The sequence below is a fragment of the Paroedura picta genome, chromosome 15 (genome assembly GCF_049243985.1).
Source record: "Paroedura picta isolate Pp20150507F chromosome 15, Ppicta_v3.0, whole genome shotgun sequence".
Classification (NCBI taxonomy): Eukaryota; Metazoa; Chordata; class Lepidosauria; order Squamata; family Gekkonidae; genus Paroedura; species Paroedura picta.
In genome coordinates this window covers 7547460-7667179 of record NC_135383.1, presented here as the reverse complement: position 1 = coordinate 7667179, position 119720 = coordinate 7547460, and the positions used below count along the sequence as shown (strand labels likewise).

The 119720-nt window shown below is 48.5% G+C and overlaps 12 protein-coding genes and 1 long non-coding RNA gene across 26 annotated transcripts; 9 read left to right on the top strand and 4 right to left on the bottom strand.

Annotated features, from left to right (window-relative positions):
• Positions 1-778: 778 nt before the first annotated feature.
• Positions 779-9035, bottom strand: ZMYND12 (zinc finger MYND-type containing 12). 2 transcript variants are annotated; one of them, XM_077311111.1, is made up of 8 exons: positions 8791-9035; positions 7696-7837; positions 6824-6995; positions 6143-6312; positions 5286-5408; positions 3198-3315; positions 2283-2428; positions 779-1038 (listed from the first exon to the last, which is right to left on the bottom strand). In XM_077311111.1, the coding sequence occupies exons 1-8, from the start codon at positions 9033-9035 to the stop codon at positions 865-867; spliced, it is 1290 nt and encodes a 429-aa protein (XP_077167226.1). In that variant the 3' UTR covers positions 779-864. The 2 variants fall into 2 exon arrangements, with proteins under 2 accessions (XP_077167226.1, XP_077167228.1); XM_077311113.1 differs by lacking the exon at positions 8791-9035 and adding an exon at positions 8619-8697.
• Positions 9036-9288: 253 nt separating this feature from the next.
• On the top strand, positions 9289-12312 carry PPCS (phosphopantothenoylcysteine synthetase). Of its 2 annotated transcripts, none has more exons than XM_077311114.1 (3): positions 9289-9778; positions 10693-10796; positions 11729-12312. In XM_077311114.1, exons 1-3 carry the CDS (start codon positions 9289-9291, stop codon positions 12044-12046), a joined length of 912 nt encoding a protein of 303 aa, XP_077167229.1. In that variant the 3' UTR covers positions 12047-12312. The 2 variants fall into 2 exon arrangements, with proteins under 2 accessions (XP_077167229.1, XP_077167230.1); XM_077311115.1 differs by lacking the exon at positions 9289-9778 and adding an exon at positions 9798-9913.
• Positions 12313-13624: 1312 nt separating this feature from the next.
• Positions 13625-38125, top strand: CCDC30 (coiled-coil domain containing 30). 6 transcript variants are annotated; one of them, XM_077312113.1, is made up of 25 exons: positions 13632-13800; positions 14461-14643; positions 18147-18267; positions 21585-21775; positions 22814-22903; positions 23424-23577; positions 24398-24510; positions 25098-25193; positions 25723-25829; positions 27564-27756; positions 28288-28383; positions 28828-28953; positions 29589-29726; positions 30281-30450; positions 30756-30990; positions 31257-31436; positions 32352-32561; positions 32720-32877; positions 33758-33923; positions 34225-34346; positions 34921-35062; positions 35305-35441; positions 35891-36089; positions 36352-36419; positions 36834-38125. In XM_077312113.1, exons 1-25 carry the CDS (start codon positions 13783-13785, stop codon positions 37033-37035), a joined length of 3615 nt encoding a protein of 1204 aa, XP_077168228.1. In that variant the 5' UTR covers positions 13632-13782; the 3' UTR covers positions 37036-38125. The 6 variants fall into 6 exon arrangements, with proteins under 6 accessions (XP_077168232.1, XP_077168228.1, XP_077168227.1 ...); XM_077312112.1 differs by having other exon boundaries at positions 13633-13800; positions 24395-24510; XM_077312114.1 differs by lacking the exon at positions 22814-22903 and having other exon boundaries at positions 13634-13800; positions 24395-24510.
• A 506-nt stretch (positions 38126-38631) lies between these two features.
• PPIH (peptidylprolyl isomerase H) lies at positions 38632-47806 on the top strand. Its single transcript, XM_077312121.1, has 10 exons — positions 38632-38747; positions 38834-38898; positions 40829-40852; positions 41051-41095; positions 41777-41819; positions 44472-44564; positions 45869-45956; positions 46336-46376; positions 46801-46884; positions 47671-47806. The coding sequence occupies exons 1-9, from the start codon at positions 38682-38684 to the stop codon at positions 46867-46869; spliced, it is 534 nt and encodes a 177-aa protein (XP_077168236.1). The 5' UTR covers positions 38632-38681; the 3' UTR covers positions 46870-46884; positions 47671-47806.
• LOC143824650 (uncharacterized) lies at positions 46083-51283 on the bottom strand. Its single transcript, XR_013226817.1, has 4 exons — positions 51146-51283; positions 47811-47932; positions 47184-47270; positions 46083-46444 (listed from the first exon to the last, which is right to left on the bottom strand). It is a non-coding gene; the product is annotated as an uncharacterized LOC143824650 (long non-coding RNA).
• A 52-nt stretch (positions 51284-51335) lies between these two features.
• On the top strand, positions 51336-61131 carry YBX1 (Y-box binding protein 1). Of its 2 annotated transcripts, none has more exons than XM_077312119.1 (8): positions 51336-51733; positions 53836-53899; positions 56470-56503; positions 57785-57874; positions 58439-58741; positions 59318-59400; positions 59495-59760; positions 60757-61131. In XM_077312119.1, exons 1-7 carry the CDS (start codon positions 51508-51510, stop codon positions 59727-59729), a joined length of 1035 nt encoding a protein of 344 aa, XP_077168234.1. In that variant the 5' UTR covers positions 51336-51507; the 3' UTR covers positions 59730-59760; positions 60757-61131. The 2 variants fall into 2 exon arrangements, with proteins under 2 accessions (XP_077168234.1, XP_077168233.1); XM_077312118.1 differs by having other exon boundaries at positions 59477-59760.
• Positions 61132-65745: 4614 nt separating this feature from the next.
• LOC143824415 (E3 ubiquitin-protein ligase RNF186-like) lies at positions 65746-69031 on the top strand. Its single transcript, XM_077311679.1, has one exon. It carries the CDS (start codon positions 66082-66084, stop codon positions 66973-66975), a length of 894 nt encoding a protein of 297 aa, XP_077167794.1. The 5' UTR covers positions 65746-66081; the 3' UTR covers positions 66976-69031.
• A 301-nt stretch (positions 69032-69332) lies between these two features.
• OTUD3 (OTU deubiquitinase 3) lies at positions 69333-75695 on the top strand. The gene is made up of 8 exons (XM_077311678.1): positions 69333-69620; positions 71105-71253; positions 72204-72316; positions 72985-73107; positions 73221-73355; positions 74058-74154; positions 74375-74550; positions 75041-75695. Exons 1-8 carry the CDS (start codon positions 69418-69420, stop codon positions 75215-75217), a joined length of 1173 nt encoding a protein of 390 aa, XP_077167793.1. The 5' UTR covers positions 69333-69417; the 3' UTR covers positions 75218-75695.
• A 2892-nt stretch (positions 75696-78587) lies between these two features.
• LOC143824577 (group IIE secretory phospholipase A2-like) lies at positions 78588-84304 on the bottom strand. Its single transcript, XM_077312004.1, has 4 exons — positions 83710-84304; positions 81951-82095; positions 80474-80580; positions 78588-79773 (listed from the first exon to the last, which is right to left on the bottom strand). The coding sequence occupies exons 1-4, from the start codon at positions 83747-83749 to the stop codon at positions 79631-79633; spliced, it is 435 nt and encodes a 144-aa protein (XP_077168119.1). The 5' UTR covers positions 83750-84304; the 3' UTR covers positions 78588-79630.
• Positions 84305-84408: 104 nt separating this feature from the next.
• On the bottom strand, positions 84409-89433 carry LOC143824578 (basic phospholipase A2 VRV-PL-VIIIa-like). 3 transcript variants are annotated; one of them, XM_077312007.1, is made up of 6 exons: positions 89275-89426; positions 88577-88711; positions 88332-88388; positions 86657-86801; positions 85723-85826; positions 84409-84658 (listed from the first exon to the last, which is right to left on the bottom strand). In XM_077312007.1, the coding sequence occupies exons 3-6, from the start codon at positions 88369-88371 to the stop codon at positions 84516-84518; spliced, it is 432 nt and encodes a 143-aa protein (XP_077168122.1). In that variant the 5' UTR covers positions 88372-88388; positions 88577-88711; positions 89275-89426; the 3' UTR covers positions 84409-84515. The 3 variants fall into 3 exon arrangements, with proteins under 3 accessions (XP_077168122.1, XP_077168121.1, XP_077168123.1); XM_077312006.1 differs by lacking the exon at positions 88577-88711 and having other exon boundaries at positions 89275-89433; XM_077312008.1 differs by lacking the exons at positions 88577-88711; positions 89275-89426 and adding an exon at positions 89007-89019.
• Positions 89434-90297: 864 nt separating this feature from the next.
• LOC143824773 (basic phospholipase A2 homolog Gln49-PLA2-like) lies at positions 90298-94167 on the top strand. 2 transcript variants are annotated; one of them, XM_077312426.1, is made up of 5 exons: positions 90298-90450; positions 92144-92196; positions 92763-92907; positions 93022-93128; positions 93767-94167. In XM_077312426.1, the coding sequence occupies exons 1-5, from the start codon at positions 90344-90346 to the stop codon at positions 93985-93987; spliced, it is 633 nt and encodes a 210-aa protein (XP_077168541.1). In that variant the 5' UTR covers positions 90298-90343; the 3' UTR covers positions 93988-94167. The 2 variants fall into 2 exon arrangements, with proteins under 2 accessions (XP_077168541.1, XP_077168542.1); XM_077312427.1 differs by having other exon boundaries at positions 90440-90555.
• Positions 94168-94471: 304 nt separating this feature from the next.
• On the top strand, positions 94472-98352 carry MUL1 (mitochondrial E3 ubiquitin protein ligase 1). 3 transcript variants are annotated; one of them, XM_077311936.1, is made up of 6 exons: positions 94472-94627; positions 94919-95074; positions 95563-95702; positions 95799-95886; positions 96246-96366; positions 97187-98352. In XM_077311936.1, the coding sequence occupies exons 3-6, from the start codon at positions 95583-95585 to the stop codon at positions 97878-97880; spliced, it is 1023 nt and encodes a 340-aa protein (XP_077168051.1). In that variant the 5' UTR covers positions 94472-94627; positions 94919-95074; positions 95563-95582; the 3' UTR covers positions 97881-98352. The 3 variants fall into 3 exon arrangements, with proteins under 3 accessions (XP_077168051.1, XP_077168049.1, XP_077168050.1); XM_077311934.1 differs by having other exon boundaries at positions 94919-95702; XM_077311935.1 differs by lacking the exon at positions 94919-95074 and having other exon boundaries at positions 94480-94627.
• A 12587-nt stretch (positions 98353-110939) lies between these two features.
• CAMK2N1 (calcium/calmodulin dependent protein kinase II inhibitor 1) lies at positions 110940-115638 on the top strand. The gene is made up of 2 exons (XM_077312009.1): positions 110940-111246; positions 114037-115638. Exons 1-2 carry the CDS (start codon positions 111078-111080, stop codon positions 114105-114107), a joined length of 240 nt encoding a protein of 79 aa, XP_077168124.1. The 5' UTR covers positions 110940-111077; the 3' UTR covers positions 114108-115638.
• Positions 115639-119720: the final 4082 nt, after the last annotated feature.

The following is a 119720-nucleotide window of genomic DNA, read 5'->3' as shown; positions in this document are numbered from 1 at the left end:
AAATTCTGGCAGTGCTGAAGAAAACAACTAATCCAGAGGGGACTTGTAAGAGTTCCCTATCAACATTTCTATTCTGACAAGCATTTGAATCAGTGTTCCTGCAGTTGCACCATGACTATAGCCTAATATGACTCCTTGGCAAGGAAGAATGAAGAGGGAAAACGGAAGGTCTCGCCACAGACTACTTTTGTTATTTAATTTTAGAGAAACATAAAAGATGCAGCGGGTTAACAAGGTTAAGAGTTCTTCCCGCATAAGCAGTCAGTCTGACCGCACCTCGGCCTCTGGCTCTAGAGGAAATATATTATGTCTAGATTGCCCAATTTAAAAACAAAACAAAACTGTGACATGAGTTATCAGATAGACAAGGGTGGAGAAGGGTTGGTTGAGCTGGAAGGAGATTCTAAATATTTGCCAAGAGGTATAGTGAGCTCACTTTTGCTTACAGTATATCAGGCGTGTGGAGAGGAGAGATTTAGAACCCTGCGAACCAACACCATGGGAACTCACAGAGCAGAAAAGTGGCACATAAGTACGCTAAGCAAATAAACCATTTACTTATTTTGCAAAATCTTGATGGGTGTAGCGGTTCCAAGGGGCTTGCTGTTGTGGCACAAAAGAACAGAGACCTTTTTAGCGTAAGCTTTTGCAGACTAGCGTGCTCTCTGTCAGCAGCATGAGCTACATCCTCGCTTGTAGGACACACAATCAAGGTTATGCTGGCTGACTCCTGGACCCAACCCACAAGTGCTGCTGAGTGACAAGCGGTACGACGGGCTCACAGAAACAGCAAAGTTTAACATTTAATTAAAATCTTCAGGAGACCCAGGCGAACGACTGGGAGAACGTGGCTGCTTGGAGCCCCTACCACCCTCGTTGTCCGAATGCTGGGTTTGGGAGGCCACATTGGGAGGGTTCGCATTTTGCGTAGAAAGGCTTGGATTTGATCAGCTTGACTAAACGGTGAACAGCGTCTTCCAGCCCCTCGACCTGCACCGTCTTTATGATGCTCAGGGTCCTCTTTATGAGTTCGTGAGCCTGCAGTGGCACCAAATAGGGAGGCAAGAAAGAAAGAAAATGCAACGGAGTGACTTCAGGCCTTTCCAGCAGCAGGGGGGAGAGGAGAATCAGCACATTTCGTCTGAAACCCTAACCCACTGAATGCAGGAAAGGTGAGACACAATTCCCACAAATCTACAGAAAAGAATGTGTTATTGAGACTCTTGTTCATAAACCCATGGCTTGTTGTTGTTGTTATGTGCGAAGTCGTGTCCGACCCATCACGACCCCATGGACAATGATCCTCCAGGCCTTCCTGTCCTCTACCATTCCCCGGAGTCCATTTAGGTTTGCTAACCCATGGCTTAAGATTCGTTTATCCATAGTGAGCAATTGGTTACTCAGGATTCTCTTCTTTAAAAACAAAACAAAAATGTAAAAAAAACTATTTATTTAATATTTTTAAGCCTGCCCTTCCTTCAAGGTCAAGGTGGCATACACTGTCTCCCTCCTACTTCCACATTTATCCTCATAATAACCCTGCAAGGTAGGCTCATTCATCTCTGCTTAGATCTTGTAAGGCAAACTAGGCTGAAAACCAGGGAGTGGGTCCAAGATCACCTAGGTCAGGGGTAGTCAAACTGCGGCCCTCCAGATGTCCATGGACTACAATTCCCAGGAGCCTCCTGCCAGCGAATGCTGGCAGGGGGCTCCTGGGAATTGTAGTTCATGGACATCTGGAGGGCCGCAGTTTGACTACCCCTGACCTAGGTGAACTTCATGAATCAAAGGTCAGGTACCCCTAGTTCTAATCTGACACGTTACCTACTACACCACTCTGGAGATACACTGAACATGCAAAGCTTGGGAATGAACTCATGCTTTTAAAAGGGGATGGAGGGCTGTGGTTGCCAAGAAAGTCAGCTCCCAAATATCTGGGGATGTTGGGGGCTGCTCACACATTAAAGCCTGTGAAGGATGAATTCGGTTTTCTCTGCATACTGCAATGAGACAATCCTTCACCTGGTTTTTGTGCCGTGTGTGCTCACCCCATGCTAATAAGCAGAGACGAGTCCAAGTTTCCCAGAGACACACGGCTAGAAAGTTGCATGCAGAACTGGCGTGCTTTACATACAAATCCTGCACTGCTGGGTTTGGTGATGTGCCCTTAGTGGGCAAACACGACAGGAGCTAAAGTCTTGTGACGATTAAACTTGGGCACGGCTGCCCTGGCTAAGCCAGCCCTTTGGTCGAGAAGCCCAACAAACCTGGGGCCAACTTGCCTTTGGTATATCGACGATCAAGTAATGGAACATGGCCAGAGTGAAAACCACCTTGGCGATTTTATCTGGCTGCGGCTTGGGTGCCTGCTCTCGGAGATCCAAGATGGCATTCAGCATCTGCGTGGCTTCGGATTGCTGGCTTTCATCTGCAGTGGAGAGACAAAGAGTCCGCAGCCAACGGGAAGAAAGTGAGTGCGGGGAAACCTGGGGGGGGGGCCCGAGTTCGAATCCTCCACCAGTCCTGTAGCTCACTGGATGGTTCGGCCTGCTCACTTCTGACTCAGCCCAATTTAACAATGCTTATGGAGCAATGATCCATAAGTCACTCCTTTAAAGAAACCCTGAACGAATGCAGCATATTAATTTTAATCGGCTGGGGAATCAATCAAAGCACGGATGCTAAACTCTGTGGCCCTAATCAGAACCTGCACTGATCCTTTGGGAAAGATTACAATTATTATTCATTCAGATAGCTGCAGCCCGCTTTTTTCGCCTAAACCCACCACGAGCCTTTTGGGAGTGGCAGGCTAAAAATCGAATAAACTAACTAAAGCAAATGACAGCTACTCTTGGCCTCTATTTTATCCTTGCACCCCCATGCCCCAGGCAGATGGCTAGGCCCAATGTCACTCATTAAGCTTCTGTGCAGAGGCTTTCCAGACATCCATGGACTACAATTCCCATAAGCCCCTGCCAGCTAGCCTTGAATCAATCTTTGTTGGTCTTAAAGGTGCTACTGGACTCTGATTTTATTTTAGCATGAACATCTAGAAAGCCCCAATTTGGCCATCCCTGTAAATATACGGCAAGAGTCCAGGATTCAAATCAGGGTCTTCCAGATCTTTGACTGACATGCTAACCGCCATACCACGCTGGCTCTCTTCCTACCCACCCTTCCCAAATTAATGCACTTACCAAGAAGGTCTCCCGGGATCTCCTCTTCGGGCAACACGTTGATCTCAGCCGGACTCAAGAGCGACTGGAACTGGTGATCGATCAAGCGGCTGAAGTGATTGTACCAAATCTCAGTAACCTCATGGCAAGAGAACAAAAGGCTCAGTGAACTAAAAAGAAACAAGCAATGGGGTGGTGGGGTGGTTAAAGAGCAGCAGACTCTCCTCGGGAGAACCGAGCTGGATTCCCCGCTCCTCCCCGTGAAGCCTGCTGGGTGGCCTTGTGCTCGCTGCCGTTTTCTCCCAGAATTCTCTAGGCCCCACCTACCTCACAAGGCGACTGCTGTGGGGAGAGGAAGAGAAGGAGGCTGCAAGCCGTTTTGTGACTCCTTCGGGTAGAGAAAGTCCTGACCTGGAGGGCCCAAGCTAAATTGATCTCTTCAGATCCTGGAAGCTAAGCAGGGCCTGCCCTGGCTAGTATTTGGATGGAAGATTACCAAGAAATTCACATTGTGAGGCCGGCCATGGCAAACCAGCTCTGAGTGTCTTTTACCTTGAAAACCCCATGGGGCTACCAAATAAACATTTTCTTCTTGCTCTTCTCATGGGAAAGAAACAATGAGCATGGCTTAAAGGGACAGCCCTTGCTTCATACGCAGAAAGCACTCCAGTTCAACAGGAGCTCCCCCTTTGAGTCATGCACATAGTGTGGCATTCCACAATTTCACTGTGCAAGCTCAGCAATTACAACGGAGTGCAAAAAATTCAGCATCCTGAGATTCTCTTTTCACTAAAACGGCTAAGTTTCTTCCCTTATGAGCCTGAAAGGTAAATTTTAAAACACGTGTTGACGGACAGTCCAACTGTCTGCCAGGTCAGGACTTCCAGGGAACGAAAGCCTGAGCTTTGCCCAACACCTGCACTCCTTGCAGCGGGTGATGTTAAAAATCGTGCAGCCTAAGCAACTCCAGGCACGTTTGCTCATTCTGCAGAAAGGAATCCAGGGACAAGTCATTGAGGGAGGGAAAGTCTCGGCAGCTTTATTTATAGATCAGGCTTGGTCAGCAACTGGATTCGCTGAAGGCCGTTCTGAGAAGTCAGCGAGGGGTGTGCGCAGGTAAGTCCTTCTCAACACCTGTCCACGCGATGGACTGGCAAGCGACAACCCACAACACAAAGTCTCAATAGCTGTTGGCTATGGCCTGAGGGGCAACGAATAGTTCATCCCTACAATTGGGGTGGGGAGAGTTCGTAAGCCAGAAGCCCACAAAATTTCAAGTTATGGACAAAAAACAACCCCAGTTGTACGATCACACCTATTTTTGAAACCCAAACTCGTAAGCATGACATAAAATCCACAAAGGCAGTTCTGGCCGTGGGCAGAGCAATATAAAAAAATGGCAATCCTGCTTCTAAAAAAGCCCCAGTTGGGTTCCCGTTTGTAAAGGTATTATTCCCCCACCCCATTAACTAATCCACAAAGGACCAACATCAGGGTCAGTGGCCATTCACGCCTGTGGATGTATCACAGGCAGATCACCTTTGCCCGCCCTGATCTCCATCTCTACGAGGTTGACTCCTTCTGCTTAGAGGCCTGGTTCTCTCTCCTTCCACCCCAGTCTTCTCAGCCGTCTTGGAATCATGACTTCCTTTGCCCCTTCAACATCTCCATCTATAGTCACACCTCCTCTTCTCCCCTGCCATGTACAGTGATGGAAATGCACCATGCCGTACAACTGGACTGATGTTACACAAGAGCGGTGAGGCAGATGACGGTGTCATGTCGTCACTGTGCATGTTATGTAGTGACAAACGGCAGCGGAGGAGCCAGAACTAGCAAAGAGCCTTGTGACCCCTTAAGTACTAAGATATTTTTTTGCTGCAGGAGTTTCTGTGTACTGCAGTCTGCTTCGTCAGGTTTACGAATCAATGTCTGCCACAAATGGACTCTGGTTCAGAAAAGCTACAGCTGCTATACAGTATCTTCGGATTTCAAGGGAACAAAGACTCTTGGTTTGTTTTAGATCCATAAAAGTAATGCTGCGGCCATGTGGATCTCCAGACTGCCTGTCAGCCCCACCCCTGGGGAGTTGCTTCGTGGCCTACTGACCTCGGTGTACAGCGAGTTGGCCACGTCCATTCTGTTCTGACGGAAGAAAACATCGGCCATGTGGAAATAGCCTCCGGAGACGGCAACGTCGTTCGTTCCAAAGGCACAACTAGCATGGTAAATCTGAAATCCGATCAAGAGAAAGACCGTAGGATAAAGACGGGGCCGCTTGCATGTCAAAATCAAGCTGACGTACAGAACACAGAAAGAAAAAGAGCTGTTTTTATTTATTTATTTATTTATTTGCAGTCTGCTTTTGTACTACCTGAAAGAGTCTCACAGTGTCTTATCTTTCCTCTCCCGACAATGGGCACCCTCTGAGGGAGATGGGCTGTGAGAACTCTGACCGGCTCAAGGACACTCAGGGGGCTTTACGTGGAGGAGTGGAGAATCAAACCCAGCTCTCCAGATTAGAGGCCCCTGCTCTCAACCACTACATCCAGCTGGCTCTCACCAAACTAACCCGAAAGCTGGTCACATCTACTGCAGTGATCCCCAGGGTGGTGTCCAGCGGTGCTGGGATACACCTGTCAACACGTTTTATGACGGTGACAGAGCCCCTGTTACATGCAGAAAGCACCAGGTGTTTGCCGCTCCCTTGCATTTGGTTCTAAGCAGATCCATGTGGCCGTGGATCACACATGCTGGCCCCTTCCGCTCCACCCCCGTAAGTCTGGGTGCTGCTTGCAGAGTCCAGCTCAATGTGGGTCTGTGGCCACGAGAAACCTGGGCTGCCTACATTGGGGTGGGAGCAGCCACTTGGAGCAGCGTGATGGGAGACAGCCCCGTCGTGGCTGCTAAGGGGTGGGTGAGTGGGTCTGCCAGTGCTAAGCTTTAGTTGGACAGCGTTGTCTTACATCGTTCGCCAGATAGTACAAAGCCTCCTCAAAGTTCCCTTTGGCAGCGTAGAGGAGCCCCAGGTTACGATACAGCTTGGACTGAATGATGTTGCTGCAGTTAGTTGTCTTGAGGACGCTCCACTGAGCTTGGGAGAGATACTCCTCTGCTTGGGAGAGATGTCCGAGGCCTGGTGGAGAAAAAAACCCAACAGAGGATAAGCAGGTGGGCGTCAAGGGCTTTATACAATACCTTCCAAGCAAAAACTCTCACTCTCAGCCCCTAGTATTCTGGAGCAATGGGTAGGTGAGAGCATTTTCTAGCAGGGAGAAGAGAAGCCAGTGGGGGTAGAGGTTTTGGTATCACTGGCTATAATATTTGGCACAGCCCCAAATGCGGTGCAGTCCCTTCTTGCTATTGGGATGCAGCCATTTGCAATTTGGCCTCTGATGTCATTTAGGGTTTTCAGCAGAACTGACCTGCAGTCCCGTTCAAGGCACCCTGCCCCTTTTTCAGAACTCCTGCACCACACCAGCACTAGTTGGGCTTTTAACAGATTGACAAGTGAGCCTCAATGGATTGTTCAGCTGCAGCCTTCAATCGGGTTCACTACATACTCGCTCACTGATCTCAATAATTTGGGGATTGCTGGGCCTCACTGGAAAATGAAAAAGCGCGGACGCAGCTCCAGCCAAACTTACCCAGGCTCGCCTCTGCTAACATGAGGTAAGCTGGTACCAGTTCGCCAGAATTCCAGCCGTGCACACTAATGGTGAATTTCAGAGAATGCAGCGCTGCCGGGATGGCATCTTCATGCTTGCCTTCAAACAGAAATTTCTGGGCTGCCTTGTGAGTCAGCTCGGCTAGGAACTTCTGGAAGAACACAAAGACAGAAGTGGGTGACGATGCCTCACCAGATACTGCATCATGTCTCTCCTCCACCCCCCTCTTGGGGTGATTTCTCGTGATTCAGACCAATACTCCTGGTTGCCCAGTCTGCATGCACCAAGGGCTCAACATATCATACGGCCCAAGATGCAGAACCTGGATCCCACAGCATTTCTGATCTCTCTGCTACTTTAAAAAATGCATTTTTAAAGCTTTTGTAGTATCATGACAACACTGGGAAAGGGTTCTAGCGTTTGAAGGATGGCTAATCCATGCTCTTCCAGACTAGTCATCACAACTCTTCCCCCTGAAGACAGTTTCAGGTGTTTCTCAATGGTAAAAAAGTCGAGAAAGCTTGATTTAGACAGCTGTGTGCTTCCCCCCCCCCCCTATAATCTCAAGGAAAACAAAGCTGTCAAGCTTTCCTTTGGGGCTGATTTTATAATGGCCGTCTGAATCAGGATTACTTGGCAGTGACTCAAAAGTATGAGTAAAAGAAGCTGGCCCAATAAAGCAGTCAACCTTTTCCCCAGAAGCTTCTGTGGACCATGACTGCGAATAAAATCACTGTTGCTTTTATCAAAGATTTTGAAGGGCCCCCCCCAAGCTCCAGTTTCTGTGCGTAAAATACCTCCACCCAACCGAGTTAGATCATAATTTCCCCCTTCTTTATCCAGCGACTGACCTCTCTGCTGATCTTCTGTTCTCGCCCATGCTGCCTCTTTTTCTCGGAATCGTAAAAAGGCAACACAGTACGCAAGGGGATGAGCAGTTGGCATATCTTCTCGTGAACGCTGACCCAGTCAGCATTTTGATGCTCTACTTCGCTGTGAGAAGAAAAGCAGTAAAAACTGTGAGATGAAGATGAATTCTCACCCAGCCCTTGAACCTCGACACAACTTGCTTTAGGACTTGTTCTAGGAAGCAGAGGATTTTGAGGGAAGAGGAGAGGCGCTGATCTACAGCTATTCTGGCTGGAAAGGGAAAGAGACTAGCACACTCCAATGAGATTAGTGGGGCTGAGGCACAGCCTGCTGGCCAAAGTAGGTGTTTGGCATTAATTAGTTAATATGATCATTCATTCATTCTTTTGATTTCTATTGCGCCACTTTCTGTAGACTCATGGCAGGTTATATAAAATAGACAAAATCCCCATTAAAACCAATCCAGTCCCCTAATGCAGGGGTAGTCAACCTGTGGTCCTCCAGATGTTCATGGATTACAATCCCCATGAGCCCCTGCCAGCGTTTCATGGCAGGGGCTCATGGGAATTGTAGTCCATGAACATCTGGAGGACCACAGGTTGACTACCCCTGCCCTAATGGATAGTGTAATGGGCACCAAGGAGCTGTGCCGGCCTTTCCCTCTCCATGGTGAGAAGAGCCTCACCAGCCCAAACTAGGGTTGCCAAGTCCGTCCTGGCCACCAGCAGGGGATGGGGAATTACAGTTGCCAGATCCGGGTTGGGAAAATCCTGGAGATTTGGGGATGGTGCCTGAAGAGCACAGTGGGGTGCAATACCAGAAAGGGTACATCCATTTTCTCCAGGGTAATGGAACTCTGCAGCCTGGAGAGGTGCTGTGATTCCAGGGGGTCTCCAGGTCCTACCTGGAGGCTGGCATCCAGACAGCAACCCATGCTTTTGGGGGGGAGACAGAGTGCAGCGGGAAGGTGTGGCTGCGGAGTCCCCCTCCCTCTAGGAATGCTGGACTCTATGGTCCGCAGGTCGGCCGTCATCCCGGGAGGTGCCGAGAGGTTGGCAACCCTAGCTCTTACGCACCAGTAGAACGTGACGCCGCAGCCTCCGCAGCGCACCGTGGCCGGCGCCCGGCACAGCTCGCAGAAGACCTTCCGCCCGCGAGGCAGCGCCAGGGGCACCACGCGCTCCGTCTGCATCTCGCGCCCCATGGTTGCTACGAACGCGGTTGCCAGGGAAGCCGAGAGGGAGGGAATTCCGGCGAGTCGGAAGCCTCGGGATGAACTTCCGGTCAAAACGTCCGGGCCCGGCTGCCTGCGGGGCTCCATGCGGTCGCTCTAGGCCTCGCCCTCTCTGTGGCGAAACGCCTCACACGCTCTTGGGGGGAGGGTGGGGCCAGAAAGGGAGGAGGAGAAGTCAGCCAGCCTATAAGGGCTCGGCGGCGTTGGTAACTGCAAGTCTACCGGCCCTCCGAACTCCGCGCAGGCGTAGTCCGCGATTCGGCGGACGGAGGCGGGACTTCCGTTGCGGAAGCGGAAGTAGCCGCCGCGGCAAGGGTGGCGAGGGGGGGAGCGATCCGGCATGGCGGAGCTGCCGCCTCAGACGCCGGCCGAGGCTGAGGTCGAGCGCCGCGTGCGGGCCTGGGCGGAGGGGCAGCGGGCGCGGGGGAAGCGCGTGGCGCTGGTGACGTCCGGCGGGACGCAGGTGCCGCTGGAGGCGCGCGCCGTCCGCTTCCTGGAGAACTTCAGCAGCGGGCGGCGCGGGGCGGCCTCGGCCGAGCGGCTGGTGCGGGCCGGCTACGGCGTCTGCTTCCTGCACCGCCCGCGCTCCGTCTTCCCCTGGGCGCGCGCCCTCCCCGCCCACGGCCCCACGCTCCTCGACGCCCTGCGCCTGGAGGCCGGCCCCGACCCGCGCGTCACCGCCGACCTCGGCGCGCTCCCGCGGCTCGTGCCCGCGCTACAGGCCTACCGCCGCGCCAAAGACGAGGACGCGCTCTTGCCCGTCGAGTTCACCAGCCTGGGGGAGTACCTGGGGCTGCTGCGCGCCGCCGCCCGGGCCCTTGCGCCGCTGGGTAAGGACGCGCCCTGGGCACTGCTGCTGCTGCTGCTGCTGCTGCTGCTGCTGGGAACGCAGCCTCGTCCTCAGCAGCAACGGAACTCAAAAGGACTGACTGATGGGCTGTTTTAGCAAAGAATTACCATACATGGTATTGTTCTGAGACTTCTAAGTCAATGGTTTGTGGTGCCAATAAGATACAGTGTATCATAGAGTTTGAAGGGATCTCCTGGGTCATCTAGTCCAACCCCCTGCACTATGCAGGACACTCACAACCCTATCGCTCATCCACTGTCACCTGCCACCCACTTGTTGTATTTTATATATTCCTAACATTGATGGCCCAGGCTAGTCCAGTCTTATCAGATATCAAGCTAAGCAGGGTTAGCCCTGAGTAGTAAATGTATGGGAGACCTTATACTAGGGCTGTGACATGAAGCAGCCAGTGGCAAAGTACCTCTGAATGCCTTACCCTGCAGCGTTGTCATAAATCAGTGGTGACATAATGATACTTTCCATCACTATATGTTGTCTCAAAAATCTCATGAGTGCACATGCATTATTGAAAGGCAAATTAAGCTTCTCCCCATTTTGAGTTAGGATTATTATCCAGAAATGAAGTATTCTCATCCCCCTTCCCCCAAGCCTCCAGTGTGGCTACTCTCATAGCTGAACATTTATTCTTCCAAATTCAACTGCTGGCTTGAACCGCAAGGAAAAGCGGGATCTAAATTTTTAAATAAACTGGATCCCTGTTTGGTTTGTTCTTTAAACCACTTCAGGGGAACATGGTTGCAGCTGTGATAGACGGTGGCCTAAAGTATAAGAAATCACAGCGTTCTCATGAGTTTCTGTGACTGTTTGTTTGGACACTGTATACTTCAACCAAGTTCCTCCATGGAGAACACTCACTTTCTCAAATCTCACTAGGTTCCAGTGCCATGTTCTACTTGGCGGCTGCTGTGTCTGACTTCTACATCCCTGCTTCAGAGATGCCAGAACACAAGATCCAGTCTATAGATGGACCCCTCCAGGTAACCCTTTCCAACTTCACCCTGGGACACTACTGGTTTACGAGGATGCCTGTAAGAGGAATTAGAAACCAGGTGTTTACTTTACACAGCTGTTGATCTGCCCCTGGCAGCATGGCTGCTAGCTTACTTTATTGATTGATTGGACTTATTGCCTGCCACTCCCAGCGAGCTGGCCTATGGCAGGTTACAAGACAGTTCCAGTACATAAAGTCCCGTTAAAACCCATTAAAAAGCACAAACACAAGCAAACGTGGTAAAAATAAAGCCCAACCTATAGTGATATGCCTGCCGGAAGGGCATCTGTAATGCATCAGCTGGCTGCCACCGATGAAGTACAAATTGGTTGTGAGTGTCTTCCATAAGGGGAGGGGGGCTTGTCCATTGAACAAGCCTATCCTGCCCTACAAATGCTTGTAACTGGAGCTGGCAGGATGATCTAGCACTTGCCTGCTATGTGATTCTAGTAGTAGTGGAAATGAGATGCTCTGGGAGGAGCTTTCTGCCTGATTAGAAAGACTGACTTGGAAACATTCACTTCTCTGCTCAGTGGTGAATAAGAAAGGTTTTCTATCATCTATGCACAAAAGCTTACAAAAAATTGATTTTTCCCCCACAGTTACCACAAAAGGGTGTATGTGTGTGGTATTGTTTTTATCTTGTGTACTATTTTTATCATACTGTGCATTTTGAATTTTCATCTTGTAGCCTCTTTGGTAGCTGTCTTAAGTCTAAGAAGACGAGAATGAAGAGACATATATTTTAAATAAATCAACCAAGGAAGGCACACAAGTGAACATAATTTCAAGCTCTTAACTTCCGTGGAACTGCTTGTACAACTGTTGGGTTATCTTTCTGTTTCCTTTTTACACATTACGCTCTTTGTGTGCCCTGGCAGTGATTTTGCTCAGCAGGTTTTCTTCTTTTCAATGCAGATCACAATGAAGATGGTACCAAAAATGCTTGCCCCTTTGGTTAAGGAATGGGCTCCTGAAGCTTTCATCATCTCCTTCAAATTGGAAACCAACCCTTCCATTTTGGTTGACAAAGCTCGGCAGGCTTTGAAGAAGTATCACCACCAGATGGTGATAGCAAACTTGCTTGACTCCCGAAGGACCTCTGTGTTGATGGTAACTAGGGATTCGGAGATGCAGCTATCGCTGTCTGACGAGGAACTGACCCAAGGTGTGGAAATTGAGGAGAAAATTGTGAGCTACCTTGAGTCTCGTCATACAGCTTTTATGGAGAAATAACCCTTGATTAGGAAAAAGGTGATTTACGTCCTCAAATTGGAATAGACTTTAATGACGGTTAAGTGGCGGTGGAACTGAACTGGAAGATTCCTTTGCTACTAGTAAACAGAGGAAAGGGGAACGATTCGCCGCAGTTCTTCCTAGGATCAGAATGGTGAACATCTGATATGATTTTCTTTGCACATCTTCATACGCTTGCTGCTCATCAGAGAAAAAAATATATATGTGTATAAATATGTATAAATAGGAACATTCCAAATTCACAACTTGTCTCTGTGTATGCATATGTTTTGTGAGCCTGGTGAATCAAAACCTGGTACTTCTCTGCTGTCTTTTTTGGTGACTATCTTGCTCAGGTACCACTGTTTGAAGAACATTTCAGCCAGATATGTACATGAAGCTGTTTGTACAGAATAAGGCTGACATCATTTCTGACCACTGTTACTGACAGTGGTGCTTCCTCAGACTCCAGTCCCAAAATCTTCAGGTATTTCATAACCTGGAGCTGGCAACCCTAGTTTCAACATGTGCTATTTCACAGTTTTGAAGCACCCTGCACAAGGGTATATTCTGGATTCTGCTTTTGAGTGCAGGCAAATGGAGCCGAGATTTCACAAAAAGGGTAGCAAAACACACTCTCTTCCCCCATTGTCAAACAATGAAGTGCCCAAAGGGATGCTAACAGAGTATTTTAGGAGACCAGGTTGTGTTTGATCCCTAGCACTTCTGCTGAATCTTTGCAACTTAATCCTACACACATCTACTCAGAAATAAATTCCATTGTTCAGTGGACCTAATGGATAACAATAGGCTAAGCCAATCGAGTGTTATTGGATTGAGTTCATACAATGTCATTTCTTCCTTTATAAATTGCCTTTTCCCAAAATGGGCCCCCAAAGTGTGCTCTTCTACTCCCATCTTCACAACAGCCCGGGAAGGAACGTTTTACTGTTACACATTTAACCTACAAAATCCGAGTCCAGTGGGACCTTTAAGACCAACCAAGATTTATTCGAGACGTGAGCTTTCGAGTGCAAGCACTTTTCCTCAGACTAGCTTGCACTCGAAAGCTAACGCCTTGAATAAATTAATCTATATTGGTCTTAAAGGTGCCACTGGACTCAGATTTTGTTGTGCTACTTCAGGCCCACAGGGCGACCCACTTGAACATTGCACCTAAGGGAGGTAAGCCCATGACCCCCACCCCTGTAACTCCTCAGTAAACATCCCCAAAGTAATGCAGAGCCTTGTGGGACCTGAAAAAGATTGAACCAGGTTTCATCCCAGGGTGAACCTTTGTGAACTACTTTGTGCTGTACAAATGACAGTGCAAAAACAGGAGCCCCAGTTTTAAAATGATAAGTATGATAAATAACATTCCCTTGGCCAGTCTTGATGGTGCTGGCCTCGCGTTCCGTTTTACTCCAGAGTAGCTTGGGCCTAACTTTTGAGTGAACCCTGCTTGGATTTCCTGAAGGGCGTGTGTGCGTGCGTCTTCTTTCTTATCAATTTCTTAACGATAATAATATATCAAGCCAGTTTGGGGGAGGGGTCGAGCGAGAGGGAAAACAGAACACCCCGAGGGGGCGTGGCCACGGCTCCGTTGCCATAGCTCCCTGCGGGCCGCTCGGCGCGACGCCTGGCTCGGGCGACAGGGTAGGCCTCGTTGCCATGGTTTCCGCGGCCTGGCTTCGGTCCCGAGGAATGAGCCTCCCCACGCGTGCCACCGAGCCCGTATGGAGGCGGCCCAGCCGGTGAGTCCGTGGTGGGGGGGAGACGGGCCGAGGGGAGGGGGTCTCCCTTGCTGGAGGGGGGGGACACTTTCGAGGGGAGGAGACATTCCCCCCCCTCCCCTTTCCTGGATGAGACGAGCGGGGGGGGGGGGGTCCTTCTCGTCCAGGTTGCCAGATCCAGGCTCTGGGGACACAGCCTCCTCAGCAGGCCTCCTCTTTTTTAAAAAATAAAATACTACGGCAGACTAGGGGAGCTTTGGGCAGTATACGATGCATATAGACTACAAGGGAAAGCAAGCATTGTTTTTGAAGAAGCATAGGCTCATAGAGTTGGTAGGGACATCCAGGGTCATCTAGTCCAACCCCCTGCACAGTGCAGGAATTCACAACTACCTGCCCACCCACAGTGACCCCAATTCCATGCCCAAGTGATGCCCTGCACCAAAAATCTCCAGAATCCAGCCTGGCCTGGAGGAAATTCACCTTCCATCCCACAATCGGCAATCAGCAATTCCCCGAGTATGCAAGGAAGGGCCACAAGCGACAAACACTGACACACCCCTTCCTGCCCACCCACCCACCCACACAAACTGAGTTTGTAAAATCAGCATTTCTGTCAGATGCTTCTAGTCCCCATGATGGCCTACGTTTGAGACACCATTTTCATATTACTTTCCACAGGAACAAACCTATGAGGAAGAGCTGAGGCAGAAGCTTGAGGACGAAGGGCTCGACCCAAAAGCCTCGCCAGAGGAAAAGCTTTGTTATGTTTGGGGCCTGTTCCTGCACAGCCGAGAGAAGCTGCACTCGGCCACCAGTGAGTTAGAACAACTCAAGCAGCAGCAAGTGGAAGAGATGAGAGAGGTGGGTGTGATGAGGCACGGTTGGCAAATTTAAGATTGGGCTAGCCATTACCATCAAGTTCCACCTGGGAAATTCTGCAAGGTGTCTAGCTGACCATAGAATAGAATGTTTAATTTCCCATTATAGGGTCAGGATGGTTCATGCAATTGCCCTGGACTGTAGAATAGTTCCAACGTGAGCAATTCTGGGCATGCCTTCTCAAACTCATTGTTATTCAGTGAGGTTTGTGTGTATGTCTGTCCAGTCAGTTTTGATTTATGGCAACCCCATCAATGACCTCCAAAAAGTCTTCTTGTTAAAAGTCTTGCTCAGGTCTTGCAGTGTGTGGAATGCAGCTTCCTTGACCAAGTCTCACGTTGGTTCTTCTTCTTTTCCTGCTGCCTTCAACATTTCCTGGGGTCAGTGAGGCTTCCAGTGAAGAACATGTCCTTAGGACAGCAGCTGTGGAAGGCTAAAGCACTTTAGAGTAAACGCTTTCAGAATAACAGCCCCAGATGTGGTCAGTGGCTTTCCTGAAAGTACCATTGCTATAATTTAAGTACATGTCATTAGACTAAGTGGCATGCCATCTGGGAGGTGTGGTGGATGCTAAGCCACAGTTAGTGGGTGAGCTGGGTCTGCATTATTCTAATTTGGAAACTGAGCCTCAGGGCTGCTGTGGTATAGTCTTTGGTCTTATCTGATGCAAGTGTGGTGCAGATAACAGGGCCCGGGTTTCCCAACTGCAGTTAGAGCATCAGCTGAGCGAGGGTGACACAGTGCTTTGCATGCGTAAGTCCAGGCTTACACATGGAAGCATTGCTGGTATTCTGTGCAAATGTAATACAGCTGGGCTTTCCAGTACCTATCAACAGGGGCACTGGCCCTTTTTTTAACTGGACATCCTGGGGATTGAACCTGGGGCCTTCTGTGTGCCAAACAGATACTCTACCACTGAGCTATGGCTCAGTGACAGTGACAAATTACCCAGGACTTGTTCTTTTAAACTTGCAGTAGGTGGCAGGTGCTTCGTGAGCCTGTGGACAGGCTTTTGCAGTACGTGTGGTCAAATTTGGTGTGAGTCTTGCTTTAGCGCTGCTCTAACTTGGTGCAGCAAAATGCTGAGCATGCCCTTTATAAGACAGGATTTGTTCATGCGTTGTGTTTGCTTAAAGTACCCTTTAAAATATTGCAAGGGCTGAGCGTTTTGGCTGTAGTACGAGCATGTTATTGTAAAAGCGTTGTCTTTTTCTCCATCTAACCGTGAATCATCTCATGGGGCTGGGAAGTCTTTGAAATATACATTTTCATCCTGCAGATCAAACAACTGGATCAAACGACTTGAGAAATCATAAGGTTTCTTAAGAGGCGACTGACTCTGCAGTGCGAATGTGTGCAAATAAGCCCTGATTCAGACTACGACTTCTTTTCCCTTTAGTACATTGCAGAGATGTCCAAAGATACGGCCGTATCTTTTTGTTCCATTTTATTTCCTGCTTTTCTTTGAGTAAAGACAAGCCAGTCCCCTTCCCCTTACGTCTCAGTTTCCTGGTTTTGTGCTAGAATTCCCTTCTAGTTACCATAGATGTTTGGAATGCTTTCAGTGAAGAACACACAAGACACGATCCACAGGGAACTTTCCTGTGCCAGTCCTGACAAAAGGCATGGGATTTGCGCAGGGACCATATCCTGTGAGGGCAGTGGCTGTGTGCTGTTTGAGCTTCAAAGTGAGAAATAAGGACAACAGGATAGATTGGCACAGGGGGCTTTCTTCTTTCTGACGCCAATTATCCATTTTCTTTATCGGCTGTTAGAAGTACGCTGGAGCGAGCCAGAACCGTGCCCTGTGGCATGGGAACCCAAGGCCTTCTTCCCATGTTGAACAGAAGCTTCCCACGTCAGTCTTTTTGAAGGACCTCTTTCTGACAGCCTGCCCTGCTGTGGGGAACAGAGACAGCCAAGGAAACTGGCCTCATCCTGCAACAAACAAAGGAAGCACAATATGTATGCCCGGATCTATGTCAGTTGGCTTTTCGGTCATGGAAACTCACAGAACCCAGATAGGCTTCCCGGAAGGGTGTCGCCTTGTGCACCCCACTACAGGAGAATAGTCTTTGTTGGGTCTTGCACCCAGTCGTCTAGAATTATATTTTAAAGGAAAAGAATTAGGTGTGTTTCTCTGGAACGCATCTCAAGAATGGGAAGCTGGTTGCAGGGGATGGGGTGGGAGGGAGGGGTGCCCACTGGAACTCATTAAACTTGTCGGCGATTGCTTTAGTTCCAACGGCTTTCAAACCATGTCCCAGGGAAATCCTAGGTCTTGTCCCTTGAAGCTGCCTTATACTGACTCACACCATCACAACCATTAGTCTGCTCAGACTGTCAATGGCTTCCCAGGGCCTCAGGTAGAGGTCTTTCACATCACCTGCTTTACCTGGTCGGTGCCGGAGATGGAACCTGAGAAATTCTGCATACCAAGGAGATGTTGTGCCATGGAGTCACGGCCCCTTCCCAGTAGGAAGCTCCTTAGCGGTCCCTTACGCAGAATATTGGTAATGGTGGTGAAATTTTTGTGAAAGACAGCCTGTCTGCTGTGAGGGATGTTCAGATCTCCAAGGAGGTGTTGTGCTGTAGAACAAGGCTCTCGGTTCATGTGCAGGGGCTAGCAAGTTGCAAGAGGCTTGGCAAATGTGCTGAGGCTCCTGTTGCTTATGCTCAGGTCTGCCTCTGGTGGATGCGCAAGAGATTTCCAGGCAGTCAGGGAAAGATCCTTGGAGATGGATAAGATCACCGCTTTGGGTGTATGTGCAGCGCTCATGTGCTTTAGGCTAGGCTTGATCCTGGGAGGATCTGGATTGCTGATGATGTTGCTTTCTGGAAACATGGAGATCACAGGAAATGAGCTCGATCGCCCTTGGAGAAGAGTGTCCCTCCCTGACCAATTATGTGACAAACTCCTTTCCCACCATTTGAAGACAGTGGGAGCGTAATTTTACAGCCGAGTTGTACAAAGCCACAGCTCCCTCTGCTGATCATTTTGAAACACGGAAAGTTGTAAAGCGCTCAAGATGTGTTTGTCTGTAGCAGTAGATGACTGGGGAAGGCACTGGCAAACCACCCCGTATTGAGTCTGCCATGAAAACGCTAGAGGGTGTCACCCCAAGGATCAAACATGACCTGGTGAAAAGAGCAAGAGTCCAGTACCATCTTCAGGACTCACAACATTTGTGGCAAGGTAGGAAGAAATGAGCAGCGACTCACAAAAGCTCCTACCCTGCCACAAATGTCTTGAAGGTGTTCCTGGATTCCTCAGGCTCCATCCCAAAATGTACAGGTATTTCCCAACCTGGAGCTGGCAACCCTAGCATCTGCCCATTTAATGCACCTGTCAGAGTGGATTTTAGCTTTCTAAAGTTTTTGCCCTGGTGAGTCCTTAAGGAAGTGCAGCAAATTAGTATGACTGACCCTTTGGAACTGATTTCTTGTTTGGGAATGTCCATCTTAGATTGTTGCTCCTCTTTCAGGTGGAAAACTACGTGGGTCACGTCCGTTACTTGACAGAGGCACGAGATGCCCTTGCTACTGAATATGAGAAAGAAAACAAGCAGCTTAGAATGGAATTTATGCAACTACAACTGGAGCATGGTAATCTCTGACTGCCCCCCCCTCTCTCAGCTAAGCACATCAGAGCCAGAGTCCTTGAGGCGTGAAGCTAGCGCTGCTTTCTCTGAGCTAGTGAAGGCAGTAGTAACCAGAGAAAGCATTAACTTTTCTCTGTGCCAGTCATGTTAGCCCATTGAGTTCAAGTCTTGGTTTGCTGAATGCTTCCCTCAGGCTTATCCGCCATATTCTAAACAGCATTACATTAATTTACTTTGCTGGAACCCAATGAAATATCTCTTCCTTTGGGCTTTCCACACTGGGGATTTCAACAACTCTACCCAAACTTACACGATCTTTCTGCCTCTCGGGGACTCAGGTGAGTCTTGCCAGCTGAAGTTATCCTGCTCATCCCAAAAAGCTTCTTGTATGCCAACTGTGAAACAAACACATAATAAAATTATTTAGGATGCTTTAGGATGCTTAGGGCTGATCCTGCGTAGAGCAGGGGGTTGGACGAGATGGCCTGCATGGCCCCTTCCAACTCTATGGTTCTATGATTCTATGAAAATCTCAGAAAACTCAACTGGCAATGGAACAGATTATTGCAGTAGCTAGAGATGTGAAGGCCTGTGGAAAAAACTCCCCACAATTTTCCCAAGAATGTTTTGTGACCAATTTTGTCCACAATTAATACGCTGCAACTTGTTTGCTGATAATGCGCCGTTGAAGCATTTGGTGTTAGAAAGCTAACCTTGCTCTCCGATCCATGAATTTAGGCAGATTGTGAGTGGGTGGGCAGAAGGGACTGTGTCCATACTTAGCTCTTGTGGCCCTTTCTTGCATGCCCAAAGAAATGCCAGTTGCCACTTTGGGGTCGGGAGATTAATTTCCTCCAAGCCAGATTAGCCAGGGATTTGGGGGGGGGAGGGTTGGAGGGGGGGGCATAATCTGGACGTGGAATTGGGATCACTGTAGGTAGGCATGTAGTTGTGAGCCTCCCGTATTGTGCAGGGGGATGGACTAGATAACCCTGGAGATCTCTTCCAACTCTATGATTCTGTGACATGCTGCAGTTTGAACAGTGACTGTATGAGACTGTCTCTGTCCAATTCCACATCTCACTAAGGAAAGCCTGGGCACCTATGAGTTCTCCTGATCCTGCAGTAGCTGTGTCTGCTATTGCAGCTGTGGAAAACCCACAGAGTTGAATGAGGGTAGCCAGCAGCAAGCTTTGCCCGACTATGGCCTTGTCTACTTTCTGGAATTTTTTGTGCGCTCTAGAGGAAGTATCAGTGCTGGCCGTGGTCTCCAAGAACCCTGCCTTACGTAGTCTCAGGGAACCAGCCCATTAAAGCAAGTAACAGGAAGGCTTTTCAAGAAATGCCATTTTGTTCCATTGCATTTCATTCTTCAGGAATTGCATTGGGCAGCCCTGTTCCAACTGCATGGACACATGCACGTGCATGCCCACACAATCTTCCTATTGCCACTTAAATTAGTGGTGAAAAAAAACCAGATTTTTGGGCTGGAAGAAGAGAGGATCGCTACCGTCTGCTCGGCATGGCTGTTTCTGCCCTCTCGGCTGGTGACTCCTCTTTTCCATCCCCGCCGCTTGTCCTCGACCCTTTTCTGCTTTCCTTCCATAAGCGGCCGTTTAAAACCCAAGCACAGGGACAGCACGGAAACCTTAAGGGTTTTTTCCATTCGCCGAGCAGATGGAACTGGCAGGCGAGCAAAAATGTGACATTGATTTGCATTGACCTGGATTTTCTCCAGCCGTGAGCACATGGAACTGGGGCTTGGGGACAGGGGCGGCTCTGCCTCGTTCCAGCAGCCAGGCTGCCTCTACTCTTGCATTTTGCTGAAATGCAGCTCATTAGGAAAGGCTGTCTTTGTTCTCTCCAGCTTGCTTGTTTCGTTGCTTTCCCACCATCTGGTCAGGCTAGAAAGGTTTTGTGAATGCCGGTCACCAGAAAGACGATTGCTTTTGCATGAAGCCAGAGATTACTTTCTGTAATAGGGGGCAGATCTGGGTGGTGGTCGGCCATGCTGTGCCAGTTGCTCGAGGCTGGAAATAATACTAATTTTTGTTAAAAAAATTCTGAAACTACACGTGACACCCAGAATGAACGTTTCTGTTTGCAGTTCAAGGGATTTGGCAGCTGGCCTGAAAAGGTAGGAAAGAAGCTAACTTACAAACTACATGTGCAAAACAGCCTTGGCTTCCAGAAAGTGTTTGACCATTTTTCTAGGCATGCCCACGATTAGAGATGAGGGTCACTTACAGTGAGATTGTTTGCTCTAGTTAGCCTTTCTCAACTTTTTGACCATTGAGAAACCCCTGAAACATTCATCAGGCTTCAAGAAACCCCAGAAGTGTTGCAATCGTGCAGAATACAATTGGGAAGCAGAGCTGTATATATGCTTTCCTAGGGCCCCTCCCCACCCCCTCCAGGCCCATCATTGGCCATTTTGGGAAAGGTTGGTTGGTTTGACATGACCATGTATGGTCATAGCACCCAATAAATGTTTAACAGGTTTTAAAAATCTATACCAAAATTAATTAACTCCACCCATTTGGGAAATCCTGGTTGAGAAAGCCTGCTGTAGATTGATTAATTTTAAAATGTTTAATAATTTGGGACTTCTAAAAAAAAATCACAGGCTTTGGCACATAGGCACTTGGATTTCTGAATCGGAACGGGACAATTGACATGTAGCTGTAGTGAGCCAAACACAATCCAAAGCAGAGGTGAAACGAAGTTCACCCGTTGTAAACACTTAAATAGTAAAACAAAATATGAATTCTCCTCTGTATTTCTCTGTTGTTTATTTTCCACATTTGAGTTTTGCTATCTGGATAACCAGTCAGTTTCAAAAAACGTCCATGGGTGGTGAAGAAATCAACAAGGACCAGATGTTTCATTCTAGGCTCATAGCCAATTTGAAAGCAGGTTCCCCCTGAGAAGTTATTTATGGAAAAAGAGCTTTTGAAGACGTAGCCGTTGTTATTATTGTGGATTAGCTAATAGACAACTTTCCGAAGCATAAATCAAGGGGATTTTTGATTTCCTTCGGTGTCTTCACCACTGATCAAAGTTATTTGAACGCGACTTGTTATCTGGAGAGCATTCTGGTGAAGACGCAAACATGTTTACACTGAGATAAATAAACAACAGAGAAACACATATTTTGTTTTACTATTTGAGCGTTTTCATTGAGTGCATGCTCTAAACTTTAAGCTACAGCTTTTTGAGTGGAAGCATGCAGGTGTGCCCCCATGGCTCCAGGTCTTTCTCCGTCAGCAAGTTCCCCATTCATTTTGTTCTACTGTTGGACACCTGTGTTTGCTCTTTCAGAATCCCAGCAGAAAGAAGTGGAAGAAATGCTGGAGCAGGAAGGCTTGCTGGATATAGCCCACAGCGGTCCCAGTGAACAGATTGCATATTTGCTGGTTGAAAGGAGCACTTTGCTGGAGAAATTGGAGGGAATGGCGCAAAAACTTGGACCTCCCAGCTGCTTGGAAAGCCTTTGTACTGCACAGTTTCAGGTACGCCATGCTGGCTTATAGACTTGGCTGCTAGGGTTTGCTTTCCCTCTCGTTCAAGGAATATTTAATTCGCTGGTTGTTATTCCTGCTTCCTGCAGGGGCATCATACAGACCCCTTTCTTGGGCTTGTTCAGAATGTTAATGTCAGCGTGCTGTTAAAATGGCCACTCCAAGCATTTGCCTGTGTGGAAGATGGTGACCAATTCTAAAGAGGAGAACTGAGACCTGTGGCCAAAAACGGGTCACCTGGAAACTATAACTTCTATATCGTTGCAGCCATAGCTGTCTAAAGGACTACGAAAAGAGTCCGTCTGCAGATAGTTCAAATTTAACTAGCTTTGCGGTTCCATTTTCACTCCCCTCGCTCTTCTTGTATCAGAAACGTTGAGATGAAGATCAGGTGCAAAAACTTCCTCCCTGCAGGGTGCATTTCCACAGTGACACCCTCTCCCGTGCTGTGGGAAAACACCCAGATTCAAATTACATTCAGGGGCAAACAAGTGGTGGTAACAAAGTAGCATGTGAACGATCCCCAGTTAAGAGCTAATACCAAGGAAAGTTTGATGGCCGGAGGGTGGGGAGAAACAGGGGAGAATGATGTGGTTCAGAACAGTTCACTCAAACACCTCCCAAGCTGACATTCAGGGGGAGACCGGCGTAACACCCTTAATGGCTGTTGCGACAGGCTTCTCATCCGGGCTGTGACCCTGGCTCCGTAACTTGCCTTGTACACACCTTGCAAGTGATACACAGAATCGACTCTCCCAGTTGTCTATTCTCTCCAGGGATTTGGGGCAGATGGCATGCTGTTTATCTCCTGACCGCTCTGTACCAACCAACCCTAGCTTGGTTTTCCTAATGCAGTTTTCAGAATACCCCCTCCCCCCCGAGCTTGCTTGAGGGCAGACAATCTTGTATTTGTTTACAGAGCAGTAGCAGAAGGGGTTTTTTTTTAAATGTTACATCTGGCTTCACTTTAAATATGCAACATCAAATGCAGATTCTTTGATTTGTAATCACTCTTTTTTTGTGCGGAAGAACGAATTGGATCACATCCATCAGACACTAGAAGAGGAGCTTCAGCAGCAGTGCGAAGCCATGCATCGTACCAAGGAGACCGTGAACACAGTAAACACTCCACCCTTTTCAGTTTCATGCGTAGAGCAGCTTTGGAAGGTGAAACTTCAGCATGAAAGGTGGCAGAGGGGGATAGAGCAGGGGTCTTCCTGGGATCTTCTCAAGTCTCTTCAGCATCAGTGAGACGAAGTGGAGTAAGGATCGGTTCTTGACTGTGAGGGAAAGGTGTTTTGTGGAAGAAGCGAATAGGTACATGGGAAGGGGCTGTGGCTTGGTTGTAGCGCATGTGCTTGGCATGCAGAAGGTCTCAGGTTAATCCTTGCCTCTCCCGTTAGAAAAAAGGATCAGTCAGTAGGTGATATGAAAGACCTCTGCCAGGGATAATAGAGAGCCGTTGCCAGTCTGAGTGGAAAATACTGACTTTGAAGGGCCGAGATTCTGATGCAGTATAAGGCAGCTTCTTACGGTACACATCCTTGCGCACAGAGATGCATCACGAGCTGGCTGCATTGATGTGCCTAGTGCCCCAGCCGCATTCGTGTCCATCACAAGAGTGCGGTTTCTGTTTTAGTCTCATGCTGAAGAACTGGCAAGAGAGAAAGCCCTGCGAGAGCAGGCAGAGCAGGGCCTGGACGAAGCTACCCACCGCCTGCAGATGTCTCACAAAGAGATCCAGAAGCTGACGGACAAGCTGGACATGCAGAGGAAAGAGCAGGGCACGCTGGGTGAGTTGTGCTTGTGATTCAGCATTTATTGCCGTATCTTAGAGCTGTATTCTTTGGTCTTTGCAGCACAGTTTCTTGAATGGATTTCATTCCTATGGCTTCCTTCAGAGAGCCCTTAAAAGGAAGTCCTCCCCAGAATCTCAATAAATGTAGCTGTTTCGTAGTATACCATGGTAAAGCATTCGTACTAATTATATTCACGCGTATGATGTCTCAGAATTCTCACAGGAAAGAGTCAGAGGGGGAACCAGCAAGGAACGAGTCTGGTCAGAGTGTAGGTAGCAGGGCAATCAGATCAACCATTCTGTGAGTGTCCTGTAGACTTGATTGTCAGCAACTTTCTCCCTGAAAGCTCCCATTTGCTAATACAAATCATGTGGAAAGGTCATCCTGGAGCATTAAGTTAGTGTAGACTCCAGAACAGTAGCTTCCCCACATGGTGCGATTCCGAACTCTCCTGTGCTGCTTTGGGTCGATCGGTTTTTCAGACAGATTTGCAGCAGGGGGTGCATCCACAGCAATTTCTAGATGAAGCTTGTTCCTCCAGATTGATAAAGATGTCGGCGGATTTCTCTGTCCAGCTGACCCTTGAGTGCCCGAACCCGTGAGACACGTATAGAGATCTGCAAGTAACGTTCTTTGAGGAGCCTGTCCGTGAATCGGCATCTCTTTGCACGTAAATCCCAAATGGGTTTGCAATGTCCCATTTTTAAGACTGGTGCTGAAAGTGCTTGATATAAAGGTTTTCTTTTTAAAAATCAGACTGGGCATTTGATATGTTTCCGGAATTGAGTTTGTCATTCTCATTTGTCCCTAGAAGCCTCGGAACTGCAGAAGGCCAAGGAGCACAATCTCCGGCTGGAAAAAGAGATCCTGGCTCTACGCAACAGAGTCCGGTTTCTCGATTCTGAGAGAAAAACTATGTTGGGCCAGGTAAGCCTAAGCTAAAGTAGGGGGAGCAAATTCACGGTGATAAAAACCAGCAGAGGTCAGGCTGCCACGTGAAAGTACTTCCTTGTAATTCAGTATCAAGAATGAATGAAGCAAAGGGGCATCTTGTGATGGGTAATGTGGCGCAGGTGTAGCACTGCCCATCTTTTACCTGCATTAAGAGGTCAGAGGGCTCTCACACTCTCCCCCCTACCTCCCTGTTTAGCATTAACCCACTGCTCAGTTTTGCATATGTTAATTCCAAAAAGTGAAATAATCTATGTGCAAAACAGTAGGGCACCAAGAGAGAAAGGATGTGGGAACCTGCAGAAGCAGTCTGGATTTTATTGTGATGCCGGCACTGGATTACTGAGGTTTCGGGAGTACGTTCTGGATGTGGGCAGTTTGTGAATGAGCAGGTAGCAGAATAGTGGACAAGATGCCTTGCAAATTCTTTTCATTCTTGGAAAGCTCTGTCATTGTTTGGAATGGACAGAAGATTAATAATTAGTTTGGGGTCGGTTTGTTTGTTCGTTCTCATTTGCAGCGTTTTTTCCCCCCAACAAAACTGTTTTTTTTCTGTATTTAAGATTGATGACAAGCTCAAGGAGGAGGTTCCAGAGCCTTGGGAGCCTGAGTGTACTCAGATGAATGATTCCGAAGACTTTGAAGGCTCCTTGTTGCAGGTGATTTCTAACCCCTCCCTCCCCCCCCGGTCAAACTTAAACTTGATTTAAATGTAATGGTGATGAGGCAAGAACATTTGCAGAACTTTGCCCCTTCTCTTCTCTTCCCCACCCTATTCCCTCCTGCACTGCATGGCTCTTAGTCTACCCAGGTGCCACAACCCTGGAAATAAGCTTTCTCAAGGTCAGAAAGGAGGTCAAAGGAAATGTAGGGGGGGATTCATTAACCTTGTGTCCGCAGATCACTCAATCCAGCACTCTGGGGGAATGCAGGAGCAGCGTGCTGCCATGATGGTTTTCTCAGGCAAAGTGGAAGAGCTACCTTGGAAGTATTTATAGCTGTCCAATGAGAAAAGTCCACTCCCATTTCAACGGGAAGGGGTCGCGAGGTGTCAGAGGAGCTAGCGACAGTCCAGGAGCAGTACCATCTGGCTCCCCAAGCTAAAATTCCTAGTTCAGTAGTGGATTATTTCAAGGATCTCTCCTAGGTCTTCCCCTGTGTCGCCTTCTGAAGACTTTTCCCCTTTAGTCTCAGGCCCAAAAGGAAGCGATGAAGGCCGAAGAGGCCAGTGAGTTGCGGGAAGCCACCTCAGATGATGAAGGAACACCTGAGAAGGAGGAGAACCTTCACAAAAGGTGAATAACTTGAACTCGGTGTTGGGTACAAAGACATCTTGCTGCTGAATGAGGATTTCAGGGATCTTCTGCCAACTGAGGAAGTCTCCTCTTATAGCAGAAGGGCGTTTTTGGATCCGACCAGTTATGAAACCGACCCTAAGCAAGCAATTCCTCCTTCCTTGAATTCCACAAGCTGCCCTGAAACTGACTACATCTATTCGTTTTGTTTCTACCTACTGTTATTTTGTGGGGTTGGTTGCTCACTGTATCTTTCTGCCCCAAGCGCGGTCTTTTTCTGGACTCTACCAGGACTAGACTGGTGGGGACATTACAGGGATGGCTGGCTGGTGATTTCAGTCTTGGTTTTTGTTCCATAGGATACAGAGAGTCAATACTGGGGATGCCGCGTCATTTCCCTGCAACCTATTTTATGGGGTACTCCAAGGCCTGGAGCAGTCATCAGTGTTGTTTAGGAAGCCGCTGAATTAGATTATGGTAATTTAGGGATCGGTTGCCATCAATATGCTGATCACACTCCGCTCGGTATTTTGTTAATTGTGCCAGCGGGAGCAGCTGTCTGGATCCGGCTGCCATGGAGAGGCGGGCGAGGACAAACAAGTCGAAACTGAAATTTATTATGTTGCTGTCCCACCTTGCCTCCCAGGGGCTCCGGGTGGCACAGATGGTCTTGTCTTCTCAGCCCATTATAGTTTCCCAGCCGTGTGATAGGGGTTGAGCTAGCAATGCCAAAAGTCATCCAGGGGGCTTCATTTCTCATAACATTTGAAACCAGGCCCAGCTAGTGGGAGCAGACTGGGAAGTGAAAATGGTCCTGGGTTAAGCTAAGCTGAGCAGCCCTGCAGGGCCATTCAGCTCACCGGGGGCCAGTAGTGGGCACTTGCCAGTCCACTGCATAATCCCCCAAACTGGAACAGGGCAGGAGGAGATTGTTGAAAAGGAGGAGGAAGTATTGGTTTTTATACCCCGTTTGTCACTAATGGACGGAGTCTCAAAGCGACTTCCAATCGCCTTCCTTTCCTCTCCCACAACGGACACCCTGTGAAGTAGGTCAGGCCGAAAGAGCTCTGACAGGACTGTTCGATCAGAGCAGTATTACCAGGGCTGTGAATATCCCAAGGTCACCCAGCTGACTGCATGTGGAGGGACAGGGAATTAAACCCGACTCACCAGATTGGAAGTCGCCACTCTTAAACACTATACCAAGCTGACAGTAACAGCTTCTGCTGGGCCAAGTTACCCCTGAGGCCCAGGCAGAATTGTCGGGCCTTTTGGTGTAGTGGTTAGGAGTGCGGACTTCCAATCTGGCATGCCGGGTTCGATTCTGCGCTCCCCCACATGCAACCAGCTGGGTGACCTTGGGCTCGCCACGGCACTGATAAAACTGTTCTGACCGAGCAGTGATATCAGCGCTCTCTCAGCCTCACCCACCCCACGGGGTGTCTGTTGTGGGGAGAGGAAAGGGAAGGCAATTGTAAGCCGCTTTGAGCCTCCTTCGGGTAGGGAAAAGCGGCATATAAGAACCAACTCTTCTTCTTCTTCTTCTTGGCTCTGTTCGCTTCTAATTGCCAATGGATTTCTAGGGCAGTAGGAAATTTCCCCATAAGTTAAAGGTTCAGCCCATCCCTGCCCTCTAGTCTTAAGTCCAGAATTCTATGCCACAGTGGTCCCCATTGACTCTCGGGGTGTCGCTCCAGCGCCTGCGGCTGACTTGCCGGGCTCCGATTGGTGCAGGTGCCGCAGAACCATCGAGGAGGCGGAGCGTCACAACTCCCAGCTGCGGCACAAGCTGTGCAAGCTGGAGCGAGAGCACGAGGACTTGGTCGAGCGGAACGAGGAGCTGGAGTCCCTCCTGGGGGAGATGCAGAACCAAAGCAGAGAAGAGCAGCAGCGCTTTGAGCGTGAGACCGATGGGCTGCAGGATGAGGTAGATTGGCTCACCAGATCCTCCAACCCTTTTGTGGGGTTTTTTCCACGTTGTCAGATGGACACGGTTTCTGTTCCTCCCATCCCCCAGTCTCAGGATGACTAGGGGCTGCCTCTGGCCAATTCACACAGCCACAAACTACAGTTTGTTGGGGTCTTTTTAATTCCCCACCTGGAACAACCCCTCCTCCTCAGCGGCCACCACATTGAGTTCCGAGATGGCAGAAACGTGGGATATAAATTTAGGAAAGACTATAGTACATGTGACACCTACAAGCCAGCAGTGAGCGCATGGTGCGTAGTGCATGGTGCAGGTCAGATCTGAACCAACCCCCTTCAAGCCCCGCTTCTGAACTACAGCTGGCCTCACTGGCTCTTAACTGAACTCCACGTGATTTCATTTCTGGTTTCCCACTAAATGGGAAAGGTGATTAATGGGGCTCGGGTGGAAGAACTTCCACATGGACTGTCTCGAAAGTCTTCATTGATCAGAAAACTTCTCACAGGAACCATTTTGTTGTTGTCATCGTAGATCTCCCATTTAGAGGCAGAGTTATCTGAAGCACAGAAGATCCAAATGGTTGAGACAGAGGGGGACACAGCTAAAGGACTGCAGGATCACCAAGAGGTGAGAAATGATGTTCAAGGAATTCTCGAAGGCTTTCACGGCTGGAGTCAACTCACTGTTATGAGTATTCCAGACTGCGTGGTCATGGTCTGGTAGTCCCTGACATTTCACTGGCAACTGGCTGGCATCTTCTGAGGTAGGAGGAGGCAAGATGGGAATCTGGCGACATGGATTGATTCTCATCTCGCTGTGTCTTACCTCTGAAGATGCCAGCCACAGTTACTGGCAAACATCAGGGACTAAAACTACCAGATGACACACATAACCTGGAATACCCAGAAGCGGCAATGATGTAGAAGTCTGAGAGTTCTAGAATGGGCTTGGGTGATGCTCACTTGCAAAAGGTTCCTTCCAGGGCCTACGCTGATGTGATCGTTCTTCAATGCACCTTTTCTGCTTTTGGCTGTCAGCAAACCGCTGCGTTCTGCTCCTGATTGGTTACAGATGCTGAGAATTCAACAGGAGAAGATCCAAGTGCTGGAAAGGAAACTGTCCGAGGAGACAGAGCGGAGAAAGCAGCTGGCCCTCGACCTTGAAACTATGCAGGAGGTGCTGAAAGATGAGAAGAAGGTGTGCTGTCCCCAAATTAGCATCTTGGATTCGTTTTTGGGACTGCTTTAGGAACTGGGTGCTGTAGCTAAACCTAAGCTTTGCTCTGAGGCCTACTATTGACATCAGGTTTTCTCAACCAGGTTTTCATGAAGCCTGGAGGGGGTGGGAAGTGGGGCAGGTGGGCATGTACACAGCTACGCTTCTCAACCCTTTTCCGCACAATCACGCTATTTCTGGGATTTGTAGAAGCCTGGAGAATGTTTCAGGGGTTTCTCATGGGCAAAACATTTGAGAAAGGCTGATCTAAGTAATACATCCAGTGGAAGAAGAGTGGACGGGAAAGGCATTTGTTAAATGGCAAAGGGAGCATTCTCTATCAGGTAGATCGAGAGTACTGTGGCAGTTTACAAAGTATTTTACCTTTGGCTGTATTCTACCCACTCCATCTCGGACAGTGTTTCATAGTGCTGGAAAAGGCACAGAAAAAGGTAACTCATGCAACCAAGTTGTTAGAATGTGTCATAACCGAGGCCTGAGTTCAGGGGCTTGAAGATTAGCTTGTCTTCACCTCCCCCCCCAAAAAAGAAAAAAAAATCTAATTTGACTTTCTGCAAAGCCAGTGCTTTTATTAAGCCCTTGGCTATTTCAATCAGGAACTGGACTGCTCAAAGTCGGAACTTCTGCGACTTCGTAGTGAACTCCCGATGCTTCAGCAGGCAGCGGAGGAAAGGGCTTTTCTTAACGTGACCCGTGAGAAAATGCAGCAAGAGAATTCCCTGCTGGAAAGCAAGGTAGGAATTGGAGTCAGTTGAATCATCGTGTTGTGAACAGCTTGCGAAAACTGCCTTGCGTCGTCCCATACTTCTGGCATCCCTTGCCCAGTGTTGTCTGCTTGGATTGGCAGCGGCAGTTCAATTTGCCGCTGCCAATCCGAGGGCTTTTGTTGGCTGGCTTCCTAAGATCTGGAGAGGCCGGGATTGAAGTGGGTATTTCCTGCACGGAAAGCGTGAGCATCTCTCCAGAGGTGCTTTGATATCATCTCCGATCCCAAGGCATGAATGCTTTAGGCTGATCCTGCATTGAGCAGGGGGGTTGGACTAGGTGGCCTGTAGGGACCCTTCCAACTGTATGATCCTATAGCAGCAAGATCAGCAGAGTGCCCCTAAACAGTCTCTCATCCCCTTTTAAACTCACGAACAAGCCTTTGTTTAAACATGCACAGTTATTTTCCTTGACAAAATTCTAGCTTCGGAGATTCATCTGAAGCAACATGGTTCCAAAGAGCTATAGCTGTAGGTCTAAGTGCCCTTAGTTTATCTCCATATTACCAAATGTCTCCTTTCAGGTCTCAGAGCTATACCAAGAATGCCAGGAGTTAAAAAGACTCGTTACGGAACGAAAAGGCACTAGCGAAGGGCTTTTAACCAGTAGAAGAACATCCTCAGAGCTCGTTTTTAAAGAGGAGACTTTGGAAGATCAGATCCACAGCCTAGGAGAAGAAAAGGAACACCTGTGGTAAGCCACTCACAGCCATTGTTTTATGTCACTACTAGGGCACCCCATTCTGTGGGCAGGGCTTGCCTCATCAGCAGAGAGGAGAGTGCATTTCCCTCTGCCTTTATTTAATATGGTCATGACTCAGAAGCCACTAAATTTCCTGGCCTGCATACGCCTATCTCCATTGTAACGTTTGTAATTATCCCAGGCTGGGATAATTATGAAATGTATGTGCCCTTTAAATGGCATCTCTCTCTCTCTCTCTCTCTCTCTCTCTCTCTCTCTCTCTCTCTCTCTCTCTGTTTCTCTCTTTTGACCTCAAGCATCCAATTGTCAGACCGCAATAAGAAGATAGAGGAACTTGAGAAGCAGGTCACAGGGGGTGATGAAGAAAAACAACTCCTGTGGGAAGAAAATGCCCAGTTGAGGAAAGACGCCCTCGCTCTCCGACATCAGCTGAAGAACGCTCTGAGGGCAAAAGATGAAGCCGCTGTTGCAGAGGACTGGCCCCTCAAGCTGCAGAATCACACGTGGAACACACAGAGTGACACGAATCAGGTAAAAAGAAGACGACGAAGACGTCGAAGATATCCCTCTGAAAACAGGAACGGCCCCTGCCCAGAAGAGTTACTATTCCAGCTTAGAGGGTGGGAGAAATAGTAATGGTGAGGGTAACCAGGGACAAGGAGTCGTTCTTAGAAAGTGGCTTAGAAGGATCCAAGATCTTGCCGTAACACTTACAAACAACCCTGCAGGGGAAGTCAGGACTATCATACCCCTATTACAGGCAGCCATTAGACCAGGCATCTGTTTTCTCACCACAGTGCCTGCCTGGCGAGAGACTCCTGTGGCAGCAGCAGCAAGAGGAATTCCAGCAGCTCCGGCAAGATTTTCAGCGGGTTCAGAACGTGTGTAGTTCAGCGGAGAAGGAGCTGCGGTACGAGCGGGAGAAGAACTTGGAGCTGAAGAAGCACAACATCCTCCTCCAGCAAGAAAACATCAAGGTGGGCGCCCTGCTGCCCGCAAGGTCGGAAAACCCAGCCGACAAGTGGGCTTTCCTGTGCTTGAAGCTTCGGCGCTGAGAGCCCAGCATGCATCTCGTTTAAATTTGCCTTGTATGTAGATGAATGTTTGGCTGTTAGCAGCTCCAGGGGAATAGCCCTGGGGCCTGTTAAGTGTGGTGAAGTCGCGTCCGATGTACGGCGACCCACTGAACCAATGAATTCCAGAACATCTTGTCATGAACAGCCTTGCCCAGATCTTCCAAACAGGGCCGTGGCTTCCTTGACTGAGCCAGCCCATCCCCTCTGGGTCTCCCTCTTTGCCTGCTGCCCACAACTCTTCTTAGCAATGATTGCCTTTTCCAGTGACTCCCGTCGTCTTGTAACGTGACCAAAAGTATGATATCCTCACTTTGGTCATTTTTGCTTTGGGGGAGAGTTCAGGCTTGATTCGCTCCAGAGCTTATTTGTCTTTCTGGCTGTCTGTGGCATCTGTCAGGAGGGAAGGAGGCACAGTATAGCCCGGGCTGGTCAGATCTCAAACTAAACAGGGTCAGTACTTGGAAGGAAGCCTGCCAAAGAAGACTCTGCCGAGAAACAATACGGCCACCACCTCTGCTTCTCTCTTGTCTTGAAAGCCTCTTGCTGGGACCAGCATAATTCGCCTGGTTTCCACAAAGTGGCCAAGAGCAGCACCATGGGGTGGGCTGCAGACGTGCAATCAGCAGGGAGGAGAGACCAAAGCGGCTTCTCCCTGCCAGCACTGGACGCAAATGGACCAGAGCCGGGCTGGGTCCGGGAGGCACAGAACTCCCCAGATGTGCTACAGAGTCCTCATTCATTCCCTGACAGACACGAGGGCTTTGTGATGTGTAGATGGCGCCCAAGAACACATCCCCTCCCTTGTCTTTTCTTTAGATCAAGGCGGAATTGAGGCAGGTGCAACTGAAACTCTCCGAGGCCTCCAAGAGCTGCTCCTCCCTCACCTCTCAGTGGGAACTCAGTCGCCAGAAAGTCAAAGAACTGGAGCTGGAGGCGCTGAGGCATTCCCAGGCCGTCAAACAGCAGAGCAGCTTGCAAGAGAAACTGGCGCAGGAGAAAGCCAAGGCTGCTGAGGCGGAGAACAGGGTAGGAGCCTGTGAGGGAGGGGAGGCTGAGAGAGCCCTGATATTCCTGCTCGGTCAGAACAGCTTTCTCAGTGCTGTGGCGAGCCCAAGGTCACCCAGTCGGCTGCATGTGGGGGAGTGCAGAATCGAACCTTTCATGCATTCTTCAATTCCCCCCAGATTTTGGAGCTGCAACAGAAGCTGAAGGAGTCCGACCATCAGGCACGTCTCTCTGAGACACACGTCACGGGGCAGAAGCGGCTGGAGCAGGAGCTGAAGGAGGCCCGAGAAAAGGAAGCCAGGGCACAGCGGCAGTTTCAAGAGGAGCGGCGCATCAGGTACCGCGGGTGGCCTCCCCTGGGATGTTTGGGTCCGCATCTGCGTTTCCTTTGGGGTTTTCCAAAACAATTGGGACCGCCCAGCACGCTTCCATCTCATCTGGGCTTGGGGGTGGAAGTGATGTCATCTATTGCCAGACATCATTCTTGATCTAGGCCAGGGGTAGTCAAACTGCTGCCCTCCAGATGTCCATGGACTACAATTCCCAGGAGCCCCCTGCCAGCATTCGCTGGCAGGGGACTCCTGGGAATTGTAGTCCATGGACATCTGGAGGGCCGCAGTTTGACTACCCCTGATCTAGGCCTTCTCTCCTGCCACTCAGCAAAGCTAGGGCACGAGGGAGGCAACTTTGCAGAATACGTTTGGAAAGTATTCTTTAAGAGCTGGCTCCGAATAACTTCCATAAGATTCTGAATGGCTAAGCCCCTCCCTTTTAGCACCGTATGGAATCTGTGCCCCTCGTGTGACTCAGAGCAAGAGCGACATAATGTTTAAGAGCGGCGGCCTGGCGAGCCGGGTGTGATTCCCCACTCCTCCACATGCAGCCAGCAAGCTAACCTTGGACTAATCACAGTCTTGCTAGAGCTGTTCTGAAAGAGCAGTTCTGTCAGAGCTCTCTCATCCTCACCCACCTTCCAGAGTGGCTGCTGTGGGGAGAGGAAGAATCAAGGGGGTGGCAGTTTACAGCGGATGAGTGATAGGATTGTGAGTGTCCTGCATAGTGCAGGGGGTTGGACTAGATGACCCAGGAGGTCCCTTCCAGCTCTATGATTCTAGATGGATTTTAAGCCACCTTGGGGCTCTTAGGGTAGTGAAAACCTGGGGATAAAATCCAGCTCTTCTTCTTATCCTTCTTCTCCCCCCCTCCCCTTGACCCAGGAAACTCCTGGATCAGCAGATGGAGGATCTCCAGCAGCAGCTGAGGCACTCCCTCGAGAAAGAGACACAGCTCACCAGGACTTTTGCCAAGGTGCAGGTCCAGTGCCAGCAGCAGGAGGCGCAGCTGCGGGTCTTGGAAGAAGAGAAGAAAACCCTCTCCAATGAGGTACGGCTTCAGGGCCCTGCAGGGTGGGCTTTTTGCTGTTGGGTTTCCGCACACACAGCACCCTCCCATGTTTTGCAGAAGGGTCTGAGAGAGGATGTGGGATCTCAGCGAGCCACACGGCAGCACGGGCTGTGTCAAACTAAGGGATCCAGATGGAGCCGCAGAATTCTGCCACCTCTGGCACCGCATCCTGCCCCTTTGCGTATTCTGACCGCTGCGTTCGGGAATAGCTAACGCTTCCAGACAGCTCCCCCCTCCGAGAGACCCTGACAAGACTGAAAACACCAACTCTGCTTTTCAGCATCTGCACTGTCAAAAGTATAGCCAGAAACTCTCGGAGCAGCTGTTGGCGTTGCAGCGGGAGAAGGAAGTCTTCCACGAGGAGTACAGTCACATCCTGCAGCAGGTGGACATCTCTGTCAGGTAACCTCCGGCACAGGTAGGATTAAGGACAGGAGATGCATCTGCTGCGAATTTCTGCTGCACAAGGCCATAGGGTCAAGGAAGTCAGCTGCTTTTGTTAAGCTCAGCCCACCTGGTAGTGCTCTGAGTGACAATTGTCCAAAGATGCAGAACCTGTCTTCCCACAGGTTAGTGAAGGGAATAGACCAACGGTGGTCCATATAGTCCAACATCTGCTTTCGTGCAGCCAATCAGTTATTTTGGAAGGCCAACAAATCAGAGATGTGACCTTCTCCTTGTGTGGCATCCTAGCACAGACATTGAGGTTTAATCCGTCCATTCCTCTTTTGAAGCACTCCATGTCTGTGGTCGTCACAGCAACCCTCTGTAGTTTAGTTACTCATTGAATCCTGAAGAGGAAGGGTACTGTGGTGTGGATGCTCACAGGCTGGCCTTTAAAAATAATCCATGCATTTTTACCTTGGATTTCTTTAGAGTCAAAAACAGTTTGAATGGTACATGGTGGGCATGGGGTACTGTGTGGCTATGTAGCTCTGGCCTGCAGCCACCTGTGAGGATTTGGTTGCCTCCTCAGGAGACATAACGAGAGGCATCTCCGCCACAAAGCCAAGCTCCGGAAAGCCAAGGAGACCTTCATCTGTGAAGTGAAACAGCGGGACACACGCATCAGAGAACTTGAAAACGAAATGATGTTGACCAAGAGCCAGATGGAAAAGGTGGGGATGGTGAGAAATTAGAGTTAGCTGGTAGGTCAAGGTCTCTCTTAAAGAGCCGCTTGTATAATGCCTAACTGTTCAGGTATTTCGCTGAAGCTCTTTTATTTTTCTTTGTGCTGTTTGGGGTTAAACACTCAGGCAGCTTTAGAGGCAAGTGTGAGTAGGGGTGTGTGTTGCAGAATGCCCAGAAGACCCTTGGCACAGCAGCCCCCCCTTTTCCGCCTTGTTTCCCCTGATCACAGGACCAGCTGCTGACCAGACAGGTGACCGCAGAGAACGAGAGCTTGCTGCTGGAGAAAAGGGAGCTCTTGCAGCAGCTCCACGAGCAGGAAGAAGTAGAACGGAGCAACAGGCTGGTCATCTCCTCAACACAAAACAGGTAACTGCCCCTTTACAATAATACTAAATTGGATGAAAATGTGCAGTTGTGTCATGTAAATCAGAGGCACCCTGAGTCTACTGACCACCACATTTTTTGGGCACCCATGAGTTCCAGTTTCATGGGAGATGGAGGGAGGTGGGAGAAATCTTTCCACTTTCTGCACTTCATGTGTAATTGCTTCAGTCGCTATTCCCCCCCCCCTCCATTACCTTATGTTTTCTCCAAATGCAAAAGCATTTCATTGTAGCAAAGGTGCTCAGATCTCATGGCCGTTTTGCTTGCTCTTTCCTTCCCCTTTTCCAGCTTTACATGGGGACAACTCAAACTGTGCCTAGTATTCTAAGTGCAGCCTTTAGCTCCCCAGGGTCCAAAGAGGAGCAAAATCGAAGAACTTTTTTTTCTTGGGGAGATGTGGTATTGACGGTCCTTCCTGGGGGTATTTTCAGAGTGCGATTTTTGGATGAAGAAAACAAGCAGCTCCAAGAGCACACCCTGCAGCTGAGAAGTCATGTGGGCGCCTTGGAGCGTGCCCTGCGGAACATTCACAACCACAACTTAGAAGTAAGAACGCCCGGCTCAAGCCTTGCCTGTAGCAGGACTCCACTCCCACCATCCACCAGCATGCCTCCTCTCACACCGCTAGGGGTAAGGACTGACCCCAGACCCCCTTTCTCCCTTGGTGCCTTGCTATTCTTCCCATACTTTTCTCAGGAAATGGTTTGGTGCCGCTGTGTGTCTTTAATTGCCTGACCGAAGAAGAAACACAAGGAGAATCTTGCCCATTTGTGTCTCCTCTTTCACGTATAGTGTTTCCTGGTTATGTATTGACAGCCTAAGAAAGCCAGAGTTTTAACAGTTTAAAACGTGGTTTAATTTCCTCCTCTCTGTATGCTGAATTCTTTCCCAGGAACTGAGGAGCGTCGGCTTGCCTGAAAGCCAGCCACAAAGCAAAGTGCTGCCTCTTCCCAGCATAAGGTACGGTACCTGTACTCTGTGTGTGTGAGTTACTCTGTGTGTGAGTTGCAGGGAGCCTGCAAACGCCTGATGACTTTGCCTTTCTTCTGTTTTGTTTGTCCATCCCCACAACAAGCAACAAATATGGTCTGATTCCTAAGCCATGAACCCTTTCAGTGCCCTAGAGCAGGGGTAGTCAACCTGTGGTCCTCCAGATGTCCATGGACTACATTTTCCATGAGCCCCTGCCAGTGTTCGCTGGCAGGGGTTCATGGGAATTGTAGTCCATGAACATCTGGAGGACCACAGGTTGATTACCCCTGCCCTAGAGCAAGCAGCTCCTACTCAGCTACCACCTCACAAGCGGGTATGTAGAAAGGACACAGTTGATGCAGCTGACCTGCCTGGCCATCACGGGACTGATTTCTCTTCCAGCTTCTCTCCAGTGGGCCTGCCGGACTCGTTCAGCCTTCTGAAAGCCATTCAGGGTGGCAGACATGAGGATGCAGCAGAGAGCTCTCCACTCTCACCTTCCCAGCCTTTGGAGATTGGTTACCTAAATGTGGCCTCTCCAGGGGATTCCACCAGCTGCCACAAGGAGGAACAGGAACAGCCCTCTGGCTCTGATAACGTCTAAGGCAGGAGTGGTTGAACTGCGGTTCTCAGGATGTCCGTGGACTACAATCTTCCATGAGCCCGTACAGGCACCTTCTCTACGGTGACAAAGGAAGGAAGACAGAGAAGAATTGCAGAGGGGTCCCAAGAGGCAGTTTTCCACAGCCGTTTGGTCCTGCTTGTCTTGTTAACTTGTCTTGTTAACTTTGAGATTTTAAAATCAACGACGGAAGAAGAGTTGGTTTTTATACCTCGCTTTACTCTACTAGGAGTCTCAAAGTGGCTTACAATCGCCTTCCCCTCCCCAAACAGGCGCCCTGTGACATAGATGGAGCTGAGAGAGCCCTGATATTACTTCTTGATGAGAACAGTACTATCAGTGGTGTGATGAGCCCAGCTGGCTGCATGTGGAGGAGCGAGGAATCAAACCCGGCTTGCCAGTTTAGAAGAAGAAGAAGAAGAAGAAGAGTTGGTTCTTATATGCCGCTTTTCCCTACCCGAAGGAGGCTCAAAGCGGCTTACAGTCGCCTTCCCATTCCTCCCCCCACAACAGACACCCTGTGGGGTGGGTGAGGCTGAGAGAGCCCTGATATCACTGCCCGGTCAGAACAGTTTTATCAGTGCCGTGGCGAGCCCAAGGTCACCCAGCTGGTTGCATGTGGGGGAGCGCAGAATCGAACCTGGCATGCCAGATTACAAGTCCGCACTCCTAACCACTACACCAAACTGGCTCTTTAGAAGCTGCCACTCTTAACCACTAACCAAAAGAGTCTTTGGAATATTTTTTTATTGGACTTGTACAGATGTAGTTAAGAAACTGTTTTTGTACTGGATTTTTAAATATATATATATATATTAAAAACATATTCACTGTACAGTTGTAGTTAAGAAAACTATTTTGTACTGGATTTTTAAAAACCTATATGCCCACTGCTTCAGATACATTGAAATGGAAGTGACCAGTCCATGCACATCAGTAGAGCAGGAAATTAGCAGACAGCATAATGCTTAACAGGTGCAAGGACCAAAAAGGAATAACAAGCCTACTTTATATGGTCAGCTCTTGTTTGGATTTAATTCTGTGAAGCAAATAAATATATCAAAATTGGAAATTGATATCTAAATGTACACTTAATGGTGGAATGCTGGGAGTAACAGGCTGTTGCACATACTGGTGTTGGTTGATCACTTCAGTCCGGGCTCTACAGCAAGAGCATTCAATGCAGAGATCCAGAATGGCACTGCAACCACCTGGAGAGGCCCATGTCCAGTAAATGTTCTTTGGGTATTTTTGTTTGTTTTGTACAGCTGTTTTGATGGTACTTGGTGGTTAGCATCCTGTTCACTGGTGGCTTGGAGGTTGGTTGTTAAGAGAAAGTATAATACGAAAGTGAGGAGGGAAGGTGTGTTTCCTTATATCCCCTTCCCTAAAGGGTGAGACCAAACTAAAAAGAAGAGAAGCAACAGGGACAGAAGAACAGCCTCTTCCTTTTACAATGGCCGCTTTCAATTTGGAATGATGGGGTGGCCAAACTATGGCTCTCCATATGCTCAGGGACTATAATTCCCATGAGCCCGCGGTGGCTGGCTGGACCGGAAGTGACGCCAACACCCGTGGGCGTCCCTAGGGGCGCGCGAGACTCGCCTTCCGGGTCAGAGTTGGTCACCATGGCGGTGCTGGCGTCCAATCCCAACAATCCGGTGGTGTTTTTCGACATCACCATCGGCGGCCAGGTAGGCGCCTGGAGGGAGGGAGGGAGGGAGGGGGCGGGCGGGGGGCGGCGAGGAAGGCGCGGGTCTGACATTCCGCTCTCGCCCAGGAGGTCGGCCGCATGAAGGTGGAGCTCTTCGCCGACGTGGTGCCCAAGACGGCGGAGAATTTCAGGTAGGCAGCCATGCGGCGCTGGGGGAGGGGAGAACCATAGAGACGCACGAAGCCTGGCCGACATCGGCGCTTCCGGAGGCAAAACCTTCCCTGCCGCCTGAACGCTTGTATCATAGAGGGGCAGGCATAGAGCGTCCGCAGGGAAATCATGGCCGCGCTTCCGTTGGAAAGCGGAAGTATGCCGGGAGCCACTTGTCTGTGCGGTCCTAAGCGTTTGAGGTCTGGCGCCATAGAGACGCGAGGGGGTAGAGCGGCTCGATGTTAAGAGAAGGCTTGTAATTGACACCCATCCCAGAAACCTATGGTGGAGGACCAGTTGGGCTATGCGTGGTTTTTAATTTAATAAATCATGATCACTTTTACCTCTCTGAAACGTGAATAGCTCCTGTGAGGAGTCTCCCTCTGTGGGTTTTGTTCTGGCTTCCAGTTTCTAAAGACGTGGGCTTAAAGAAAGAGCACTTAGGGAGGCAGCAAGGTGTGCAGCGTTTATGCTGCTTTGTAGGAATGTAAGGCATCCTAACTGCACAGAAAACTGAAATTACCATACAAGAAAATAAGGAGTAATGATGATTGTTAGGTGTCAGTGATCAGTTTGGGGTTGTAAAATACATGACTAGATTCCCACTATTTTCCTGCTTCCCAAAAGGTTCATTTTAGATGGCTGAACTGTGTCTAATTTGTTTGGTTAAATGGTGACAGTCTTTGATTTTTTCCCCAATCTAACATCTTGGCAGTGGTTTCCTTTATCTCCCGTCTTAAAAGCCACACACATGTCATATGGGAAATCCAGCAGCCACTGGTTAGACTGGTTTGCTCACCACCCTGGCATGACACGCAGTGCCCGTTGGCAGGGCTGGTAGCAGGGTGGCAATAAATTCAGGAATTTTATCTCCCAGCATGCAAGCGCATTGGTTAGCAAGTGGCAGCTCCCAGGCTGAACCTGGTCTCCTGACGGCTGGTACCCAGTTCCCAGCTCTCCTTCTGCTCAGAGTGTTCTGGTTCATGCCACTCCTCTGTCTCCAGGGCCAAGGCTTACTTGAGAAAAGGAAGTGGAGGCTGATTCTCTTCCTTGTGCACCCCGCAATCCTTAAAGTGGTTTCAGGATCAAGTCAGAGGATCATCTGAGAAGGGACAGGAGGGTGCTCTCTTCCCTTTGTTATTTGCACATGCTCAGGCAGCGGGTGTCCAAGGAAGACAGAGCTGCAGCCAGCACCTCACTGGACCCCGCCCCGGGTCAACAAGAGAAAAATAGCGAGCTAAAGGAAAAAAGCATCCTGTCCCTTTAAAAGAGGCTAGACAAAATACAATTTACTCCCATGCCTTGAGAAACTTCAACTGCTGACCATATATTTATTAAAACATGCCTGCTCCACCCTTCTTTTTGTTTCCAGGCGGCGTACAATCATTGTTTTAAAAAATTCCAATTAAAGCCAGAACAAACCAAACCCAAATATCTCAGGCCAGCCCAATCTCGTCAGATCTGAGAAGCTAAGCAGCATTGATGCGGGCTAGTATTTGGATGGGAGACCTCCAGGGAATCCCAAGCAGGCAGTGGCCAACCACCTCTGAATGTCTCTTGCCTTGAAAATGCTTTGAAGTCACCATAAGTTGTCTGTGACCTGACAGCAAAACACAACGACAAAAACGGGACAGGAAGACAGTTTTCTCTAGTCTTGCTGGCTGCTCTGCTTTTGCAGGTAGCCTGCTTGAAAAACGTTTTGCTGATTTGTGGGTTCAGTTCTCTTGGATTCCTTTCCTTTGGGGGTTATTTGTGGCAATACTGCTCCCCAAAGCTGTAACATGCTTGCCCCTTCTCAGTTTTGGAGCCCCCATGATTGCTTTTGCCCAAATAGTTCAAGCGCCCTCAATCAGTCACTGAATAGATTTAACAGCTATTTGTCTTTTTTTCTTTTTCTTCTCTCCCTGTCAGGCAGTTTTGTACCGGTGAATTCAGGTACGTTGATCTCACAAAAAAACAGCAAGCTGGAAAACTGGTGACACAGGCTGAGTTCCACAAGATCACAGCTTCTGTTTCTTCTGACCAGTGGCCAAGCCTGACCCAGGAGCACCTGCCCCACTTTGTTCTGTTAGTGTAAGGATGCCAAACCTCAGATATGCCCCAATTCCCAGCATCTTTTTTTCTGTGTTCTAGGAAAGATGGCGTTCCCATCGGTTACAAAGGCAGCACTTTCCACAGGTATGGTTCCTTTGGATTTCAACCTATAGCCCTTTCCTGAGCCTGTAACGGCCCTTTAAGCCAGCAGTACCAGATAGAGGGAAGTAGCGTTCATAATGTGAGAATGTGTGTGGCCAGGGACAAGTGTCATAGAATCATAGAGTTGGAAGGGACCTCCTTCTAGTCCAGAATGCAGGAAATTCACATTTTTCAAAGGACAGCCCAGCCTGTCTTGCAGCACTGGCCTCACTGGCCAAGTGGCAAACCCAGGCAGCTTCACAAGCCGTTGGCATAGTCGCCTTCTGCCCCTTCAGAGGCAAGAGACTTTGTTCCCCGTGGTGCTGGCAGTTACGCCACATGACCTGCAGGGAGCAGCCTGGGGTCAGCGAAGGCAGCTTGGCTATCTGACCACTTGCAAGGTCATTGAAGGGCAGGCAATCCACTGGCCTTCCGGAGAAGGGAGCCACTCTGCACCTGTGTTACCCCAGCCGTCTTCGGCAGGCAGGTTGGGACCGGACCTAATTGTGGACCAGACCGAAGGTTCTCCACTGAACCTGCAGCTTCCTTTTATTTTAATACACGGAAGGCGAAAGAGAAATGAAAAGCGGGTGCATTCTTAATGGGATTAAAGATGGATACCAGGTCTATGTAAAATAATTTTCAAGGTTCTCAATCCCACTCTCCCCCTTTTTTCTTTTTAAGGGTTATCAAGGATTTCATGATCCAAGGCGGTGACTTTGTAAACGTAGGTAGTCACTTTTGTTCTTCTTTGCTGCATTTGAAGGCAACTGAGGTATGGCACTTGTGCCTGGAACCTCTGTAGCTTCTCTCCCTTCCTCCAGCTCCTGTCTCTCACTGTCCATGACCGAGGAAGGCTGCAGTGGAAAGGTGGAGCAGGGGCCTTGCTAATCTGGGACGTTCCCACCCAGACCCGAAAGCGCATTTCCAACTGTGTGTTTCAGCAAGACGTTTGGCAACAGCCTGAGCTTAGAGCCCCACAAGGCAGGTGTCCTTTTCTTGCTTGCCCAACATGGGGTCTTTTCTCTTTCCCTAAGTCCATTTCCAGAACTAAACAATTGCCCCAAGGGCTGCCTTATCCAAACTCTTCCTGTGCACGGCTGGAAGGAGCATAGATTTTCAGGACACGTGAGTCACAGGGTGGCCTGTCAGACCTTGCCCCCTCCTCCAATCCCTAAGATGTGCCTGGGAACCCCCAAAGGCATCCCAGAATGCTGTGCGACGCGCAGGGCTGGCAGGACGGCTGTAAGGAGACTGTCCCTGGAATGCAGAAAACTTGAAAAGTACCACCCAAGGGAAGTTACAAAGAGAAACTCAAGAGAGCCTGGCACAGGGGGAGGCCAGGACAAGCTGCAGACGCCCTCTTAATCTTGCCTGAAATACAAATAATATATATTTTAAGCCTTCTGGGACAATTTGCAGGTGATGCAAAACAGTCTCGGGCTTTATCAGCCTTGTGACACAGGTGCCCTGTACGCTTTCTCACGAGGTGCCCTTCTGCTGTTTGCTCAACGCGTGGCCTTTTCTCTTTGTGTAAGCGAAGCCCGCTCCCAGAATTGAACATCAGCTCCTTAACACCCTTTAGCATTTTTTATCGGTTTCATGCACTTAACAGTTTGCCCTCTCAAGGGCATTTGTCCCCTCCTTCCTTCCAACCCAGTGACATATCGTACAGGTTCTGCCTGAAACAACAAACTCACTCTTGCTTGGCTGATCTCACCGGGTTTATTTTCTTGTTCCGGGCTGCGCTGATTGCTTTAGAGCCTTTAATCCTTAGTCAATGTAGCAAGGTGATAGATATGCATTTTGTAAAAGCATAATAATGTGACAGGAGGGGCACGTCAGCTGCATCAGAATCTCAGGAAGGGTTATGCTGCAAAGGAACTGAACAGCACCTGGTGGAACAGTCTCTGAGAAGAGAAGGGATAGAAATATGGGGACCTTACCTGAAAGTTTCTTTTGAGTGGGGGCGGAAGACTTTCAGTCTTTCTTGTCCCTAAGATGAGCTTGGTGTAGGGGTTAGGAGCGCAGACTTCTGATCTGGTGAGTCGGGCTCAATTCCCCGCTCCCCCACATGCAGCCATCTGGGTGACCTTGGGATCGCCATAGCACTGATAGAGCTGACCGAGCAGTTCTCTCAGGGCTCTCTCAGCCTCACCTCCCTCACTCTGTTGTGCGGAGAGGAAATTGTAAGCCGCTTTGAGACTCCTTCGGATGGCTCAGTGGCAGATTGAACTTGGGACCTTCTGCACCTACTTGGCATGCAGAAGGTCCCAAGTTCAATCCCCAGCATCTCCAGTTTAAAAAGACCAGGCAGTGGGCAATGAGAAAGACCTCTGCCTCAGATGCTGATATGCCGCTGCCAGTCTGAGTAGGCAGTACTGATTGATGGACCGAGCGTCCGTTTTCAGTATAAGGCAGCTTTCTGTATCCATCTCCCAGAGTTTACCTAAAGCAGAATAAATTAATCTTCATACATATGTCCTGGTTACAGGATGTGGATGGTCTGGGCACAGCCTTTAGACTTTATAAAGTTTATTACAGTTTGAATCTAGTTTTTATGGGAGGGCTTGGGCAGGGTTTTTCATTTCAAATAATGACTCTTTTCCCACTTGCAGATCAAAGTCCAGGGTTTTTATCATTTTGTTCTGCCTAAAGCACGGAACGGCCTTGGGCGTAGAGATGAAGTGCTTGGGCCAGCTCGATAATTAAGCTGGGGAAAGGGAGCCATATCCGGTAGCTTCTTCAGGCCATCTTTAGGAAAGGAGCAAATCTATCGGTTGTCCTTCTGAAGAGGGAGGAGAGCTCGGCCATTCATTAGGATATGAGAAAGTATGTTCTTTATGTATGTGACATTATTACACGTACATGCCTGTTGTACATGCCACCCTGAACTAACTGGGAAGGGCAGCCTATACAAATAAAGTGATTATTACAAGAGGAGCCCTGTCAGACCAGATCAGCGGCCCATCTAGCCCCACTTCCTGTCTCAGCCGATTCCTCTGGAGGTCCAACCACAGGAAACAGAGGTTGAGGCTTACTCCTGATGTTGCCTCCTGGCACTGGGATTCAGAGGTCGACTGCCCCTGAATATGGGAGATCCCTTTCGTCACCGTGGTTAGTAGCCATGGATAGAGTTATCCTTCATAAATCCTCCTTTTAAAACAGTTTATTCCTGTGCCCAGTCTCAGCCAGTTCAGATTCTGCTAGCCTACTCTAAAAGTTGGGATTTTTTTTGTTTCAATGACCATCACTTTCCACTTACCGACACTGGGCTTCATTTGCCACCTGGCTGCTCACTCCCCCAGCTTGCGCCTATCCTCTGGGTGCTCTTCGCTTGGGAAGGTTGAATTGCATACCTGCCTCTTTCTTCAAACAGGGGGATGGGACTGGAGTGGCCAGCATATATCGGGGTCCTTTTGCTGATGAGAACTTCAAGCTAAAACACTCGGCTCCGGGACTGTTATCTATGGTAAGTCCCACAGCGAATGCAGCTGCGTCGGAACAGCCCACCCTGGCTTAATAGTGGGACGGGGTCATGGGCAAAGTTGGCGAGTTGAACCGCGTGGCTTAAAAAGAGATGGAACATCAGTAGCAGGCGGGCAGCCTCGACTCGACTTTTGTACTGGAAAACCCCACACATGGAGCTACAGCGTGGGGCCAAGGCGCTGAAGGTTCAAATCCCCCGTCATGCTCGAGAGTCAGTGGTACAGTGCACTTTCCCCCTGGACTACTTGCTGAGCTTTTTGGAGTTAAATTGGGATTCAGGTGCTACCATGGCCTTCTCCTGTGGCTGGGGATGCTTCCAGTGATAACGAAGGATACGTAGGAATCTTAGCACAGCACTGCTTAGGTTAACGGAGGGTCATGGGGAGGGCAGAGGAATCACTGCCCCGTGGGAAGCTGGCTGCGGAAAATGAGGCGGAGGGGCTTTGAGAGAGGGAGGCGATGGCAGAGCGCTCCAGTGGAGAAGACCATGTCTTAATCCTTCAGCTCGGTGAGATAATTTGTTGGCCAGGCTTCATCCTCGGCCAGGCTCGGGAGCAATTACTCAGAACTTAAGCTTCTGAACGAGAAGGCGCTTGATTAAATTTGGTCTCGGGGTACAGATGGTGCTTCCTTCGGGCTGATCTTGGCCTCGTTTGGGCCGCGTTAAGAGGTTCTGGTAATCTGGCCCGCGAGAACAAGTGCGGAATTGCAGGTGGGGAATCTGTGAACTGCCCTGCTTGAAATTGCCCAGAATCCCTTTCTGTATCTTTTTTTCTCCTTCTATAAGCTTCAGTTGCTCAGGCTTGATGGCAGAGTTCAGATGCCGATAGACCAAGAGCTGGCATGGTGTAGTGGTTAGAGTGCAGGACTATGGTCTGGGTGGCCCAGGTTCAAATCCCTGCTCTGCCATGAAGCTTGCTAGGTGGCCCTTGGTCAGTCCCATTTCCTCCGCCTAACCTACCTTGCAGGGTTGTTATGAGCACTGAATAGGGTATAACATAAATTGCTTTTTTGGCAGATGCCCAAGAGCCCCCTTGCCATTTCTGTTTCTTTGCTGTCCCACCCTTCCTCCACAGAGTCCAGGGCTGCCAACGTGATTCTCTCCATCATAGCTTTCCCCTAGGCAGGGAGGGAGTGACTGGCCTGAGGTGGTCAGCAGCAAAGCCTCCCTCTGCATTTCCCTTCTGCCCCCCCCCCCAATTGTGAGAGTGTGGGTGTGGACGCAGGCATTCTCAAGGCCAAGAGGCGATTTCTCTCCCCCTGATTTGCATGCGTGTTTCCCGCCAGGCAAACAGCGGCCCGAGCACCAACGGATGCCAGTTCTTCATCACCTGTTCCAAGTGTGACTGGCTGGACGGGAAGCACGTTGTCTTCGGTGAGTGGGCATCTTTAGGGCTCAGGCCATGGGTGGAGAGAGTGGCTTCTGGTGCAATGTATCACACCCTGCTTTTGAAAAAAAAATACCATAGTTGTACAAGGCTAGAATTACCTCCAGTCGCCTCTTTGAAAGGAGTTCCAGAATCCTTTGGAATCTAGGGTGGATTCTGAGGCACATACCACTTGTGTTAGGTTTCTGGAGGGAATCCTCCAGCTGTGGATTCAGGAAATGCCGGGACTCTCCCAGGCCCCAGCTCTTGGGAAGATGGACCATTTTATGCTCCACACCTCCCTGCCCTCTGGCTTGTGGATCTTTGACTTTAACTTTTGCTGCGTTATGGCATAGTGAAATCACTCTCTTTTTTTTAACCTGGCAGGTAAAATAGTTGATGGGCTGCTTGTCATGAGAAAAATCGAAGTAAGTATTTTATTTTGGGGCGGCATATGAGTGTCAAGTCCACAGAAGGTGCACGATAGCTGTAGAACCTGCATGTAGAAGAGTTAGTTTTATACCTCACTTTTCACTACCTGAAGGAAGCGGCTTATCATTGCCTTCCCTTCCACTCCCCCACAACACACACCCTGTCAGGTAGGTGCGGCTGAGAGAGCTCTGACAGAACTGCTGTGAGAACAGCTCTAACAAGACTGTGACAAGCCCAAGGTCACCCAGCTGGTTGCAAGTGGAGGAGTGGGGAATCAAACCCATCTCTCCAGATCAGAGGCCACCACTCTTAACTCCTGCACCAAGATGGCTCTCCAGATGTATCATCTTTTATCCTATAACTTGCAGATGAAGAGCTCTGCTAGGGACAGACTAACCAGGCCTCTTTTTGCCCCCTCAGAATGTACCCACTGGTCCAAACAACAAACCTAAGCTGCCTGTGGTGATTGCTCAGTGTGGTGAGATGTAGGCAGTGGACTGTCAGGTATGCACCATGCACCTCCATCCCCCTGTGTGGCGAAAGCAGTAGCAGCCTGGAGAAAAGGTTCTTCTGCTTGTGGGGAGGGAAGGGTGCAAAATGGGAGTGGAGGGGGGTTGGGAAGTAGGTGGGATGTGGGGCTGGGTGGGACGGATTACATGGACAGGGTATGCATGACTTTGTGTATGTTGTCACTTCATTGAAGAGCACAGCTGGGTGCAGACGGCAGCTTCCTAAGATTCTGCATGTTTTTAAAAGCAAGTTTCTAGCCCCTATGGGGGAATGTCATATCAGCAACACTCTACCTGGCCAAGTCTGAAAGCCAGAGTTGTCAAGCAAGTTTTCCAGCAATCAGCAGGTGGGAATTCAGACTCTGGAGTAGCTCTTTGCCCCTAGCAGGGAGGGAAAAAATATTTATGAAAATTAATTTGCATTGCAGAAAATACTACATCATACAGCTATGCATGAATTGTGCTGAATTCAAGGGTTGTTGCTGAATTCAGTGGCTGTTGCCTGGGGTTACTGTAGCACTACACTGCCTTCATTAACAAAATTCAGTGCAGAATAGACGCAGTGATAACTAACAGGGAACCACTGGCTACGCAACAGAAGGAGCAGCAGGTGAACTGAACGAATGCCTAGTTACAAACTCACTTGTTCTCCTGGCTGCTGATCCTTGGAGACCTCGGCAGGACAGAAGCTCAGAGGCACATTATGCACGAGATGACACTAGATATGTGCCAGGCGGCTTCTGTGGTTTTATGGCTGATTCTCTCCTTTTCCTGCTTCCAGGAGTTTCCCTTTTCAACTTGGACCACCGAAACCTTCCAGCCGCTCCTTTCCTACCCCCCTTCATGCTTCATCCAGCCCACATCTCACACCTCAGTCGTTTCTGCCATTGTAAATAAAAAAGGTTTTTTTTTTTTAAGCACCTGTCATTCCAGCAGCATGTGCTTGCCATCCGCTAGAGAAGTTTTTCTGGGCCTCTGTTCGGTCTTACCAGCAGGATCCAGCCACCGCGATCTCTCCCAGGCTAGCTGCAGGGTCCACAGGGCTGCAAAAGGCAGGGGACAGGGTGGGAAAAGTGCATGACCTGATGAGCTTGGATGGACATCAGAAGCAGCTTTGATTTGGCCACAGGGGTGGGTGCTTTGGCGTACGGATGGCTCAACAAGTCCAAGGACGCCAGGTGTTGAGAATTAAATGGCAGCCCAGGCTGGGGGAAATGCAAAATATGCTGTAGAGTGAGCATATCTACACCTGTCAGCACTTCGCTTGGTGGAGACTGCACTGTAACCTTGGCAGAGGTGACTTTTCCCTGCCACAAGCTGTTCACTCGGGTCAGTTCACATATTAAAATTATAAGTAGGAAACCAGTTAAAATATTCCATAATTGCCCCAGCTACGGATCTTAATTCTGTCTCCCCATCTCCCACGATAGGGGAGGTGTGCTTTAGGGAGGGTCCCACAAGATAATGCACGGTGATTGGGAAAGACCATGTAAAGTGTCATGGCCATCTTTGTGGCTTTAGAGCAAGGGTGGCCAAACTGGCTCTCCAGATGTCCATGGACTACAATTCCCACGAGCCCCTGCCAGCACGTCCATCCGATGCTTGTTTTTTTGTGCAAGAGGCTTGCATGCATGGAATTAAGTATGCAAGGGACTTAGGCCAAAGACTGTGATCGGTGTCTTGCGCAGACATCTTCTGGAGGAGGCCCAGCCATGGTCACCCCTTCCGAATCCCCACCAGGAGGGCCTCCTTTTTGTAATCCCTTCCTGTTCATCACAGCTTGTGTTTACTCATTTCCCTTGTCTCATTGGGGCTACAAAAAAAAAGGAACCTCGTTGTATAAATGTACTTAAACAGCTGTGCCTGTGCAAAGGGGTGGGGTGGAGAAGGACTTGACACAATTTAGAGGAGGAGGGAGGGGAGGGGAGGATGCATGGTAAAGTGGCTTCAGTTGGGAGATAAGACTAGACCTCAGATCCAAAGATGGGTTTAGAGAGAAAAAACGGGAGTGCCATTTACATGAAGAAAATGAAGCCCAGATGGATTGGCCCTGGGGTTGCCAGCCTCCAGTGGCACCTCCCACTCTTACAATTGATCTCCCCGCTACACAAATGGGTTCCTCTGGCAGAAATGGCTGCTTTGAAGGGTGGACGCTACGGCCTTGTACCCTTGCTGCGATTCTATTTCGGTCCTGAGATTGATCTAGCTCAAAGTCCTCTTTCTCACAATCTCTGACCAGGTTTCCCACAAAACTCCCAACACGCAGTTCCTTTTGGCAGTTGTTGGTTGCTGCTGCTACTAGGCAGTTCCAGGCATGAGAAGCTGAGGGAGAGAAGGGCCAGAGATGAAGCAAGCAGAACTTCAGGATGTCTCGGGGAAGGGGGGCAAAGTTGCACCTTTCTAAACCCATTGATGTGAACGGCCGTAGTGGTGGAGGAAGAGCACTGTTCTGCATTGTTAGTGAGGCGGATATCTCAGAGGTCAGGAAAAAAAGGGCAGGGAAAATGAGAGGAGGAGCTTCCAGAAGGGATGGGTAAGGTGATTCAGGGAGTGTTGCAAGTGATAAAGAGACAAAGCAGGAGTATAATTAATTCACTGGGATTTCCCTCAAGCTTGCGCAAGATGAGCCCCAGGGCTTCTCACGGAACAGGAAAGCTCGTTTTTGGCATCACTGCTTCTGTTCATACAATAAATCCATAGCCTGTCATGCTTAAGGATTGTTAATACAGTTTGGTAGAAGAATACGCTTTGGAAATTTTAAATCCCGCTTCAGCCAGACTAGCTTAAAATAACTTGTTCATGTGCTCCACCTCTTAGAAATAGAAAGCTAAGACTGTCAATTACCATACAGAATAATCAGTGGCCCAAAACACAGTTTTTGGGGGCACAGCAGCTAGTGTGGGGCTTAAAATGGAGATATCTGGGCTTCAGTCCCTGCTCCCCAAAAGTGACAAGATGTTTCTGAGCTTGTGACCATCTTGCAGTAAGGGCACTCTGCAAGGCCTAAGCAGGCAGTGGGGGATAACCATGCATATCATGAGTTCCTTGGTGATGCAATATAAAATAAATAGCTTTAGGGGTGGAAATCTAGAGGGCACGCTGTAGTGATGGAACACACTAGGAGCTACCCAAGGTCAATCCATGGGATGCCTCCAGGCATGGGAAATTCCTGAGGATTTGGGAGTGGCATGGTTTGGGGAGGGATCCCCTTGGAATGTAACACAAAGCAGCCATTTTCTTCAGGGGAAGGGTTATGTGAAGATCGGTTGCAGTTCTGGGAGCTCTCCAGGCCCTCCCCGGGGGTTGGTCACCATATATGCCCCTTGAAGGGTATCAAGCATTGGGAACAATGCTTTACACATAGAATCGTAGGGTTGGAAGGGGCCACACAGGCCAGCTTGTCCAATCCTCTGCTCAATGCAGGACCGCTGCATGAAGACTGCCTGTGTGCGGGAGCTCACCACCTCCTTAGGCAGCCCATTCCACCGCTAAACTGATCTGTGGATCCCCCCCCAAGCAGCTCCGATTACCATAAACAGACGCGATTGGATGCATCGGAACTTGGTAAAGCACTGTAATTTTGGCTATGTCTGCATGCTCATAGTAATAAAGCAATGAATTGACTGGATACAGCACATGCTGGAATGCAGGCTCGTCCAGCTGTAGGTAAGGGAATTAAGGGAAATCGCCGGAGAGTCCCTCCCGATTAAAACACAGACAGGCAGACAATCCAACAGGCTCAGAGGTCCCTCCGCACATGGGAGCGGACGCGACTCAGGACTGCCAACGGGAAGTCATTCCCCTTGCCGAATGGACGAGCCTTCGGCCGCAGCTGCAAGGGCCGAGCGGAGGGGAGTGCTCACAAAGCCACCACCGCCGAATGCAGGTGCTGAACCCGAGCCATCTTTGTCTGCCGGCGGGAGGAAGGGCAACGAGGGGGCTCGGGTGCAGCCGAAGCACGGCAGGCCCGGGTCCCGGGGGTGGGGGGCGCTCGGCGGGGCTGCTCGGGGAAGTCCCTGGCGTGGCTGGGCTTGGCCTCCTTCGGCCACATGGTCCCCATCTACGGTCAGGAGAGATGGCATTTCCTGGCTGGGTCTTCCCTCGGGGGGGCGGGGACAGAGGGGGCTCTCCGCCAATCAGGGATGCGCTTCCAGCAGCCCCGAAGGCACAGCCAAGCCCGAGCGATAGAAAGGGAAGCCTTGAAGGTGCGGGGAGACAGGGGAGGGGACAAAGGGCGGGGCACATCGGCGGCCGGCCAATAGCCACTCGGAGATGTTGACGGGCAGGAGCGGCGGCCCAACCGGGAGCGCCAGCTCGTCGCCGCGCGCGGCGCGCAGCCAATGGGCGCGCGCTCCCCCGGACGGGCAGCCCTAGCCAGCCAATGGCCGCGTCGGGGTGGGCGGTGCGTGCGGGGTGGCTAGCCAGTGCGCGCCGCCATTGTGGCCAGTTCGATCGGTATCGGGAGCGGAGAGCGGAGCCCAGCGAGCCCGGAGTAAGGGAGCAGCCCCCCCCGCCAACGGCCGGCCCCCGAGTCACCATCAACACCGCGCGGGAGGAGGCGGCGGCGCCGCTGCTGTGAGCCAGTCACCACCACCGTCCACCGGCAGCCACCGTCGCCATGAGCAGCGAGGCCGAGACCCAGGCGCCCCCCGCCGCCGCCGCCCCACTACCCGTCGCGGTGGCCGCCGCGGCCGCCGCGCCTCTGGCAGCGGCCGCGGCCCCCGTCGTCCCGGACGCCAAGCCCAGTAACGGCACCGGCGGAGGCGGCGGCGGAGGCGGCAACGGCACCAACGGCGGCCTGGGCTCGGCGGCGCCCCCCGCCGGCGGGGACAAGAAGGTCATCGGTGAGGGGGGAGCGCGAGCGAGAGAGAAAACGAGGCACGACGGGCGGGGGGACGAGGAGGAGGGGGCGGGGCCTCGTCCTGGCTGGGGGCTGAGTGGCTGGCGGGCCGTGCGGGCGCCTCCCCCCCCCTTTTTTTTCGCCTCGCGCGCCTGGCGGTCACTGCGCGCGCTCGCGGCTCGCTCCCTTCGCCTTTTCCTCCTCACGCGCCTCTCGCCCCTCGCTGCCCGCCGATTGGCTGGCGAAAGGGCGCGCGCGGCCCCTCTCTCAACGGCCAGCCTCTTAATCTCCCCCGCTAGGGCCGGCCTGAGCGCGTGCCCCGGCGGCTTTTCCGTGGCACGCGTGCGCGCCTTTGCTGTCGCAAAAAAAAGGGAGGGGGACCGCGAAGGCCTGGGCAGGAGGGGGCGTGGCCGAGGGGGCGGCCCAAGATGTCGGCTCCATGTGGGGGTGGGAGGGCGGGGTGCGGGTGTCCGGATCGGGGGCCTGCGTTGTGGGGTTCTGTCCCTTTCAATTCCTGGCCTGCCTGTAAAAAAAAAAAAAAAATGATGGCGCCCTGCGGGTGTAGAGTTGACACGTGGTTTTGAGGGCTGCCAGGAAAGCCCAACAACTTTCGGCTCTCTGGAGCAGGGGGAGTCGACCTGTGGTCCTCCAGATGTCCATGAACATCTGGGGGACTACAGGTTGACTACTCCTGCTCTGGAGGCTCCAGGGAGTTTCACCCATTAGACGAGGTTTGCACTGAGTTTTCAAAAATAGAGGCGATTGCTTTTTAAGGCAGCAGTTCAAATGCATAGCTGAACAGCCAAGAAGTAAAAGTGATCGTTATTGCAGGGATAAAAGGAAGAAAGATTCTGGGGCTGTAGCAGAGAAGGCCCTGCTTCTGGTTACAGTGAATAAGGGAGGGGGTGAAATCCTCTGTGAATGGGGTGTGTGTTTTAGTCTATTAAATAGTAGGAAGGAGCCATACCAAGGATTGTTTTTTATTGTTTTTATTTATTTAATTTTCCTCACCAGTTATTAATCCTTCTGGAGGCTATTTGCCTCCTCTGCCCTTGTTTGCTTAGTGCATCAGGATTTGTAAAGCCCACTGGCATCAGTAATGAGCTTATATGGCTATAATTTTGCAGGCTTGAATAAAGCTCCTAAAGTTCCAGTTGTGAACATGTGTATCGGGAACCAAGTCCAGTGGAATTCAGTAGAATTTGAATATTTGCTTGTTTGGTACCTGCATCATCTTTAAAAAACATGTTCCTTAGACTAATGTAATTGTTTCCTTTTCATACATTCCAATGCTTTTTGCTGCATTGATAATATTATTTTCCCAGGATTGCAGCATTTGTTTATTTATGGAAGGGGTAGGCAAACTGGCCCTCCAGATGTCAATGGACTACAATTCCCATGAGCCCCTGATTTATGGTATTTGTTGACCACTCAAAAATGATAAAACGCCATAAAACAACAACAATCCTCCTGGCGGACAAAACTAATCTGTTTCCCTTCCTCCACCCTACTCACAGCTGATAACACCAGACTACACTGGTCCCAAATAGTCAACCATCGTCCTTAGGAGAGGTGCCCATGCCCTAAGCCTATACAGGATAATTTCAAGACTAGGGGTTATTTCCCCAACCCTGGAACACTGGCCTACCTGACAATTTTTTTGTGCTATAGCTTTCCCAACTAACTTGTCAGGTAAGCCTGTTTCCCATGTTTCAGTGATTGGGGATAGTTTTGAAAGCACAGTAGTTTAACTTAGACCTCATGAGCTCAAGTGATGAACAATTTAGAACCCTTAGCTACTGCACTCTTTTAATAGCTCCTTTGGAGCAGCATTCTCCCCCCCCCCCCCCAAGAGAGTGGCTTCCCTAAAGCCACCTAATGAACTGAGGCTTCCTTGCTTATTGTGCACCAGCTGTGTGAATGCATACTGTAGGAAACAATATGGAAGTTCACTTTTGCTCTTCCAGGGAAGTTGCCCTCTTGGTGTTGCAATCCAACAGCGTCAAGTGTAAACCTGGCTCCTCTACACCATATGGGGAAGCACATGGTGATGCCTTGTCAGCTCTTGCACATCTTAACCTGCATTTTCTTTTTTCTTTTTTTTAGCAACGAAGGTTTTGGGGACAGTGAAATGGTTCAACGTAAGGAATGGCTATGGCTTCATCAACAGGTGAGGAGAAGTTAATGGTGCCAAAGGCTTGTCTTTTGTGTTTTTTTAAAAAAAATATGATTGCCTAGGTGGAATCAAGGCACTTAGGTGGCCTTTTGGGCCAGTGTCTCCACTTATTTTGTTTAACCTTTTTTATCTCTGTGTAGTCAGTGTAGATCTGAATCTGCTATTGATGTGCTTTTTTGCATTATTCATCTTGGCAGTTGATTAGCAGACAAACTTGGCCACTGGCAATGAGGTGGAATTTGGCAGTTGCCAATGTTGTGTGAACAAGTAGCAAAGGTAGTAGGCCAGGCAGCAGTTTTTCTGAAAGGGCAGTTGAGCACAGCTTAAAGGAGCCATTATGGTAGAAAAGCCAGGCTTAGGGGATGCTCAGGTTCTTGATCTGATTTGTAGCTTGGGTTGTGGGTATTACAGTCCCAAGCAAAAGATGCAGTTCAGAGGCCTTGCAGTTGGATGGAGGGGACATAAGTAGCCAGGGATTACAGCAAGTTGTTGCTGGCTTCAGGCACGGTTGGGCAGAATAGACACAACCTACTGGTGTGTACAGGTTTGTTTGGCTTGTTAAGGTACACATACCAACTGACTGCAGTGCTGAAATTAAACAAATAAAACAGCCTGGAACAAAGATGTTAAATGCACCGGAATTTCAATTAAGAAAACAAGCAGATGAAAATTAAAGCAAAACACCCTCTGCCAGCCCACAATAATATAAAAAAATTGCTCACATTAACACCTAAATGGTTAGCCATAGTTGTGTTTCAAAAGAGACGCAAGTGCACACTGTTAATTAGATTGCAGGTCATTAGGCCTAACCTAGAGAGATGCCCCGAGGACTCTCGGTTTCTTTAATCTCCTAAGACACATGCCAGATGGAAGACATGCCGCCAGCGGAAATGCAATCATTCCTCCATCTCACACTTCTTTGGTGGCTCAGCTCCAGTGTGACATTTGCAGGGTCTTGCACACGTTAACCTTGGAACTTCAGCATGCCTTGATGGAAGTTGTTTGAATTTCAACGCACCTTTTTCTTCTCCCCTGGCTGCTGCTGTATGCAAAGTCAGTGGGGCCTTTGAAAAAGGAATGCTGCTTCCCCCTCCCCCTTCTGCTGATGGCAGAAATATTTTTTGTGCACTCTTACTAGCCATGGAGATTGCAGACCAGCACTAGGGAGATCAAACTGGCCTCAGCCAGAGCCTTCTCAGCCGTGGCCCCGGCCTGGTGGGATGTTCTACCAGAGGACATCAAAGCCCTGTCAGACCTTCAGCAGTTCTGCAGGACTTGCAAGACAGAGCTGTTCTGCCAGGCCTGTGGCTGAGGTTAGAAGTAACCTAATTGTGCTGGTCTCTCTACCCACTGGATGACATTCCACCCCATAGAGATAACCCTCCAGTTGATTTTAATATCTGTTAATTTGTGATTTTAAAGTAAGTGTTTTAATATTGTTTTAAGGTGAACTAATTTTGTGCAGGGATTGTCTCGACTCACAAAACGGTCATCTGCCCTGAGTTCCCAAAGATAGGGCTGATGACAAATTCCACAAATAAAATAAATTTTAAAACCAGTGAGGGCATTCCTATTGGCCCTTCTTGGCTTCTTTTGGCAAGTATCCACAGTGTTGATCTCGGGCCAAGCAATTGAGGAAAAGAACTGAGCTAGAAACATAAGCAAAGAGGTCCTCTTAGACGCATGCCTTGAATTTGTCATGGAGGGCCAAGTGATCACATGAACGGCGTGATTAAAAAGACCTGCAGAGACTAAAAGATGCTATAGGTAAAATGGAGGTTTAGATCAGCTGGATCATTAAATTGGCTTGGTTTGTTAGTTGATTTCTTAAATGCCTGTGATCCACTGCCATGCCTAGCACAAGGTTATGGCTCTTCATCTTTTGGTAGAAATAGGGTTGAAATAACTCTGCCCTTCCTGCAGCCTTTCCATTGCGTGGCTGTAAACTGGTCAGTAGATGCTGCTGTTGCAATACACTGGATGATAAGAGCTTTTACTGGAAACGGGCGTGCTTATTCTTGCCACTTCTCACCTGTTTCTCCCTGCAAAAGTCTATTCCGTATTAAGCTGTGTAATGAATACAATACAGAAAATATTGGTTGCTATATTTCATGCTTTGAGGTGCACCTATACCAGCTGCTTATATTTTGTGCTGTTTTTGAATAGCGTCTGCCTTGCTGTGAAAGTGTCCTTAATAGAAGTAAGATTTATGTGGGTTTTTTTTAAAGATGTTAATATCAAATATTAATGAAAGTGCTTCTGCAAGACAGAGCTGTCATGAGTCCAAAAAGTATTTTGACTCTTTGAGATGAGATTGCTTGATGATTACCTGCAGAACTACAGTTTTCAGGAAGAAATATGAACCTTCTAAGGTTATGCGCTACATGTATTTTTAGTCCGCGAAAGTTATGGGCGTGGATGGGAGGAGGGATGTGATATATGAGTTGGTCCTTGGCAGTGCCCCAAAGCCATAGGCTGGCCTCTGTCCAAAATTAATACCACTCCTTGTTGGAGAATGCTGTTTCTTTGATTTCTGAACTGAAAAATATTTTGTTTTGCTGCAGGAATGACACCAAGGAAGATGTGTTTGTCCACCAGGTGAGGCCATTTGCTTGTACAGCTAGATATGCCAGATTCTGGGGAAATGAGACTGTTTTGATTTGGCTGAAGGGGTTGGGAGTTGGTTGGTTCACTTGTTGGAAGACCTATACTCACAGTATGCTGTATGTGTTCTTAATCTTAAGGACCCTTGATCTGTGGTCCTTGGCTAGCTGCCTTTCCTGCTGCCCCATTGTGCTTGTGGGCCTAACAAATGATAGCCTTTGGTCTGCTTTTTCCTTAGCACATAACTGAGTTCACATCTGTGGTTTTAAGAGAAAGCAAAAATGAAGTCCTCTAGCAGAACTATGTGTCCTTTTTTTTTTTGTAATAGCTTGCCATTTGAATCAGCTGCTTTGTATTGCTTGAATTTAAGCTTTTTAGGGCTGTTGCTTTCCCCCATGCAATGGCGTTTGTCATGCACATGACCAGGCCTCCATTTTGAATTTAAGATCACTCATTCCTGGATTATTGCTACCTGTTATTAATGTTTGACAGGCAACCTGTCATAAAACTCCTGAGAATTTTTATCCCAAGGAGATGTGTACAGGTCCCACAGAAATGGTCTGCAGCCCTCTTCTGCTATTTCTTAAGAACTAGGGTGTTAGGGCTGCACAGAGGCTTAAATGTGAAATTAGGGTTAGTGGCACTTGCTTGTCCAGGGACAGGGCACCAGGAAAACATTGTCAGCACTATATAACTTCTCTCCGAGTGCAGCTGTTACTATTGACACTGAAAAGCGTTTAGTAAGCAAACTGTGAAGGTCAGTTTAACGCATGCGATCACATGGTTGGCTGAAAATACAGGCTCGGAAAGCAGAGTTTTCTCCTATGGGTCTGATCAGTGAGGGCTAACATGGCACCTGTATGAGCTGCTATAATGACTTCCCTGTATTATGTGGATTTATGAGAGACAGTACTAGAATATCGTTGTGTTTTTTCTCTCTTGATGTCTCTGGTACACAGCCTGTAGGGCTGGAAGGGACCCAAAAACTATGTCATCTCTCAGCACCTGCTTCCCATACAGCCCAGCTGTTTCAGATGGCTGAGTCTGTGAGCTCTGAAGCAGTGAAAATACCATCCAGGGTTGCTGCCTTGTGAATGAACAGTTTAGGTCAGAGATTATCCTTATTTACATTTTAGCCTGTGGGTATATATATATATATATCTCCATCTTGCCCTCTTCTCAAATACAGTTCAGTAGCCAATATAGAAAACTATTTTCATACGTGTTAAAACTTGGTTACTTTATTCTGAAAGTCTAAATCTGTTTTGCCAACAGACTGCTATCAAGAAGAATAACCCCAGGAAGTACCTTCGCAGCGTGGGAGATGGAGAGACTGTGGAGTTTGATGTGGTTGAAGGAGAAAAGGTGAGCAAGTTATCCTCAGCTTGAACAGCCTCTACTTTGCTCTTTTGAGTTTTGGCTTCTGTCTGGGCCAGGCATTAGATGCCTCTAAAATGATCACTTGTGTTTCTTTTTGGGGTTTGGAATATGGATGTTTGTGCCTATACCTGAGAGACTGCCTTTGTGCTCTGCTGGTGCAAAGTTATTGGTGGTCCCATGAGAAGTATGCCTGGCCAGGGACAGGGACTTCTTGGTCCTGGCCCTGTCCTGATGGAAAGAGCTCCCAGAAGAGCTAAAGGCCCTGATGGAGCTTTTGCTCTTCCGCCAGGCATTTGGTTGAGGCTGGGGTAACAAGTCAGGAGGCTACCCCAACATTAAACCGTGAGGCACTGGAGATGGGGGTTGTTGAGTAGGGAGGTGGGGTTAATGTCACTGTCATGATGGGTAAAAATTTTAGCATGAGGGATTATTCATTGCTTTATTGTTGCAACCTGTTGCAAGCCAGCATTGCTTGGAGCTGCAGATAAGAAATCAAATAAATAAATATGTGCTGGCAGTTCACAGTGCTTTGTGATGTCTCTTTTTCAGGGAGCGGAGGCAGCCAACGTTACAGGCCCTGGTGGAGTTCCAGTGCAAGGCAGTAAATACGCGGCAGACCGTAACCAGTACAGACGATATCCACGGCGCAGAGGTCCTCCACGCAACTACCAGCAAAATTACCAAAACAGTGAGAGCGGAGAAAAGAACGAAGGATCGGAGAGTTTGCCAGAAGGCCAGTCTCAACAGCGCCGCCCCTACCGCAGGAGGCGGTACCCGCCTTACTACATGCGTCGGCCCTACGGCCGTCGACCACAGTATTCCAATGCTCCTGTGCAAGGAGAGATAGTGGAGGTAACTTGGCAGGAAACTATGAATTGCATTTGTGGCTTGGCTGGTGGGGGCAGGGGGAGAGTATGTGCACACATTTCAGTATCCTGGGTACAAGTGTGGGATGGAAAAACCTTGCTTAGGCAAGTAAAATTGGTTGAGCATTCTATCCAATATGCTTTGCTAGAGGACATCCTTTGTGCCTACCATTTCCTTGCTGAGGCAAGTGCTTGGCTTGTACTGTGTATAAGTGCAGGGCCCTGAATCGCCAAACCCATCAGTTTGGGGCAGCATTCCTCTATATGGAAATAAGTATTCTTGTTTTTTTGGGTGCATGAATATCATGTCCTGACACAGCAGAAATCTCCAGACATTTTTTTAATCTCTGAGAAACAGGCACAATATGCCGTGCCCACCTGTGAGCAGTTAAATTGCTTTTTTCCCACATAGACATCCTGACACACAGGCCAAATAGCAGTGCTTCAGTCAATTCAACTTAAGTTTGGCTTAAGTCTTTAGGTCAGACTGCAAGTGTGTAATACAGCTTTTCTGTTCCCTGAAGATGGGATTTTGAAAAGCTCCTCCCTCCTTGCCTTTTAGGGTGCTGACAACCAGGGTGCAGGAGAACAAGGCAGACCTGTCAGGCAGAACATGTATCGGGGTTACAGACCACGCTATCGCAGGTGAGCTCCCTCAAAAACACACCGAGCGCCGGTTTGCTTTCCCCTAGAACCTTGAGACTGAGGTAGGTGCTTAAAGGTTTGCTGGATTTTTCAGGGGTCCTCCTCGCCAACGACAGCCCAGGGAGGAAGGCAACGAAGAAGACAAAGAGAACCAGGGTGATGAGGCCCAGGGTCAGCAGCCACCTCAACGTCGGTACCGCCGCAACTTCAATTACCGACGCAGACGCCCAGAAAACCCTAAACCACAAGATGGCAAAGAGACAAAGGCAGCCGAACCACCAGCTGAGAACACGTCCGCTCCCGAGGCCGAGCAGGGCGGGGCTGAGTAAACACCGGCTTACCATCTCTACCATCATCCGGGTGCGTGCTGTAAACTGAGGGAGGGTAGAGAGTCTGTTACTTAGTGCTTTTAATAGAGTTGCCATGGCTTCATCTGTTGATAAGGATGTTGCATTTGTATTCCTTTGCATCAATAATATAAATTAGGCAGGGGGTTCTACCCCAATTTGTAGCGAGATTGAAACCACAAGCTTGCTTAGGGTCAGGCATTTGGCTCTCCTAGTATAATCACCAGTAGCTTTTCATATCTAGAAACTTCTTATTCCCTCACTAGGAAGTTAGGGTCAGAAGCCCCCAGGGAAGAGGGCCAAGATTCTTGCCCAATTTTGAATAATTACATCTCAGTTGTAAAATCTATACCAGCAAGTATATTTCAGAAATTCTGCAGCATCAACACTGAGAGAGGAATGTACAATTCTCTCCTCATAAAAGTCTAATCTAGCCTTTCTCAACTTTTTTACCCTTGAGAACCTCCAGAAACATTCTTCAGGCTTCAAGAAACCCCAGAAGTGGCGCAATTGTCCAGAATATGGCTGGGAAGTGTAGCTGTGTATATGACCCTCCCCACCCCCTCCAAGACCCATCATTGGCTATTTTGGGAGGGGTGGGTGGGTCAACATTGACGATATATAATCATATCGCCTGATGAATGTTTAACAGATTTAAAAAATATATAAAAATAATTAACTCCAAGCCATTCAGGAAACCCTTCCAGGGCCACCAAGAAACTCCAGGGTTTCACGAAACCCTGGTTGAGTAAACCTGGTCTTAATCCCTCAAGGGCAAAGATGAGACACTAGCACCATGATCCCCTTTCCATATGCCCCTACTGGCAATTATTTTATCTACTTTTTGAGAGAACTAAATTTGCATACTTGCAGATATTGCAGGGGTGGGGTGAGGTCATGCAAGATGTTCCAGAGACCCATTTTTTTTCTGCTGCTGGTTTCAGTGCGTAGGGAAGGTCACATCCATTGTGCTTAAGATAATGGTCTCTTTTGGTCTTTTCTCTTTCAGTTTAGTCATCAAAGAAGAGAGAATATGAAATAAAAGAGAATATGAAATTCCAGCAATAAGAAATGAACAGAAGAATTGGAACTGAAGACCTTAAGTGCTTGCTTTTTGCTGTTGACCAGATAACTCGAACTCTCTGCATTATCTATGCAGCATGGGATTTTTATTATTTTTACCTAAAGCAGTCTCCTTTTGGGAGCGACAAACATGTTTTTTAAAGGCCTGTTTTTTCTCAATACACCTTTAAAGGTTTTTAAATTGTTTCATATCTGGTCAAGTTGGGATTTTTAAGAACCTCATTTTTAATTTGTATGAAATATACACCTGATTTTTTCAAGTCAAACTGCAAGCATCTCTTAATAAAGGTCTTAAGAATTACATGGGGTGCTTTTTAATTCTGATTTCTGCTTTCCTGGAGCAATAAGGTGCCCCCCCCTTCCATTTTGTATCCTATCCCATAAGCTCAATGGAAGGAGGGGGGAGAACGTTTCTTTCTGGGGTATTTCTAGCTAAATAAAAAAAAATGGGTACTTTGAATTTAATATGCAAGTAGCATTGAAGTTAATTGAGGGAATGGAAACATTCAACGTTATGGTGAAAATAGGTAAGACAAAATGCAGGAGGGGATGTGGGAAACCATAAGAGTAGCCCCTCCCCCCCACACCTGCAGGGGCCATAAGGTCCTGTTTCTTGTGAACATAAGTAACACTTTGCCTTCACTGAAGTTAATGGAAAACATGTAGGTATGCGTATATTCAAGTGAGAAGTTGAACAACTGCCACAATTTTTTTTTAAGAGGGAAAGGAACTTGGGGATATTGGGGCCTCTTTCACACTTGCAACCCTTCCTCATCCAAAGCAGTTTTTAAGAATCCAGGGCTGGTTGGACTTTGGTTAATGGTGGGAGGGCTTTGTGATTGTTCAAATCTCGTTGCACTTGAGACAGTTTTTCTGTAGCCACTGCTGTGGAGAATGCTCTAAACAGGGAAGCGGCCACCGTCCTCCCTTTTGCCAGAGCTAATCCTGCCCTTTGCTAAGGAAGAGAATGAGCATCTTTGTTCTCCGCACATGGTTGAGTCATCTGGTTATCTATAATGGCATTAATAGCTAATGCATAGCTGATGAGTTGGCGCACCCTGCGGTCATGTTGCCTGCAGTGTCTTCCATTTTGGAAGCCTAAGTGGTGGTCTGGAAACATCACTAGAAAGTCTGCTGCTGACATTTCAGAGTTTGTCTTTCCGGATGAAGCAAATGTTTCATCTGGGAGAGCCGGTGTTGAGCGGTGGTCGCTTCCTTCCGTCCACAGAAAAGCTGTCCACGCGGTTATCTTAAAAGCTGAGCTATTTTGACTGCAGTTTTCACAAGAGAGTTTCTAATTTGTGGATGGCTGCCCAAAAGTAAAGGTAAAGGTATCCCCTGTGCAAGCACCAAGTCATATCTGACCCTTGGGGTGACGCCCTCTAGCGTTTTCTTGGCAGACTCAATACAGGGTGGTTTTGCCAGTCCCTTCCCCAGTCATTACTGTTTCACCCGCCCAGCAAGCTAGGTACTCATTTCACCGACCTCGGAAGGATGGAAGGCTGAGTCGACCTTGAGCCGGCTGCTGGGATCGAACTCCCAGCCTCATGGTCAGAGCTTCAGACAGCATGTCGGCTGCCTTACCACCCTGCGCCACAAGAGTACATTATAACAAACGGAAAGGAAGCAAGCTAGCAACAAGATGTATTTCAGAAGTTCTCAAGCAGATTGGCTGTGGTTTCAGTAAGCGCAGGGCAGGCTTTGGAGGCTGTGTTAAGTCTCAGCCACAGTCTCCTGATGTAGCTTCAATTTGAGCGTGCCGTGTTCCCTGATGATTTCTCTAGGAAGGCAGAGCCTGGTGTGTCAATGGCAACCGTGAGCCACTGAATCCCAGCATGAAAGGGCAAGCAATGGGGCTAGCTTGCAGCTTCGGATCTGACTGCAAGATTTCCCTCCCAGGAGCACTCAATTAAAATATGAGGTCACCTTAAGTTCCCGTAATATATTTCAAATATATGTGGTAATAAATAGCTTGTACATAACCAAAGGGTGTCTTAAACGCTGGGTAATCATTCTGTAAATATGTAATGTGCGGTTCTAAGTATTAGTAGCTGGGAAGACACAAAAACACATTACAAGCCATTGGAATGAGAATTGTATATGAATTTGGTGAAAAAGAAACTGAGGGGGAGAGGTGGGGGAAATGGTGCATAAGCTGGCCCATGCTGGCTCTGCAGGGTGGGGGGCTAGGAGCAAGTCAGCCTGTGCAAATTGGGCTGGCACACATAGAACAACGGCTGATGAACTAAGATGAACAATGGTTTCATGTAAGTGCAAATATTTTCACAATATGTTGACTGGAGGGATGATCAACTTGGCTTTGCTCAGTTGTATTTCCGATACTGGGCCTTCAGCCTAAAAGCAAGGAAATCCTACATGTGGCCCCATATAGAATCCCATAAATTAGCATTCTAGAATTCCATAACGGAAGTCCTCATTTTTAACATTTGGTAAGCCTGCTCCTTTCTCATAAATTGTGTTGAGAATCCCACGTTGTAAAACTATCCCCATGTGTACAAACAGGATGTCATCCGATGAACAAAAAGACACTGGATGAAGGCGGAGCAGTTGTGGTCTTTGGACAGGTAGATAATCCCTAGCTGGCTATTAATGTTCTGGTGATAAAACAGAATTTGCCCAGAAAGTGGCCTCTAGTGGGTTTGGGGGAGCTTGAAGGGGAAAAGTTAGTTTGTGAACTGTCACTTGTACACAAAATGTGGGACACAGGCTAAAGCTGGATGTGGCAAGCACGCTAAAAGCATTGTCATGCCTCCATGCCATCTAAGCAAGTGCTAAAATATCACCACAAAAATAGTGGGGGGTTCCAGGTAACTTCATATGGTTTGTAGTGCTAGATGTTATAGGGACAGGATGGGACTGCTGCAATAGCCTGGCTTCTGATGCTGGACAGGCTTTTTGTGATGTGGTTTGGGGAAGGTTTAGGGGTTATGTATCCATTTTATGGGTTTTAGTGTTGGGGGGGTTGTGATTTATTGGGTTTAATTCTGTCTTGTTTGTAACCCGCCACAAGTCTCCGGAGAGTGGCGGGATAAAAATCAAATAAATAATACCAGTTATGCTAGAGGTAACAGCACGTCTGACCAGTTAACTGTGTTGAGGGGGCAGTTCTCAGTGCTTGAAAGTATACATTCTTGGACTATTCTAGTAAGGCATCCCAAGTTGGAGTGTTTCACATGTGTATTTTATACTCCCCTTGCCCAGTTCGGTTTGCTCGAAAGATTTCTAGCTGGTATTAGTTCCTTATCCCACCAGTCTGTCAGTTCCGCTTGACTCTGGCCAAGTCTTGCTCTTTAATTCAGCCCCCCTGTCCCCATGATAGCTCATTTCCCATTCTTCTCATGGGCAAGCCTGCTTTGAGGCCCTCTCCCAAATACCGATCAAGTGCTTTAGTTGACAAACGGAACATGAGTCAACAATGTCACGTCGTGTCACAAAATGGCTGGTGCCATTTTTGGCTGTAACGGTATCGCTCTGAGTCAGCAGCAACAGCAGCAGCAAGCAAGGGGCATGGCTGGAGGGACGTCTGCATTTTTCAAATGTTGGCACGGTGGGAATGAATCCGAGGAGGATGTCTGCGAGATGGATTGCGCAAGGATATAAAATAACTTGTTTCCTATCGAAGCAACATGTTTGTAGGCTGAAAGGGCTGTGGCGTGATCAGCTTGAAGACTGGAAAGATGTAAATGGGTGTCAGGAGGAGATGGAAGAACTATTTACTCTGTTAGTGCAAATAGCTGGGATGCCAGCGGAGATTTCCAAGGAAAGACTGGACAAGCGCTAGCAGTTAAGAGTCAGCTAGCCTTAGGAGGGTTCAAGACAGGTCAAGCCTATTCCTGATCTAGCATTCCAAGCCCCTAATTCTACAGACGCCTACTTGAAAGTCGGTTTCCCTGAAATCCGCTAGCTGGCCTGGTGATTAGAGATTGGGTTGAGCAAGAAATCATACTGTGGCCAGCCAGGAGGGCAGAAGAGTGCTTGACCTATTCTGACAGTTGCACCCTTTGTGTTCCTTAGAGATGGGATATAAAATCACCTAGCCTTTTGCTCTAGAACAAAACATTCCAGTTCCTTCGGGCAAAGCCAGTTACTACCAGCTGTGACCGCTGGGTGTCATCTAGGAGGGGAAATCCTCTGCGAGAGAGCCAGCTGGACACAAGATGCCAGAGTCGCTTGAAGAGGAAAAGGCATTCCTTGACAGGGCCACCAAGCAGCAATATTTTGAGATGGTGGCTGTCTGGTGTGCAGAAAACACTCGCTCATGAGCATCCCTTGGCTTCATGTCTGCTGGGTTGTCCCTAAATGCTCTCTTTGAAGTGGAAGGGCATACTTCAAAGCTGGCGCCACCATGAATTTTAAATGAAAAACTAGGCAGACAATGTGGTGCTAGCATCCTTCTCTGGGTATAATAGAAGAGGCAGTCTTACAGTCAGGCATTTTATTAGCAACACCACTGAAATATTAAAACAGAGTTAAACAGATGACCGGGGTGGGAGACGCATGGAAGACAGAACTTAAGATGATACTTGGCTGAATCAAACTGTTTTTGCTTGGGGCATCTGGCAAACATTCAACAGTTGGGTGGAGTGAGTTCCACAACAGAGGTGCCACAGTGGAGAAGGCCTCGTCTCTTGTGGCCAACCACTTTACTGCACAAGGTAGACCACAAGTATACCGAAAGGAGCTTGGCCGATCAGTGTCCTGCACCCGTTGTGTGCGGCCGCTCTTCCAAATATTAAACAATGACAGTGTTGTCGTCTGAAGGAGTAGGACAATTTGACCTGCTGTGGCCACAGTGTTTGGTTTGGACAGAAGCCCTCCAAGTTTGAATCCTTGCTCAGTGACGAAGCTCAGTCAAAACAGCTCTCCCTCTCACAGGGGAAACCTGTTTTTCAGGCTTCACCTGAGAAGTTAGGTAAGAGCCGCAAAACACTCAGGCTACAGCAAACCATGACTCTGGATGCGGCAGCTGCTTGACATGCATGTTTTGATCGCTGCCTGAAAAAGGTCAGTTTCTCGGAGATATTGCCAAGTGTTGCTGTGGTGTTACTGATTAACCCACCATCCTCCACCCTGCCCTCTCAATGCAGAAGTGCCTTCAAGCCGACACCTGATAACTGCTTGCATTATTACAAGACCGTCATAAAAAGCAGCTGGGGAATCTGCCTTGGCTACTGGGAAGCCCTACTGGCTGGCGCACGATCGCTTTGCTACGGCTGCTTGCTTTGGCAGCATGAAACCGGACGTGGTCTCTCGTGGAATCGCTGGTGAGGAAATGAAAGCGTGTCAACCTGCTGCGGGAAAAGCGGATGGGATGGACGAGCCCGGTGCCTCTGAAGACCACGGTAAAAATATGGGCAAAATAGAATGTGGGCCTCCAGCTTCCGAAGAAGAAAACGCAGCATCTTATGTGAAACTGCAGCCCCCGAACGCCTCTGACCAACCGGTTGCAGCAAGGCAATCCACGACATCCTGGACGTCACCGTTGTCCATACCTGTTCCTTTGGGTCGCTCTGACAGTTCGGCTGATCAAGCGGACTTTCGACACCCTTCCGAGAGCACGAGCCCAGATGCAGACTGCCTCGTATGCTTTAACCGGTACAGCTGGAGCAGGCCGTCCAAAGTGCTCTCCTGCCAGCATGTCTTCTGTGCCGTCTGCCTGAAGCTGATGTTGCGGCATGAAAACAATGCCTGGGGAATTGCTTGTCCCGTCTGCCGGAAAGTCACCACTGTCTTTGGAGGGCTTATCTGCAGCCTTCCCGATAAGGTGGGCACCATGTACCTGGCTAATCCCGGCCCAAATGCGGAGATGCCCTTCTCTCCAGACGCTCTGAGTGGGACGCTGGTGATTCCAAGCACTTTCCCTATCAGCCCAGGTGAAGAGGACAGTGACAGGGTCGCCGCCAAGAGGCTGCTATTTCTTCTGTTGCTCTTGGTGATCCTCATTGTTTTTGCCCTCCCCTTTGTATACAGTGGCCTGATGAAGTGGGTTCTTTGCGTGGCTGTCGCTTTAGGGTTGATCGGGGCAGGGGTGCTTTGTTGCAATCCTAACTGGCGTTGCAGCTGTTCCCACGCCTCAACCCCCTTCTGGCGAATGAGCATGAGCCACCTCACCTCTGCTGCCTAAAATGGTCCTTCGGCAGGGACGCTTTGGACCTTGACCAGATTCCACCACTGGGTTCTGTCTTGGAAAGATGCCGAGCAAGTCTTGCCAATGAACTGACTTTGATTTCTGACTCTCAAGTCAGGTAAGTGCCAGATTCTGTCACATGAATTCTAGGACCCTTTTTGACCCTGCTGCCTTCTCAGGAATGCAGGAGGCTGCTGGAATGTTGCCATCAGGAACGTTCTGGGAATAGTGTTTTGCAATATACACAGGCCCTGCTGTTACTGCTACAGCTGAACAAGGGTGGCAAATTCCCTTCTTGAGTGATGGCAGAGGCCATTTGGCCATTGCCCCAGGGTATCTCTTATAGCAGCAGCATTGGGGAAGATGCTCTGTGCGCTCCCTCCCACACTGGTACATGCAACCTCAGGTAGGTGACAAGGAATAATTGCAAGTCAACCACAGAGCACTTCTGCCCAAGAAGTATGAGCCCTGCTGACAGTGAAAGATGAAAATCAGCTGGACAGATCAACTGATTGTCTGATTTAGCATGATGGCTTTATCTGCTCACCTGGAAGAGCAAAGGCAAAGGAGTTGGTAACCTGGCCCTGTTGTACACTGCTCCAAGCTGCACCTTTAAGAAGATGGACTGTTTGCTGGCACAAAATTAATAGACTTTTCTAAGAAAAGTAGTGATAATTTTTCTCTCAGCAGCAAACCTGTCATCGAAAAGCACCATGGATTGTTCAGCACAATTAAAGAAAAAGAGCAGAGTTTGTGTGTTTTTAATCTTTGTGTGCCTTCAACACAGCATTATTGGGAGGGGGAAGAAGAAACTCCTCTCTCTAATTAGGGACCTTGCTGAATTGTGACAACTCTGTTTTGGATGATTCATGCCTCTTAACAGGTTTCTCCACCTGTGGCCCTTTTCCACCAACGTTATTGAATTTCGATAGAGAGACTGCTGTTAAACAGATACCTACTTTTGCATCTCCTGAGCATAAATGGTGCTAGAGTGGCACATAAGTCACTTTGTCATCCTCTATTTATCTACAAGTAAACCGCATAGGACCAAAAGAAAACAGGGTACCATGATAGCAGTGGGGAAAGGGGGAGGGGGTGAATTCAAAAGTATTTGCTAAGGAAGAAGCAGCAGGTTCTTCCTAAACTGTGTATCTGCTGTATGTGCAGTACACTTTTACTATTTTGGGTGTAAATAAGGAAGCTTGGTTTTGATGAGAGGAAAGCAAATTAGCAGTTCTATTGCTGCATAGAAAGGACTTAATAGAAGAACTGATTCAACTTTGCTTCAATGCCTTCTCCCCTTCCCTTCATCACCATTTGAAACATGCAGAGCTACAACTTAACTGGAAATAACCAAAAGGACCAGTCCTGCAACTGGGCACATTCTACGGACTTCGGCAGGAAAGGGACCTAATAAGATAACAAGGCAATAAATACAGTACAGAGGTCAGGGTGATAAATCAATTGAACACAATTTATTAATCTAGGGACAACACAAGACTGCATGGGTGTTGGTACCAACAATTATGGATGACGAGGATTGGGGCCAGAGATGGCAGCAGGAACATTCGATTTCAAGACCTTCCATTATTTACAACTAATTTTCATGGCGTATCTTGCAGAAGTCCCTTTCCTATTTCCACCTTCTGCATCTCCAGGTATTTCCCAACCCAGAGCTGACAGCACAACCAGTTGCTCACCATGGAGTCATGAGATCAAAATCACGTAGCCCACGGGATTGGTTACTGGCAGCCAGAAGTCAAATCACATTAAGTCATTGCTTAACTGGCAAGAAAATTTGTTTCACAGCAGTTTAGGACGCACTAACCTCAGAGAACAGGAGGAGAAAGGGGGCTTATCGAAATCTACTTACTTCACTAGCAAAACTAGCACTGCCAGGTTTAGAGTCGGCATGTCAGTGAAGATCAATTGCTAGGTGCCATCTGTACATTCATGTCTGTTTCGGTATCTGGCAGGGGCATCTCTGTGAAACAGAGGCAGGCCAAACATTTTGGTCTGATCACACAGGGTTATGTCATTATGCCAAATAAAAATGAAGGACTTATACACTAATATGAGTCTGACTGTTGTGGGTATTCTGGGGCTGTGAAGCCATGGTCTGGCAGTTTTAATCCCTGACACAGTAATGACTACAGACTAGCCTCAAAGCGGAAAATGCCTTAGAGATCCGCACCGCTCCCCCTTTCCACGTGATCGTGACATACCACTGGCGGACTGCAGGGGGCGACGCCGAATTCGCGGGAACGGCCTCGCGCGGCCGCTCTAGGATCCCCTCTCCACGGTTCCACTTCCTGCGACTACGGCCGCCCTTTCCCTTCTCACGTGACGGCCGCTGGGGCGAAGCCGGGGTGGGGCCAGCACTCGCGCAGGCGCAGTGGTAGCTACCTGCCGCCCGCGTCCGAGCGCGAGTAGCCACCGATGTCTCGCAAGCAGGCGGCGAAGGCCCGGCCGGGGAAGGCGGAGACGGAGCGCAAGCGGGATGAGCGGGCGGCGCGGAGGGCTCAGGCCCGCGAGAGGCGGAACCGGCCTCAGGCGGAAGGCGAAAGCGCCGGGACCGGCGGGGGCCTGGCCGGCCAGCTCCAAGCGCTGGGACTGCGCCTCAGGGAGGTGCCGGGCGACGGGTGAGCCAAGCCCCGCCCCCCCGACGAACCGTCGGTCGCGCGCTAAGCCACGCCCCCAACCGCCACGCGCGCAGGCAGGGTCCTCCCACGCCGCGTGCCGACCCCGGGGACCGCTCAAGCCACGCCCCTTGGCTTTCACGCCCCGCCCACAATTTCTGCAGAAGGGGCTGATCCGCAGCCATGGCTGCCCGTGCACAACGCTATAAAGTTGTTGCAAGGGGTGGGGGTGTAAATAGCATTTCTTGAGCCCCCCCCTTGTTGTGCTTCCCCTGTCTTGAGCCCCCTTGTTGTCCTGCACCCCTTGTCGTGCAGGCTTCTTGAGCCCCCCCCCCCTTGGTGTGCACAACAACAAGGGGGCTCAAGGAATGCTATCCACACCCCCACTTCCCAGCAACAACTTTATAACGGTGTGCGTGGGTAGCCGTGGGATTGTAATTGACCACCACCTTCTCCTGCCAGGGCTTCTCTGTCTGTAGCAGCTTTGGGCTGGGAAGAAGCTGGTAGTTAAAGCTTTTCGGCACTTACTAGGGACTTTTGCCGGGGCCCAGAGTTTCTGGCAAGATCCCTGTCTGCCAAGCCCTGCCCACCCTTTCAGCCACCTGAAACTAGGGAGGGTCCTTCATGCACCACCCAGCACCACTGGGGAAATGATATGTGGTCGGTGGGAATGCTCACAACTACCAGAAAGCTTTTATTGGCATGTGTATAGAAGAGGTACAATATAAGGGAACGATGTGGAAGGCTTGTAAGTGGGCAAAGGAAGGGAGGGCTCCCAGGCAGGGGTACATAGAAGAGGTCTCTAGAAAACCCTGGTGCTTCCTAACGGCTGCATGTGGCCTGTGTATCGTGCTTTGTTTGTTCTCTGCTCTCATGTTCTGGTGCCACGTATTGGAAAGCAGTGGCATAATTGCTTCTTTAGCCCTTTCAGATCCTGACGCTTGCTCTGCCCTGTGGGCAAGATGGCTGCTTGCAGTGTCTGTCTCTCCCACATAGCCCGTGGGAGCTTATGTGCTTTGGAGCTGATTGTTACCTGCCGCATTAGTCAATGACAGGGAAAGTTCCCTGTGGGACTTTCCATCCCAGCGATGAGAACTGAGTCACCAGAGACGGATCTGGCAGTGAACTTTTGAACTGAGAGCACTAGATGCTGACTCCCATAAAAGCTTGTGCTCATATGGCCGGGGAGACTTGTCCCGCTCTGACATCAAACGGAGTGTGGCAAGAATGAACAATTAAAATGATGGTGTCAGTGTTATGATTGAAGGCAGATTTGGCATGTTCCATTAGGGAGGAAGGTGGTGGTAATGTTCTTTGAAGGGAAGCTTGTGTTTGTTGAAGGCTGTTGGATTCAATTAAGGGAGTTCTTATTATTTGAGTTTGCCGGTCACTGGTGTCCTTTTGTTATATTATTTGCCTTTAATGCGAGTGCCCGCTTCCCCTCTTGTTGCATGGAACAAGCTCACTTTGTGTCTGCCTTCCTCCAGCAACTGTTTGTTCCGGGCTCTTGGGGACCAGCTTGAAGGACACTCCCGGAACCACCTCAAGCACCGGCAGGAAACAGTGGACTACATGATAAAGCAGCGGGAAGACTTTGAGCCATTCGTGGAAGATGACATTCCCTTTGAGAAGCACGGTGGGTGCACCCCGGTGGTGCTCCTTCTAGGGCAGACAGCATGTGGAAGATGGGAACTAAGGGGCCAGAGGCCGAATAAGGTTTCTTAATTTACATCATTGATTTCCTTTCTCCCCAGTAACAACTCAAAGCAGTTTACATTGTTCTCCCCCCCCCCCCATTTTATCCTTGTCACAACTCTGTAAGGTAGGTTGGGCCAAGAGCATATATCTGGCTTAACATCACCTAGCAAGTATTCATGGTAGAGTGAGGGTTTGAACTGGGGTCTCCAAGATCCTAGGCCAGGGTTTCATGAAACCTTGGGGTTTCTTGATGGCCCTGGAAGGGTTTCCCGAATGGGAAATTAATTTTTAATTAATTTTTAGAAATATTTTTAGAAATATTTTTACATTTGTTAAATCATTTAGCAGGTCTCCCAAAATGGCCAGTGATGGGGCTGGACGGGAGGGGCCCCAAGTGGGCATGTAGACAGCTTTGCTTCCCAACCCTATTCTGCATGATTGTGCCACTTCTGGGGTTTCTCGAAGCCTGAAGAATCAGGAGTTTCTCAGTGGTAAAAACGTTGAGATAGGCTGTGGGCCGAAGCTCTGTCTGCAACACAGTGCTGGTTGTTACTGGACATAACTGTAACTTATACGCAAATAGTGATGGCATACCTAGGAAAAAAACCCTAGTCTTGTAGTTGAGAAAAAAACTGGAGCCATATGGGAAAGCGGTATACAAATATAAATAAATAAATAATAATTTCTTACAGTCTTGACCAGGGGTAGTCAAACCGCGGCCCTCCAGATGTCCATGGACTACAATTCCCATGAACCCCTGCCAGCGTTTGCTGGAGGGCCGCAGTTTGACTACCCCTGGTCTTGACGATCAGGCTGTTCTGTCTGGCTTCTGTTGTTCAATTTTTATGCTAACGTTGAATATGTTCCCTCTCTTCTGATCTCTTCCAGTTGCCAATTTGGCACAGCCTGGCACTTTCGCTGGCAACGACGCCATTGTAGCCTTTGCGAGGAACAATCAGGTGAACGTTGTTATCCACCAGATGAATGCCCCTTTGTGGCAGGTAAGCCTCAAGCTGAGTGGGCGAGTAGCAGATCTAGGTGAACAGATGGGCTATCGGGCTGTTTGTGTAGACTTACTCTCCTGTTGCAGAACAGCCGCTCACAAAAGAATGTTTTTAACAGCGTGAAGAGGGTGGGGGAAGTAGCCCCTTTGGTGCACAAAATCGGGCATTGTAAACAAGCTTGTGCTAACACAACACCGGCATGAAAATTAATGTTTGACCATGCATGTTCTGTATGGAGTGAAATTTTAGGGGGAGAATTGGCTCCTTAACACCAACAAATTACATTTACTATTCTGTATGATTAAATCATTAAATCTGGAGAATCTGAGGCATCATTGTGGATTAATACCCAGCTCCTTAGGGAGGGAGGAAGGAGATTTTGTAGAAAGTGGTTTATGTGAAACTCGACTTTCCCTTCTTAAAGGAGAGCTTTGACGTTTGCACTGCATGCTTTACCAGGGGTCAATTTGTGTTTTGCATCAGGGGCTGCCTGCTCCCATGTAAATCTACCCATCCATCTCAGTCATCTTCAGAGTCTCTGCTTTGGGTACCCCCAACATCTGAGGCTAGCTGGACGTCTAGATCCGAGGCTAAATTTGGTGGTGGTTTTGCCTCCCCTAATTTAATCTTTAGGAAATCAGCAAGTGTCATTCCACCTTTCACAGATCCGAGGAACGGACAAGACCAACGCCCAAGAATTGCACATTGCCTACCGGTACGGAGAGCACTATGACAGCGTCCGAAAAATCAATGATAACTCAGAGACTCCTGCCCGGTTACAGACAGAGGTTGGTTCTTCTAAACTGGGTCATCCTGGTTGCCCAATCCGCAGCAGCTGTAAAATCAGCATGGAGTCTGGCTCCCCCCTCCAGAGCCTTAACTGAGTTGTCTGCTTGTGCAGTTCCAGACGCTGTGCAAAAACGAATCAAATAAAAAAGAGATCCTCCAACTAAATGAGGAGGAGGGATCCGAAGAGGAGATACGGGACGAGATCGAGGACGCTGTGCAGAAAGTTCGGAATGCAACTGGTTGTTTGGTAAGAGCTTAGCATCTGCAAGACGGAGCTCTTCTGTTTTCAGACGGAGCTCTTCCGCCAGGCATTTGGTTGGGGCCTACAACCAGCAACACCATTCGAGTCGTCCCCATCCTGCGATGAACTCCCCTGGGATAAATGGCGCTTATTTATAAGACATGGAGACGGTAACAGAATTTGAGAGAGGTGTTTTTCATCTGTCTTTTTTTTTTCACTAACATAATTGCTTTTTAATGGTATTTTATCCCATTATGTTCTAATTCCTACGGGAGGGGGTGGTTATAGAATTCCAGTCAGTCAATAAACTGTCTCTCGGCCTTTCTTTCTTTGGAATTGTATGTGCCAGGAGGGAGTTGCCTCTCGGTGCAAACAATTGGCCAGTTGGGCAATTAATTTTACCGAGCCATCCCAATACCCCAGGTGCAGATCCGCCAAGACATGCGGCCAGCCGGGTGACCTTGGGCTAGTCACAGTCCTGATAGTACTGTTCTCACTGAGCACTTCTCAGAGCTCTCTCATCCCCACCTACTTTGCAGGGAGAGTGGGAGTTCTCTGTTGTGGAGAGAAGAAGGGAAGGTGCTTGTAAGCCGCTTTGAGACTCCTACAGGTAGAGAAAAGCAGGCTGTAAAAACCACCTGTTCTTGTTGGAGTAATTTGAACACTCTACCGGAGTTAAATACAGTCTTTTTCTTCCCTTTATTACAGGATACTGATTTAATTGTCCAGGTCCTTGAGTCAGAGAACTACAGTATCGAGTCTGCCATATTTGCCGTTCTTCAAATGAACGAGGTGAAGAGGCTGCGTAAGTACCCGGCGAGTCCTCCTGCTAGCTAGTTGTGTTTTCCACAGCCTTTCCTCCATCATCTGTCTTAACCAGGAAAACACAAGCTTCTGCCTCTTCTCCCCCCCATTGCTGGCCCCCCCACTAACTTGCACATTCCTTTGTTGAAATGACCGTCTCTCCAGTGCTGACATCAAGGAACGTTTTCTGTTTCTGACCCCAACCCTGTTTCCCCTTTCAGATGAGGAGGAAACGCACGAAGCTCAGGCAAACCGGCAGAAGTCGCATCCCCAGTCGGCCCTCTGGGACGAGAACGGAAGCGGCGCTCGGATTTTCGGAACTCAGGGCATAGAGAACAACAAGGCCCTGATGAGCCTTGCGGAGGGAAACCAAAGCAGTAAAAAGCAGGCTCCCAAGGTACATGGAAGGGGCAGGTTGCTCTTGGGGGTGGCTCAGGGAAGGGAAGGAATCCGTCTGGAGGACTCCGCAGCCTTTCCAACTTAGCAGGTCCTCAGTGGAAACCCTCAATATTCTTATTGACTCGCTCCCCGTTGCTTCTGCAGCCTTCTTGCCACTCATCCTCTTGTTCAGATAACTCAGGTTTACGTGCCTGGTTTGGCTTGCTTTGTTATTCCCGCCCATAATCCAGTCTACATCCCATCTCTTACTCCAGACTTTCCAAGATCTGCCTCTTCCTGCTGCCCAAGCACCAGTTCACACATATTGTTGCCAACCCCGAGTCCTCTGCCATGCTCCGGTTCTCGCCCACTCTAGTCCCCTGCTCCTTCTCACCGCCTCTGCCAAGGCCCGTGTCCCAGAGTCTGCTGCCAGCACGGTCCTGCCAGATCAGCTTCAAGTGTCCCTTTGTCCCCTTTGTCGCCTCCCTAACTCCTCCCCTGTTTGACAGGTGTCCAACAAGCAAAGGAAGGATCAGCAGCGGCTGGAAAAGAAGCGCCGCCAGGAAGACCGACACCGGCAAAAATTCCTGGCCAGCAAGAGCAACAACACTGACAATAACAAGAGCAGGGTGGACCCGGAGACACAGGTCACCCTGGTGAAGACGGTGGCAGCTCTGAACATCTGATGGAAAGTGCTTTGCCAAGGAATCTGCGGGGAAACACGGAACTGAAGTCCCCAAGCTTGACGAAGCAAAGCCGCCCACTTAAGAGCAAATACCTCACTTCCGGTCTGGTTTCCTGAGTAGCGGTGGTTGCTGAGTTGTCCGATTCAGGTGAAACGGATCTTTGGCCTTGTTCGAAAATGGCAATACGTGACCAGAGCGGGGAGGGACCAGTTACCACCACTGGAGGGTGAACAGCTGGGCCCTGTGAACAGAAATCCCCCTGGTAGGTCCCAACACTACAGACCTTGTGGAGCTCTTCCCGTAGCATCCCGGGTTGTGCTTTGTAAATTAATGTAATTGGTTCTCCTCGAGTGTCAAGTTTTGTCCCAGCTCAGGAATATGTTCTCCCGTTCAGCAAAAGTCAATAGACGGCTCTTCCCAAGTTGTATCCCAAAGCAAAACTTTGCCAAAGCTCATACTGTAAAGAAATCTCTTGGAATGTTTCTGCTTCCTTTTGCTTGATTGTAACTTTGCAAAGAGAAAGTCTCCGCAGAGCTTACGGAACTGGTGCCTGCCTGTTGGGGGTGGGGGGGGGAGGAGGAGGAGGAATAAGCACAGCTTATTCCTCTACAAACAGGAAAAGTTATCCCACATCACCAGTTATCCTCTCCCCACCTGATGGGGCTGTGTGTCCGTGCTGCAGGAAAAGTAGGGGAAGACGTCTTCTCTTGGTCTGAGCCAACTGAATTGTTCCCAATCTGAATGAAAAGGAGGTAAGGTGAGGGGGCCAACCGGATTCCAGCAGTGTTTGATACGCCCCTGTCTAGCCTGATGGCCTCATGCCCTTACAGAGGGAACAACCAGATTCCAGGAGGTGCAGGTTCTTGTGAGAGTCTCTTCCTGTTGTTTTTGTGCAATGACAGTAGTTCCGGCTAAAAGTGGTGAAGGATGGGTAAAGAATATAGTTCCTGTTGGCTTGGAAAGCACAGGCACTTAGCTGAAGAAGACGTGGTTGGAAAGAAGAGGTAATCTCCCTTCTTTCCACAGGTTGACTAGCCCTGCACTAAAGTGCACAAGCCGAGTTCAAAGTGCCGTTTGGAATGAACGGGAGCCCAAGCCACGGGCCCAACAGAGTACCGTTTTAGATAGAAACCTCTGGAGGAAGTGATGTCACCTGTACTTCCTGCCATCAAAATTACTTGGAAGCAAAGGCCCTACAGAAGCTTAACAAATGACCCATTCCTCATTTCCGCTCTCAAAACGAGGTTGCCGTTTGGCCAGCGGTCCCCGATAGCTCTACAGCTCTGAAAATCGGGCCTGTTGCACCAGCCCTTCCTAGCAGTTTCGAAAGAAGCAGTCACCGATGATTGACATGGGAAGGGGCAAATGGCGCCAGTCCAGGTTTACCACAGTCGCAGGTTGCACAGATCTACAATGCACTAACGGGGAGGGGTGACGGTGCCATATCTTTGTGGTCATCTCAATAAAGTTATCCTCATTGAGGCTTGTGATCAATGGAACCCACCGAAGGTCTTTGCCTTGGTCTTTTAAAGCATCCTTTTCCCTAATAATTGTGTATTGCCCTGACATTTTAGGGTAATCTTGAGAAGGGCACCTGTATGCGCTTTTCTGGTTTGTCTGGGGTTTTTTTTGCAAACTACTTTTTGGTATCCTAATGCCACCGCTGGGAAAAGCCACATTTAGTGAAAACATTCTTACAATATTGCTGTCCTACCTCTTCCCCTAGTCTTAGAAGTCCCAAGCGCAGCATATGAAAAATGTCAACAGCCATAAAGCAGGGAACCAAAAAACAACTCTTGAACAACTATTAATCTACAAATCTTATGTCATAGAACAAAGAATTCTCATGACTAACAAAGCCAGGTCCGGGGCATCATTAAGACACTGAAACAACTCTTATTGCCTCTTGGTGTAGAGGTCAGGTGTGTGGACTTCTAATCTGGTGAGTCGGGTTTGATTCCCCGCTCCCCCACATGCAGCCAGCTTGGGCTTGCCACAGCCCTGACAAAGCTGTTCTGACTGAGCAGTAATATGGGGCTCTCTCAGCCTCCCCTCCCTCACAGGGTGTCTGTGGTGGGGAGAGGAAAGGGAAGGTGACCGTAAGCTGCTTTGAGACTCCTTTGGGTAGGGAAAAGCGGCATATAAAGACCAACTCTTCTGGTTTGGCACTAGCCACTTTACCACGCTGGAGCAATGCCCTGTAGTGTACAGCAGTGGCTGTATCCAATGTGATGGCTTGGTTGTTCAAGATACACATTAGTCACATGCACATCATGCAATTTGGGAATTAATAACGGTAGGCAACACCACCGGTTGAAGTATCGACCGCGGATCATGTTTTGCTGGATTCATTTGTTCATTCATTCCTTAACCTTTATAGGCATTCCGGAATAGTGGTAGCATGTCCAGAGCAAGAGAAAACACACATGGCCAAAGAGAAATGCCCAGGCTATGAGTACTTCAACTAAAAAATTAGCAATTTTGGCTGTAATCTCAGGGGAATGATCATTTAATAGATATCGGAATGCGCTTTTCTTATGGACCTTTGGAGTGCAATAAAAGGAAAAAGGAATTCTTTACAGGGAACCTCACAAGGCTGGCAATCTAGAATAAGATCTGTTGAGTTGTATCCAGTGGAGTTTAGAAACAGCCTCTCCTGATATCTGATATCACTCGATGAACACCTTTGAGGAGAAAACATCCTGGCCAACATAAAAGCTTTGCAATGGAATGGGGTATCTAAATTTGTTTATTTATTTATTATGCACCGCCTTCCCCGGAGGGGAACGAGCCATCCTTCCAGGTTCAATTTCTAAACCGGATTTAGTGAGAGAGCATCTATGAAGTTGAGAGGGAAACCGTTTTGGGAATTCAAGGTCCAGTAGTCTCTGTTTTATGACACGAAAGAAAGTTGGAAAAAATGACCATTTTGAGAGATTTCTAATTCTTTATAGTCCCAAAATTTTCTTCTGAGCCACCGTCGACCATCCTTGCTTTGGTCAGGAGCTCCCCCCGACCTCCCAGCAGACCCTTTTCACTCCCCAGCCTCCTCTCGTCCCCATGCCCAACTTTGGATCGGTGGCCGTCTTCTGACATTTTGCATCAAGGTGAGCGTCGGATGACAAGCTGGCCCACCTGTGATATAGGGAGTGCAAGCGAAGGCAATCCCAGTTCCCATCAGCCCTGAGAACCACTTTCGTGGTGCGCATAGGAGTTGTGGTCGACTGGAGCAGGGGTAGTCAACCTGTGGTCCTCCAGATGTTCATGGACTACAATTCCCAGGAGCCCCTGCCAGCATTTGCTGGCAGGGGCTCCTGGGAATTGTAGTCCATGAACATCTGGAGGACCACAGGTTGACTACCCCTGGACTGGAGCATTAACAGGGCTTGTGGGTCAATTGAAGTCATAGATCGCTTCTGTCAGCCATTGATCTGGCGTGTCGGGAAAGAGCAAACATCAGTAAGCCGGCAATGTTCCACTGTCTTTTACAGCAAAAGGGTATGTTTATTTCTCACCTGAGCAGAAAAGAATTTCAGTTTGTTTCGTGGACTCCTGTTGCCTAAACAAATATTTGCTCTTGACCTTCGCTCAGCACTGGCAGCATTAATGCAATCAATTGTCATATCGCTCCCTCGAATGTTATGCCTGCTTGGCATGCAATTCAGCAATAAGCTGTGGGCACTGTTCCTTGATTTCTTTGAATACCAAAGCTGGTAGACAGCCAGCATGACGTAGCGGTTAAGAGGGATGATCTCTAGTCTGGAGTACTGGGCTTGATTCACCACTTCTCCACATGCAGCTAGCTGGGTGATCTTGGGCTAGTCAGAGTTCTCTGCAGGGCAGATCTCTTAGAGCTCTCTCAGTCCCACCTAACTCACTGGGCGTCTGTTGTGAGGCGGAAGCAAAAGTTGTTTGTAAGCTGCTTTGGGTCCTTCGAGTAGCGAAAGGTGGGGTATGAAATTAACACTATTTTCTTCCATCTCCGGGGAACTGAAGAAGAAGTGTTGGTTCTTATATGCTGCTTTTTCTCTATCCGAAGGAGTCTCAAAGCGGCTTGCAATCCCCTTCCCTTTCCTCTTCTCACAACAGACTGTGAGGGGGGTGAGGCCGAGAGAGCCCTGACTGCTTGGTCACAACTTTATCAGTGCTGTGACTAGCCCAAGGTCGCCCAGCTGGCTGCATGTGGGGGAATGTGGAATCAAACCCGGCCCACCAGATTAGAAGTCAGCACAACTAACCTCTATGCCAAGCTGGCACCAAGCTGGCGACTATAACTCCAGTTACAATTTGAAATCTTCCAAAAACACAAATTTTCAGTGAGTTTTGGGGCTGGAGCTGGAGCCAGAAGAGATGACGATAATGATAAACTCTGTTCTCTTCTGAAACAGGGACAGCCCCAGACAGTTAAAGGGCCTAGCAGGAAGGGGTTTCCCCCCTGCAGAAAATGTTCGGGTAATACACATTTTTTAATTGGTAGGTCTTGGCAGCTCTGCGGAAACAAAGGGCAGCGTCTTTGTCACATTGGCAGATCATCATGTGGCACATAGTTTTCCCATCTGGAAAATAAAAGGGCAAAGAGTTAAGGTCCGTCGGTTGCTTGATTCTTGTTTCACTCTCTCTCCGAGGAGCCAAAGACGGCATCCCTGGTCCGTTCCCTCATTTCCTCCTTACAGCAATCCTGCAAGGAAGGCTAGGCTGAGAGACCCAGACCTGAACAAGCTTTCTGGCCGAGTAGAGATTTTAACCTAGGACTTTCCAGTCATGCAAGCGAGTAGCTGTGTTAGCCTTTAGGGGCCGAACAAAACTAGTTCTGTGACACCTTAGAGACTGGCAGATTTGTCCTTTTCTAGGTCAACGCTCACTTCCTCTCTGAGAAGGTGAACTTGTTTTTACGGAACTGTTCTGTTCATTATGAAACAGAAATGTCTTGGGTCCTTTTTTTAAAATAAACATGCAATCATAGCAGGGTTGCCAAGGTGTTTCCCACCCACCCACCCACTGTGGGTGGGGATACGGTTGCCGGATCCAGACTGGGAAACCCCTGGAGATTTGGAAAGGACAGAGAACTCAGCGGGGGACAATGTCATACAATCCACCCTCCCAAGCACCCGTCATTCTAGGGGATCCCCAGGCCTGACCCTGGCAACCCTAAGAGGGCCCACTGACAGTATCTTGCCCAAGGATCCTTCCCCCAAAGCCAGAAGCTGGTAATGATCCAACGCGTCTGGAATATATTGCATTTCATCCCCCACTTACTGCAAAATATGTTTCCTTTCGAGAAGTAGTAGGAATAAGTCTCCAACTTGGGGTCGCATCCAAGTGACGACATCTTTTCGTAGCAGCAGTCGTGAACTCGACAGCACCTTATGATTTCAGACAGGAGAATTGGGGGGGGGGGGAGAGAATAAAGGAATTATCATTCTACAGTGCTTGTATTCCAGAGGCAGGCACAGGTGACATGACGAAAACATTCAAGGCTGGGGTAACGTATATACCAGTCCCTAAGACGGGTATTTATCAGAAGGTATTTTTCTCTTTGAATACTGATATTACTTCCCTCGTGTGCTGAAAAATCTGCACTTGGCCGCCCATCTGTTTTGACCGTAGGGCTGATGGGTGAGTAATGGGCAGAGAAGACAGGAATTCTGGAGGGCAGGGACCTTACCAGAGTATAATATCATAGACTCCATGTTTCAGAGCTGCCGTTTTCTCCAGGGGAACTGATTTCTGTCATTTAGAGCAGGGGTAGTCAACCTGCGGTCCTCCAGATGTCCATGGACTACAATTTCCATGAGCCCCTGCCAGCAAATGCCACTGATCCACTGTGATCAGTGATACCACTGATCTTAGAGATCCATCGTTAATCCAGGAAAACACCAGACCCTACCTTGGACATTCTATGAGAGGAAGGATTTTTTCCCCGTCTCTCAGTGTTTACATTTTTGTGAAAATATATAAGCTTTATATGGGGTGGGGTGGTGGGGATTGGACTCTTGGGGCTTTCCTTTCTGGAGTTGCTAGCAAGCCTGGGCAAGAGGGGGGGGCTCCCACCCCTTTAACAGAGGTTGGATGGAATCCTTCTATTATTTATCTCCATGCCTTGTAAAGATTCAGCTGCCCATTTTCACAGATCAAATCTCTGTTAAAGGGAGATTTTTTGCTAGCCTACATTTCCTAAGCTTTCCAGTAGATTTCCAAGCAGTGCCGATGAACTGTGTCCTTGGAAGGAAAGATTACTCCGCATTTTAAATTCGCACAGTTCAAATTTCGTTTTGTTTCGATTCACGGTATACCAAAAAAATGACCTAAATAGAAGAAGAAGAGCTGGTTTGTTATACCCCGCTTTTCACTACCCGAAGGAGTTCCAAAGCGGCTTACGAACCCCTTCCCCTTCCTCTCGCACAGCAGGCACCCTGTGAGGTGGGTGGGGCCGAGAAAGCTCTAAAGAGAACTCTTCTGCGAGAACAGCTCTGCGAGAACTGGGAGTAGCCCAGCCTCATCCAGCTGGCTGCATGTGGAGGAGTGAGGAATCGCACCCAGTTCTCGAGATTAGAGTCTGTCGCTTTTTAACCGCTACATCACGCTAGCTTTCAGATCACGTGGATCCATTTTCTTTCAGATCCGTTATTCCCTTGCCTTAGGGAAATAAGGTTAATTCAGTGGGACTCCTCAGTGGGGCAGGGGAAAGCGAGTGTCTGATTCAGCGATTCCTCCCAGGATCCCACCCACTTACCAGTCCGTTTCATCCAGGGGCTGCTTGGAGCCTCCCAGTCCACAGTAGCATCCGTATCCATTGTAATACAAAGACGCAAGTTTGCCAGTGGCCTGACGGACCATGTTGCCAAACTGGATCAGGTTGCCATTTCCTAAGGAGAGAGCTGCAAGCAAGAATATAAGACAAGACCTGCTGGAGCAGACCTGTGGTCTATCTGGTCCAGCACCCTGTCTCCCAGAGCGGCCAACCAAGTCCTCTGGAGGACCACGAAGCAAATTTTGTCTTAAAGGGTCTCTCCTGCCCCATGATGCTCATGGAAAGAGCAAAGGAAACGCCGGTCAAAGTGCAACATCTACCCAATGTGTACAATCTATATTTTAGTTATTTAAAAGCACCAGATTCAGGACTAGCGACACCTTAGGGACCAATAAGAGTTTTGGGGTATGAATTTCTGTGAGTCAAAGCTTTTGTCAGATGCAAGTAAGCGCAACAACCCATCCCTTTCAAATTCTGTGGGTCTCTAAATTGCTATTAGATTTTAATCCAGTTCTTCTACTGTATATACGGCCACCCTATGAAATTATTTAGGACATCTTAATCCTGCTCTCCTCCCCAATAAAATACAAACCCAACGCATTAGAGAATATTGAAAACCCCCAACGGACAATCCAATTTCACTGTTATGCAAAAGAATCCAGTACGAGCACCGACTCCTGGGGCTGCTCCTGCATTCTGCACGGCGTGCTGTCTGCAATGAGGGCCATATCTGTAAGGAAGGTTTAGGGGTGTCCCCTTCAAACCTCCGTGGGTTCTACCGATTGCATGTAATGAAAAGTTTAGGGGGGTCCCCCTTCAAACCTCCGTGAGTTCTACCGATTGCAGAGAGACAATAACCACTCTGAGAGGAAATAGATTTACTTAAAATCATTCCAGAGTTACATTTAAAAAATCAAATAATCAATGCTGTGTGGTAGAAAGTGAAGGAATACCCTGTCTAATCCTGTCTCCCCCCCAAGAGCTGGGAGATGGGTGAAGTTCAGGTTAATTGTAATTCTCTTTGAGGGTGCCTTTTGCACCAGCAGAATTCCTCCCAATGGAACTTAGGATCTGCAAGAATGAGGCTAGGTTGAGAACGTTTCGGCCCCAAGACCTCTAATCATTCACTTTACCAGCTAAAACTGCAAGGAAGGAGGGTTTTCGCAATCGCCCCGAGCACCAGCTATCCTGAGAGAAACTTTGGAGGGAACCAGCTAATAGATGGTTCGATTAGCCTTTCGCCCCTATACCCAGGTTGGATGACCGATTTGCATGTCAGGACCGCTGCAGTCTTCCACCAGAGTCTCCTCTGGCTTCTCCCACCCAAGGCATAGAATCATAGAATCATAGAATCATAGAATCATAGAATCATAGAGTTGGAAGGGGCCACACAGGCCATCTAGTCCAACCCCCTGCTCAATGCAGGATCAGCCCTAAGCATCCTAAAGCATCCAAGAAAAGTGTGTCTCCAACCTTTGCTTGAAGACTGCCAGTGAGGGGGAGCTCACCACCTCCTTAGGCAGCCTATTCCACTGCTGAACTACTCTGACTGTGAAAAACTTTTTCCTGATATCTAGCCTATATCGTTATACTTGAAGTTTAAACCCATTACTGCGTGTCCTCTCCTCTGCAGCCAACAGAAACAGCATCCTGCCCTCCTCCATAGTTCACAATCTTTCGGGTCCTAGCAACATCCGTGCACACATGCATGAAAACCTTAACACCCTTGTCTTACACTTACCACACAGGAGAAGCAAAGAGATTCTGAGTGAATGACTCATATTTATCCTGCTATCAAGGAGAATAGTAAAAAAAAAAAAGGGCTATTCCGTAACACAAGACAGGAAAGTACAGTAAAGCCAGAGAGAATTGTACACTGTTTTCAGTATACACTCAGACTATTTATATAGTCTGTTCTGCTTTGGGAATGGCCCAACGAAAACATGTGCAAATATTGAGACTTCTCATCAAGATGTTTGGTTAATCAAGGTGTAGCCAGGACCTGCCAGTCACAGATTTATTAGGATGACAAAGGAGCCTGCATGCTCAAAAAGGTTGGGGACCCTGAGAAAACTACATTTCCCAGTGTTCTTGAGATGCTGCCATAGCTGAGTTTTTTCTGGATGCCAGGGGGAACATGGGTGAGCAACAACATCTCCCGTCCCTGACGAAGCAGCATTTGCAGTTGCCAGCTCTGGTTTGGGGAATACCTGGAGACCCACTCGGTGGAGCCTGAGAATGATGGGGTTTGAGGAGGGGAAGGACTGCAACATGGGACAATACCACAGAGTCCACTTTACCATGTGGCTATTTATTTTCTCCAGGTGGACTGATCACTGAAGCCCTTCCTGCCCACCCCCCTCCACCCCAGACTGACACTGAGTTTTTATCCCGGACTCACCCCACCCCTTTCTCCGCCCACTGTCCCCTTACCCTTTTATTTATACTGCTCCCACAGAGCAATTTACAGATATATAAAAGCTTCTGGAGCCATTATAGTGCCATTTCAATTATGATACTTTATTTCAAGGGGGCCCCGTTTTCCACTTAACACAGCTTGGGCCCCTCGTCACAGAGGAACCTGAAGTGAAAACGGAGCGTCTCGTTGTACGAGTTGAGGTTGTCTCTGAAGCAGAGGGCGGCGACTCTGTCACACTTGCAGGTTTCCATTTCGCACCAACTTCCTTCCTCTGTTGACAGAAAAGAAGAGGGGGGGGGAGTCAGACATCGCTGGCAGGGTGGCTAGCCTCCCCGTGGCAAGCTGCCAATGGTTTATTCCAGTGAAAACGGTTTAAAGCAATTTCAAAACGGAGTCACCGCAGAAAAATGACACGTTGCGATATTAAGATTAGTAGGCCCCCTACAGAGCCTCTTGTGGCGCAGAGTGGTAAGGCAGCAGACATGCAGTCTGAAGCTCTGCCCATGAGGCTGGGAGTTCAATCCCAGCAGCCGGCTCAAGGTTGACTCAGCCTTCCATCCTTCCGAGGTCGGTAAAATGAGGACCCAGCTTGCTGGGGGGTAAACGGTAATGACTGGGGAAGGCACTGGCAAACCACCCCGTATTGAGTCTGCCATGAAAACGCTAGAGGGCGTCACCCCTAGGGTCAGACATGACCCAGTGCTTGCACAGGGGATACCTTTACCTTTACCTTTAGGCCCCCTACAAAATTTGGATAGGGTATTAAACTTGGGGATTGAACTCAACAAAGCAAAATATCGCCAGGCGTAAAGTTATTTTCTATAATTTCATCATCCAAAAGGGATACATTTAGAGAAGTTTCCAGTTATTAATGATATATCACTGAGGAAGATGTCGAAACTGGACTGTACCTAGGAATCCGTTTTCAAATTGTTTTGAATGTTGTTTTCATTGGAATAAGTCATTTTGCCATTGCCAGCTAGAGATTTTTTTTTCTTCTGCTGCTTGTATTGTGGCTGACGGGTCTTCACCTGTAGCCTTCAAACGGCAGCTAATGGTCTCATGGGATTACAGTTGATTTCCAGGTGACAGAGATCAGTTTGCCTGGAAAAAATAGCCACGTTGGGGATTGAAATTATGGCTTTCTACCCCAATGATGTTCCTTTTCCCTCCAACCCCACCTTCCCCAGGCTCTGCCCCCCAGATCTCCAAGCATTTATCATCCTGGAAAATGCAACAGAAACCTGTCGTCCTCTAGCATTGCATTGTGATATCTCCGTTATTTTCTGGATGATTAAAAAAACTTCGAAAGCCAACCGCTTTGTCTTGCCTTACCGCATGTTAGGTTTCCATTGTGACTGGTGAATTTATATCTGTCTGTTTTGGGCTTGCATTCCTCTTTCAGCGCTCTGTAACAGCAGTCATGAGCAAGGCAGCAACTAGGGGGGGCAGGGGGAAGAAAGGAGAACGCAGGTTGAAGCAAATAGAGACACATAAAAGCCCTGGTAGATTGGACAATAGCTCACCTGAGAGCCAGAAATGTGTAGCAGCTAAGAATGGCTCTTTGATCTGGAGAGCCGGGCTTGATTCCCCACTTCTCTTCCACATGAAGTCTGCTGTGGGTGAGCTTGGGCCAGTCACAGTTCTCTCAGAACTCTCTCAGCCCCACCTACCTCACAGGGCCTGTTGTGAGGAGGGGGAGGGAAGGCGATTGTAAGCCGCTTTGAGACTTCTTTGGGTAGAGAAAAAGCAGGGTATAAAGACCACCTCTTCTTCTGTTCCAGCCACTCTGGTGGTAGACCAGGTACCTCAGGAAACCAGAAGACTGACAGGTGAGGCACAGAGGCCAAAGCCCCCAGCAACTGGCGTACAAAGGTACACTGCCTCTGAACTTCACCAGCTGGGTAACTGGAATAGAACTCCCCCCATCCACCCACCCCAAACAAATCCTAAAGGTAAAGGTAAAGGTATCCCCTGTGCAAGCACCGGGTCATGTCTGACCCTTGGGGTGACGCCCTCCAGTGTTTTCATGGCAGACTCAATACAGGGGTTTGCCATTCCCTTCCCCAGTCATTACCATTTACCCCCCAGCAAGCTGGGGACTCATTTTACCGACCTAGGAAGGATGGAAGGCTGAGTCGACCTTGAGCCGGCTGCTGGGATCGAACTCCCAGCCTCATGGGCAGAGCTTTCAGACTGCATGTCTGCTGCCTTACCACTCTGCGCCACAAGAGGCTAGAGAGAAAATAATTGCTTTGCTATCAGTTACCGGTCAGTCGCATCCTGGGGTTGTCCTTTGCCTCCTAGCCCACAGTAACACCCATAAGTGGTATATGTTGGGAATGCGCTTTCCCCCGTTGCGATTTTAATCATTTGTCCAAATTCCAGGAGGCTCCCTTGCGCCAAGTGCATATCTGTAAAACAATTACAGAGGGAGTTAACTGGTGAGCCTGTTAGAAAGGAAGGGGATTTCTTATCACTTCCTGTACTCATAAATCTGGTCCTCTGTGGATGTTGAGGTGCCTTGTAAATTATCTCTGCCTCAACGGAGACAATAAAATCCTTGAAATTGGGCCCCACGGCTTCTGGATCAGTGGGCAGAGAGGGCTTTTTAAGGATTTTGGCAAATGTGGACAGGAAGGATTTTCTAGACTTTGTGGTCGCAGCCAAGTAATATTTCAGCGGGAGTAGTTAGGAGTGCAGAATGCTTAGGAATCTGGCAAGCCGGGTTTGATTCCCCACTCCCCCACGTGCAGCCAGCTGGGTGATTTTGGGCTCGCCACAGCATGGATAAAGCTGTTCTGACCGAGCAGGAATATCAGGGCTCTCTCAGCCTCCCCTCCCTCACAGGGTGTCTGTGGTGGGGAGAGGAAAGGGAAGGTCACTGTAAGCCGCTTTGAGACTCCTTTGGGGAGAGAAAAGCGTCATATAAGAACCAACTCTTCTTATTCTTCTACAAAATGACCCTCACGTGGATCCAACCACAGAAGGAACAACAGCACAGAAAAGGCTGAAATGCATTGTATTCCGAGCCATTTTGTTCTGTAATGAATGACATGAATTCCGTATTCAGATGGAATCAGACTCCATTTGGCCGTTTTGTGAGTACTTTAGGGGTGTTTCCCAATCCTTGACTAGATATCCTCTGCTCCTGTAAAATGGCCCTGTCGTCTAAAAACTTAATTGCTCCATAAAAGCCTTAATTGCTCCATAAATCTTCTCCTTTTTGCATGAAGAACTCTGTGACCTACGACTGGCTGTTCCACATATGTCCTGACATAACAGTGTCCCATACAAATTGATCCAGGCCTGAAAGGGGGAGGGGGTGACTATTCTTTCTCCCTGTCAAACCACATTGTTCTTTATTTATACCCCACTTTCCTCTCCAATGGAAACCTAAGCAGTTTGCAACATTCTTCTCCCCTGCTTCTTTTTATCCTCACCACCACCACTCTGGATATCAGGTTTGATTGAGGGATAATTATCTCAAGCCCTGCCCCCCCCCCCGCAAGAGTTACAATTTTAGCATTCCCACTTTCTATAAGGAGAAAACATGCTACCTCCAGTGGTCCTGGTGCACGTGGCCACCATTTTGTGTGAATAGGATGAGATTCCAGCTTGGGTACATGGAAACATGTGCCTAATCTAATTTTCCTTTCACATGTACCCAAACTGGAAAATACACAGAACAGTTTCTTTGTATATCAACAGAATTGTGCATAATAATCCTCTTATGCTTCTTCCCTTCTCCCAGTAGGATCACCAAAACTGTAATGACTAAATGCAGCTAAAGGAGCTAAACTAACTACCCTGTCTATGTACAATGTCCTTTGTTCTGTCACTGTCCTCAGCCACAAAAGGGCCCAGGGGTTCATCCATGAGGTGATTATGGACCACTGTCAAGTTCTACCACCGATGGGACGGTCAACTCTGTCGGTACTTACTGCAGGCTAGAAGCACGATCACTCCCCAAAGGACCTTCATGTTCCTCCAATAAGGATCTAGAAGAAGGATCATGTGAGGGAGGAACCATGCCAAGACTGGACGACAGTCAACATAAAGTCCTTTGGGTACATATGTATGTACACACACATACGTACATATACACATCTAAACACACACACACACACATTCAAAAGTGTTTGACTCTGTACTTCAGTCATTGTTCACTGAGAAATTAACCAATTACCTTCTGTCCAAATTACACATGACAGTCTGGAGTAATTTGTTCCCTCCCTCCATTTTCCATTTGTTTTATGAAGCACGGCTCTTGGTTTGTTTTACTTTTCCTGTACACAGCTACAGGCGTTACTGAGCATAAGATCTGAAGCAGAGAAACCAAAAATAAGCTTTTCCCCTTTACCCCACAACTTTAGCATTAGCTAAAACTCTTCGTCTTTGTTCCTCTTCATCTGAGGATGCATGAAACACCAGCTGCCTTGAATTTGGAGAGGCTAACGACGCAACTTTAGGCTCGCTCATCCAAAGCAGTCGAAAAATGGCCTTCCATGTTATTGGAGAAACATTTTCTCCCCCACATCTGTTACATATCTGATGGATCTCGGAGAACAATAATACTGATTTTATATTTGTTCTCCCTACAGCATTTTTTAACCTACCTTGCTCCTTATAGTGGACCAAACCTCACATTCTGATTTTGGGGATGTTGTGTTGGGTTCCCCAAACTTGCTTTGGCACCCCCAGTCACACACATCTGGGAGCATGCAGAGGGAGAAGGGGTTTCAGGGTCCCCTTTGTGTCATTATCCTGAAGGCACAGTTTGCCCCATTACAGCTCCCCCCCCAAAAAAGCAAGGCAAATGATATACAGCCAAATACACACATAGGAAATCCTGAACCTAGTGTCTGTAGTCAATAAGGTACTTACTGTCTTCAGCCTGTTTTCTCTCTTAGCCTTTTAAGAGTCCGGTCGTCTCCCCTTGGAAGCAAATTGGCCAGTCTTTATAGTTAGCAGAAGAGTTTTAGACCAACAGAGAAGGAAAGACCCCTGCTGTTTCTCCACGTTCCAGACCCAACTGGAGAAGCCAGTTTCTTCTGAACTGGGGTGTTACATAACAGCAAGGAAGTAACTTCTCCAACTGTCATTTCTGGTATTGTAAAAAAAAAAAAAAAAAGAGCCCCAATTCTTGTTTTGCTATGCCTAAGTCCTAAGCTATGGTTTTGAAAAATGTGGAAATTGCTACCTGCATTTCTGGACATTGCCTTTTGCAGTCCTAGGGGTAGCGTGCAGTGGGGTTGTGGAAATTTCCATCTGAACAATGTTGTCCCCAGATCACAGTGTTTGTGCAAGAGACCTGGAACAGGTATGTCAATCCTTTTGGATAAATGAAGGGGCCCCTGAAGTCTAGCTGTAGGCTGGAATTGCTCCTTCACCCAGAAAGTTCCAATTGTAATAAAATAACTGAAGACATTATTGGACAGATACTTCTCCTGGATGCTTTAAGCCAGTGGTTCTCAACCTGGGGGTCGGGACCCCTTAGGTGGTCGAAGGACCCTTTCACAGGGGTTGCGGCACGGCAAGCAGCTTGGCCAGGGGGGCGCCATCCACACAACAGCCTTGCAGGGCAGATCAAGATACAGCGTTTGTGTGTCTGGAGCAATGGAAAAGAGCGAGATTGGCATGGTGGGACAAGAGGCAGAGCTGAACTGAGAAACCTCAGGAAAAAAAATTATATACCATCATGAACAATGGATCTTCATGCCATGGGTCAGTTTCGGTTTAATTTATTTGAAAGAACACTTGCATAATTTTATGGTTTTACAATTTGTATCCTGTCCTTCTCTTCATTCCTTTGCCTGTCCTCTGAATAGTACTTGGTGGGTTCCATTTCTCAAGCATCACAATTGGACATTCCGAGTCGGGGTAGGCCCTCTGCCAGCCAATTGGGGACAACCTCTCAGACAGACCAGCCTTGATTCCTCTGATTCCATATGTTATGGCCCCATATGTCAGTCATGCTTCTCAGAGAAACTTCTGTGGGCTGAGAGCCTCTTGGGAGCGGAACAGGAACAGCAGACCGCTGGTTCTTAGACAGGGGGCTCTGTAGGTGATGCTACGGATTCCTTGGGACCAAGATCTTGTGCAGAAATACTATGATGGGGCAGAAGTCCCTTGGGCAAATAATAGACCATCTGCACAATTGTTTTGGTGAGAACACCAGGTTGGAAGGAGTCCAAAGAAAGGGCAGGAGGAGTTAATGACTTAAAACTTTCTGCGCTTGCTAGGGTAGAGTGTTTTGTAATTAGGGCTGAGAAGGATACGATTCTGTGGGGAGTGTGGCATCCTACAAGTCATGTAGGATGGGACTTGAAAGTGGTGAAAATGTTTGCATGCATCCCTGCGAAGGTGGTCATACTCCCCAAGAACCAGGTCCTCCAGAAGAACAGTCTCCTCTACCCATAGCTTTTTCTGGGAGAGCAGCTACTCAGAAAAAGCTATGGGTGAGAGGAGACTGTTCTTCTGGAGGACCTGGTTCCTGGGGAGTGTGACCACCTGAACAGGGATGCGTGCAAACATTTTTACTACTGTCAAGTCCCTTCCCCAGTAAGGACTGGGGACATAACCCCGTTTATAGCCCCAAGCCCCCGCTGAATCAACAAAGTTTTTAAATCTTGTATTTTGTGTCTTTTCTGTATATTTGCTTATTATGTACTTCATTTATATGCCACTTTACACCACTTTCTTCCCCTCCATTTTATCCTCACAACAACAACCTTGTGAGGGAGGCCTGAGTAAGTGTGTGTGGCCGGCCCAAGGTCAACCAGCTAGCTTCCATGGCTGAGTGGAGGTTTGCACCAGTCTCTCCCAGATCCCAGTCTAATCACTGCACCATTGGAACTCTTTCAGACAAAAGAAGAGAGCATGCAGTCTATTGTATTTCCAGCAGGCTAGCAAGTGACTGTGACACAGGCCTACAGGTCCTCCCTGAGCCTGAGCTGAACAGAGAAACCGCTGTCCAGCACTTCAGGAACGCAGCCGAAACCAAAGAGATAAGCAAAGAGAGCCAGTGTGCTGTCATGGTTAAGAGTGGCAGAGTCTAACCTGAAGAACCAGGTTTGATTCCCTACTCCTCCACGTGCAGCCAGCTGGGTGGCCTTGGGCTAGTCACAGTTCTCTTAGGGCTGTTCTTAAAGATCAGTTCTGTTAGAGCTCTCTCGAACCCACTTACCTCACAGGGTGCCTGTTGTGGGGAGAGGAAGGGAAAGATGTTTGTAAGTTACTTTGAGACTCCTTCTGGTAGTGAAAATTAAAATGCAACTTCTTGAAAGAGGTAGTCAAGGGCTTGGGGGGGGGGAGGATAGGAAATCTATTATGCAGAGAGCTATCCAGGTTGAAACACAAACTGGTTCTGCAGCAGGGTGATTTGTAGAAGTTAGATCCCGTCTAAGAAGTTTCAAAGGGAACTGCTAGCTCCACCCTTCCTGTCAACACTACAGAAATCCCAATTCCTGTCAAGACCTAGTAGAATTAATAAAAACCTTCCCAAGCAGAAGTAGCTTGCGGGATGTGTTGAGCTGGGCAATGTGCCCTCCTCTGGATGTTCCAGACTTTTCTGGGCATGCAGGAATGCAATTTCTGAATTAAAATCACTGTTCCCAAAGATGGGGAATGGGACACAAAAATGTAATGTAAAAAGGCCTGTAAGAACATTCAAACTATGGAAAATCTCTCACGTTCAGGCGTCAGTTTGGCACAGGTAATAAATTGGCACTTTGATCTGTTTTCTCCTTGTCAGGTTTGTCCTTGCAATGAAAGGGCTTTCTCTCTTGGTTATCCTGGTTGCAAGCGGTGAGTTCTGGAAAATACCATACCCTGTTCTCGAACACGACCCCCCCCCCCCCGGGCCTCCTTCTGAAAAGGTGATGAAAATATCCCATCTTGGAGGTGGTAGTAAGTGGTAGCAATGAACAACAAGGTTTTTTTTTTTACCTTGGTGGATCTTTTCATAAATGGTTTGGGTTCTTTGCTAGTTCTGTAGATTCCTTTGTACTGTGCATACACAGGGCAGAGTTTTGAGAAGCACATTATATAACATGTATACAATGGCATATAACATTTATACATATTATATGGCAGACTGTAAACTGCTGATTTGATGATGCACAAAAAAATAATGCCGAAAAATGTCCTAAATGCAAAGAAACAAAGTTTAATGAAATCAGAGAATTCAACCCCTCTCCAATTTGGTTTTCACAAGGGAGAAACAAAATCAAAACAGGGATTTGAGGGGGTTTAAATTAGAGAGGAAACATTTGAAATTGTCCCTACAGCGTTCAAGCTTTTATTGAAAATTTAATGCCCCAGTTAGAAACCTCCCCATGTCAATATTACTTCCGCTTTTTTTCCTTTTGCAGTTCTGGCCATGATTAATGGCAGCCCCCTGAACTTCAGAGGGATGATTCAAAGGATTACAGGGAAAAACGCTCTCATCTATTTCGAAGGATATGGGTGCTACTGTGGAAAAGAGGGGAAGGGAAAACCAAGGGATAGAACAGACATGTGAGTTTGGGGGACTCAGTCTGTCCCTAGAATCTGGGAGTCAAAATGTGACATGCGGACGCTTAGGTTGTTGCTTCTTCCTACCATTTCCTTATGCTTTTGTCCCCCTTCAAGGTGCTGTTACCACCTCGGCTGCTGTTATGAGAGCTTGGATATGCACAAGTGCCACCCAATGATTGATCATTATAACTTCCATGTTGTTGAGGAAGAGGTTATCTGTGGTGAGTCAAAATGGGTTGGCAGGTAGTTGTGGGTAGGTAGGTAGTTGTGAGTTTCTTGCATAGTACAGGGTGTTGGACTTGATGACCCAGATCCCTTCCAACTCTATGATTCTGTGAGTCCCATTCACAGTGGGGAGCATGACATGGACACTTCTGAGATTGATTGATTGGTTGGTTGGTTGGTTGATCTCACAGGGACCCAGAGCAAATTACACATGGTGAGTTGGTACAGTCAACAAAATGGGACATTCAATAACTTATGAATGGGGATTTTAGAAAAAAAAGTTGTTTTTTATACCCTGCTTTTCACCCTTCTGAGCAACCAGTTCCTGATCTCTGTAGTCCATAGATTATCTATTTGTTTACATATTAGCTCAGTTTATATACTGCCCTCCTGCAAACAAGCTCAGGGCAATGCACAACATCATATTCAGTCATAGATTAAAACAGTTAAAACATTTTAACATCACTTAAAACCGGCATCAGTATCCAGCATCAGCATCCATTATATTATTATTCCAGCACGGTCTCCCATGTTTTCGTGGGCTGTTTAGTTGTAATCCCAGTGGAGGTCAACAACATGGGTCGCTGTACTCCTTTCCATTCTACTGTGGTAAGGGGCAATCTCATTTCTGCAGAGAAAGGAGAGAAGCCGGGCTGCTCCACATGGCTGTGCGAATGCGACCGGGAAGCAAGCCTCTGCCTCAAGAGGGAAGCCCAAACCTACAAGTCCTTCTACCATCATTATCCCGAAGTCTTGTGCAAGGAGATCACCCCCAAATGCCCCCCTGGCGAAGGAGTGGTGCAGCAGGAAGAAAACCTCAGCCTAGAACCGCAGGGGGAAAGGACCCTGACATAAACTCTGGAGCTGCCAGGAAGCAGAAGGGGGCATCCAACAGCTGGTGTGAACTTTTGCATGGATTCAGCACTGGCAACAGGCACCCTAGCCCCAGGACGTCCCAGGTTCAACATTCACTCTGGACGGTGGTTTGAAAGAAATATTTTTGGAACAGACTTTTAAAATGAATGTTAAAAACCACACCATTCAGCACAAATTGATTCATTCATGATGTGGGGGGGACCAAAAGAGCTTTATTTTGGTTTTGAGAGAGGATTTTTCTTTTGTCCAGTTATACTTTTGCACAGCGACGACCAAAGGCTGGGGTGGCCAAACTGCGGTTCTCCAGATGTCCATGGACTGCAATGGCTCATGGGAATTGTAGTCCACGGCCATCTGGAGAGCCACAGCTTGGCAAGGGCATTTCCGGCTTTCGGCTGCCAAACTTCCGGCACGATAGAGCTCGGCAGGCCTAGAGCGGCACCTCTCCTCCGGAAGGCGGAGCGTCTCATCCAGCGTGGCCTTTTTGAGCATTCTAGCGGTCGCTTCCTCCTTGACGTCATCAGGCGTCGCCGGACTCCAGCGAAGTTTTCGTTGGCAAGAGTCCCTGAAGATTTGAATCTCAGGACGGGAAGGAGGGCGACATTTCCCACCGGGAGGGGTAGTTGTTGTTGAATGTCGGGAGGAGCGTGAGGGGGAGGGACCGAGAGGGCTGTGTCGCCATGACAACGCTGGGGTGGGGGCTTCAAGGGGAACGGGGCTCGTTGCCATGGGACCCAGGTCTGGGATGCAGGGTGGGGGGAGATGCTGAAGGGTCTCTAGTAGTTTTAGTTGAGGGAATGTGACTCTTGGGGGTTTTTTTTGGAGGGGGGTCATGTTGCTGGAAGGCACGAGTATTATAATTATTATTGTTTATTACACTTCTGTTTTGTCTTGTTTTGACTGGCTCCAGGCGGATTACAGCATAAAATGTTTTAAATGCAAGCTAATGTCCATAAATCCTGACCTGTAGTTGAGGAAGGCACGAAGAAGAAGACGCCTTTTCTCAACCCGCAGGAGTCTCTGAGCGGCTTACAATCGCCTTCCCTTTCTTCCCCCCACAACAGAGGTAGGTAAGGCTGAGAGAGCCCTGATATTACTTCTCCGTCAGAAGAGCTTTATCAGTGCTGTGGCGAGCCCAAGGTCACCCTGCTGGTTGCATGTGGAGGAGGAGCAGGGAATCAAACCCGGCTTGCCAGATTAGAAGTCGGCGCTCCTAATCACTACACCAAGCTGGCCCTTGATGTTATTTCCATAGGAGATCCAACTGGCCAGTGTAGGCGGGGAGGTCTCAGGATCAGAGGGTAGCTCTTATTGGCCTCTGCCACAGGTTAGTGCTGAGAAAAGATGTAGTTGGTTGCTGGCCTTTACCTCTGAATAAACTTATATAACTTGCATAAACTTATATGGAAAAATGAGAGAGTATTTTTTCTTGGGACATTATGATGTGGTGCACAAGCTTTAGAGTTCCCCAGAACTCTTCTTCCAAATGGATGTTAGGTAACATGGAGAGATTCCTAGGCATCCAAAGCCATTCTTCCTCTTTTCCTTTTCCAGACTAACATAGTGAATACAAAATGGATGCAGGTGGACGTCCTTCGACTGCTCAAGTCATTCTCTTGGCTACCAGCTCAGCTGTCACAGCAATTTTATATGCCATTTACAGACAAAAATCAAAAGTTGTTCATAGCCTGAAGGTAGTTGCTTCTTACACCTTGTCAGATCTGTTGCTTAATGCTGCCCAGTGATTTACTTCTACCAAGATGCTTACTGGTGATCTCTTGCTTCTCTAGGGAGCCAAAAAGGTCACCCTAGACCAGGACCTGAAAAGTATTCTGATGGAAGCGCCTGGGAAGTGCGTCCCTTATGCAGTGATAGAAGGTAGAGTCTGTGGGTAGCCATGGGGTGATTTCTGATTGACTGTTGTTCTGCTAGCCCTGCCACCTATATCAGGGTGGATTGTGGTATAATGTGCAGTGTAAAGCATACAACAGCCTCTCAACAGCATAGAGAGGAGCTTGTCCTCCCCACCCCCCTGGTAAGATGAAAAAAAAAGCAAGGACCAACCGCACCTTTAATCTTTTGCAGCAGAGTCCCACTATAGATTACTCCCAGCCCTTCACCTTGCTGATAATTTGAAAGCTTGGTGATTTTTCTGTCTGCTGAGGTTGCTGCTGCGTACCATCATACGGATTTTCAATTGCTTTTGGGTGTTAATTTTTCCTCTTCCAACTGGTTAGGTGTCGTGCGATCCGTTAAGGAAACTCTCAACAGCCAGTTTGTGGAGAACTGCAAGGGAGTGGTCCAAAGGTTGACGTTGCAGGAGCATAAGATGGTGTGGAACCGGACCACCCACCTCTGGTAGGTCTCTCTGTGTTCTTTAAGCTTACCAGCTGAGAGATTATGTCTTCCACTGGTTTCATGGGCTTCAGTGGATAAGGCAGTGACCAGAGAAAGAGCAAGGGAGATTCTGGAGTATGTCGGGTCCTATTTTGTTTACTGAGTGAAGATTAGTTGGTCGGAGGCAGTGTTTGCAGATCCCAGAGTTGTGTGTACTGGTTAGTAGCTGTGGAACAACTTGTGTTAGATACAGCTCTGCTTCAAGTAATCTCACCGCAGTCCATGTATCCATTTTACAACTTCTTGGGATGCTTGCAGCTGATTCTGCTGAGGTGGAGGACATGGTGGGAAGGGATCACATAAAACCTTTGGGCCGTCTAGGCAGGAGGTCCAGGAAGGGACACCTCCTTACACACACCCATTCACACTTGTGGATAACCTGGTAGTTTTCTGGTTCAAGTGTTATGTCCAAGTTGCCTCTCTATTTCTGTTTGCTGGTTTGGTGTCCTTAAAGACAGGAAAAGTACATTACGCACACTGGGCCGAACGGGACTAAATTATTAGGGTGTGTGTTCTATTCTATTGTATCTAGCTTGCTAGACTTAAGATCGTGCTATGGAATTTTGCATCATGTAATACGCCATGTAAATACTTCTGCTTTTCTTCCGTTCAGTTTTTAGACTTCTGATTGGTTCTACAGCCCTAATCCTGTTACTTTATTCATTGACTGTCCCATCTGTCAGTCACATTGTCCCGATGCCTCAGGGTACAACTGACAGGGAAACCTCTTCTGCCCCTTCTGCCACCAGCTTGACTTCTTTCTTGGCTCCTTCATCCCCAGGAACAATTACGAAAAGATCATTCACCAGAGAACAAACACAGCGGCCTTTGATTTGGTGCCCCAGGAAGGCGCTGCTGACGTCGCCGTGAGGGTGATGAAGCCCCTGGATGCGTCCGAAATCAGCTTAGAGACGGTCTACGAGAAATTCCACCCCTCCGTGCAGACCTTCACGGACGTGATCGGCCATTATATCAGCGGGGAGCGTCCCAAAGGCATCCAGGAGACGGAAGAGATGCTGAGGGTGGGGACCGTCCTCACTGGCGTGGGAGAGCTGGTCTTGGACAATCACGCCATCAAACTGCAACCCCCCAAGCAGGGGATGCGCTATTACTTAAGCAGCCAGGATTTCGACTCCTTGCTTCAGAAGCAAGTGTCCCACGTCCGGCTCTGGAAAATCCTGACGGCTGTTTTCGGCTTTGCCACCTGCACCTTGCTCCTCATCCTCCTGCACAAGCAGTACCGCCGCCACCGGGAGAAGCAACGCCTGCGACAATTGAGTGAAATGTGCGCGGCCGGTGGAGATGCAGCCAGCCACACTTGCGTCATCTGCCTGAGCAACATCCGGTCTTGTGTCTTCCTTGAATGCGGGCATGTGTGCTCATGCGACAAATGCTACCAAGCGCTCCCGAAGCCCCATAAGTGCCCTATTTGCAGACGAGAAATCACAAGAGTCGTGCCTTTATATAACAGCTGAACGTCGCAGTCTAAAAAGTCCTTGGAAGCAAACCTCCTTACAAAGGAGCGGCCTTTGAGTGTTGCTAGGAAGCTCTGCAGAGGAGCCGTGAGTTGTCTGGCGTTCAGTGACTTGTACTCTCCCCCCGCAGCGGCAAAGGGAGCTGAGCCCTATTAGCTGAGGATTGAAAATGGGCTTTTGAAATGTCGCCTGCTTCGGATTTTTGGATCGCCAGCCCTAACCTTGGTGGACGTGGTGCCCGAATACAGGTTCTCCTCAGTTGAGAATTCACATGCACACTGTTGTGTGTTAGTAATCTTTGTGTTTCTCCTACAAGAATTAACAAGACAGTTTTTTTTTCTGGGTCTCATAACCCTTTCTGAACTGTGTCACTCCAGGGTGGAATGTGTGTTTTGCACAGAACGAACTTAAAACCTCCAGTTCTGCATGGAGACGCTCCAATCCTGTGCAATAAATAAATGATACAAATTAAGCTGGCATCTGTTTTACATGGTGTGTATCTGGGCTCAAGTATGGGGGGGGGGTTCAACTAAAGAGTAAATTAGATTAAGCATCTCTTAAGTATTCCTTTAATATGCTACACCACCAGGGTAGGAGGAGGTTGCTTTCAATGTTTTTAATGTATTTTAGATTAAATTCTACTCTGTATTTTATTCTGTATTGTTGCAACCCGCCCTCAGAACTTTTATATCTATCTATCTATCTATCTATCTATCTATCTATCTATCTATCTATCTATCTATCTATCTATCTATCTATCTATCTATCTATCTATCTATCTATCTATCTATCTATCTGGATGGATGGATGGATGGATGGATGGATGGATGGATGGATGGATGGATGGATGGATGGATGGATGGATGGATGGATAGATAGATAGAATTTGAGTTGTTTTCTTTTATATCTGTCAGATAGATAGATAGATAGATAGATAGATAGATAGATAGATAGATAGATAGATAGATAGATAGATAGATGATAGATAAAATTTGAGTTCTTTTCTTAGTACAGGTATAACTGTATTTATGCACCACCTTTCTCCCCCAATTGACTAAGCAGCATTCATCCCTTCCATCCTCACAACCACCCTGTGAGGTACATCAGGCTGAGAATGCATGACAGGCTCAAGGCCGCCCAGCCAGCTTCCATAACAGAGCGGGGATTCGAATTTGTGTCTCGCAGCTCCTTGTCTGATGCATAACCGCTTGGCTGTCGTTCAGACTCCCAAGAAATCGCATGAAATCCATTTGTGGACTTTGTATACCCTTTGTGCTTCCTGAAATGAGCTCTAGGTGGTGCCAGTTGACTGTGATGCTGCATCAACAGGGTGGTTCCAATTCTAACAGGGTGGACCCCCCCCCTTCCAATCAGTGCATCCATCCCTTTGCTTGCTGGCTCTCTCCTTCATGTGCAGAGCTGGGGAGGTAGGATGATAAACAAGGAGATTTACCAGGGAGAGAGAGAGAGAGCTGTCACTCTAAGTTATTTCTGTTTCCTTGCTGCTCTTTCACTCCCACAAGCGTGATACTATTGTACCTGTCAATGTGTTTTCAGCAAGGGAGGTTTCTTCTGCCCTTCCTCCTCCAGCCACCTGCTTTCAGCTGCAATGTGAAATCTTATAGATGGGGAGGGAGAAAAAGGCTTTGTGTCAAAGGCAAAGGACCCCCTTAGATCGTTGTAAAGGGGCTTTGCCAGATAGCCCAAGCTAGCCTGTTCTCACCAGATTTCAGAAGCTAAAATGTGCCAGCCCTGTTTAGTGTGTGGATAGGAGACCAGCAAAGAAGCTCAGAGTTGCAAACCATCTGTGGACATCTCTTGCCTTGAATACTCCTTGGAAGGGTCACCATAAAACCGGCTGTGACTTGACATCAAAAGGGATAAGGGCTTTGGACAGGTTTTGTGAGGAAGAGATCTTTGGTTGGCCATTGGCCATGACAGCAGAATAAACAAGCCCTACTTGGAGTCCTTGGCCATTCCTGAAAACACGATGCTAGAGGAGATGGACCCTTAGTCTGCTAAGGGAGACCCTTCGTCTCCCACATCTTTAAGGAGAAAACAGATCAGGCCAGCGCCTTCTCTGGAAAAAAATTGGCCACTAATATAGCCCTGTTCTCTTGAGCCCTTCCACAGGCACAACACTGCAATGTTTCTGGTAATGGATCTTGACAGGGTATGTCCAGATCTAAGTCAATGTCTTTCACTGAAATGCAGTATAGCCAGGCCTTTATTCTTTGTGCTGGGCGTCAGAGCTTTTGTTTTTATTTATTTCTTAAACACTATGCCTTGCTTTCTCTGTTTCACTGGGCGAGCTTGCTAAGGGAAGCCGGTCAGATCATCTGGTAGCTCAGGAGGGATGCCGAGGGGAAAGGAACGGCTATTCTTTTCATACAAGGTTTAGGAGTGAGACCACCTATGTAAGCAAGTCAGTTTGGTTATTGGGGGGGTGGGGGTGGCGGTAATAACACGGACGCTTTGAGACGTGATAGAACAATGAATTTAATTAAGACCCAAACAGCTCCCTTCACACCTCGCGCCCACCCACGCCAAGCTGCATGCAAGCAGTGGCAACAAATACTTGATAACGTTCCTGCCTTCAAAATCACACCGGCTGAGGCAACGGTCCCAACGATTCCCTGGCCCTGCAAATGCCAAAAGGAAGGATCCCCAGAGACGGCCAGGGGCGATGGCTTGCCTCAGGGAGAAAATCCAAAGACAGGTTCTCTTATTCATTTAAATTGGATCCTAGCCGGTGGGAAGGCATCCTACAGAAACCCAATTTCAGTGAGAGACAATCCGGAATTGTTCGTTAGTTTCCCCTCAGAAAATCCACATTTGGATTTTGCTGCTTCATTGTGCAAATTGAACCTATATATTTTTTTTGAGTTCCACTCTGTTTTCTTACACTGACTGTTTCTCATAAAAGGATATGCGTTTCTCATGTTCGTGAGCCACCACATTATATATGTTCTAAGTGTAAATGATATGTATTAACTACATATCAAACCAGCTCAATGGGTGGCGAGCCAGCTTGGTTAATCTGGAGCGCCGGGTTTGATTTCTCCTCTCCTCCACCTGCAGCCAGCCTGGTGACCTTGGGCTAGTCACAGTCCTGTTAGAGTTGTTCTCACCGAGCAGTCCTGTCAAAACTCTCTCAGTCCACCCACCTCACAGGGTGTCTGTTGTGGAGGGAGGGAGGGAAGGCAGTTGTGAGCTCCTTTGAGACTCTTTTGGGCAGTGAAAAGAGGGGGTATAAAAGCCAACATTCTAAGTAAGAGAAACAAATCTACAAAACCACCTGTAAAAAGTAAAAAAAAAGTGAAGCTGTTGATAATTAATGTCTGCTATACAAAGAAACAAAATGGGGGATGTTCATGCTTTCTGAATGGTTTTGCTTTACTGATATTCAGCTTGTATGAATGTTTTTCTTTCTTCAGACTTTCCTGCCGAATTGTGCCTCAGCTTGGCAGGCGTCAGTTTGCCATCCCTAGTGGCACTCAAACTCTTGTTTCTGTAGGCAACCGTTCCTGACCTTGCTCATAGTAAGACTGTTCTGCATTTGTCTTGTATGCACTTGTATATCTCTGGTAAACAAATGGAATATTCCTCAGCGTGACCCTCAGAAGCCACATTAATCTGGTTGGTCTAACATGCTTGTGTTTGCCCTTGAGGACTTGGCCTCTCAACAGAAGACAACAGTCAAAATGGCTCCCTCTGCACGCAAATGCGAAAAAACTTTAAGATATTGTCCTTGGTGAGAGGCGGCTGTCTTCAGGTTCCTCTCCTCTTTGGCATGTGGGACCCTGTGGCGAGTGCAGAACTTTCTGCCTCAGTGGTAGAGCATCTGCTTGGCATCTAAAGGTAAAGGTATCCCCTGTGCAAGCACTGGGTCATGTCTGACCATTGGGGTGACGCCCTCCAGCGTTTTCATGGCAGACTCAACACGGGGTGGTTTGCCAGTGCCTTCCCCAGTCATTACTGTTTTACCCCCCAGCAGCAGCAAGCTGGGTTCTCATTTTACCGACCTCGGAAGGATGGAAGGCTGAGTCGACCTTGAGCCGGCTGCTGGGATTAAACTCCCAGCCTCATGGGCAGAGCTTTCAGACTGCATGTCTGCTGCCTTACCACTCTGCGCCACAAGAGGCTCATCTAGAAGGCCCCAAATCCAGAACAAATTTAGGGTCCAGTGGCACCTTGAATAAAACTTTGTTGGTTTAAAAGGTACCACTGGATTAAATTTGTTCTGCTGCTTCACACCAACGCAGTGAACCACTTGAATCCCAAATCTAAACTTTGACATCCCCTGTTAAAAGGATCAGGCAGGAGGTGATGTGAAAGACCTCAGCATGAAGATGAGTTTTATACCCTGATTTTCTCGGCCCTATGGAGTCTCAAAGCAGCTTACAAATCACCTGTTTTCTCCTTCTCCTTGGGAAGGGAGGTGATCCTGAGAACTGGGACTGGCTCAGGATCACCCAGCAAGCTTCATATGGAGGAGTGGGGAGTCAAGCCAAGTTATCTGGATTCGAGTCCCCCGCTCTTGGGGAGCGGCTGCAGAGTTTGAGAAGACCTGGCTGACCTTGATCAGCCAGTGGTCTGATTCAGTGCGAGGCAGCATCATAAGGAAGTCGGATTGTGCTTGTGTAGGCCCCACCTCTAGCCTCCACCTGTCCACCTCTCTGTACAGTCCTGATCACGTAGAGGGGTCCATGAGCATAAGCGCATAGGGCCGTGTGCCGCCTTGCCTCTGAACACACAATTTTATGCATTTGCAGCATGCGCAACGGAATGTGTAAACTGGGCTGCCCACCCCCTCTGCGGGGTGTCGTTAGCAGGTTAATCGCCCACCTTTGTCAATTGAATAGGCTTAAGAAATGGGTAAGTCACCGCAAAAAAAAACCCTTTAATGCTTGTTCCTTGTTGGAGCTGCTGGAGGTGGTGTGAAATAATCTGATATCTGAATACCGTGGGATGAACGAAAGCTACTAGTCATTGTCAGAAGGGATGGCCTAAATTATCTAATTGCCGTTCTTGATTAGAAGAACACGCCACAAGAGCAAATAAAACATTTAATTCCAGTCCCACCAATTAAACAAAGTTCTTAGAATACCAACAGGTTGGTTGTCCTCATCCGGAGGGAAGTCCACCTGGCCTCAGCCTGGGTCGAAGCCTTTTCGGTCCTGCCCCCAACCTGGTGAAATAAACTCCTGGATGGTCTCAGGGCCCTGACGGAGATGGCTCAGTTCTGCAGAGCTTGCAGGATGGAGCTTTTCCGCCAGGCATTTGGTTGAGGTCAGGATACGGACGTGTCATCTTGGACCCCTTCTGTAAGCGGAGACACCCCTCTGATGGTCAGTTGCAAGGTGTACTCTTTCACCTTCATTTCTGCAGACGAGGCTGTGATTGGGTTGTTTTAAAAATTTATTGCATGGCTTTTAACGTCTGTATATTATGTAAACTGTCGTGAGCCGCCACAGGCTGGCAATGCCAGGAGTGGAGCGGTAAAAATCGAAAGTATAAGTAAGTAAATAAATAGAGTATGCCACCAAAGGGGCGTGGCCCAGTCAAAGAAGAGCACTTTTTGTCCCCCTGATTTATGGATAAGTTTACGATTAGATCTCTCCAACTGAAGTTGATTTCGATTCAAACAGGTTGCATTCGAAGCCAATTTTTTTTTTTTAGTTGAAAAGCGTAAAAAATATCATAAATAAATATTCTATTACGGTGTTTGAGCTCCTTGCTTCCATGGAGACGGTGAACTTCCTAAAAACGTTCAAAATATTATTTCAAAATACAAATGCTTTGGGAGAAACCCCCCCCCATCTCTTCCACATTTACATACCATAAATAAACATCCACTATTTGACAATCTGTTCCATGTTTTTAAAAATTCAGGATATACCTCGGCAGATTCTGGCTGCTTTTCTGTCGTCTTGCTTGTGTGATAGACCCAAATTGGAAGCAGAAGACACCCAAGGGAGAGCGTAGCAAAAGAAGTATTCTCAAAAACTGGGTCTGATCTCTCAGAGGTTTCTGGAGGGAAGCAAAAGCAGCTGAGATTGGTTTTTTTGGGGGGGAAACACCTTTTTGAAAGCCTTTGAATCACGCTTAGCCCACTGGGAAAGCTATTACGGTTAGGAATCTTGGTCCACATCTTCATTCATGGCTAAGGTAGGATGAGGGGTCACTGTGGAGGAATTCCTGTGCTTCGAATAGATCACACCTTTGTTTTGGCTCTCATTCATTCTATGGCGGCTCATTAAATGTAGCCGGTAACACGGTCAGATTTGATGATACTTGGCTAGCTGGTCCAAACCGCTGCTTAGCTCGGGATGTTCCTGAGCCGTTTTAAGATCTCTGTCTACTCTGAAACTGGTAAAACCACTCCCGCTGTGCCTTTATGAGGCAAAAGCAAAGAAATAGAATACTTCTTCTCTAAAGCCAAGAACCAGCCTTGGCTGCCTTCCAAATCAACAGAGCAGAAGGTGCTTTAGAGAAGACCCCATGAAACATCACTTGTTGGGCCTGCAGGGAACCCTCATTCGGAAATAGCTACCCCCATTGTAGAAGGATGCTAGGCTTGGAACAACCCAACATTTTGTAATTGCCCTCCTTGGGCAGCCATTTATGATGATCCCGTCTCCCAAGGCAGCCATGTCATGGTAGGGTGTACATTTCGTTATACTTTGCCAAGCTTTTAAAACCACCGGGAAGAGCCAATCTGGCATCTCACCTAGTTGAACTTGCAAGGCTACGCCTGGCTTCTCACAGAAAGCTGCAGCCAAGAGGGAAACTTCCCCTTTTAGCAATTACAGCCACGTTTCCAGGTTTCTTTGTCTTTCCTCCCGCAGTGAGCAGTGCTGACAAGAAGAAACATCTCTCTTTCTCTCTTCCTGATCCCATAGTGGTTATGAGATACAAAGCTGGAGCACAGCAAAACTTTCTATTTGAGCAGGGGTGCTCCTGTACCCATTGGGCTGCAGGTTTTCATATTTATTTCTGGAGATTGAGCTCCTTCCGCTGCGACTGGGGAAAGATGGGCCACGGGCACTGCAGTGCTGAGCGTTTGTTTAAACCCTACAAAAAGGTGTGATGTGCAAACACGCCTGTGAATTTTACTGTTTGCTCAAGGTGTCAGACTTTGCAACCCAAGTTTCGTGCGGTTTGCACCGCGGAGGTGTTCTGTTTTGTCTGTTTCGTAGAAGACCCTTCAGTGATAACCTAACCAAACTCAAAACTAAATGTATTCCATTTGCAAATAGAATTATTATAACGTATTGGAAGTGACTAATTTTAACAGATTAGTAATATTGCCAACCTGCTGGAGGCCCCCAGCCCCAGAGAGTATGCCTGGACTTTACCAGAGCCATGGCCTTCTCAGCCCTGGTTCCTGCTTGGTGGAATATGCTTCCGGGGGAGATCTGGGCCCTGACGGAACTCAATAGAGTTCAATAGGGCCTACAAGAAAGAGCTCTTCCACCAAGACTTTGTTGAGGCCAGTGGAAATATAATTGGTTCATCCGATTTGGGCCTTCCTCTACCTTTTCCTCCCCCCTCCCTCACCCCCTTATGAGGCTATTGTTTGATATTTTAATTATGTTTTTTCCAAATATTTATGCATTCTGATTTTATACCAATGTGTTGTGCACTGTCCCAAGACTATATTGTAAGGGGCGGTGTTAAAATTGTAAAATAGTAAATAAAAATAAATAGCTGTCAGAGATGGTGGAAGATAGTAAACAGACCTGACTAATTTAAAGAGATTAGCAATAATAGTCATCGTAGCTGGGTGACTGTCAGAGAAAGGGAAGTTGTAATTCATCAGATATACAACTGAAAGGGGCATTTACCAACCAGAGTTACATGCCAGTCTTGCCATGGACTAGATTACACTGACAGGCCCTACAGTCTAGGCCAATGCCGGTGCGAACTGAAGATGAAACGAGGTGTGATGTAGCATAACCCAATCTGGGCTATGATTTTGCTCTGTAAAAGGAAATAGGACTTATAGAGCAGTACGGGACACTGGATGGAGAGATCGGAATTCTCCCTTTGCCATACCTTTTGTCATCAATCTGCTGTTTCTTTCCCTGGCAGGCTGGTCTACAGACTTTTCAGGATCAAGATGGAGGAAGGAACTGAGACTTGAAAAAGTCATGGGCTTGGCAGCTGAGCAGTCTTCAGTGAGGCAAATAGTTCTTGATGAAGCAGTAAATAATTTTTCCTCTCCAGAGCCGGGAGCAATTTCTGCCCCCAAAGGTCTTGATGAGCCCCTCAGCCAATAAAAGTTTAATCACCGCGATTCTTTATTTGAAGGGCACAGCTTCCAGCAACTGGATCCAGTGGATATTCAATAACTGGGGCAAAGCAGCTGGGCAACTGGCCACTCCAGGGTGCAGTTCGGTAATTTTAGACTCTGGCTTTAATGGTTTTAGGACTTCCCCCTTTCATTAATCTCAAGTGGTCCGAAAACAACCGTTCCCGGAATGCATCAAGGCAGAAGAAAGTACACAACTTGTAAACATTGTTTTCCAGACGAGTGAAACTCTGCTTAAACTTTGACATTGTGAGGTATATAATAACAGGTAAACTCCTGTTAATTGTTTCCTGTGCTTACCAGTGCTCATGTGGTCGGCAGGTGGGGTAACAGGGGGCGAGATTTGGTGGTAGAGCCTGGGGATGGTGGGGGTTGGAGAGAGGTGGGACCTTAGGTGGGTATAATGCCCTAGCAGGCACTCTCAAATGCAGCTATTTTATCAAGGAGAACTGATCTCTGCAGGGAGGAGTTCAGCTGTAACTCCGAGAGATCTCCAGCCATGATCAGGTGGTTGGCAACCCTCACAAACCAAGTAGCCCCTATAGCTCTGCCAGAATCCATGGGATTTGGCTGTTCTCCCTCCTACAACTGGTGGTCCTTTACGAAAGGAAGTTTCCCCGTAAGATAATTAATTCATAATATGACCATGCCAGGCTACTGTATACCATCACAGTTCATTGGTCCAGCTACCTAAATATCGTTGCATCTGCTTGGCTGTGCTTCTCCAGACTCTCAGGCAGAGAAAGGTCTTTCACAGTACCTGCTGTCTTTAACTAGAGATGACACAGATTGAATCTGGGACTTCTACAGGCAACGGGTGTGCTCTACCCTGAGGCACGGCCCCCCCCTCACAAAGCGACACATCCTTAGTCATGATTAAGATGTGAACAAAGATTTTCTGCACATTGGAACCTTAGTAGCATTCCCAGTGGGCTAAGTCTAATTCAAACGCCCTTTGAAGGTATTTTCCCAGGAAACAACTTCTACTGCCTCCACCTCCCTCCAGGAACTCCTGAGAGATCAGCTCCAGTTTTTTTTTTTTTGAGGAAGTCTCTTTAGCTACCATCTCCCTTGGGTGTCTTCAACAGAAGATCTTATAATGGCTTCCAATCCACGTCTAGCACATAAGCAAGACTGAAGCAACTATAACTTGCTGGGGCATATCCGGATTTTTTAAAAAAACACTGAGCATATTGTAAAATAGTGGATAGGAGAAGCTTGCTATTTTTCTCCCCCTCCTCCTTTAAGGGGACATAGCTGTGGCTAGTCAGGCCCCCATAAGCCTGGGGTCTGGAGCAGTGGCCCCTGTTGCCCATTGGCTGAGATCATCTCTGGGTTGGAGCACAGAAGTTATGCAGAGCTTTTCCAGGCTCTGAAAGTTCCAGCCAGCGCCTCGAATGGAGGCATCGGGGAGGAGAGAACACGAAAGGCAGCTGATCCGGCTTCCTCTGCAGTGAAAGAGCACGTCTCTCCTCCCGGTGCAAGCCTCCAAACTGAGAGCCTGGCACAGTCATCCTGCCTGGGCACCCTCTGGCTTTCCTTCTCTCCCTCCTGGCTGTTGGGGATGGCAGGGCGTCACGTTGCCAGGGGATTGCGTCATCCAGCCACAACACTTATGCCATCGGGTCACATGAGAGGACTCCACCGTGGCACCGGGGAGCCGTTTGCACCTCTCTCAAGGGACACAATCAGTTGGATCCGCCGGAGGGAATACAGGAACAGCAGAGAAGGTGGGGACTGCACACACCCCTGCTGCTCCCAAGAGCTGTGGCGCAAACATTCTAAACAGGCCTACATGAGATGTTCCAGGAACCGCCATGTCACTTCCGCAACAGGGGTGTCTTGTATCCCTGCCTTTCTCCTGAGCAACAGCAGTACAAAAACTACTCAACAAACATTCAGAGAACAGGCATTGCAACACGGAAAACCAGGTTCAAAACACAATAATCCCCCAGCTGGGTATTTCCCCAGGCTTCCCCCACAGCCCCCTGGAAATAAGTCTGTCCTGCAGCTTGGCCATCCAGCTTGGGAGGGTAGAATCCCCCAATCTCCTCATGGAGGGTGCTCTAGAGGACCTGTGGTCCTCCAGATGTCTGTGGACTACAATTCCCATGAGCCCCATGGGAATTGTAGTCCACGGACATCTGGAGGACCACAGGTTGACTACCCCTGCTCTAGAGGCAGGCATGGGGCAGCTACTGAAAAGGCCCTGAGCCCGGATTCTTTCCCCCGTGGTAACTCGTAACCCAATAAAACATGTCTATGTGACATCCTCACCTTGCATAGTTTCCCCATCCATTTTGATGGCAGCCAATAAGGGGGAGAAGAGAGCCTAACCACACAGTGACCTCTCAGCATGTGTTTTGTAGCAATAGAATGCTAGCAGCTAACAGAGAAGGAGAGGAGGAATGAGTCTGTTATTTTTGGTGGCAGACATGTAGCTTTTGCCATGTTCCGTTCTGGTTCCAGACAGGTAACTAGAGCTATAAGTAGCACCTGTTGGATCCTGGAGCTCTCCTGGTAATTTATTTCCAGATGAGGTTCAGTCCGTTGGAGAAGATGAATCTCCAAGGAAAGGGACCAGGTAGGTCCTGCTTAGTGCATGGATGCCCTGAGAGATCCAGACTGGTCTCTGCTACAGTTACTTTCCAAACAATGGCAATTGTGTTGACTTTTCTCTCACTGGGTTGTCGGAGTGGCACAGGAATAATTTCCTTAAACAGAGGGATGGACGTGGCCCATAAAACCACCTGCAATAGCTGCCAAAGTTCAGGAGAACTTTCCCACCATTTCTGACTCTCCCGCCCTCGTCTCCTACGTGGAGCTGAGCCACTAGGAATCCGCCATTCCGTATGGCTGACTTTTGCACAGTGGGCCTGCACAACTGATCATGGCATCTGGTTCTTTCACCGCATCTCCCCTATCATGTTATTGACCTGCACATGGCAAAGCACTCCAAAACAGCAATGTTCATGTAATGATACTTGTTTGCACAATTCCTTCCAGATGGATTTTCTGCCCTGTCTTATTGAAGGGCAGGTGTGCAATTGGTAATGCGGGAAGAACCGAAAGGACAGAAAGCCACACCGGCTATGGACTCAATGGGACCAGATGAGGGCCTACGGATGCCCTAAGCATGGCCCAGCCCTGGTGCCCCAGCCCTTCCATGGCTCTACGGGCAAGACATTAAGATGCCAGGAGTGCTGGAGGAGACCCCGGAGATTTCAAAAAGCAGTTTTCTACCAGGCTAGACCCCACAACTACATTCAATATAAACACAGGGGTTTTTTAAGGGTTGTGTTGCGGCTTCCTATGGCTTACTGCTGTTTAGTCTTAAATTAATAATTTATAATCTTAAAGAGAAGTAAGATTTAGCAGCAGCCCCCTCTCACCCCACCCTAAAAGTACCTGTGGGGCCCTCCTTCCGTTGACGCCCTGGAGACCTGCTTATTTATTGTTTATTTGCTTATTCCTTAATTCTTAACTTTTTAAACCGCCCTTTCCCCCTGGGCTCTAGGCGGTTGACAGCGTCCACACAGTCACGGCCACTGTCAAAGCGATCGTCGTTATATAATCCTGCCCAGCCCTCTCTTTCCCCGCCGCTAGTTCGCCTTTGCTTAGGATGTCTTCCTCGGGAGGAAGCGGCTGAATAGAGGGTCAAGCGCCTGCAACGTACAGGGGGGGGGGGGTTTATCACATCCTGAGAGACTAATTCAGGGCCCAGACTCAGGTGTGAAAATGCAAAAAATCAGCATTTCCAGCGCAACATCCCGGAACCGGGGTGGTAGTGGAAGAAACCCTCTATTCCTTGGCCCGCAGCTTTCGGGAACCCCCTTTCCTAAGAGAGGTAACCGCCTTGGGGATCTGCAGTGAGACCTCAGCCCAGCAGCTGGACACGCAGCCTGGGAAAAGAAACGCGCTCTGCACATGCCCAGGAACGCGCTCTGGACGTGCTAAGAAACGCGCTCTGGACATGTCCAGGAACGCGCTCTGGACGTGCCAAGAAACGCGCTCTGCACATGCCCAGGAACGCGCTCTCGATGTGCCAAGAAACGCGCTCTGCACATGCCCGGGAACGCGCTCTCGATGTGCCAAGAAACGCGCTCTGCACATGCCCAGGAACGCGCTCTCGATGTGCCAAGAAACGCGCTCTGCACATGCCCAGGAACGCGCTCTGGACGTGCCCAGAAAGGCGCTCTGCACATGCCCAGGAACGCGCTCTGGATGTGCCAAGAAACGCGCTCTGGACATGTCCAGGAACGCGCTCTGGACGTGCCAAGAAACGCGCTCTGCACATGCCCAGGAACGCGCTCTGGACGTGCCCAGAAACGCGCTCTGCACATGCCCAGGAACGCGCTCTGGACATACCCAGGACCGCGCTCTGCACATGCCCAGGAACGCTCCCTTCTTTCGCATCCCTCCTTGCAAAGGCGCCCGCGAGCGGAGAAGCGCGCCCGCTGCAGCAGCAGCAGCAGCAGCAGGAGGAGGAGGAGGAGAAGGCGCGCGCCCGCTTGCCTGCGCTCCCTCCCTCCCTCCGCCCCGCCGCCCCCCGCGCAGCCCAGGCGGCTCTTCCCGGGATCTCGGCTGCTGCTCGGCTCTTCCCTCCCCCTGTCCCTCCCTCCCTCCCTCCCGCCTCCTGCCTCGCCCGCCCGCCTCGCCGCCGCTTTGCAGCCCAGTCTGCCGAGCATCTGTCCCCGGCGCGCGCTTGCCCCAGCCGAGCCCGAGCCCGAGCGAGAGGAGCGCCAGGCGAGGCTGCAGCGACGGGGCGACCCGGGCCGGCCCCCCTCTCCGTCTTGCGGCGCTCGGCCGGCCCGCGCGGGAGCTCCCGGCCGCCGACAGGCAGACCCCCCCTCCGTCCCGGCCCCGGCGAGCGCGCGAAGATGTCGGAGGTGCTGCCCTACAGCGAGGAGAAGCTGGGGCCCTACGGCGACGGGGCGGACGTGGGGCAGCTCTCGTTCACCTGCCGCTTGCAGGACACCAACAACTTCTACGCCGGCGGCCAGAACAAGCGGCCGCCCAAGCTGGGCCAGATCGGCCGGAGCAAGTGTGGTGAGACATTTGTGTTTGTGTGTGTGTTTGTGCAATGCAGTGTGTGTGGTGGAGAAGCCCGGGAGGGAGTTGTTAGCTAGGAGGGGGTGCTTTTTTTGCCCCCCCCCCTATATAGCCTGTCTCTGGGTAAGGGATTTTGACTCCCCTCCCCGGTCAATTTGGGTTCCACAGAGGCTCAAACTCCAATGCGCCCAACTTTTATCCAGAAGTGTCTGCGTTTGCGACCCTTTTTAAAAAGGGATCCCCCTCCCTTCCCCTGAATATTTTATTCTGCATCGCCCTCCCTCCTGGATTTAGAGTGCAATCCTATGCACCTGGGCTTGGAGGTGAGCCCTTAGGAAATGCCCAAAGGCATCCAATTGCAGCCCCCTTAAATTCAGCCGAGGGCTTCTCTGCCGCAGCATCCACCCTAACCCTCTCCCTACCCCGAATTTGGGAGACTCTCCAATTCTACCCCACCCTGCATGTTGATTCTTGGACCGGGCACTGAAGGTGAAAAGGATCCTTGAAAATGTTTTGGGATCGCCTTATCTTGTGATTTCCCCCCACTTTCCCCCCCCTGCTAGGTTAAACCCTTTAACTTTATCTGAATTGAGCACATTCCTTTTATTTATTGATTTGCTTTACATATGCCCTGCCTTTCTTCCCAGTGGGCAGCTCCCACAGTTCTCCTCTCCTCCGTTTAATTATCAGGACATCCCTCTGAGGAAGGGGAGGCAGAGAGCCTGCCGGTGGTCCAGGGTCCTTCGGCAAGCTTCCTTGGCAAAGGAGAGATTCGAACGAGGATCTTTCCGATCCTCGTCCTCTCTTGCCACTATACCGCACTGCCGTATTAATCTCCTGCCCTCTGTGGACGCTGCCTTCGATGCAGAGTCCCTCTCTTGGGCATCTATATCAACACACGCCTGCCTGCCGGGTTACCTACCCTGATTCACCTCTGGCCTTCATTTTCACGCCGGGCGTGCCCATCGATTCTGTCTTCCATTTCTGGACCTTTGGGATTATACCTGAAATGCATCAACACTAGGACAGGCAAACCACGTGCTCTGGAGTCGCTGGTGGTGATGCTGGGGGGGCTTTCTTGATGGGCACCAGCCCTGCGGTACCCACCGCTAGGAAAACTCTTCCTTAAAAGCTGGCCTGAGAAGGGAATAGGAATTCGTACCTCCTGGGGAAGTCACTGCCTCTCTGGAAGAACCCCAAATCGGAAGGAGGCCTTTGAGCTCTGCTTCAGTGGGACCAAAGGGGTGATTGCGTGTGTTTGTGTATTTGTGTGTATGTGTGTGTGTATGTGGGGAGGCTTGTCACTTTCTCTGCTGTGCTTGGATGCGTACAAAGGGAGAGGAGCAAGGGGCACGCATTTGGACACGTGTGCAAATACTCGCTGCACAGAACTGGTTTGTGTGTGTGTGTTGTTGTTTTTTTTAAAAAACCCTCTGCTTCCGACTGCAGTGGATACAGAGGACTCTCCAGAAAGGCTTGCAAAAATATTCCTGATGCACCCGTCAAAGCAAAACGTTCCGGATTTGAAAATGAGGCAGCTGCAATGATGGAAATGAACAGATTAGGGTGGGGGTGGGGGAGTCCCTACATGTATTAGGTCGTGGTGGGACCACCTGCATGGAAAGATGGTTCTCTCGAAAGCCCACCAGCACATCTGTCTGCCACATTGGAATCCTCTCTTGCTCATAGCCCAACCTTTGCAGGAGCAAAACGAATGTTTATGGGGTATCCCTTTAGGTAGATGTAGCAATCTTCTTAGCCACACAGCATTCTTTGTCAGGCAGGGACACCAGCACTGGGTAGGGAGGTGGGTTTAAAAGACAGGGCATTGCCCCGGCTAGGGGTTGGATCCTAGACCAAACCCTCCATTACTATTAATTCCTTTATTTATTTACTGTGCAATAAATGAGCTGGGATCCCCATCCGGTTTTCACTGGAGGGGGTCCTGAATCCCCCAAAGATTTCAGTGCTTCTTGTCGATCGGCAGAAATCTGGAGAAATCCCTGCAGCTGTTCAGTTTGGGACTGCAAATGGGGACCGACCCACAGCATTGTCTGGCGTTTTATTTTTACAATTAATCTCCCTTTAACAGCCCTTCATCTTCATGGTCAGGGGGTTTGCTTTTATTTCTTTTTGTCTCGGTGACCTTGAAAGACAAGATTAGGGACGTAACCCCCTGTGATGGGTAGAATTCCTTGCTACTGGTATCGCAGTTCCTCTTGAATAAGGTCTGATCTGTGATCTGTAGTCTTTTCTGAAAAAGATCAGACATTTCCTGGGCCACCCTGAGCAAAAAGAACCTAGGGGAAGGGTCCATGAGCAGGGTGTGTGTGTGTGTGCCTGTGAGTATAAGTGGGAGTATACAGATTTGGAAAAGGAATGGAAGAGTCACCAGCAGTTCTTCTGTATGATGTGGAGAAATGTTTTGCAGCATTCGGAGTGAATGCTTCCACCCGAATTTCCACACTGCACCGTATCCTGGGAAGTTCTCCTCTGCGAAATTTAGCTATCAAGTTCATTTTTATCCTATCTATCCTGCAATGAGCTCAGCACATGATTCAGTTTTCTTGTAGCCTCACAACAATCCTGTGAGGTAGGCGAGGCAAAGAAAGAGAGAGAGAGGGGGGGGGGTCCAAGCTTCATGGCAGATTTCCAGTTTACAAGATCTTCATTTCATACCTCAACACTCTCCCACCCATTCATGGTTAAATGAATGAAAAGTCTTTTTGTAGAAGACCTACAAAACACAGCAGCTTGCTTTCATTGTTTCTGTTTTTCTGCTTGCAGTCGTGATCGAAGATGACCGAATCGACGACGTGCTCAAAAACATTTCCGAAAAGCCACCTCCGGGCGTTTAAATCTCCCCGCCGAGGCGTTGAGTCACAAGGAGGGGGAATAAGATCATTTTACCTTATAATGCGTGTTGTTGGGGTAAAAATAAATAACTAATCGAACAACATCAAAATGAGGGGGGGAAGGCAAACCAAGAGCGCACTGAAGTCCTTCTCTGCTAAGCCAGTGATCTCTCTTGCGAATTTGCAAATTGTATCTTAATATCTGGCCCCGAAGCAGACGGAGATGGCTGGGGAAGGTGGCTTTCGATGGCGGGCTGCCCCGTCCTCCCGAACCAGTCAAAAACTGAAAAGAGCAAAATAATTTTGTTTTAAAAAAAAGTTCGAATTACAAAGTCCAGGTTTCAGCAATGACATGTAAATTAACAGCAAGATCCTTTTTCCTTGGACGATCGATACTGTGCAGTTTTTGATCTGGGGCTCTTTCCCCCCCCTACAAAAAAAGTCCTGTAAAACAGTGAATCAGCAAAACAGTATTAGGGGGTCGACTGTCACTGGTTAAGGTCGTTTCAAATAAGCACTTGTTTACATGGTTGGATCCTGCAAAAACAATGTCATGCACTTACCTAGGAGAATCTCTACGTTTCCATTTTTTTTAAATGTCTATATTCTTGGATGTCAAGGGGTGGGGGGGAAAGAATGATCTATAATTATTATAAATATATATAAATAAATATATATTTAATTCTAGCTATCTTTTAAAAGTCTGGATGGAAGGTGAGCAACCAAAACTTTTCTAAGGAAGGGATTCTATTGAAGAAGGATTCTTATTTTTTATTTCCTGAAAAGAGATTATAGAACTGGTACGTCTCTCTTGTAGCGCTTGGTCTCCCTCGGCTGGTGCAAACAGAGAGATTTAATTTTATAGGTGTAACTGGAAAGAGGGAACTAAGTATGTTAGCTTTTTTTCCACTAACTTATTGAGCAACCCGGTACATGGGCAAGCTCAGATTTCCTCCCCCCCCCCCCCAATATTGTGACAAGATACTCTCTTTAATAAAACTATAATTAAACATGTGAACATTTTTTAAAAAAAAGAAAAGGCAAAAAAAATTCTAATTGTAAAAAAAAAAAACCACACAAACGTTGTGCCAAATATCTTGAAATGCCATTTTCTTTTCACATTTCTTCTTTTGTGATCTCAAGTCTCTGTAAAGTTGTGTTTTGTACCCAGATTCTGTCTTTATAAGCTATACTGACTGACTTTATCTAGGTATATGAACCTCTCTCTATTGATAACAGCTGATGGGGGGGGGAAATCTTCTCAAATTTGTTTCCTTTCTCTCAGTTCTTCGTTAAAAAGAATATATTGTGTTTTTATTTTATTTTTGCATGACTTGCAAAAGAAGAGAAATGTGCCTCCAGAGGAGAGGGATTTTGTTTTGTTTTGGCCGTTTTGTTTGCGACTCTCGAATGCTTTTGTGGGGAGGGGGACCCTTGTTCTCTGTTCTTCAGACCCTGGCGTCTTGCACTTCTGCCTACTTCACAGGGCTATTTCTGCAGTGTACAATAAAACAAAGCGAAAACAAGGCTAAAACTGAGCATCTCTTCTTTCGCCGAATCGCTTCCCCGTGCGTTTTACGGCACGTGGACTCCATCCGATTGGGAACCCGTATTTCCTTTGAGAAACCCAGGCTGAATGTTCAAGAAACATTCTCCAGGCTTCGAGAAGCCCCACAAGCGGCGAGATCCTGCAGGATATGCTTGGGAAGCAGAGCTGTGGACACGCCCACCTGGGGCCCCTCCCCTTCCCCTTCCCCTTCCCTCCAGGCCCGTCATTGGCCATTTTGGGAAGGGGGTAGACATGACCATATACGGTCATATCGACCGTTATTTAACTCCCACCCATTTGGGAAACCCTTCCAGGGCCGTCAAGAAACTGCAGAGTGAGGTCTGCAGTTCTCCCCTTTTGAAAACTGATCTGACCGTAGAGATCAGGTTCCGTTGAGAAAATGGCTGCTTTTGGAGGGTGGTGATCCTGGCAGTATCCGCATGCTGAGGTCCCGCCCCTCGTCAAACCCTGCTCTCTCTCTCACCCCCAAAATCTATTTCCCAACTCAGAGCTGGCAAGCTCCTTTAGTTGGGTGGTCTCTTCTACCACTTGATACCAACCTCTAGGCACTGCCCCCCCCTTCTTGGGGCCCGCTATCACCAAGTGCATGAGAGAACCTCAGTTGATGGTAGGAACAAGAGTGGGCAATGATGGATCCCGGCTTGTGACCTCTTCAGGCAGCAGTAGGGAGGACTGGAGTGGAGAAAGCCACACGCTGCTCTTCTTGGTGTCGGGGGAAAATGGCTACCCTGACACAGGTGAGTGGTCAAGGACAGGTGTTGGGATATTGGCCAAGCAGACATCTGCCCACTTTTCCTCACCATTGGTAGAACATGGGGAGGGGGCAGGAAGGGCCCATCTCAGGAGGAGCATCCTGGGTTCAATTCTTTGATGATGTCAAGAAACAATCCACAACGGAAGAAAGGTGGCAGGTGACCTTGGTTAGAGGCTCCCAGGAGCAATGAGGGCCATCAGGACAGCCCAACAGTGCAAATCCCTTGGAGAAGATGGCAGCTTTGCAAGGTGGTCTCTATGGTATACCATAGAATCTCGGAGAAATGGAAGCTCTAGAGCGGGGATGGCCAATGGCTCATGGTCATTGTAGTCTATTGGCAATTGGAGAGCCACAATTTGGCCGCCCTGGCTGCTCTAGAGTGTCATCTGATCTTCTTTGCTCTCCCTCCCCAAACCTCACTTTCCTGAGGCATTGCCTTCAACCTCCCACCCACACTGCTGGCCTATCATATCTCAACTCCTGTAGGAACAAAATGCAGAAAGGCTTGCAAGACAATGATTCTAAAGGTGAGTTAGAAATCAGAAATAGAAGGAAAAGGAAATGGAAATCGGCCTTCCAGGAGGAGAAGCAGGTGCGGATTTCTGAAGAGCGAGCGTATTCTTGGATCTGGATTTCCTTAAAGGCTGTTTACAAAGACGGATGGAAGATCCACAGAACAGCACGAACACACACTGCTGCCATATACTGAATCCGACCCTTGACCCATCAAGGTCAGCAATGTCTAACTCAGACTGAGGTCTTTCACATTACCTGACTTTTTAAAAAGTGGCCATGCTGGGGATTGAACCTTGGGATCTTCCACATGCCAAGAAGGTGTTCTTCTGCTGAGCCACAGCCCCCTCCGCATCTTAGGGAGTATAGCTAACCACACCACTGGATGGGGGGGGGGATTCCTACAACACCCTCCCCTCTGAGATGACAGCTTTTCAGCCGCATTCAGCTGCAACTGATCCGGCTCACGACGGCAGGAGACATTTTATGTTGGTAAGAACCAAGCCAGGGCAAGCCAGGAGTTTTGACACCATGCTCGTTAAAAAAAACCTGCTCTTTTTGGCCGATTCTGCATTTCCTAACTAAAGGAAGCCCGCTTCTGAATTGCTCCTTCACTTTCCCGCCTCCTTCACAGGCCCAGCTGTTTCTGGCAACGGGAAAATTTCGCCGGATGCCGTGAGCCTACCGCCTTTGGGAGTATTTATATGGCCTACTGCACAGAACGCTTGAGATCTTGAGTCATAACATTGAGTGCAGCATCATTAAAGCACAGTCTGAGTCATTGCGAGGCCCGAATGGGGGCGTGACAGGGACGGGTGGCACAGGGAGTGTACAACTTTACGCCCGTTCAGAAGCGGAAAACCAAATTAACGGAGTCCTTCTGTATCCTTTTACCAAAGGCCGACTCTAGGGAAGACTTGGATAGCGCTAGAGAGAGGATCCTTTTGTAAGGCTAGCTAGACTTGTCCTGCTTCAACCACACCTGGCTCCAGCCCCACCTATAGCATAACCGGCCTCCAGGTAGTGGCTGGAGAGCTCCCGCTATTACAACCCATCTCCAGATGACAGAGAGAAAATGGTTGTTTTGGAAGGAAGAGACTATGGCATTCTATCGCATTAGAGTCCCTCCCCTGACCAAACCCTGCTCCGCCCCCCCCCAAATCTCCAGGTATTTCCGAACCCACAGTCGGCACCCCAAACTTCACTGCCCTTTTTGCCTGAGGACAACCCTCTTATTTAAGGGAACAGGTATGGATTAATATTCTGCAATCACTAGATTTGAGTCCAGGAGTATCTTAAAGATCAACAAGATTTTTGGGGGGCATGAGCTTTTGAGAATTGATGTTCTCTTCCACAAATATAAGCTGGGACAAATCTTCCCTGAGTCCTTATATTCCATTCTGAAGGTGGAGAGGTGTTGCCATGATATGATTCCCCCCCCCCAAACTGAATAGGGACCTAGGATACTTATTTCACTACAGATGCCAATTTATCTGCATTTATGCCCTGCTCTGATGAAGCTGATTACATTTTGCATTGTAACTTTGCATCCTGACTCCCTTCTCTGCAGCATCCCTCCTACCTTCAGATTGGGAAGGCACAGGGGAGGGGGGGGGGCTCCATTCCTCCTTGAATCCGACAAAGGAAGCTTTGACTCTCAAGAGCTCATTGTATCTGTTGGGTAGCCATGTTAATCTGTCTGTAGCAGCCTGAAAAGAGCAAGAGTCCAGGAATGCAGTGAAGACTAAAAAAAATCAGTGGCAGGGGAGGAGATTTCAGGAGCTTTTCATACCTTGTAGTGAACTTTCCATACCCTGCCACCAAGGTTGTAACAGGGTGTACAACAGGGTGTAATGCCACAGGCTCTGTCTCCCAGAGCGGCCATTTTCTCCCGGCCAATTGATCTCTGTCCCCTGGAGATCAGCTGTGAGTGTAGATCTCCAGCCACCAGTGCTGGAGGAAATTTTGTTGAGTAAGTTTTTGCAATGACACAGTCCCCAGGTTTAGAAATGGAGTTGTCTACATTACGAATGCCCCGCAATCTGCCATGATTTTGTAAACAGGCGATCTGTTTATGTGTTTGTTCTTTTTGAGGCACCAAGTAGTTGTGTTCAGTATTTATGATCTACCAGAGGCCATTCGGAAGCAGAGCAAAACAGATCAACATGGAGCCATGTCTCAGCCATTTGTGACAATCTCTCAAGAGCACAGTTCATGGTTTGGAAATCTTTCAGAGTATATCGTCTAGATATACGTCTACCTTTTTCTTATACTCTGAAAATGGCTATACCCGCTTATTTCAATTGAATATGGGTCACTCTTCAAGGGACTGGGAAATGATATAAGCAACTTTTCAGACTGCAAATATAAGAGTGATACTTAACTGCTTTCCGATGGATTGAGGATTTGACTCCAAGCCCTGGTTCCTCCCATTATTAAAAAGGCCCACATTTTAATATTGGCTTACATTGAAACTATATTCCTAAATGTATGCTAAAGCAAAACCATTTTAATGCTGCAATTCACCACGTCTTACCACTAAGTATTATTTTACTCTCTTGGTACATTCTAATCTAGCATTTTTGCCAAGGAGCTAATTGAAAATCTTTGCTAAATGCACACAGACATAACCTCTGTTGTTTGCCCCAACATCCTCAAACTTTGGGTAGCAGTCACACTTTTATTCTGAATTAAAACCGGAGGGGTGCATGATTACACAGCCCAAAAGGTTTAGCTTTAGAATGGGTGTTGATAATTATGCTTCCTCAGAGCAGCCACC

Bases quoted from the DNA above. Each gene is read 5' to 3' on its own strand.
- YBX1 (XM_077312118.1), top strand. From the start codon at position 51,508: ATGAGCAGCGAGGCCGAGACCCAGGCGCCCCCCGCCGCCGCCGCCCCA. The intron at 53,900-56,469 runs GTGAGGAGAAGT...GTTTTGCTGCAG, and splicing joins GGCTATGGCTTCATCAACAG to GAATGACACCAAGGAAGATG. The intron at 57,875-58,438 runs GTGAGCAAGTTA...TCTCTTTTTCAG, and splicing joins ATGTGGTTGAAGGAGAAAAG to GGAGCGGAGGCAGCCAACGT.
- CCDC30 (XM_077312112.1), top strand. The intron at 30,451-30,755 runs GTAAGCCACTCA...TTTGACCTCAAG, and splicing joins GAAGAAAAGGAACACCTGTG to CATCCAATTGTCAGACCGCA. The intron at 35,063-35,304 runs GTGGGGATGGTG...CCCTGATCACAG, and splicing joins CCAAGAGCCAGATGGAAAAG to GACCAGCTGCTGACCAGACA.
- MUL1 (XM_077311936.1), top strand. From the start codon at position 95,583: ATGGATGCAGGTGGACGTCCTTCGACTGCTCAAGTCATTCTCTTGGCT. The intron at 95,703-95,798 runs GTAGTTGCTTCT...TTGCTTCTCTAG, and splicing joins AAGTTGTTCATAGCCTGAAG to GGAGCCAAAAAGGTCACCCT. The intron at 95,887-96,245 runs GTAGAGTCTGTG...CCAACTGGTTAG, and splicing joins CCCTTATGCAGTGATAGAAG to GTGTCGTGCGATCCGTTAAG.
- CAMK2N1 (XM_077312009.1), top strand. From the start codon at position 111,078: ATGTCGGAGGTGCTGCCCTACAGCGAGGAGAAGCTGGGGCCCTACGGC. The intron at 111,247-114,036 runs GTGAGACATTTG...TTCTGCTTGCAG, and splicing joins GATCGGCCGGAGCAAGTGTG to TCGTGATCGAAGATGACCGA.
- LOC143824577 (XM_077312004.1), bottom strand. From the start codon at position 83,749: ATGAGTCATTCACTCAGAATCTCTTTGCTTCTCCTGTGTG. The intron at 82,096-83,709 runs GTAAGTGTAAGA...TCTTGCTTGCAG, and splicing joins CTCTTTGCTTCTCCTGTGTG to CTCTCTCCTTAGGAAATGGC. The intron at 80,581-81,950 runs GTAAGTGGGTGG...TGAAATCATAAG, and splicing joins CCCCTGGATGAAACGGACTG to GTGCTGTCGAGTTCACGACT.
- ZMYND12 (XM_077311111.1), bottom strand. From the start codon at position 9,035: ATGGAGCCCCGCAGGCAGCCGGGCCCGGACGTTTTGACCGGAAGTTCA. The intron at 7,838-8,790 runs GTGCGTAAGAGC...TTCTTCTCACAG, and splicing joins TGCGGCGTCACGTTCTACTG to CGAAGTAGAGCATCAAAATG. The intron at 1,039-2,282 runs GCAAGTTGGCCC...GTGCCACTGCAG, and splicing joins TGATCGTCGATATACCAAAG to GCTCACGAACTCATAAAGAG.
- LOC143824773 (XM_077312426.1), top strand. From the start codon at position 90,344: ATGGCCCCATATGTCAGTCATGCTTCTCAGAGAAACTTCTGTGGGCTG. The intron at 90,451-92,143 runs GTAGGTGATGCT...TCTCCTTGTCAG, and splicing joins GTTCTTAGACAGGGGGCTCT to GTTTGTCCTTGCAATGAAAG. The intron at 93,129-93,766 runs GTGAGTCAAAAT...TCATTTCTGCAG, and splicing joins TGAGGAAGAGGTTATCTGTG to AGAAAGGAGAGAAGCCGGGC.
- OTUD3 (XM_077311678.1), top strand. From the start codon at position 69,418: ATGTCTCGCAAGCAGGCGGCGAAGGCCCGGCCGGGGAAGGCGGAGACG. The intron at 71,254-72,203 runs GTGGGTGCACCC...GATCTCTTCCAG, and splicing joins CATTCCCTTTGAGAAGCACG to TTGCCAATTTGGCACAGCCT. The intron at 74,551-75,040 runs GTACATGGAAGG...CCTGTTTGACAG, and splicing joins GTAAAAAGCAGGCTCCCAAG to GTGTCCAACAAGCAAAGGAA.
- PPIH (XM_077312121.1), top strand. From the start codon at position 38,682: ATGGCGGTGCTGGCGTCCAATCCCAACAATCCGGTGGTGTTTTTCGAC. The intron at 40,853-41,050 runs GTACGTTGATCT...TCTGTGTTCTAG, and splicing joins TTTTGTACCGGTGAATTCAG to GAAAGATGGCGTTCCCATCG. The intron at 41,820-44,471 runs GTAGGTAGTCAC...TTCTTCAAACAG, and splicing joins AAGGCGGTGACTTTGTAAAC to GGGGATGGGACTGGAGTGGC.
- PPCS (XM_077311114.1), top strand. From the start codon at position 9,289: ATGGCGGAGCTGCCGCCTCAGACGCCGGCCGAGGCTGAGGTCGAGCGC. The intron at 9,779-10,692 runs GTAAGGACGCGC...AAATCTCACTAG, and splicing joins CCGGGCCCTTGCGCCGCTGG to GTTCCAGTGCCATGTTCTAC. The intron at 10,797-11,728 runs GTAACCCTTTCC...TTTTCAATGCAG, and splicing joins CTATAGATGGACCCCTCCAG to ATCACAATGAAGATGGTACC.
- LOC143824415 (XM_077311679.1), top strand. From the start codon at position 66,082: ATGAAACCGGACGTGGTCTCTCGTGGAATCGCTGGTGAGGAAATGAAA.
- LOC143824578 (XM_077312006.1), bottom strand. From the start codon at position 88,371: ATGAAGGTCCTTTGGGGAGTGATCGTGCTTCTAGCCTGCA. The intron at 85,827-86,656 runs GTAACTGATAGC...TGCCCCCCCTAG, and splicing joins CCCCAGGATGCGACTGACCG to TTGCTGCCTTGCTCATGACT. The intron at 84,659-85,722 runs GTAAGGCAAGAC...TTCTGTCAACAG, and splicing joins CAATGGAAACCTAACATGCG to AGGAAGGAAGTTGGTGCGAA.